We start from the raw sequence: 144,179 nt of genomic DNA on the forward strand, positions 1-144,179 counted from the left end.
GGGCTTGAACTTATGAACTGCAAGATCATGACCTGAGCTGAAGTCAGACGCTTAACTGACTGAGCCACCCAGGTGACCCAAAACATGTATATTGAGTTCTTAATTTTAGGCTTTGCATTTTTCAATTGTACAATTTCAAATCAATTTTTTTAAAAAAAGATTCTGGTTCTCATGAAATTCTCCATCTTGACTCATTAATCAAAGCTACTTCTAAGTCTGCCTCTGATAACACTAATAACTGGATCATCTGTGGATCTGGTTTTATTGCCTATTTTTCCTCATGGTTCTGCTCTTTGGTATTCTTTGTAATTTTTTACTTAATATTAGGTATTGTATATGATATACTGTACAGTCTCTGGATGTTACCTTCCTACAGAGGGGGATAACTCCATTCCCTGGTAGGAAGACAATGTAGGCAAATCACATTAATCCAATCTATAATTCAGTGAATGTGAAACTAGATTGCAATGTTATAAGGTTTAATTTACTTTACTTGGATTCTTTCCTATTCCTAAGGTGTAATTCTCAGAGTTCTTATATGAGATTCTGGAGTAGACACCAGTGCCTCTCTTGATGGGTTCTAGAATGTAATTTTTGCTTCATCAATACCATGATGCAATATACATTTTAAAAAATCTTTGTTTTGGCCTTCAGGTTTCTGCCTTTTTGTTTTTTTAAAAATCCTTCTGCTCTGGCCAATCCAAGAATTCAGCAAATACTCAAGGGGGGAAATCAGCAGAGTGTGAGACTCACTTCTCTGAACCTTCCTGCTTTATGAGGATTTTAGGTCTCCCAAGTGCTGGTTGGCTCAATTATCCTAAACTTTTTATCTCTTCACTCTTGTGGGGTTGCAATAGTTTGTTTGCTTCTCTGATTCTTAGCAGTAACTTTCTTCCTTCTACCCAGATTTGTGTCAAAAACTGGCAATTCTATAAAGGAAGACATAGCTGAAGAATGTTTACTCACTTCTCTGCTGTGTTGTAAATCTCCAGGACAACCCACAGGTTCAGTGATTCAGAGGGACTCACAGGACTCAGCATATGGTCCTACTCATGGCTATGCTTTATTATAGCAGAGACATACAAAGCAAAATCAGCAAAGGGGAAAAGTGCATGGGGTAAAGTCCAGAGGAAACCAGCCATAAGCGTCTAAGAATCCTTTCCCTGTGGAATCACACAGGATGTGGAATTGTGATAACATATGTGAATTGTTGTCTGCCGTGAACACTCGTTAGACTTGTTGCCTAGAGTTTGTATTGGAAGTTGGTCATAGGTACCTTCTGCCTAGCACGTATCATAATTACAGACCCCCAGAAGGAAAGTAGGTGTTCAGCATAAGCCATGTTGTTTGTGTAAATAGCTTACACTTAGTAAGCTACCTTCTCAGTTAAAGAATGGTAGGAACATTCCCATATTCCAAATTCGCAGATGCTAGCCAAAGACCAACCTCGCAAGCAGGGCTTTCTAAGGATAGTGTCTTGGGCCTGCTGTGTTAATTCTTTTCTGCATACCTTCTCTCTGAGCTTTTTGTTCTTAGAGTCTTGTTTGCCTAAAAGTTCTTTGATGGCTTCAAACACTGGTTTAAAATAATTTTATCCCATGTCACTTGTTATCATTGAATGTTGCTGTGCTGTACAAGTGTCTGGTTATTTTTTCTTCTCTGTTGGACATTTAATTTGAAAACTTAACAGAACTTGAGGCTTAAGATGATGGTTTCTTTGTTTGTTTTTTCCTCCCACCAGGGAGTATTTATTTGTTTATTACTGGGCACCTAGGGGATTACTTTAATTTTGGGAGCTGTTATGATTTGAGGTTTCAGTGAATTCCCTTTGTATGTGTGTAGGGGGGTTAGTGTAACTTCAATTCACTTTTACTTCTCTGATGGAGCTTTATGGGGTCTAGAACCCAAGCATGGGAGTTTTCTAAGCTCTCTCTCATAACTTGGTAGGCACTATCCAAATTTTGTCTTCCTAGCCTCCCAAAGGTAGTAAAACCACTGTTTATCCCCCTCTAGAATCAGCGAATATTTCCACGTAAGAAATGGCCCTAATGATGGGCTTGCCTTTCTAGATTTTTATATTTTAAAAAGATTTTTTCCAGATTATCTAGTTGTCCATACAAATTTTGATGTTAACTACATGGTTTGCCATTCCTGGAAGTAGAATTCCCCCTCTACCTTATTTCTTATGTAATAAGCTCCTTAGATGCAACATTTTGAGGAAAATCATGAAGGTGAATAGGGTGCTTAGCACTGCACACAGATATACAACATACAGGTAAGGCAAATCCGAATCCAGATTCACACTGCCCATTTTATGAGGAAAAATAGCGACCTCTCCATGAGAAAAGAGATTTAATTAAAATCAATCTGGTACTAACCAACTATTTGGTCACCCTAGGGCATGATATCTAAGGGTTGGTCCCTCCTGCTTTCAGACTAGGCTTTTAGCAGTAGCAGCCATCAGAGTAGCCTTGATGAAAGGAGAGCCATATTGTTGAAGTCCATGTATAGCCCCAATCTTTCCAGGATAGCCATGTTGTTCATAAGCTGATTGAACATGGATAGGGGTATTTAAAAAAAACCAAAAAACTGTCAACATCTTCAGAATCAACTTGACCATCTGCTTATGAAGCATCTCCTTCACAATAGGGCCTTTGCTTAGTATTTATGTGGGAAATGATTATTCTTACCATATGAACCCATTTTGAGAAGTCCAACCATACATTTACATTTACAATTAGTCCAACCATGCCCTAATTTTATCACTCATCTTCCAAGGTTACTACCATGGAATTTACCACCTGGTCAACATGAGTCATAAAATGGTGTAGACCTAGAAATCTCACCTTCTGTGCAAAGCAGACAACAAAAAATACTGCCCACATTTATTCTCACTGCAAGGAGTTCCTTTTCTTACTGTCCTCCACACCATCATTAACTGACGTTGAAGTTCCACTGTCTATTTCTACCTAGTACTAGCATACTGCGCAGTACCACTTGTATAACCAGACTCAATTTTTTCCTCCTTGGTGAACTGGGAAATATAGTGTTCTCTTGCATTATAAGTGTATAGTTCATGGGTTTGCTTGCTTGCTCTTTTTTTTTTCTCCTTTCAATCATCCTGCCTCATTAAATTCAACTTGATGGATGTAAATGGATATTGAAACAAGATTCTACACTAGAGTAGAATTGGAACAGAAGAGGAAGTGGTGACATGTTGTTCCTTAGGGTTATATTTTACGAGATTTGGAGAAGAAAATGTTAGTAAAAATTATAGTGTGGGGGCAAGATAGAAGTAGAAGCATCTCAGCTAAATGAAAAGAGTAAAAGTTTTAAGATAAATGAACTACAAGCCTTCATGAGGCAGTAGTGGACCTGGGATACAAAGTTAAATATACTTGTAGCTTCTATAAAAGGAAGCAAGTGAAATAAGAAGTGAGGATTTATAGTGTTGAAGTTAGGTCTTCCCTACTTTATTTTCTGAGAAGTATAGACATCACTCATGTATACCATAGATACATAGATACCATATATACATGAGATTCCTCATAAAATGGGCAATGTGAATCTGGATTTAGATTTGCCTTACCTGTCTGTATGTTGTATATCTGTGTGCACCCTATTCACCTTCATGATGAAAAGAAAAGAATCTGATAGAAGAAAAAAATAAATTTCAAATGCTAGACCAGAAATATCTTCATGCTATTCATTACTTTAAGTAAAAAACCCATGATGTAATGTATCATAATTTGCTTCCCAAAGAACTTTTATGCAGATACACTTTAAAAAGCCAAAGCAGTCAAGTTTTATAACTTTCACCTTTATCTCTGTGTGGATGTATGAAACAAAGGAGTTTCACATACTTCTCTTGAATCGAAGAAAAGTAACACAGATCTCCTATTTGCCACCCTTTTACTGGATTGGATTCACATAGTATATAGTAAAACAAATCTTCATTTACTATCATATAATAGGTTTATACTAAACTAACACACAGGGCAATGGCCTAGTGTGGAAGAGTGTGAAGAGATAATTCTTGTGATGATGATTATGTTGGAGCACACACCAACTATGAACCAAGTGTGATATAGGAGTCAAGAAGCTTCAGAAGAAATCTTTGATATCTTCAGTAGAGCCATAAGAAATCACTAAGGGACATTATGAATATGCTGTTTATAATATTGAATTACAATTTGAATAGGGAGAGATAAACAGATCTGAAACCATCAGTGTCAATGTGACCCAGATAAGACTTTTTAGCCCACCTATGTCAACAGGACTTAGTTGTTTATTCCAGGAAATCTTTGCCTAGGAAAGACAGGATTGTAAACTAGGCAAACAAAAAACAAACAGAAGCAGTCCCTAATTTTTTGTTTGTATAAGGAAATTCCTATAGGATGGAGACAATAATTTGCTTATCTGGACAAACAGCTGGCTTATCAAACAACAGTTTATCAAGACTTTTCAAGGCTCTTGCTTGCTGTGTCCACCAATCCTAAACCATTTCATTAACTTTGCCAAATCCAATCAGTTTTCTCTCTTGACAGACATGCCTCAAACCATTTGAGCACAGATCCCCAAGTTCTATCTATTACCTAATTTTCTGGCTCTGAAGCACAGCTATGCACATCAAGGCAGTGCACTCTCTTACTGCAGTCAGTTTTGATACGTAGTTTTACTTAATTAACAAGATCTCTTCAAGAAGTTTGTCCTTTCTCAACAACCTAAGTGTCCACTGATGGATGAATGGATGAAGAAAATGTATACAGCTAACTCTTGAACAATACAGGGGTTAGGAGTGCTGACCTTCCCCATGCAGTTGAAAATCCACATATCACTTTTGAATTCCCCCAAATTTACTAATAGACTACTGTTGACCACAAATCTTACCAATAACATAAACAGGCAATTAACACATATTTTGTATGTTATATGTATTATGTACTGTATTCTTAAAGCAAGCTAGAAAAAAGAAAATGTTATTAAGGAAATCATAGGAAAGAAAGAATATGTTTATTGAAAAAATTTGCATATAGTAGATCCATGCAGTTCAAATCTGTGTTATCAAGGGTCAACTGAATAACACACACACACACACACACACACACACACACACACACACACACACACTGGAATATTATTCAGCCATAAAAAAGGACATCTTGCTATTTGCAACAACATGGATGGGCCCTGAGGACATTCTGCTAAGTGAAATAAAGTCAGAAGGTGGGGATAAGAGAGGGTAGGCAAAGTGGGTAAAGGGAATCAAAAGGTACAAACTTCCAGTTATAAAATAAATAAGCCCTGGGGATGTAATGTGCAGCATGATGCCAAACGTTATTAATATTCTACTATATGTTTGAAAGTTGTGAACAGAGTAGATCTTAAAAGTTCTCATCACAAGAGAAAAAAAAATGCTGTACCTATGTATGGTGGCAGATATTAACTAGATTTGTGATGATTATTTTGCAATATATACAAATATTTAATCATTATGGTACACGTGAAACTAGTATAATGTTATATGTCAATTATACCTCAACTTAAAAATTAATCTATCAATTAATTATTTTTTAAAAAGAAGTTTGTCTAGGGGCTTCTGGGTGGCTCAGTTTGGCGTCCAACTTCGGCTCAGGTCATGATCTCACAGTTTGAGTTTGAGCCCCGCGTCAGACTCCGTGCTGACAGCTCAGAGCCTGGATCCTGCTTTGGATTCTGTCTCCTTCTCTTTCTGCCCCTCCCCCACTTGTGCTCATGCGCACGCGCGCGCGCGCTCTCTCTCTGTCTCTCAAAAATAAATAAATGTAAAAAAAAAAGTGTCTTTTTTTTTCTTAAGTTTACTTATTTTGAAAGAGAGAAAGCACGAGTTGGAGAGGGACAGGGAAAGAGAGAATCCCAAGCAGGCTCTGCATTGTCAGCAGGGAGCCGGATGCAGGGTTCGAACTCACAAACCATGAGATCATGACCTGAGCCAAGATCAAGAGTTGGACGCTTAACTTACTGAGCCATTCAGGTTCCCCCCCAAAAAGTTCATCTTTCTACAAACAACTACCAGAGACACAAAGAAAATCAATTCATTTCTCTCAGCTACTAGGCCAAATGTTAAGTTTGTATAAGAATTAACTGAGGAACTTGTCAGAAATATAGGTTGTCATGCTTCACACTTCAGTTGTTTTGATTCAGGGGGATTAATACAAGGCCCCAGAATCTGTATTTTAAAAACCACAAGTTTTTTCTAATGCATGCTATATTTAGATCATGCTTAGAAAAATAATGCTTTCCTCCCTGCATACCAGCAAACATATGTGTATATGTATTATTGTATATATACACACATATATAATATATACACGTTATACACTTGCTATATATGTATATAGAAACTTACCATACATACAAAACACCCATATTAAATGTTCCACACACTTCTTATGAAAATGGGATCACACACACACACACACACACACGATATATATAAATATATAAATATTTATATTTATATTTATAATATATATAAATTTATATAATATATAATTTTATACTTATAAATATATTTATATTTATATAATATATATTATATATTATATATAATAAATTATATATTTATAAATATATATAATTTATAATATATAAAAATATATTTATATAAATATAAATATTATAAATATATATAAATATATATATATATAAATCATGTATGACATGATTTTTTCAGGGAAGATTATATAATACAATCTTTCTGAATCACCACATACAGATCTGCATTGTTTTTAACAGCTACATTATATTCCACTATATGCAAGTACCATAATTTATCGAGTTCTCTATTATTGGTCATTTAGTTGTTTTGTTTTGTTTTGTTTTTGCTATTATAAGCAATGCTGCAATGAATACCTTTACACATTTGTGCTAAAATTTCTGTAGAATATAAGGACTGGAATAGACACAGAAGAGTAGAATTGCTAGGTGGGAGGATGTATGTATTTTAAAGTTGGATAGATCCTGCTGAATTGCTCAATGACTTAGTTGTATCAATTTACACTCCTGTAGTAAATTAGACGAAGATTGTTTTCCCCACACCTATACCAATACCAGTGTCAATCTCTCTGATTTTTATCTATCTGACACATAAAAAAAAATGACAAAATCTTAATTTGCATTTTACCATGTTTTTAACATCAGAATAATCAGCACTTGGTTTACCACCGAAACACAATTATCTAAAGTTCTACAAAACATATCACAATTTATTTTTGGAAAACTTTTATTTTTATGTTAAAAATTAACTCTCTCACCTGTAAGACAGATGGGATGAATGAATTTCAAATATATGTCCACTATGTAGTATTTACTTAGTACCTCCTTTTACCAAGTAATACAAAAGGAAAGTGAGAGTCATAGAGCTGTGTTCAAGCCCTAGCTTTCCCATCCAGCAGCTACGTGACCTTGGGCAAGTCACCTGCCCTTTAGAGAGCTTCAGTTTCCTCTTTTGTAAAATGGGGATTCTACTCATTTTGTAGAATTGGTTTGAAGATGAAATGAGATTATAATTTTAATTATATATATTAGCTATTACCACTGCCACAATAACAATGCACGGGAAATTAGCAAATGACTAGAATTGTTTGTAAAGGCCTTTCCTAACAATTACAAAATAATTATATCAGTATTACCAAACTCAGATTCTTTGAGATCAGTCAACGATTTATTGGGATTACTAAAGTCACTAGAAGAATATATATTTCATAGGGCTAATATACTGCTTACAACATCACTGTTGTGCTTCTCTCCAAATACTTTCCTAATAGTAGTTCAGGAAACATTTCCCAAATTACATAGTTCCTTAGCTAAAATGGAATTAGCCAAATATACAATCAAATCAACTACACACCAGGAATTTCTTTTCAAGTTTCTAAGACAGTCTTGTTTCTAAGCACACACAATAAAGCAATTCAAGTAATGCCATAGAGATTTCCTAGAGCCAATAAATGAAATTCTAAAATTTTACAGTAGTATAATATATTGGAGACTCCATCCTTCATTCTTTCCCAAAACTAATCCCAACCTAACTCACACAATTCCTTAAATGGCTCAATACCCACTATGCAAAAAGTCCTATGTTCAGAACTAGGGGCATAAAACCTCTGTACTCAAGAGATAAAGACTCATATTAAAGATAAAAGGGCAAGTTTTATCTATATTTGCCTGTGCTTCTGGTTTGATAAATAATGAGTCAATGGCACATGACCTACGGAGCTCATTTTCTCCTGGATGGACACCAATGAACTTACTTCCTATCCTTGGGCTGTGTAAAACATACAGCTGGAAATGAGATGTCATTGTCCTATGGCTTACTCCCAAAAGTTCTCAATGGCTCAACTCACCTAAGTCTTCCTCCTTTAACTTTCTTCCTCCACATCATGACTTTTGCAAAAATTTATGATGATTTTTAATGAGTAAAATGATCTGGAAAACATATTTTTTCAGTTTTTATTTCAATAAAACAAGAGGCAACACTGCTGTATAAAGTACTGCATAAGGACATTTACACAAATATACAAAACTTCAAAAAACTAAACTCCAGTTTATTTCCATAGCCTTAAAAATGTAGGGAGCACATAAAAATATGCAAAGTCATAGTTTATTCTTTAGGAATGTAAACTCCTGGAATACAATTAGAAACAAGTATATTTACTATGAAAAGATTAGTATCACTACAGGATTAGAAATAAAGATAAGCAGTACACAAAAAACCCTACATAAGAGAAAGCAAAGGTATGCAAAATAAGATCTTGAGTTTACTAAAAGAAACTTCATATTAAGATACAGGTACTCTAGATCTCTACTATAAAAGAACACAAAAACATCTTCCAAAATGTTCACTGCTAGTCTTTTTAGATATGCACAAGTTACAAAATACAGAGGATAACATATTTATGTTCTCTGATAAAGAATTCAACAATATTAAACATAAATGTGAATAACTCAAGTACTGAGTATAATTTTACTAAGCAACTAATCTAAAAATATAAATTTCATGCTAAGTAAAGGACTAGAGAGTTTATATTTTTTATCCAAAGACTGGGAAGACACTATTATACATTTATTTCTATCTACAATGCTTAAGTGCCCATCAAATTATTCTTCTCTTTAATGGCTTTTTAAGAAACATTTTTTGTTACATTATTTATGATACAGATTTCCTTGATGTGCTTCCCTTTAACAAAGTGTAAATTTATTGTGCCTATAGAGTCAGATGTTAAACAGTCTTATTTTAAATATCTACTTAAAATTATGTCTCAGGGTACAATTTTTTTTCTCTATAATTTAAATGTAAAGGTTTTAACATTGTAATTTGAGTCTTCCAAAATAGGCAAAATCCCTTAAAACTGGTATCATTTTTATCTATTTTGGTTTAAAAAACATATTTCCCTTTAATTTTTTGTTTTGTTTACTAAGCAGTTGCTTCATAATTGAAAAGGGCAACAAAATACTGCTTTTTCAAAACAAACTTTGTCATCATTTAAGGACTGAGAATTTCTACCCTTCAAATCTAGAGCTGCCTCAAAAAGTTCCATGGTGGAGTACAAGGGGTTCCAGGGTGCTCACATGTCCTAGGTCCTCTGGGGACACTCCTTTGAACTTGATTCCAAAGGCAAGTCCCTACTCAATTCCAAAGGCAAATGCTGGGACCTACCTTCACTAGAATACCCCAGGTAGTTGAGTACTTGAAGAGTGAGAGGTTGGGTAATTTTAAGACTCCCTAATGGCTTAAAATGTGGAATGGAACTATAATTTTTGTTCAGATCCTTTGAACTATGGGGTGCAATTTCCCATTTGGGGCAGAATCCTTTTTGTGATAAAGATATAGAGGAGATCTGTGACCAAATGGTTACATTAGCATCTTTGTGAAAAAATGACCTAAAAAAGTCACCCTAACTTTAAAATCAGGAAAGCTGAGTAAGAGGGATAATTGTAATTGTTACCATAGTTAGCATTTATCCAATATTTATACTTGCTATAAAAATTTTCAAATGTATAACTCTTATTTGAAATAGTATCAAAGGTGCTATAAAATAATTTTACTGTCAACATAACTTCCAGGAAATCAACTCGTGCAAATTACTTGAAACAAAAATTCAGAACCACTCCACTAAGTAAGCCTTCAGAGTTCTTTAAAGAATATACACATGAAGATTTGTTGTGCATTGTATAAAACGGTGGTACCTCTTTCATACTTAAAATGGTAGGCATCTACAGCTCTGATTCCATTTATAGTTAATATGAAAAATATAAAATGTTATAATTTTATTGTAAAAATAAATGAAAATCATTAAAAATTTAGAAGTAAGGATCTAATAAGTGTCATAGACACTATTAAAAATTTATAAGCTATTAAAAACAATGAAGATTATAATATTTAGTATCTAACATATTTGATCTAGTGTTGTGAGACCACTGAAAATTCCAAATATTAGGTAGGTAATTTGTACTTTTGATACTCTCTTTTTAAACTTTAATGCACATAAAAATCACTTAAGGATCTTGTTAAAAGGCAGATTATGATTCAGTAGATTAAAAGTGGCTCTGAAATTCTACATCTTTAACAAGATGCCTAGTGATGCCAATGCTACTTACTGGTCCTCAGACTGTAGGAGTAGCAATGATCTAGAATAATACCAAAATGAGGTTCCATTACAGCAGTTGATCATTAAAATCTGATCTCTCATTTCTGCCAGATGTTTCCTCAGATTTATTCTACAATGTTTCCTAAGCACTTGACTTGCTTAAAAGGCCAATCTTCTAAAATTAATTCTTAAGACTATTAATATTGTTAGTAGCTATATGCCTGAGGGAATTTTTTTGTTAAAGAATTAGAAAAAGACAGAAGGAAATTCACAGTGACATTTTACAAATATTTTAAATTGTACACAGGATTCCTGTTATAAATTAATACAATATCAAGTTTCACGGTCTAGTCTTACCTTTTTTTTTTCTTTTTTTTTTTTTAAACTACAGTTTATGGCAATAGATCTTATTCCATTTCTATTAGTGGAACTAAAAAACTCAAATTCACTTCTAATAAAAGCCATATTCTATTCAAGATTAATGAATGAAAACTAGTTCATGCTTTTTGAAGATTTAAATTTAAAATGGTAGCCAAAGCAGTTATGATCAAAACTGCATTCATAGCGTATGCTTTAGCACTCTTTAGGACATACAAATTTTTCACATTTGAGCTCTGCATAAGCAGGCACAAAAGGAAAACTAACATTTTCTGTGCAACTACCGCTAGGGACTGTGAATAAGGAAACCACTGTGCATTAATAGTGAAGGAGACAAAGAGGGGACAGACAGGCCTTCCCTCCCAGTCAATTAACCCTTATCCTTAGCCCTGCTTTCTTTCTCTCCCTCTGAATTATTAGTTACGTACACTTGATTTACAGGAAGCCTTGACCACAGCTAAAAGGACGAGCACTAGCAAATACCACATTTTACATCTATCTAGAGGTCACACAGTTCTCTACAGCTACATACAAGTTTGTTTTGCTTCTGCCATATTGCCTTTTTTATTTTTATTTTTTGGTTGGGGGCAACTACATTGATTATTCTTTCTACCATGACAAGAACATTTAAACTAGGCCCGTTCACAAACAAATTATTTAACTTCTTTCATATTTTACAATTCTAAATTTAAGAGCACAAACATAAATAAACCTAAATTAATTACATAAATGTCCTTTGTCCATATTTCATTATGCTTTCTTTCATGACATTTTATAGATGAAAAATTTACCTAATTTCCTTCATTTGCTGACAAACAATTCAATATTATATGGTTGACACCGGTGTCTTGAGAGCTGTGTTGCACGATTTACAATGATTTCCAGGAAGATTTCAATGATGTGTACTTTGAATTCTAGGAAACCAAACTACCTAGGATTTCCAAAGTCAAGCAGCAGGGTAAGTCAGCTTCATGGCTGATTACGTTTTAGGAATTGAAAGGGATTTTCACCTGCTAAATCCAGATCAAATACTTCAAAACAACACATCTACTGGCAATCTGATTTTTTATATAAAAATGTTCCAAAGATAACAACAGAAATCCCTCTACCCTTCCCCTGGAATTACATAATAGTCTAGGTACTGAGTTACGAGGCTTTTTCCAGTGCTTTATATAAATGATTCCACTAATCTTAAGGACAATCTGATTACAAACATTTTTATCAGGCACTTTTCATACACATCATTTTTGTTTTTTTAACATGCCTGATTTTCAGACTGCCCTGTTGTGCAGTCAGCTACAGAATTCCTGGAGTTGCACCCTCTGCCTCCTTTCAAAAACAGCTCCCATGCATGAGATTCCCTTTTACGCTGAAGGCCAAACATACAACTACCAAAATAGGAGTTATTAAAAAAATAAGAACTCACAACCTCACGAGATGTCCCCAATTTGACCAGACAACTTGCCAAAATGTATTGTGACACTGACCATCTTAGACCATAGAAACAAATAAAGAAAAAAAAAGACTCAAATCAAGGGGGGAAAATACACCCAAGAAATAACAGAACCACGTTTGACCTTATTACAACCTACACGTTATTCCCTTCATAAGGTCAAGGTAGCCTTTAGAATTTAAGACACAAGGGCTCCTGCCTGGGACAGGGATGAAAGATGCTGGGTGCTTTCATAAAGAAGCAGAGTCGTATTTCTAGATTCACTAGTTAGGTGGGAAAACTATTACAAATTAATCTGTAGACAAGGTAATGCTGATACTAGGAGGTCTCTGCTGACCTGACGGATGCTTCACTGGAAGTTCAGTCCTTTCAGAAACGTAAATAAGCTTTTCTTCTTGGAGACTACAAGCAGAAAACCTATTGGCATCTGTCCCAGGCCCACAGCCAACAGCAGATGATGGGTTATGTGGGACTGTGACACCACTGACTTGTTCAAAGGATTTACTGAATACGGTTGCAGCTGTCTTAGCCAAACCATGGCTACAAGGTTTAGGCAGAGATTGGCTGGTAGTTAATGTCAGTCTCTTCAAAGAGAGAAGCTCAAGATTCTCACTTTGGGCTCTCTGAGTTTGTTTTCGGGCAAAGTGGTCTTTGCAAGACTCCCCTGTGGTTTCTTTTTCTTTTCCTCCAGTTTTGCTTCCTCCTGACCGTCTCTGAGTCTTTCCTACACTTGTCTTGTTACTAGAATTGTTACTACTGTTTGATAAACCCGATTGGCTAGTACTAGACGCAGCCCGGGAATAAAATCCCTCGTCAACTTCAGATATCTCCATGAGTTCTTCTTGACCTGTTAATTCTGTATTTCCTAAACAAAGAAATAATAAAGATTAATTAATATTAAGTATCTTAAATAATTCTTATTTCATGATTAATACCAAATCAGATACTTTAAACTTTAGCATAATTACATAAAACAACCCATTATAGACCGAAATTAAAGGATAAATTGAAACATTGTATAAAATGTAAAAAATAGTTCATTGTAACTAAATAAGAGTAATTTAGAGTGTATTAAACAAAAAGCATGCCATAACACCCCCCGCCCCCCCATGTTTTAAGAAAGATTTCTCTTCCAGTTCATGCAAAAGATCAGAAACAATTAAGGAAAATATCACACAGTAAAACTAGGGGTAAAGTCTCCCCAAGTAGCAAAGCAATATAAAATCGAAACTCTTACCAAGGAACTTTAAAAAAATGGTATTAAGATATTTTAAAGATTTTTTTAAAGGTTGCATTCTACATTCTAGATTATTTTACAAAGATGAAAAAAAATAGACCCTAAGTATCACAAGTTCAAACTTGTTAAAATTCTATATACATTATCCTTCAAATCAAAGATGTTAAAAATATAAAGATAAAATATAATTTTAGATCTCAAAATATAAGCAGAAAATTACTGTGGAAGTAATCTTCTGCCTTAGTTTTTATAACAGTTTATTCAGAGAAAATATAGGTACGACCATTCCAAAGAGCATTAGATCATTGAGAAATTGTGGTGCATAATTCATGCATTTTGATTATTAGATGACATGCAAAATTTCTGTGACTGTGCAACTGTTGCTTAAGACATGCAGCAGTGGCCCTGTGCCATGAGATACCTTGGAGGGCAGCTAGAAAGTGCTCTGCTAAAACTGCACTCTGCCAGGTGAGTTTATTCCATCCTCCATCATTTTTCTTACAGATTTTTGCCTCCTGATCTCTGGCAAGCCTTTGCTCTCAGTTCTAGGATCTGTGGCTGTTTCCTGCACACCCTGTATATGCTGAGCATCAATCTCTCCTAGTGTTCTGCCTTTTTCCCCATTCCCGGTTCTCTCTCCGGCCACATTTGTGACACTAATCTCAGGAATGACAAGGATGCCCAATTCACTGGTATCATTACTGTTGTCAGGTTGCTCTAGAATTGAAGATGATAAGACAAAATGATGGCTGAAAACAAAACAAACTAAAAATGCAAAACAAGAAAAACAAAAGATCCAAAACAAAAATTGGACAACTGAATGTTATGAATTAAGCCAAATATCTGCACTGTGGAAATTTCCATAATTTTCATTACTTTGACAGCACTGGAAACAGCAGGGTCATGTTCTTTAATTTTAAATGACAATGAAAAAACTCATGGAGCATCAACTCATGTTCTGCATTTTTTCACACACACATTTGACACGGACCATGAAACAGAAATTTTTTTGTAAATCAAAATAGAATTTCTATTGTTTAAAGATAGTATTGTAACCACTGGAACTTAGGTCAAGCCCTGGGCAAATGTTCCAGGATGTACAGCCAAAACTCTGGCTCTTGTCAACATTAGGAACCAAGACACCTAGGAATTCCCCTTGTACATTTAAAATTCTATTTTTTTAATTAAATTACAATGAGGCTGACTTAATAAACTACAAAATTGGGAAAATGATTATTCACTCATAATATCAAGGTTACTAATGCTGCAAGTCAGTTTTTATCTCACACACCAATCATTGTGTGTATTAGTAAATATTAATGCAGCTATAATACAATTAAATATTCTATTCCTTCAGATTTGTACTCATACCATAAATTTAGGCCAGCCTGTAACAGTTCATTACTAAGCTGGAGAAAAATAAAAATGGATTGGAAAAACAACTTGGCTGTTGGTCCTTTATTCTGAAAATAGCCATTGTAATCAAAACAAAGGAATGGAACTCCTAACCAGCTAAAACTTGTAAATATTTTATTCTGTGTCTTAAATCACAAAGCATGGCTTTATTTAAAGTTGCCAAGGAAATATCTGTAATAAATGGAAAAAAATAACATAAATATATCTACCATGGGTCATAATGAAAATTAAAGTTCAAAACAACACAAGACTATGTAAAACAGTACATACTCTTAAAAAAACGTGGAACACAAATCTGTTTGAGAGATACTACCTACTACTTTCAAATGTTCCTCATGATAGGATAATCAAGCTCCCATTCATGGTGCTAAAGCATGTGAAACAATAATAGGTAGTAAAAGAATGGAGGCCAGAGCCACATACTCTTAAGGGTCTCAAACTTTGCTACACACTGGTATCACCTGGGAGTCTTTAAGAACTACTCCTACCAGGCTCTCAAGCTAGACATTTTGATTTAATTAGTATGAGGTATGACCTAGACATTGGGATTTCTAAAAGGTCCTAGTGACTAGTGTGCAGCAAAGTTTGAGAACCAATGCTCTATTCTAACAAATTCTTTCAAATTTTGAAAACTTAAAGCAAAAGTTATTATGAATGTCCTAGGTACTTCATATCCAGCAGCAATACGCACTTCAGGAGGTCCTTGAAGCTTCATGTTACCCTGGGCTGGGGGGCCAATGTGCTGGTATAATAATTTCCCATTTACTTAGAGCTTCACAAACCTCTGACTAGAGGTTCTCTAAATGAAATGTTTATTTCCTAAACAGGCCAAAGCATGTTAGTGAGGTAGTTTTACCTCAATGAGATTAAAAAATTCCAACAGAGCCTATTTCCCCTTGCTAATAGCTATCTTCAAAGTAAAGGCAAGTAAAAATCTGAGGTAAATGCCAGAAGCCACTGCAACTGAGAGTGAAATCATCATGGCGCTGTTGGGTGACAGGCAAGACCTGTCCATTTATGTTATAGAAGCTTTTTCACAAAAGATCTATTAAAGGGACTATCTAGTCCAAAAAAATTATGAACTGTAGAAATATCCAGACATAGCAAGGCCAATGAATACTAAAATTTAACAAATTTTAAAAGATATTAATTAGTGGCCTAACAGAATAAAAAACAACACAACTTACATTTGAACGGCAGTAAACAGGTTTTTTTTTAGAGTATTTGGGTATATTATTCAATTATATTCTCTCCCATTTACAGACAAGGAAACTGAAGTTCAGAGAGAGTTAACTATTCAGCGGGTGAGCTAAACAGCAAAATCTTTTGACTCCAAATGTCAATTCTAACATACTATAGTCTAACTCTAACATATTATAGTCTAACTCTTCAATTCATTCAAAATCAATTTGAGTTAAATTCTCAGGAAAATTACAGAATAAACATAACTACATAACTCCAACATTTGCTACATGATTTTGCTCTCTATTTTTTCTCCAGTTTCTTCCCCCACATGTGACCCAATCCCCCTGCACACGCTTTCTTACCAGTCTTGCTATTCCCTAGACATGGAATGCTCTTCCCCACATAGCTACTTCCATGGCTCATCTCCTTACTTCTTTCAGGTCTTTTCTCAAAAATCTCCTTCTCAGTGAAACCTTCCCTGATCATCCCATCAAGTTTCAATGTCCCCCATATTTCATACACTCTCTTCTCTACTTTGTTTATTCTCAGCACTTAATCACTCTCTAATACAATTATTTATTTATCATGTCCCACGAGGGCAGGGACTTTCATCTGGTCACTCCTGCATACCTTGTACCTGAGAAAGTAGCTTGCATATAGTTGGTGCCCAATTAACATTTGCTTGATAAATTAAATGAATGTCCTGTTACATGGTGATATTATTAAAAACAATAAAGGTGAAAAATCATGGAGAAGACATGACAAAGGTAAACTAGGAAAGTGTTACCTGACTACATAAAAAGAAAAAAATAATATACAGCTTATGCTAATAAGAATTTTTAGATGGCAGAGAAAAGCAAAGTCTCTTTTGGAAAAGTGAAGTAGCCGCTTCTAAATGCAGGTTTAGTAAAATGCTTAATAATGTCCAAAATATACATTTTTTAAATTTACAGTTCACAATAAATTATATTATGCTCTAGATAAAATAGCAAAGGAGAAGAAGTTAATCTTTCTTTAAGAAAATTAGAGAGGAGATATTTTAAGGGAATAAAGGTATTAGAAAATAGAACATAATGTTTGAAAGCCCAGAATCTAATGTTAAATCTATGCAAAAGGTGTCATGGTTGTTCTATGCCTATAAAAAAACAATACTTACATTTGACTTCAAATAATTCGAAAAGTTCAAAAAAGATCCAAAGAGAAACGTCTCAAAGAATAGTTTATTTGTATAACCTCTACAAACAGGTAAACTTCTCTCCACATACAGAAATAAGGAGAGTTAAAGAATACTTTAAAAGACATTTCCAAATTGGTTCTCAAAGGCACTCAAATCATTTTTCCCTATAAAATTTCTTCCAGCTTTGAGAAAAAAAAAAAGGTAAAACAAATTGCAAATATCATTAAAACTGATCACGAAAAGTTGTGATTTCCCTCATATGTAATCTTATAATCCCAAATATCTATCCCATTACATCACTCATGAAGCTCCTTATCCTAGCTATAGCTTCTTTTTTTTTTATGGCTTCCCTATTTACTAAAAGTGACAACTTAAATAAAGGAATATCATTTATCCATAGACTCTACACAGCTTTGTACTAAAACTACTTTGTAAGTCAAAAGGAATCTGGTTATGACCCAAGGCATTTACAGTATTTTATAAATATGTGTGAAAATAATAAAATAAGCCAAGGCTTTAAAAATTAACCTATCCTTTAAACATCTGCATCATGCCATTTTGACATTATGAAAAGTATTTTTGAGTAAGCTCTAAAATAAAGTGATATACATTCCTTTGCAATTTATAAGATATAAATATTTTAAATGTCATAATATATTTGAACAGCTTCATACCTTTTAATCCAGTCAGTTTATGTTTATAATTTATCCTATTCAGTAGAAGAAAAATGCTATCTATAGTCATTAAGCTATTCATTGCAGTGTTATCTATAATAGCAAAAAGTTAGAAACAAATTATTTAACATGTTAAGGAAATGGTTGAATAAATGATGGAATATCAAGTCAATGTGGTATTATGTAGCCATTAAAACAACTGGACTTACTAGGAGAACTTAGGAAAATGCCTGACAACATTAAATGAACAAAAGCAAAACATCAAAAATTTTAAATAGAGCACAACTATGAAAAATACATATACATATGCAAAAACCTATAAAATGATAATTCTTTAAGAATTGGGATTATAAGTGAATATCCCTCTACTCAGTTTACTATCATGTTGTTACAGTGTTTTTCAAAAAAAGAAGGAATGAATTGCTCAGTCTATATTATAAATTTCTTTATCATTCATTCACTCACTTATGCATTCAACTACTATGTATTGAGCACCTATTATATGCCAGACAATGTTTTAGATGCTGGGGATACAATGGCCAACCAAAGACCCTGCCCTCCCAGAGCCTACACTACAATATGGGAATTAAGGAAACAACAGAATTTTAGATGGAAAATACAGTGAAGAAAATAAGCATAATGGGAAAGAGTAAAGGAGGATGGTAGGGGAGAAAGTCTACTTAAGATGAATGGTCTGGGGAGACCTCTTTGAGAAAGGGATATTTGAGATGTGATCTGAATGATGAAAAGTCACTGTCTACATAATGATGTGGAAGAAGACAGTTCAAGCTGGCACTTTCTTCTCATCTTTCAAACCTCAGCTCAAATATCTCAAATTACTAGTATGAACCTCCTAAGACAGAAATGGCTTACTGTGTTGAAGAATTAGAAAGTAAGATGAGTCTGGTCTTCACTTCAGGTCAAAGTGATAGGAAAGATACCATATCACCTATGCCAAAGTGTAGACCTTGTATTTTGTTCTGATTGCAATGGGCAGCCATTGACAGGTACACAGATAAACTGTGTGTATTTTATTAGCATTTCTTATCAACAGAAGTCATACTTATGTAACACAAAATATTGAGTATGAAGCGTGCCCTGGGTTAGAAAAAACAGCACTGTAACAATCTATAGCCTGGGCCAGTAATTTGCAAGGCAGATTAGAAGAAATCAAAGCTGCCATAGAAACACGGAATAAGGACCCTGCAGTTAATGAGCTGCAATCTGAGTCAAGACATCAACAAACATTAAGACTTAGAAATATGGGTCCTGAAGCCAGAAGTAGATGTTCCAGATAAAAAAGAGCAGTCTGGGGCACCAAGAAAAACACAGTATGGACTAGAATGATTTATTTTTTTAATTTAAAAAAAATTTAATGTTTATTTATTTTTTTCAACGTTTATTTATTTTTGGGACAGAGAGAGACAGAGCATGAACGGGGGAGGGGCAGAGAGAGAGAGGGAGACACAGAATCGGAAACAGGCTCCAGGCTCTGAGCCATCAGCCCAGAGCCTGACGCGGGGCTCGAACTCCCGGACCGCGAGATCGTGACCTGGCTGAAGTCGGACGCTTAACCGACTGCGCCACCCAGGCGCCCCTGTTTATTTATTTTTGAGAGAGAGACAGACAGAAACAGAGCATGAGCAGGGAAGGGGCACAGACAGAAGGAGACACAAAATTGGAAGCAGGCTCCAGGCTCTGAGCTGTCAGCACGGAGCCTAATGCCGGGCTTGAACTGATGAGCCATGAGATCATGACCTGAGCTGAAGTTGGATGCTTAACTGACTGAGCCACCCAGGTGCCCCTAGAATGATTTATTTATAAACATACTGCTTAGGAGCTATTCCCTGTTTCCTTATGTAAATATCAGTCAAGTCTTTAGGTTTTGTTGCGTATATAGGAAATGATACAATCCTTCTTACTGAGGCGGAAACAGTCATTCTCAGTAACTTCTTTTGTTGTCCTTATGAAGTCTCAGGTTAAAAAAAAATCTCTTTGAGATGTGCAACATATGGATGCTGCCAGAACAGGTGAATCCTTCATGATTATAAAAAATCCTCATGACCATGGGGCGCCTGGGTGGCGCAGTCGGTTAAGCGTCCGACTTCAGCCAGGTCACGATCTCGCGGTCCGTGAGTTCGAGCCCCGCGTCAGGCTCTGGGCTGATGGCTCGGAGCCTGGAGCCTGTTTCCGATTCTGTGTCTCCCTCTCTCTCTGCCCCTCCCCTGTTCATGCTCTGTCTCTCTCTGTCCCAAAAATAAATAAAAAACGTTGAAAAAAAAATTAAAAAAAAAAAATCCTCATGACCAGACATACCAAAACCAGGTAAGTAACATGTATTACAAAACTATCTATAAAAGCTTTTTTCTTCTTCTGTGTGCTATGTGTAACAAATGCTCCTAAAAGTGTGATGGTTGGGGAGTGGGGGGGGGGGGGGGGCGGAAACGGGCAAGGGCAGTGCTCAATGATAAGTAACAATAATAAATAATAAAATCCTTAACCATAGTAAGAACTCTTCCTTAATGGAAGGCCTCCTTAACAAAAAATGCAGAACACAATAATTTACAAATAAGTGTTTTTGCCTCATAAGACCAATAATTTTGAAATATTTTGCTACCCTGTGTAGAAAAGCATTTTTATTTCATTTTCCCTAGAAATAGACTAAGATTTTTTTGTTTTCTTCTAAAGTTGGCTAAGCCAGGATATCTGAGGCTTTTCTCTTTCAACCTAATGTTTATTTATATGTGTCAATTGTACAACATGATATTTTAGCTCTGGCTAATCTGTCCTTTTTCTTGTGATCATCTAATATTTCCTAATATTTTATTTTGTCCTCCATGACCATAAAGATTCATACCAAAAGTGCCAGTTAAAATTCATGCAGAGCTAATTTTGGTTAGAAAGAAATGCTTATTTTTGGTCCAAATGTTTTATCATCTATATCAGGAAAGGAAAATTTATTCCTCAAATAGTATTTTAGAATCTGAAAATAATGGAGCATCTCAAAATGATTCTAAAAACATTTCAACCTTTTTATAAAACTGCCAGATCATTTTTTCTAATTTCCTTAACAAGTAAGGCAACTTTTAAAATAAATACATAAGCATTATACATTTTTATCTACAGATGTGAAATTCCAATAACCAATTCTTAAGAGTTTGCTATGTTTGGTTTAAAATTATGAGTTCTGTGTTTCTCAAAATGCTTTCATAACTGTTAGCAATTTTGTTTCTCCTCAATTGAATGTTTTTCTCATAAATTCATAAAATCAGATTCACAAAATAAATGTGACATCTCAAGACTTATGACATTCATGGGGCGCCTGGGTGGCTCGGTCGGTTAAGCGTCAGGCTCTGTGCTGACCGCTCAGAGCCTGGAGCCTGTTTCATATTCTGTGTCTCCCTCTCTCTCTGCCCCTCCCCTGTTCATGCTCTGTCTCTCTCTGTCTCAAAAATAAATAAACGTTTAAAAAAAAATTAAAAAAAAAAAAGACATGACATTCATAATGTCATAATATAGGAAGAGTCTACCTTAAATGTTTGGAAATATTTACAAATAATTATTTTCTAAAATATTTAACTGAAATACACTTCTTATAATTATTCAGACTTGTTCAACAGTTAGATATTTAGTGATAATCAAATTAATAATAATTTCTATATCAATAAATTATTTTCCAACATGAACTGCATCTTTGTATTATTTTTCTTTTCTCATCTAATATGTTAGTACTAAACCCCTAGAACAAATTAAAACAAATCACACTTTTCATCATTTTTAAAAAGTATAATCACAGATCTCTTTGAATTTTGCTATAATCATTTAAATTTATTTAAATATCCCTTAAATAGAAACTTAATGCTAAAAATGTGATCAAATTGGGGCGCCTGGGTGGCGCAGTCGGTTAAGCGTCCGACTTCAGCCAGGTCACGATCTCGCGGTCCGTGAGTTCGAGCCCCGCGTCGGGCTCTGTGCTGACAGCTCAGAGCCTGGAGCCTGTTTCCGATTCTGTGTCTCCCTCTCTCTCTGCCCCTCCCCTGTTCATGCTCTGTCTCTCTCTGTCCCAAAAATAAATAAACGTTGAAAAAAAAAAAATTTAAAAATGTGATCAAACTGCTATAACAACATGAAACTTCACTTTTTTAGACTTAATCTATGTAAACTGTATTTTATTTTATTTTTCACTTAAACATTTCATATAATTTATTAAGTACCCTAAAATCCTCAGTGTACTTATTTTGTATTATTAAGTTGAAGACTAAATATATATGTAGTTCTTTTTCTTAGTTCTTTTTCACTACTTAAAACTTTGTATTGTTGACTAAATCAAAGTCATGAAATACAATGTTATAAAAGGACCTAATTTATAAATACTGTTCTTATTATTGATACCTACCTGGGCAAATAGTTGTAACAACAAATAAATGAAAAATACAAATTCAATCTATTCTATTTTCATGTTAATTTGGGATTAAGTGAGACAACAGGTATTAAAACAACCTTCTAAAAAGCCCAGACTGTAACAGTAATATAAATGTCAGATTAGGATACTATACTTCAGGGCTGCAAAAATTACCAAAAAAAAAAAAATCATTAAGTTGGTTGTTACTATTATATAACACATGTATACTTTTGTGTCTGATACTTACTCACACTAAATGTTCATCTCAAATTGAGAAAATCCAAACTATAAGTTTCAAAAAACATCATTTTATGGAAAAACTCAAATACAGGACCATGCAAATAGCAAGCTAGCTAATAAAAACTTATCAAGAATACAATTATGGTGTAGCTAATGAAACAAATTAAATAGTCCTTAATGAGTTAACAATCGGCTTTTATGTAATGCTTTGAATCATACCAAATGTTTTTCACTTACTTGCCTCATTATCTCACAAATAAATGCACAAGTAGAAACAATGGTGGGCAGTAATAAAGAATTGGGATTTCACTAGATAAGCCTTTTTATTAGATAACCAGTTGGCAAAAATTATAAGCACTCATTATTTGCAACCATAACTTAATTAGGGGACTTTTCTAGAACAAAGAAGTGATATTTTAACAAGTGTTTTAAAAGAACAGAGAAAAGTTGGTTACCTTCTTCCAAGTATAGATATATATTTTTTTAAGTGGAAGAAGAATGAATCATAATGGTTGGTGGGGGTGGGGGGCGCGGGGAGACAGACAAAAAAACAGCAATTAAATTTGTTCTGGAAGAGGAGAGGGAATGGAAAAAGTACAAGGAAATAAATAAGTACAGATTGTATAATAGAACCTTAAAGTGGTGGAAAATCATTCAGGGATTTAAGAAAAAGGTCTATTAATAGCTGAAATGGTAGATGATGAAGAAAGCTTTTAGAAGTAACATTTAAGAATTACTATAGAATTGAAGCATAATTGTAAAGAGATATTTTCTGTTTTCTTTTTAGCTACTTATGTTTATTTTTTAAAGGAAATATATATGTAATAGAATTGCATTTTTATTATTAATTTAAAACTTTCAATAATCTTTTTCACTATTTTATCTTCTTTTTAATTGGAGTTTTCATTTTGATTCTTGCTTTGGTTATAATCTACTCTTTCTTCCCTTACCTTAATCCTTTTTAAGTGATTATTATTATCCTTTCCTAGTTGCATTTTACTTTCAAATTATAACTTCTAAATAGCCTTCAATCTGTAGGTCATCTGAAAATCTAGGTTTAAAAAATATACACTAAGTAAAACACAATATACTCAAAAGAATTAATAATATATAAATAAAACTATTAATTCTGAAATGATGACCCTTAAAAGTCAAAAGCAGCAGTTCTACATTATAATTTTACTTTCCAAACATATGTATTGGCATGGAATTACAAAGTCATTAAACTTTTCTCAGAAATGTATACACAAATTTTAAAAAGTTTAAAAACACATTAAGTTAAGCCGTATCAGTACAATAGTAAAATAATCAAGTGAGAAGTGGGGGGAAATTAGGCAAATGTGCTAATCGTCAAACATGTCTAAGTTAATAAGTCTGTAGAAACCAAACGTTCCTTAAAAGTCACCCTATTTAGTTGATAGGAGGATACACTGTCTGGTCAAAAGTAAAATTACAGGGCCTTACAAATGTACCTCTCTGCCATAGGATGTTGATAGTGGAGGAGGACATATATGGGGGGAGGGGGATGTGGCAGGAGTCACAGGGTACACGGATGTTGCACTTTCCACTCAATTTTGCTGTGAACCTAAAACTGCTCTAAAAAATAAAGTCTATTATTATTATTATTATATAAATAAAGGGCCAAGCAAATAAAACTGATCAAAATATAATCCTAGAAATTTGGATTGTTTTTCAATAGTAATAAGAATATAAATTCTGAAATGTGTGGAAATGTTAAAACTATTAATTTTTTACCTTCCAAAAGAATACTTTCCATTAAAACATAAGCTTTGGATAATTCTTAAAGAAAAGAATGGCAGATCTGCAATACATTCTAGAAGAGCTCAGAAAAAAAAAATTTAATGTAAGAAATTAAAACTGTTCCAAATTAACTTTAAAATCACTAAAATATCAGTTAGCATTTGCTGTAAAGATAAAGTTTTTTTTTCTGTTACAATAAGAGAAAAGAATATATGTGATTAATTGTTCTAATTTAATGCATTTGTTTGCATATATAATTTTTGGTGACCCAGATATGCAAACATACTAATATATGACTTAATTATCTATATTCTTTAATAACAAGAGATGGAAAGAAAATAAGCAAACAAAAAAAGAAATTCTGCTTGGCTGCTTCCATAGGAGAACCTCATTTACTCCTCTCCCTCTTCTCCCCAGATAGGCTGGAAAAAGGAGAAAAAATGTCCATCAATGGATGGATGAAGAAAATGTGCTATGTATACAACAAAATATTATCCAACCATAAAAAAGAAGGAAATTTTGTCATTTGCAACAATGTGGATAGACCTTGAGGGCATTATGCTAAGTAAAACAAACCAGAGTAAGACAAACACCATATGACCTCATTTGTATGTGGAACACAAACAAACACACCAAACTCATAGATACAGAGAACAGATTGATGGTTGCCAGAGGCAGAGGTCAGGGGTGGGGTGGGGTGGGCAAAATGGGTGAAAACAGTGACCAGGTATAAACCTCCAGTTATAAAATAAGTAAGTCCTGGGGATGTAAGGTATAGCATGGTGACTATAGTTAATAATACTGTATCATATATTTGAAAGTTGCTAGATCTTAAAAGTTCTTATCACAAGAAAAAAAATGTGTAATTATGTGTAGCAATGGATAGTAACTAGACTTGGTAGAGTCTAGAGTGGTGGTCATCTTGCAATATACACATATATTAAATCATTATGTTGTACACCAGAAATTAACATAGTATTACTAGTCAATTATATCTCAATTTTTGAAAAAGACATATATATAAGAAAACAAAAAAGAAAAAGGGAAGAGACCCACAGAAAGAAGAAAGGGCCAACTGCTTTCTTCTTTCCTGGCACTAACAATAACAAAGAAAGAGACAAGGAAAAAAAAAGAAATATGCCTTAAGTTCATGTGTCTTGTCCCTTCTCTATCCCCAGCCCTCATCATCACTGTTTTAGAGTTGCATATTCCATGTTCCTACTGTGTGATAGTTTGGGGTCTGATATGAAATCCCTCCTCCTGCGAGGGTTGGTGTGGTAAGGGAGTGGTAAGGATACAGGTGGAACAGGAAACAGTTTCATAAAATAAAGAAGCTCTAAATGTGCTCTCACAGAGTCATAAACTAAACCTACATCCTATAGCACTATGCTTCAGAAACATTATGGGATGAAAGCCTTTTGTGGTTCACCCTGAAATCTACAAACCCTTTAACATTGTTTCTGCAAAAATTAATGTAAAAGTAAATTTTGTTAAAATTGATATAATTAATATATAAAAAATCCATTTATAACTTAAGAATTGCCTATATATTTAACAACCAAAGCACAGTTACCTATCTTCCCCACAAGAAGCCAGTGGGCTAGAAAGCCCAGAACAATAAGGTATTCAAGTAGGAATCAGGATCACAAAGATGGAAAACAGTAGTTTTTAATTCAACAGGATGGGATTAACAATGAAAAACAGCGCTCTGGGAAGGGAAGCCAAGACTACCCTTAAAAGGGAGAATGCAACCTACCTGTAGAGATAAATAAGTATCTTAAAGTAGGAGTATTTTAGTCACTGGAAAAAGAGAATTCACAACTACAGAAGAGTGGTAAACAAGATAAGCCATATTCTATATTGCCTCCGTGAACCTGACTTGCTTTTTTAATAGTTCATTCTCTTCTAAATCCTCTGTGATGTTTTTTGTCAACATAAGTGGGAGTTATCCAAGTGTTAGAGTTTTGAGGGCTGAATGAGCATAAGCGGTAGCTGATAAAAGAGATTATTTTAACAAGGCTATCGCATTAAGACACAGGACCAACTCCTCAAACAGTAGCCAAATGGAATCTGGAAGATAGTAAGAATCAAATAGATACAGCATATTCAGGTAGTCTTATCTCTTATTTTGGTAATTTATTCCTATAAAATATTTCTAGAAAATTGCTTTTATTTTACTGCAGGGTACACATCTTGTTCTGTTAAATGCATGCATGGAAATATACACATACCTCTTTCTCACACACACATCATAGATACAATTGAACTTCAATATTTCATATTTTTAATGGCAGAACTTATATACTCTTTTCTAATTCCCCATACAGTCACCTAACGAGCAAGAAGGGAATGTGGAAAAAGAATTAAAACTCATTCTTTGCATTTCCTATAGTAGTTTGGAAGCGATTATGGCCACAGTGACCCACATGATCTGGTTTGTTGCCTGTAAGCCTATTTTCACCTATTAATGCCAAAACAGAAATCTGAAGTCTAGGGTGCCATCATACTAATTAAACAACTTTTTACCTGTAATCTAGTCCCATTCAGTAGCATAATTTTCACTGAAGAAACTGAAGTATGTTTAGACTCTGTATGTTTAAATTGTAACAAAATTTGCCTTGTTAATGGCAAACATTATCACCTCTTTTATGCCTTTCTAAAGAAATTTCGACAACTGTCACAATACTTTAAAAAAATGAAAATGATCATTGGGTAAGCTGGAATTTTCCATCACCATTCCCTTTTGACATATTATCTCCTAGATTTCCTAAGTAGGAACAATGTTCTTATTATGAACTTTCTATTTCACCATGAATAATATTCTTCTCACTTTTGCATTTCTCTGCAGAGACCATAAAAACAACTGGAACCAAATATAGGAGCTACCATTTTCATCACAGTTTACAGGAAAAAGAAAATAATAATATATATGTTTGCTTGGGGCACAGAAGTGGCTTTTTGCTTCTGGTCCTATGATTACCTTTTGAGAGAGGTGATAGTAATCTTACACTGATTCTTGCCACTACAGTAACTTGTAGGTAGGAGGGGAGTTACCAAAAGAATAAGAAATTAAATTAAAAATAATAAATCTTGAGAAAAGGGAGAGAAGTGAGAAAGCATTAAGAAGTCCACAGTAAATAAAATAAACTTCTAGTAGAATTTTTAAGTAGTAAAATGAAGAAATCAAGGAGAAATATTAAAACAAAAAATCTTGTAAGAAAATTAACTTCCAGTAAATAGAAATGCCCAGAGTTGTATCAATAAAATGGCATTCTTTGCCAGGAAGTACAAAAGAAAATGTCAAAGTCCCTATTACTTGTTCTGTTTCAATATGCAAGTTTACTTGCCAAAGAGTTGAGAAATAAGAAACATTTAGGAATATTTGCCAATAGTTTTGAACAGAAACCCATGTGTGAATAATTTTAACATGTATTTTCCTACTCTCCTACTGTATTGAAATAAATTTAAAAACAATGTTTAAATAAATTTTCATTCATATATGTAACATAAGGAGCTGTATTCCTTACTGCTTATCACTTGTGGATAATGATTTAGGAGTTGATCCAACAGCTTTCATCCATGCCACTATGATATTATTTACTAAAGTTAGAAGTTATAGCCCTATAAATACAGACAAAAATGTGATAGAATCAACAATCCTCTAATTTGAAGACTTTTTTATTTCTTACCATGTCTTTTCCACCTATGACCTCTTATTGACATGCTGGTTACTGCATTTCTTGATATTCTAGAGGAAGTTGGTGTGATTTCAACTTGAATACACCTTGTACCCTCCTTACTAGACTTCATGGCACCATGAGGCAATGAAGCCTTTATGGCATTAGCAACCTAAGGAAAAAATACAGTTTCAGATTGGTATTAACAGACGTATTATACCCTTACATCAAATAAAATGCCAAATTTTAACAGGTTTTATAAAATCATACTTTCTCCAATGTATTTCCTAAAATGATATGTAAATCTTCTAGGATAAGGAGTAAGAGCTCAGAAGGAAACTATCGGTTTTTTGTTTTTTAATGTTTATTTATTTTTGAAAGAGAAAGAGACAGAGTGCAAGCAAGGGAGGAACAGAGAGAGAGGAAGACACAGAATCCGAAGCAGGCTCCAGGCTCTTAGCTATGAGCACAGAGCCCAACGCAGCACTCAAACCCACAAACCGTGAGATCATGACCTGAGTTGAAGTCGGATGCTTAACTGACTGAGCCACCCAGGCACCCCGGAAACTGTGGTTAAAAATAATATGTAAGTGATGAAATTTAAAATTCCAAAATATTGAAATTATATTTCTAAATGCTTAATGCTAATTCATACGTGCAGCTCTAGCATGTTAAGGAGAACATTCTTGTAAGTTTAAAAGACTATTAAATATCTCAGAAGTTAGCTTAATGAAATTCTCAAATTCCATTATATACACCTTTTCAAGCATAAAATTTGTCTAGTATAACAGCATGAATCACTGAGTTTAATGGCATTAATGCACTATGAATGGCTACTTCTCAATTTATAGTTCTAAAATGAGAAATCTTAAATTACAAAATTTACATAAACAAGTGAGGCACCTACCAACAATGGCTCTGGATATAATTCTAGCTGAGCTCTGTATATAATATCATCCAATGCTTTTTGAGCTAGATCCCATTCTCCATTATAACTATAAAATTAAATGAAGAAAGTATTAATTATTTTTAATTGATTCTGTATATTTGAACAAAATACAATGAGAAAATGTTTGCTGAGTAAAATAATAGATCACATTAACACACTGCTTAGCATGCCACCCTCCTTGAAAACTTATTTTTATATCTCTGAATTCCTTTCAATTTTATCCGAAAATGATACTCATAGCAAAGAAAATTTTATAGATCTATATTTCTTCTCTAAAGAACATGTCTATTTATAGCCAGATATCAAAAAAAAAAAAAAAAGAGGCAATCTCAAAGCATTTTACACTTTCAAAACAAGTCAGAGCATAATAAATTATATATCATAGAATAATGTTCAGAACACTTTATGGTCAAATTACTCTGTAACTCCCACAGATTTTAGTGAGAATCTACAACTACTGTGGCTTGCAGTATCTTAAGTAATTACTTCTTTGCATTTTGACAGTCATTTAGAAGTGTATATGATATATGCTGCAAATATCAGATAGATACTGGGGGGGGTGGGGGAAGAGTGTATGTTATGCATATTCATTTTCAAAGATATGGCCAAACTCTAAAAATTAGATACATGATAACAATGGACACAGAAATAATGATTTGGTCATCTGCCAACAAAAATAAAGAAGTATGAATTATATCAAGGGTGCAAGTGAGGCCTAAAAAGTAGAAACAGCATTGTTATCCACCCTAAAAACAAGATAAAGTCAGATAATCTAGAAAACCCTAGCTTTCCATGAATCTAGCAAGGAGCTAAAGTCACAGGGCAGCCAAGTAGCCTAAAACCTAAGGGCAGACAGATGCCTCTGAAGATAGATAGGCCACAATGCAAGCAGGTTAGAAGACTTGAGCTAAACTTTTTAAACAAATTGCTAAAAGCCAAGTATGGGCCAGCACTAGAATATAGAATCTCTAGGAGCAGATACAAGGGGAGTTCATAACCACTCACAAGCTCTTTACCACAAACCTCCTCTAGGCACTCATAAGAAAAACTGGGGGCAAGGCAAGGGACCAGAGGAAGTTGCTCTGGTAGTTTGGGCCTAGAGGAGAAGAGTAGCCACCTGAGCAAGAAAGGCATGAAGACCCAGCCAACCTTTTTCTCAAGTGAAACCAAAGTTTTAAAGCCTCTGGGGAGAGAGTATCAAACCCTTTCACCCCAAGGGCAGAGGTGAAGATTGACTGTGGCAGTGAGAGAAAGAAAAAGAAAAAACTACATGTGGGAAAGGATCAGGAAATTGTCCTATGTTGAGACCACTAGGGTCTCTTACCACTGGAGGAGGGACAGGACCACTGAAGAGCTACCCTCCTTTCCTGAATCCCAGATAGAGGGACACAGGGCTTGCTTATAACTGAGGCTGGACCAGGCAACAGAGAACACCACTTCCTCCAAACCCCCCACCTAGACTAGTACACATTTAGAAACAAGCAACAGTACTCTATTGCTGAAGGAGGAACAAGACATGAAGAAAGATCCTCTGTGAGGTACAGACAGACACAAAGGAAAAGCTAAAAGCTGAGGATGGAGCAAGAACATTGAGAAAAACCCTCCAGCAATCCAGCTCACACCCTAACTGCCAGGGACCATGAGAGGAATCTGAGGTAGGTGGTGCCATGAAGGTAACCATAGCAACAACAAAATCCAACCTCAGCTCATTCCTGCCTATAATAACTCCACTAGAAGCCTAGAAGAAAAGAGGCATGCCCATTTCTAGACATAAACAATATTTACCTCAGTCACTATTGTTCTATCCATGAACAAAAGGATAATGAATCAAATATTACAAGGCACACAAAAAGCAAGAAGAAAACAACCCACTGTCAAGAGACAAAGAACAATGGAGCCAAATTCAAAGATGATTCAGATTCTGTAGTTATCAGGGAAATTAAAATAACTATGATAAATAGTTACACGGAAAACATGTGTGAACAGATGGTGATTTAAGCAGAGAGATGGAAACCATAAGAAAGAGTCAAATGAAAAGACTAGAAATAAAATAGTAACAGAAATGAAGAACCTCTTCAGTGGGCTCATTAATAGACTCAACATCATCAAGAAAAAAATCAATGAATGTGAAGATAGGTCAATAGGAATTACTAAATCTGAAACACAAAGCAATAAAGAGAGAAAATAAATAGATCAGAGCATCCACGAGCTGTGGGACAATATTAATGGTCTAATGCAGGGGTTGATAAACTTTTTCTTAAAGGGCTAGATAATAAATATTTTAGGCTTGTGGGCCATACAATCTCTATTGCAACTACTCAACTCTGTCACTGTAGCTCAAAAGCAGCCATAGGCAATATGTAAACAAACAGATGTAAATGTGTTTTAATAATAAGGAAACAGGCAGCAGGCCATATTTAGCCCAAAGATCACAAATTCTACCTTTAGTCAAGAAGCTTATAATCTACTAAGACAAATTAAAGTATTGAATGAATATAATGTAAAGTATAGTAAAATATATATAGTAGAAGATAGGGTTCAAAGACAAATACCAGTATCTAAGGCACTAAGTAAGACTGAACATCAATATTAGAAATTAATAGTAAATTAATAATAAACTTTATGATCAAAGAAGCTCTAAGTGTTTTTCAAGATTTAAAATTTCTGGAAATGGAAAAAGATCTTCATTGGGAAAAAAAAGCTATTTGGAAATTACAGCAAAAAAAAAAAAGAGTAATGAAAAAACTGTGAGTATATGTGGGCGTTGCTAATTTTCATTCTGTCCTTGAGTTAAAAAGAAAGATGAAGTGTTTTAGTTGGTTACAAATTCTTCAGAACATTAAGAGATATGTTTTAAATAATAAAACTATTATCAAGATCTTGATTCATATTCTTTCACAAAAATATGCTGATTGTTTATCCAATGAGATTCTAATATAATAACTATAAAATAACAAAAGCAATAACACAACAGACTATGATTTTCCAGAGAGATCAAAGATTTACTCTGTATATGAAATGAACTTACAAAGCAAAATAAATTCCTGTTAACATTTGTACCATGAACCCTGAAGAAACTGGTATCCTGCTACTTATTCCTTTGTATTTTCTTACATGTTGTCGGGGATAGCCACAAACACAGATTCTAGAAAAAACAAAATAAATATATTTGTCAAATTGGTAAAAATTTAGGTAGTTTATTTTTTTTTAACATTTATAAGGAAACAATGTACTAGATATGCTCTCATAACAAACCTAATAGCTATGAAACAAAGAATCTATCCAAACAGAACATTTGTCTAGAACATTTTCTTAGGCAAGTGGAACTGAGGGGAAAAAATATATAAAGCTAGAGGTATGTTATTATATAGTTATTTCACTAATTTCAATCAATCCAATAATTGATAATTTTTAGTTACCATAAAACCTACTACATGAAATTTGGTATTATTTATCATAAAAAGATCTATGGTATGATCTTCTATTCCTGACAAAGTTCTTGACACAAACTGCAAGCTCCAAGAAAATACTCTAAAATTAGACTCAAGTCCCATATAATACACTATAATAAATTTCAGGTTGATTGAAAATTTTAATGTTAAAAAACCGTAAGAGAAATAAAACAGAAGCAAGTAGTTACATATTCTTTATAAGTTTAAACATAACATCAAAGGTAGAATCCTAAAGACCAACAGATTTTACTAATTTTTGTAAAGAAACTACCATGAACAAAGCTGAAATTTAAAGTATTTATTATAATGAAGAATATTTAAGGAGTACGTGTATTTACTATAGTGAATAGGAAGTCACCTAAAGGTCCAACACAGAGAACAAATCATATAAATCATTCAGAGAATACTATGAAACAATTAAACGTGACGTTTTGAAAGCTTATTTAAATGGCAGGGGTAAAAACTGTACATAACACATGTTTGGAATAAACAAATAGGTGAATGATGTGTGTGTTACTGCCCAAAGATCATACACAAAGTTAGAGTTGTCTCTGGGCCTTGAGATTCTAGATTTATTTTCTTCTTTATGTGTATTTCCTAAATTTTCTATGATCAACACGCACTGCTTTTAAAACAAACAAAAGTAAGTTCCTATTTTTAATAAAATTAGAAAATAGCTGTTTTCTCATAACATGTTGTGGTTGATATAATAAAACTTCACTTATGATAGTAGTAGTCAATAGATTGTCATTATTTACCCCCTCCCACATGTAATTACTACTTAGGACTTAATATTTCCTCCACTCAGTGAATCTGAGCCTTCATTTAAACATGCTAAAGTATATCACAGACCATTTCAAAAATATACCCTTGAGAATATCATTAATTCAAAGAAACTTTATTTTTTTTCAATTCAAAGTAACTTTAAAGTAAAAATAAAAATTCATTTAATACTGAGAAGGATCTTAGAACTCTTTAGAACCAAGAGTAAAAAAGGAACAGGGATACTTTGGAATATTTATGTTCTCTCCCAAGTTCATATATTGAAGCCCCAATTCCCCAATATAATGGCATTTGGGGACCCTTGTGAATAACTAGGTTTAGATGAGGTCATGAGGATGGGAACACTCCTTGATGGGATTAGTGCCCTTATTAAAAAGAGGAAGGGGGCCAGAATCCACTCTCTGACATGGAAAGACACAGTGAAAAGGTGGTTTCCTATAAGCCAGAAAGAGGGCCTTCACCACAAATCAAATCTGCTGGTACCCTGTCCTTAGATTTCTTAGCCAGAAGTGTGAGAAATAAATATCTATTGTTTAAGCCACCTAGCCTATGGTACTTTATTAAAGCAGCCTGAGATGACTAAAATAAAAACTGAAAAAAATTAACTGTACCTGAAATAAAACCAATTCAAATTTTGTTTGATATTATAAAGACTTATATCCAAACTAGAATAGAAATTCCTCTTACTATCTAAAGAAGCAAGCTCAGAAAAAATTTTTTTTCCTTACACTTTATATACCTTTATGATAGGGATAGTAGTAAATAATAGAGAATCAATACACAAAAGGTAGGATTTTTTCAATTAATGCATTTCTTCATTCAGTAAATAATTTTTAAAGATTTACATTGTGTCAGACACTAGGAATGTAGATGAAAGACGTAGTTCCCTCAGGGATTTACCATCTCATCATGGAGACTGTGTAGTAAACAAATATCTGCAATAAATAAGTTATAAATGTGGCAAAAGGAGAGAGTGGTAAACTCTAGTGGAAGAAGCAGAGGGTCAGAGAAGGCTTCCCAGAATGAGCCTTGAAGAAAAAGTGGCATTTTCCTGGCGAAAATACAGCAATTGGCAGCAATACAGAAGGATTAAACAGCACGACACCAATGAGATTGAGAATAGAAAGACACTAGAAAAGTAACAGAGATGCAAACTAGGGGTCAGATCATGGAGTATCTAATAACCTGCCAGGCTTTATCATGCAGGCAATTGAAAGCAACTGAAGGTTTTTGTTTTGCTGTTTGAAGCAAGAGAGTGACATGATCAGATTAGTCTTGATAATAGTGTTCCTCTGGAGAGAAGACTGTCAAAATAGCCCATGAGTGAGATGAAGGTGGCTTGAGGTAAAGAAGTAATGTGGGGAGAAGGTGAAAGGGTGGGATTGGAGTCCCACTTAAGAAGTATAATCATGGGGTAAGACTGAAGAAACAAGAAGAGTGTGTAATTTTCCCACAGTTAGTTTGGATAGCTGGCTGGATGGTACTGTTATTAAACGAACTTGGACAAATAAGAGATACTGTTTTGGAAGATGCTAATTATCAGATATGTTGATTCATAGGTATATGGTATAGATGTCACTTTTGTCTGCCATGAACTCTCCCCCTGACACTAATGTTTTCCATTAATAGCACCTCTAACCCTCTTACTTTTAGGAACTAGTCTTCTTCTATATCATCAAGTATAACCATGTGATTGTGGTATAAATAAAATAACAAAATTACCCGTGACAAGAGGTCAACACCCTAACATCTATTTTTACTTCTTCCCTTTAATGACATAAGGTATGCTCTCCTCCACTCCCCCCCACCAATTTTAACTAGAACAATAGCCACCTGCTAGAGATCACATTTCCAAGTCTTCCTAGCATCTGGGTGTGACCACGTGACAAGTTCTGGCCAATGATCTGCTAACCAATGTAGTGCAACTTCTAGGTTGTACCCTTAAAAAGTAGTTGCATGCCTTTCACTCTTTTTCTCCATGCTTGCAGGATACAAGGCACATGTAATAATAGTGATCCATCACCATACAGAGAAGAGTAATATCCTAGGGAATGGCAGAATCTCAAGAAAGAAGGAGTCTGAACACCTTAGAAACATAACCAATCTACCCCCAGACCATCTACCAGCTTGGACTTTTATGTGAAAGAAAAATAAATATCTATTTAAGTTACCATTATTCATCTTTGTTATAACAGCCAAACCAATATTTAAACTGATATAGTACTCTTCCAATAAAACTACCAAATGTGACCCCAGAGGGGTTTGTGAAGCTTCAGGCTTACAACATCAAAGCCTTTTCGCTGCCTTGTTTTTCACAATAAAACTGGGAGAGAGGTTCTTTCTTCTGAGTTCATTAAAGGTAGACAATGTAAGCTTTCGGCTGCTTGTGGTCACTGTTCTTACAACCTAGAAGCCTTACACAAAGAAAATACAAAGCTAACAGATGAAGAAGATGAGATGAGAGAGAGATGGTAGAGAATATCCAGATTAACATTTGAGCCTCTGGATCTAGTGGATCTTGAGGTCAGTTCCATCCCTGCTCTTCCCAGGAACAAAGAGCCAAAAAATTTTCCCTTTAGCATAATCTAGTTTTATATAGATTATCAATTAGTTGCAGCAAAAAGAGTTCTAACTTTTACAAGGTAAGACATCTTTTTTTAAATGTTTAGTTATTGGTAGGGGGGAGGGTGGGCAGAGGGAGGGGAAGACAAAGGATCTGAAGCAGGCTCTGTGCTGACAGCAGAGAGTCTGATGTGTGTCTTGAACTCATGAACCATGAGATCATGAGCTGAGCCAAAGTCAGACACTTGACCGACTAAGCCACACAGCTGCCCCTATAAGACATCTTGATAGAGATGGCTACAGGATTGGATATATAGGTTTAGAATCACGAAGTATAGGATTCAGGATAGAAGATATAGACAGAAGAAGAAGTTATTGCTATTTATACACAATTTTTTTTTAAAAAACAACTTTGCCATAGATCTAGAATGGTCAAACAACTTTTTTTTTTTTTTAACATTTATTTATTTTTGAGACAGAGAGAGACAGAGCATGAACGTGGGAGGGGCAGAGAGAGAAGGAGACACAGAATTGGAAGTAGGCTCCAGGCTCTGAGCCATCAGCCCAAAGCCCGACGCGGGGCTCAAACTCATGGGCCATGAGACGCTTAACCGACTGAGCCACCCAGGCGCCCCATCAACTTTTAAATTTACTTGAGGTAAGAACTAGAGAGACAATTCTCTCAAACACCAACACATAAGTAAGATTCACAAGGGAAATAGGATTCCAGGTTCTCTGATTTTCTGTATCAGCTACCCATACAGAAGTAAACAATCATATGTTAAAGGATGAACTACAACCTTTATTTAGAAATGCAAAGGATTAGTCTTGGTCCATTCAGGCTGCTACAACACAGTACAACAAACTGGGTAGCCCCCTCTTGAGGTTGTAGACTTTTCGTTGTATCCTCAATGGCAGAAGGAAGAGGGAACTCTGGCATCTCTTGGCTATGACAGCACCTCCTAATACCATCCTAATACCATCATATTAGGTGTTAAGATTTCAACATATGAATTCTGGGGGGATACAAACATTCAGACCGCAGCGGTTAGTTTCTCATAACTACTAAAACTTTACCCATTTGTAGGAATTAACTGCAGGAATTTTGCATTTCTCAATGTAAGATTTTTTTAAAAATGAATTATTTTACTTAATCATAGTTATACTTAGTGGATCATAAATTGGAAGTGGAAGAGGTCATCTATTTTTCATTCATTCAACAAATTGTTATTACGTTCTACTGTATGCCAGGCACTTCTCTAAACTCTGACAGCAGTGAACAAAACAAAGTTCCTGAGCTCATGAAGTTCCAACAGTTGACAGACTATGTATCAAATGAACAAACAAGGTGGTTACAGTGTTATAAGTGCTAAAAGAACATAAACTCAGTAAGGAAGGTGCTATTTGAGAACAATGGTCATGGATTCCAAAACCAGACAGAGACCCCACTAAAAAGGAGAACTATAGACCAATTTCCCTGATGAACATGGATGCAAAAAATCTCAACAAGATATTAGCCAACCAGATCCAACAATACAGTAAAACAATTATTCACCACAACCAAGTGGGATTTATACCTGGGATGCAGGGCTGGTTCAATATCCACAAAACAATCAATGTTATTCATCACGTCAATAAAAGAAAGGACAAGAACCATATGATCCTCTCAACAGATGAAGAGAAAGCATTTGACAAAATACAGCAACGTTTCTTGATAAAAACCCTCAAGAAAGTAGGGATAGAAGGAGCATACCTCAAGATCATAAAAGCCATATATGAACAACCCAACGCTAATATCATCCTCAATGGGGGAAAACTGAGAGCTTTCCCCCTAAGGTCGGGAACAAGATAGGGATGTCCACTCTCACCACTGTTATTCAACATAGTATTGGAAGTCTTAACCTCTGCAGTCACACAACACAAAGGAACAAAAGGCATCCAAATCGGCCAGGAGGAAGTCAAATTTTCACTCTTCTCAGATGACATGATACTCTATACGGAAAACCCAAAAGATGCCACCAAAAAACTGCTAGAACTGATTCATGAATTCAGCAAAGTTGCAGGATATAAAATCAATGCACAGAAATCGGTTGCATTCCTATACACCAACAATGAAGCGACAGAAAGAGAAATCAAGGAATCGATCCCATTTACAGTTGCACCAAAAACCATAAAATACCTAGGAATAAATCTAACCAAAGAAGTGAAAAATCTATACACTGAAAACTATAGAAAGCTTATGAAAGAAATTGAAAGGGACACAAAAAAATGGAAAAAGATTCCATGCTCCTGGATAGGAAGAACGATATTGTTAAAATGTCGATACTACCCAAATCAATCTACATATTCAATGCAATCCCTATCAAAATAACACAGCATTCTTCACAGAGTTAGAACAAATAATCCTAAAATTTGTATGGAACCAGAAAAGACCCTGAATAGCCAAAGCGATCTTGAAAAAGAAAACCAAAGCAGGAGCCATCACAATCCCGGGCTTCAAGCTGTACCACAAAGCTGTAATCCTCAAGACAGTATGGTACTGGCACAAAAACAGATACTCAGATCAATGGAACAGAATAGAGAACCCAAAAATGGGCCCACAAACGTATGGCCAATTCATTTCTGGCCAAGCAGGAAAGAATATCCAATGGAATAAAGACAGTCTCTTCAGCAAGCGGTGCTGGGAAAACTGGACAGCGACATGCAGAAGAATGAACCTGGACCACTTTCTTACACCATACACAAAAATAAACTCAAAATGGATGAAAGTCCTAAATGTAAGACAGGAAGCCATCAAAATCCTCAAGAAGAAACCAGGCAAAAACCTCTGATCTTGGCCACAGCAACTTCTTACTCAACACGTATCCAGAGGCAATGGAAACAAAAGCAAAAATGAACTATTGGGACCTCATCAAAATAAAAAGCTTCTGCACAGCTAAGGAAACAATCAGCAAAACTAAAAGACAACCGATGGAATGGGAGAAGATATTTGCAAATGACATATCAGATAAAGGGTTAGTATCCAAAATCTATAAAGAACGTATTAAACTCAACACCCAAAAAACAAATAATCCAGTGAAGAAATGGGCAAAAGACATGAATAGACACTTCTCCAAAGAAGATATCCAGATGGCCAACTGACACATGAAAAAATGCTCAACATCACTCATTATCAGGGAAATACAAACCAAAACTGCAATGAGATACCACCTCACACAAGTCAGGATGGCTAACATTAACAACTCAGACAACAACAGATGTTGGCAGGTTGTGGAGAAAGAGGATCTCTTTTGCATTGCTGGTGGGAACACAAGCTGGTGCAGCCACTCTGGAAAACAGCATTGAGGTTCCTCAAAAAACTAAAAATAGAACTACCCTACAACCCAGCAATTGCACTACTAGGTATTTATCCAAGGAACACAGAGATGCTGTTTTGAAGGGACACATGCACCCCAATGTTTATAGCAGCACTATCGACAATAACCAAAGTATGGAAAGAGCCCAAATGTGCATCGATGGATGAATGGATAAAGAAGATGTGGTATATATATACGATGGAGTATCATTCGGCAATCAAAAAGAATGAAATCTTGACATTTGCAACTACGTGGATGGAACTGGAGGGTATTATGCTAAGCGAAATTACTCAGTCAGAGAAAGACAAATATCATATGACTTCACTCATATTAGGACTTTAAGAGACAAAACAGATGAACCTAAGACAAGGGAAGCAGAAATAATATAAAAACAGGGAGGGGGACAAAACATAAGAGACTCTTAAATATAGAGAACAAACAGAGGGTTGCTGGAGGGGTTGTGGGAGGGGGGATGGGCTAAATGGGTAAGGGGCATTAAGGAATCTACTCCTGAAATCATTGTTGCACTATATGCTAATTAATTTGTATGTAAATTTTAAAAATTTAAATTAAAAAAATAAAAAAAGAACAATGGTCATGGAGGGCTCTCCAAGAAAGTGACATTTGAGCCAAGACCCAAAATCATCTAATCCTATCCACCTGCATCATTAACTGATAAAGAGCATCTCTTTACCTTCTTTTCGTCATTCCTTTTAATAATCAAGAATTCTCTGACTTACTTTTCAGGTCTCAGATCTCTCTATTTAAGGATATTCTTTTCTCAGAGATCCCTCATTGAATTTAAATAAAATGCAGAACAAAATAAAAATGATCAATGCCACATGAATGCCTGACTCTTCTTTTCATCAAAGAAGTATCCTGAAGTTTCTCTGAATTTTACAAATTCAAAACATAGGCACCCAGCCCTACAAAAGAGCAGCTGGGTGATATTACTCCTATTTCTGTATTAAATTTACTCTTTGGTCACATATAGGTATCTCCCCAAGTCATAAACCACATTAAAACAAAAATACTTTGGGGAGGCATATTTTGTAAATACATCTCTGGGAGAAGTTCTAAGTATCATTTTTTAAGTGAGGAAAACTCTTGCCATGATTCTCATTCTCTGTTGGGCTGTCTCATTCCTAGCCAAAAGTAAACTTTTGAGAGTGTTGTCAATATATTTTGAGTTACCACAAAATAATTAGAAGGCACAATTACAATAAGGCTAACTGGAGAGAGTATTGATTCATGAATATACCAGAACCTAAAGGAGAAAAGAACATAGATTAGCTACTGCCAGATCATCAGACCAGTAAGTAAAATCTAGGTAGAAAAAGGGAAAAAATGTTTTTCTAACTTGTAGTTTGAGAAATATTTAAAATTTGGTCCAGTTCTACTAAATTTGGTCCAGTTCTACTTCCTATCCATCTGGGTAAAAGTATAGACTATAAAATAAAACAAACTAATTTCAAATCCTCTTCCTTTTCTGCTCTGCTTTTCAAGTGAGGAGAGGGGAGATGAAAAGGCCAGGCAAACAGAAAGAGGGGAAATAAGAACTGCCTATCCAGTAATGAGCACTTTTCTGTTCTCATGCTTCTGCTTTTTGAAATTAGGAGCTTAATAAAGTCTAAATCTTCTATCACTTTCCTCAAGAGAACAGCACATACGAAAATTGTTCTCAAGTTGGAGGAGATGTATTTTAATTGGGATGTAAAGGATGGAGAAGATTTAGATAAGTTAAAAAACAAGTTCACAAATAAGAAGCAATGAAACGTCAACTGTAGGTTCTTTCAACAAGGCATGATTTAGTATAAGACATGCTCTCTAAATGTCAGTAATAGCAAACAGGCAAGAAAAAAAAAGATGCTATGCATCCACAGTAAGCATGTGTGTTCAGCATTAGTGTACAATATATAATAGCTGTCATTTATTGGATGATGACAAAGTGGCATACACATGTTAAGTGATATATGTAAAAACATATATTAAGTGGTTTATGTTGTATGTAATATAAGATATACACATATAATTTTATCAGTCAGGAGAATTAATCCACAGAATGGCTTAATTGCACTAAGGGTATCCCTAACAAAAAACAAGAAGAAATCTGTTTAGGTGGTCAGGAAAGCTGATGTAGAAGTGTGGAGAGGGGCAGGGTTTTACTACAGATACACAAGAACAAATACACTGATCAAGAATCCATAGCAGTACATATCCAAGTCAGTCAGCCAGGTGATTCACCATGTGAACAAAATTAAGAGTACCTTAGACAATGAGAAATAATTTAACTTACTAGCTTAGTACAGTTTCATCTTTAATATTTATATTCCACACCAAAAGCAAGATAAGCCATCTGTTAAACAGCCTTATATTATAAGAGATGTCAACAGTAAAAAAAGAAACTTATTTCCCACAATTTAGAGGATTTGGGTATATACTAACAAAACTCATTTGCAGTATTGGTGGTTATAGTCCTTTTAGGAGGGCCATATATAATGTTTAGTATTAGTGAAAATAAAAATTTGACTAAAACTCATTCAGTCTAGTTCTTGCCTCTTTTCAGGTCTCTTCTTCAAGTAGTCCATACACACTGCACAGGAGGAAAATACAGGCTATCAAGTTGGCCTTAAGTCTGAACCAGGAAAGCAAAGCTTATAGCAACCAAACATTTTTGCTGAGTAGAATGGATTTGCAAATTTTCTTTTTTTTTTTAATTATTATTACTATTTTTTTTTTTTAGAGAGAAAGCACGAGTGAGAGAGAGGGGCTAAAGGAGACAGAGAGAGAGAGAGAAAGAGAGAGAGAGAGAGAGAGAGAGAGAGAGAAACTCGAGCAGGTGCCACACTGAGCTTGGAATCCAGCAAGGGCTTGATCCCACGACCCTAGGATCATTACCTGAGCCAAAATCAAGAGTTGGACACTCAACCAGTGGTGCCCCTAGAAGGGATATGTATGTATGGGTGGAGGGTGGGAAGCAACCAAGATTGTTTCAATTACTTCCATAATTCATTACAATCAGAAGGTTAAGGAAAGAATGGGATACATTTGTCACTGAATCTAGCTCAAATGTTCCATGAAATTTTTCTGGTTGTATCCTTCCTCCTAGATAACGCAATCATTTTGGCATAGTTATCATCAACAAACAAACTGAGTAGCAATCTAAAACAACTGCCACGTGGCCAAAAGGGCTGGATTAGCCGTAGTGTGATACTAGGACCAATATCATCAGGAGGCTCCTGTTCTTTCACTATCATAACCATTTATAACTTACTTGCCATCACAGTGCTGTAATCAATTTTCTTTCCATAGACATGGACTAGGCTTTGCTTGATCGGATACAAGTGTTTTCTAATTCTTTTCTATTAGTCTTAAAAATGTACAAAATATCTTAATCAGAATATTTGATAAACGATTCAGGAAGTCAGGAGTTACGAGAAATTAATAACTAGATTTTAAACCATTGAGAACACAGGAATAGGGAATCTAAAAAAACAAAAGCAAACTAAAAAAGACATGTATGACAAATTTGATAGAGTTCCTCTTCTATATCTTCTGTGGCTTAAGAGTTAGCATTACTTAAATAGCTTAAGTCTTTTGGATTATTTAGACCTCTTTCCTCCCTCATTCTCTTCCAGCTGGTGAACATTCGTGCAAAGATTTCCTTTTTTCAATTTTTCTTTGGTGGCATAGAATTAACCTAATGTGTCTCTACTAAAATCTTGGCCAAAATCCTACAGCTAGTTTTTAATCTGTATTTCTCCTTGTTTTTAAAACCAGATATTACTTGTGCTTTTGAAGGATTACGCAGTTCCCTGGTTAGTTAAAATTGGTATCTTAGCAATTTTCTACCAAAAATGTGAAAGTAATTATATTATAGGGCAGTCCATAGGAGTCACATAGGACAGAAACCAGTGATATATGTTCTTTCCTGACATTTCCATCAGTGGTTTCAAGAAAACATCAATAGTCATTCTTATTTAGGAGGTTGTATTATCTGTCTGTATTAGAATATTAGAGCTTCAAATGTATTAGAACATTATTCCTGGGTCCTACCATCTAAGACACTGCTTTAGAGTATACTTGGGCTTTATAGTGTGTTTTAAGTTCTACAGGTAAAAGTTGCTACATCAAGTTACCCCTTAAATAAATGTTTCTGAAGGGCTGGTCCTCACATTCATTTTAGTCCATTACAAAGTTTTCACTGGATCATAGTGAAATGAGAAACAAGAAAAGCTAAACATCCTATGTTTAATTTATAAATTGTTGTCCCTCACTTCCACTCTCCCCACTTCTTTTGATGTTCAAATCGTCTCCCTTTTGTTAAATAATGTTAACAAAACATTACTAGAATGGTAGAAATTCATAAGATACTGACTTGGCAAAATAAAAAGTTGGCAATGCTATACAGATATCCCACCCACTCTAACTTTTTGAAATTTTACAGATCTGTGAAATTCAAAACTCTATATACCTCTCTCTTTAAAGGATTTAAAATAAGAAACATTAGAAAGCTTCAGTAAATGGGAGGGACGGCACATTGGTGCCATCTTCTAAGGTCTGGGAAACATAACCAAATTCCAATTCAGGAATTATCTGAAAGATTCTCCACTTCTCTATCTTCTCTAATAAGTTCCATGCCTTGTTACTTCCTTTCTCCCTCTGGTCCTATCCTATTCTGGTCCTATCCCTATTTCCTATCCTATTCAGTATCAATTTATGCTTTTTTGGTTTTTTTTGTTTTGTTTTGTTTTGATTTCTAAGTATTGCTCTATATACCCTCCCTCTTACTAACTTTCCAAAGTTATGTCTTCTTTTTTTTATTTAAAAAAATTTTTTTTATACATTTATTTATTTTTGATAGACAGAGAGAAACAGAGCACAAGTAGGGGAGGGGCAGAGAGAGGAGACACAGAATCTGAAACAGGCTCCAGGCTCCGGGCTGTCAGCACAGAGCCTGATGCGGGGCTCAAACTCACAAACTGTGAGATCATGACCTGAGCCAAAGTCGGACACTTAACTGACTGAGCCACCCAGGTGCCCCTCAAAGTTATATCTTCTAAATAAGTTCCCCAAATCTAAATTATTCTACAAGTTTCTTAAGTCCATATTTTCCCTTATTACTTGAATTTCCAAAGGCATTTTCTCTGTTTTCTCTTTTGTTTTCTTTTTTAAAAAGGTAATATGTTCATCATAGAAAATTTAAAGAATGACAAAAAAAATCACACAGAAAAGATGAAAACAAACCATAATTCTACCAATTAGATATAAGTATTATTAATATTCTGGTCATATTCAGTCAATGCTGGAATGATACCCTATATACTGTCATTAAATACCTTTAAATAGGAATTTTTAAATGTTTGTATAGTCTACCTAAGGACTGTCATAATTTATTTAAGCAACCCTTGGCTCAACTATTTTTTTTTTTTAACAAGGAGAGTTTAAAAACTAGTATCTCTTACTTATTTCTTGATACCAAATCAGAGCACAATAAAATTAATAAAAACAAAGTAACAAACAAAACAGAAACCAGCCACATGTCAAAAATCAAAAGGTCATAACAGTTCCATCCTTTTAATTATATAGAATAATACCTGATTAAATATTCCATTGAAATTTTATTCAGCTTTACCCTCTTCGTTATGTTTTTTGGAACTTCATTTATAGGGAGCTTTCTATGTGTTGACTAGGCTAAGCTTCATATTAACTTCTCGAATGTTTTAAACAAATGATTAAACAAAACAAAAATAAGTTAGATATGTAACAAACTAGCAATCCTAGATTCATATATTTGAATATTAAAAACATTTGAATTTTTATTTACCTTGAACAAATCTGACACAATGATTGAAGAGAAACACTGGGCATATAGGTTAAGGCAGCATTGTAACACAACAAAAGGAATGTCAATACTTCAAACCTAAAGATAAACCAAAAGAATATTTATAAATCTTTAGAATTCCAAGAAGTCAATCATAATTTAGCAGGCATTGGGGAAAAATACTATATTACAGAACAGACTTATACAATATAATTATACCAGTAACAATACAAAACTAAAAAGAAAAAAGACTTCCCAAGTAACAGTCATCTGAAAATGATCTCAAAATTTCAGTGTTCCAGATGACATCCGAATCCAAGTACAAAATAACAAATTAGGAAAGCATGTTTTTCCCTTGTATGAAATGACCCAATATTTAAAACAACAACAACAACAACAGCAACAAAACCTGTTACATACAACTCATTAAAGATTACCTATAAATCTACTGAAATAATTTTTTAAAAACCAGTGTGGTGGATTAGAATAGCGGGTTATGTCTCCACAGTATACCTATTCTGTGCTGTCAGCATCTCCCTTTGGGGGTGAGGTCCACTGTACACAACTTTCGACAAACCATGCTGGGATAGCGCACTCTCAGTCAGAGCCATGGACCCAATGCTGGAAGGCTAAAGGAGAGACATTTGAATAAAGAAAAAAAAGCCATTCTGTTGAAAATGTGATATTAAGAATATATGCACCACTAAGAATGATGGCCATGAACATCATATGTCTTAAAAATATTCCAACTGCATACTAAATTTTCTGCTCAAATATTTCACAAATAATTAAAATACAAACCACAAATAGAAATAAAATAATTTACTTTCAAAAAGTCTACCTCACCACTGGTGAATTAAAATAAAAACTTAATTAAAAAATTCTACCCCAGAAATACACAACTGCCACACACAAAAATATTAGACTAGTTTTATTGATCAGAAGAGAAAATACTTCAAAATGATTATTTTTGATAGCTTTCTTGTAATCAGATTTTAAAGCTTTATGATACTGAGTTCTCATTTCACTTTGGGTATAGTAAATACTTTGTGTGGTGTTTTACACTTTTTAAGGTACTAATAAATCAATCTTTTTTTTTTTTTTGCCTCAATAACCAGACCCTAATTTATAACACCTTCAAATCTTAGAACTAAAAAATTTACTTTGATAAAATATTACTTACTTCATGATATACAGATGGTTTGGATAAAGACGGAATCGTAAAACTCAATACTTTGCTATGTCCCTGTTTGTCAACTATTTCCTATAAAAGTGAAAAAAAAACTTAAAATATTTATTTTTTACACATAAGTTTAAGAGCTAACTTTAAACTGTTAGTCTGAAAAAAAAAGATCTGAGAGGAAAGGAATTTTAAAGTTGACTAAAATCATAAACTAAGACAATCAATGATCAATTATTTATAAACAACAGGAGTTAACCTTCCTTTTTAAGATACAAGTAAGATATAAGTAAAGAAAGATACAGGGTACAAGAAAGATATAAGGAACACAGTTTTAAGGAAGGCTGAAATAGAGATATGTAGTGTCTTAATAATCACTGATTTTTCTCATGTAAAAAGTCACATTTTCTAAATCCATTAACATAGTTATGAAATAGGTCAAGAAAAGGCCCTTAAATTTCTTTTTAAGAAAGTACAAATCTTGGGGTGCCTGGGTGGCGCAGTCGGTTAAGCGTCCAACTTCAGCCAGGTCACGATCTCACGGTCCGTGAGTTCGAGACCTGCGTCAGGCTCTGGGCTGATGGCTCAGAGCCTGGAGCCTGTTTCCGATTCTGTGTCTCCCTCTCTCTCTGCCCTTCCCCTGCTCATGCTCTGTCTCTCTCTGTCCCAAAAATAAATAAACGTTGAAAAAAAAATTTTTTAAGAAAGTACAAATCTTAAATATGTAGAATATCATATTGATTAATAAACAAAGAGTAATGCAAACTATGTTAAATCAATGGTTTGAACTCTGGCGATTGTCCAGATTTTATGAAATTGTTAGTGGCACATATTAGACTAGATCTTTTTTCCCAAGCTTTTTGTGTAGGTCACTAACAGACAATTTATAGACAATAGATTTTAAGTTTAAAAAAATTCGGGGCGCCTGGGTGGCTCAGTCAGTTAAGCGTCCGCCTTCAGCTCAGGTCACGATCTCGCGGTCCATGAGTTCGAGCCCCGCGTTGGGCTCTGGGCTGATGGCCCAGAGCCTGGAGCCTGCTTCCAATTCTGTGTCTCCCTCTCTCTCTGCCCCTCCCCCGTTCATGCTCTGTCTCTCTCTCTGTCTCAAAAATAAACGTTAAAAAAAAATTAAAAAAAAAATTCAACACTGATATTTTGAGATACCTCTATAAAAGAACTGAAATGGTCTGATTTTCAGTCTTCAATCAACTCCAAAAAATATATTTACATAGTTATATGTATGCCTGTATAGCCTTCAACCTCAATAAAGTTATTTTTAGGAGAATGAGATAGGAGTCATTTGATGTATGGAAAACAAATACTAGCTTCACTAAAATGAAAAGTAGTTGCTATCATGTCTTCACGTTTGCTATAAAAGTTATAGATCTGCTTTTGGCAAACACTTGTTAACTACATTAAATACAAACCAAATTGTAAACCCCTAGAAGAAGAGCTTCGATACATCCACTGCTATGCACATTTCTGCTGGCTGAGACTGCAAGGTAGCACCAAATCAATTCTGGAAGAAATTGCAGTGTAAATCGAAGCAACTGCTCTTCTCCACTGCGATAGAATTCAAAGAGCTGGTGACAGACGGGTTCTAGCAACTGGAAAAAAGACCAAGTGTTAATTCAAGGGTTCCACTGCATTTGAATAGACACTGACATATGAAATATAAATGGTTTTTCCTTGTTGGTAATTACTGAAATATATAAATGTTTTCATTTTTTTGGAAGCAAAACTATTCACTGTTAAGCTATTTAGCAAACCTTTGAAAGTTTACTTCTAGTGGAAGGTCAAACAGTTCAAAATAAACGTATTTGAAAGCACTTAATAAACTTTTAAATATCCTATAACTCTAAAGTAGTATTGGTATTTAAACCATATCTTTTTAACTTATTAAAATAGCTAGGCTAGGGCTCCTGGGTGGCTCAGTCGGTTGAGCGTACGACTTTGGCTCAGGTCATGATCTCACAGTTCGTGGGTTCGAGCCCCACATCAGGCTCTGTGCTGACCGCTTGCTCAGAGCCTGGAGCTGCTTCAGATTCTGTGTCTCCCTCTCTCTCTCTTTGCCCCTCCCCTGCTCACGCTCTGTCTCACTCTGTTTCTCAAAAATAAATAGATGTAAAAAAAAAATTTTTTTTAAATAGCTAGGCTATAAGAAGTTTCTTCCTTAATATCCTTAATATCCTACTTCCTGATAAAACATGCCAATATATACATGATTGGCTACTGGGATGGAGAAACTGAAATAGGAATCCTAGGTAGTTATCATCACATCACCCTCCTGAGCTTATAATTAGGCAGCATACGACAGCTATGTGTGTGGAGTAGCTGAATAATTACTGCACCCCTAAATCTAGATCCCTATTGTAACCATGGTTAATTGCCCCAGGATAATCTAAACATTGCTGCCATTTTGTTTGAAACATGATTTAAAGTTATTTATAACCTATTCCTCTCCCACCACATGCCAGCATTACCCAGTCAATAGAGCTGACTGTATCTATATCATAGACATTTTTTTAATCAGAAAGTTAACATAAGTGACTCATATGTAAGTATTACCTGAAAGCGTATACAATGATCACACACAAGTCTTAAATATGTCACAGGATACTGATTTTTCAAAGCATCAAGCTATTATATTTTCAATGGACTATAGTTCATCCATTTTGCTAACTTAGGCAATAGATTTAAGTCAATTTACTAAACTGATTTTCTACTTCCAGTAATTATAATAAACAGAAACTAATTTACAGTAGATGTTATGATTTCAAATATGCTAAATATGTAATGTATACTGGGTATAATTAAAGTCAGTATTATTTATAACAAGGTATAGCAAAATTTACACTTTAATGAACATTAAGTCAAACTAGTCTTTCCTACTGAAACATTATCTAACTTCTGACAGTTAAGGAGTATTTTTTTTCACTCTCAAAATGGTTGTTAGAGGGCAACAGGTGTCCACTGTGGTATGACAAGGGTAACAGGAAACTGGAAGGTTAGAGGCAAAGTAACCCTACTCATACATAGCTAGAGAAGTTTTCAAGGTAGAAATTTGGAATAATTGGGTTGGGGTAGCAGGCAAAAAGAAAAACTGGTAGGGAGATGTTTAGCTTTCAGGGGGGAGTTTTTAAAATTTCTTTGTGGGCCAGTGTCAATAATCTTGTATTATTGTAGAACATCTGTCATCTCTAAATACCTAGGAGTGTTTTGGTTAAATCAATTGATACAATCTAACAAGTATCTGCAAAATTATAAAATCTTATGTTAAAAATTTATTCAATAATCTGCATGAACACATAAATAAATTTTAATCAGAACACCCTCCAAAGACCTTATAACCAATTTAAAATCCAAAATTAAAAGGGCTTTTGCTTTACGAAAGCATAACCAAATGAAGACAGATTCAATGGGGTGGAGAAATTATGATACTGCAGGGGCGCCTGGGTGGCGCAGTCGGCTAAGCGTCCGACTTCAGCCAGGTCACGATCTCGCGGTCTGTGAGTTCGAGCCCCGCGTCGGGCTCTGGGCTGATGGCTCAGAGCCTGGAGCCTGTTTCCGATTCTTTGTCTCCCTCTCTCTCTGCCCCTCCCCCGTTCATGCTCTGTCTCTCTCTGTCCCCAAAATAAATAAACGTTGAAAAAAAAAAATTTTTAAAAAAAATAAAAAAGAAATTATGATACTGCAATGAGATTAAATGAAATTATGTGTATCAAACCAAGAGAGAGAGAAATACCAATTATCTGTGCAATGTTTTATAACTTGCAAAGCACTTTCAAAGCACTTGAACCTATTCAATTCCCACAACATTGTAAGGTAGAATATCATTATCCATACTTTCTACATGGAAATTGAGACAAAGAGGCCATCTAATATGACCAAAATTATGCAGCTCACAAAGCTCAGAACTGCAGCCAACACTTTTTGACTCCTTTACAAACATACTTGAAAAATATCAGAAAAGAATAGAAAGATACATAATGTATGAAATATAGGTAGTATTTGGCTTATCTAACTTGAATATATTTGAGACAAGTAATGGAGCATTAGAACATGCTATGTTACTAGTGTTTGGTTTGAATTTTTGTATGTATTTTCTCATGGATATATTGTTCTATTTGGTGGGTGGATTTTACAGTACTATTAAGAACTGTACCTCAAGTATATTTTCAGGTGTTAAATGGGCTTTTTATGGATCTAATGAGAATCTAATCATAACCTTGTTACCATTCTAAAATATATTCTGAATTCTAAAACAAGTTACAAATGAAATTTTTACAAAAATCTATTTTTAGATAAGAAGTCTGTATCCTAAGAGAGATTTCCTTCCTTCTTTCTTTCTTTCTTTCTTTCTTTCTTTCTTTCTTTCTTTCTTTCTTTCTTTCTTTCTTTCTTCTAGGTTCCACACCCAGTGTGGAGCCATAACACGGGGCTTGAACTCATGACCCTGAGATCAAGACCTGAGCTGAGATCAAGAGTCATATGCTTAACTGACTGAACCACCCAGGAGTCCCTCCTAAGAGACATTTCTAATGGTAATAGAAATGTGACATAAAAATGCCTCTGGGTGGCTCAGTAGGTTAAGCATCTGACTCTTGATTTCAGCTCAGGTAATGATCTCACAGTTCGTGGGACTGAGCCCCACACTGGGTTCTGAGCTGACAGCACAGTCTGCTTGGGACTCTCTCTCTCTCTCTCCCTCCCTCTCTCTCTCTCCCTCTCTCTCCCTCTCTCTCTCTGCCCCTCCTCCGCTCATGCCTGTGCTCCCCCTCCCTCTCTCTCAAAATAAGTAAACATTTATTTTAAATACTAAAAAAAAAATGCCTTTGAATGACTAAAGCAGAGATAGAAGTTAGGAAAGAGTTAAGTTTGGGTATATTTACAAGTAAATCTTGCACATTTTTTACATTGAACTATTAATGAGGCACATAGGTAGGAAAAAATATAGAAGTTGGAAGGACACCACTATTCAGGTGCCAATAGCCACTGAACTGATCTCTCCATACTCTGGGCTCCCTATGCCTAGAACACCAGACTTTCTGTGACTCAAAAAATAGCTGGCTTCATAACAGACTTGAGCTCTGTTAGCCTCTAATCATATGCCTTTCTTTTTTTTTTTTTTTTTTAACGTTTATTTATTTTTGAGACAGAGAGAGACAGAGCATGAACAGGGGAGAGGCAGAGAGAGAGGGAGACACAGAATCCGAAGCAGGCTCCAGGCTCTGAGCCCTCAGCCCAGAGCCCGACGCGGGGCTCAAACTCACGGACCGTGAGACCGTGACCTGAGTTGAAGTCGGATGCTTAACCGACTGAGCCATCCAGGCGCCCCTATTCCTTTCTTAAAGTTACAGCAATTAAAAGGATCAGTCAAGGGGCTCCTGGGTGGCTCAGTCGGTTAAGTGTCTGACTCTTGATCTCAGCTCAGGTCTTGATCTCAGTGTTGCTGAGTTCAAGCCTACTTTAAAGAAATAGATAGATTAGATAGATACATACACCAGTCAAGCAAACTGCATTGTACCCATAAACTGCTTCTACAATTTCTTGAATATAACACATATTCCTATCTCAGGGTCTTTGCATTTACTATTCCCTCTCCTGGAAAATTCTTGCCCCTAGTTTTTATGTTCTCCCCCTAATTCATTCAGACCTGATTCAACCAAGAGCTCCTGAGTCTCAACACATACTTTACCTACTCCACTTTATCTTCATAATTTTATCACTAATTGACACTGTATTATACATTTAGGTATTTGCATAACGTCTATCTCACCTAAAAGTTCTGATGCAGAAGGTCAAGAACTTAGTCTATTTTGGGGCACCTGGGTGGCTTAGTTGGTTAAGCGTAGGACTCTTGATCTCAGCTCAGGTCATGATCTCACATTGCAGGGGAATGGGCCCTGCCCTGCGTTGGACTCTGAGCTGACAGTGCAAGGTCTGTTTGGGATTCTCTCTCTCCCTCTCTCTCTGCCCCTCCCCCACTTGTTGCATGTGTTTTCTCTCTCTCTCTCTCTCTCTCTCTCTCTCTCTCTCTCTTTCTCTCAAAATAAATAAACTTAAAAAAAAGAATTTAGTCCATTTTGTTCACTGCTACATTTCTAAGTGATTTCTGGAACATTTATAGGTTCAAAAAATACTTAATGAATTAAACTAAATAATGAAAAAGTACTATTACTAAAATCCAAATACCAAATTTGCTAAACTTCAAATAACACCCAAATCAATGTTCCAAATTTCAAAAATGTCAAAAGATAATGAATGATATCAACATTTTGGGAATATTTCCAAATTAGGATACAAAATATTCTAAAGAGAAAAAGGAGGGTTATGATGTTCAAATAGATTACACTGTTGTATTTTAGAAGCCCTTCTAAATATATTTTTTTAAGATTGAGTTGGGTTTTAAGAATACAGAATACACACTATCTTCACCACATAAATCTGGCTAAAAACATAAAACAAACTTAAATGCAAAATCTCCTAAATTAGTGATTCTAAAAGCATGGCCCATGGACTGAAGACCAGCCACAAATGTTATCTATCAGTAATTGAGAGGAAACAATGTAAATACAGAAATTAAGAGGAAACATTAAGAGACTTTTATAGCAACTTGATATTGCTTCACCATCCAAGTTGGTGATCAGCAAACTTACTTAACAGGATATAGTATAGATCAGTTAGGGGTTATCAAATTTATGTGGTACCTCACATATGATGTGAGTTTCATGTTAATCATGTGCACTAGGTACACTTATTAGTCTGCAACAGACTGAAATTTTTTTAAAAACTGGTCCTTCACCACAAATACTTTGAGAAATACTGCTCTGAACCATAAGAGTTGTATTTACTTTGAATAAAAGAAATGCTATGAACCAAACTAGTCTATCAGAAATTTACCTTACAAACTATATCCAACATAGCCTGGTTAAATCAACCTTCATCACAGGGTAATTTCAAAATATAAAGCAGTAAATTAGAAACAAGATTTCATTTATTAAAAAAATTAAGCTATACCTATACTTACTCTGTTTGGTGAAATAACTCTTACACATGGAAAACCTTAAAATAGCATCCACCGAAATACTTTGAAAACTAAAACCCTTCAAGAAAACAAGCTACCTATACATGTTATACAAATTAAAGAGCTTTGGCAAAAAGGAAAGAACAAGAAAAATGTGATTATTCTATTCAGTTTTTCCAGGTCAAGTTTGGGGTTTGTCAATTTCACCCCAGTCTTGTCTTTTGCACGTAACAGTCGTGATGCACTTTATAGCATAATCAGTAGAAGCTGGGATTTCCAGACCTCCTTCCTGAAGAGGTTAACTACTCAAATAACAACAGGCTCTAGTTTTGGAAGGTTAATCCAAAAGGCACATAGATCCACACAGGACTGGACTCCAGGGTATAAGTTATTTTACCATCAAGTAATAAGACTAGTGGTGTCAGAGCTGCCATGTCATCTACCAAACCTGTGTACAAAAAGAATTACATTCCTCGTATCCCTCCCCTCTATTCCACCTCTTTCCATTCTTAACAGCTTCCTCCTAGGCTATTATCCTAGTACCCTAGTCTTGCTTTCAATTTTTCCATTCTCCTATCTATCCTCCACATAGCCACCTTCCTGAAACAATAATCTGATCAAGTCATACCTTCAGTACAAAAGTCTAAATTGTTTATGATGGAGTTCAAGGCTCACCATGGATATGACCTAAACCAATCTTTCCAGCTTCAGTTCAGTACCACCAGTCTTATTCTCTTGTTTACTATTGCATTAGCCTATTTGCTATTTTCCAAATGCCATGCCTTTTATTGTCCACACTACTTCCAATCCGTTTCTATTCTATTATGAATAGTGGGATTTACAAGCACCAGAATCTGAAGTATAAATCATTTTACCACCTTCAAACTAAATTTTCTTTCTAAAAAAAGAGAAGGAAATGGGGGCGGGGGGTGGGGGCAAGAGAAAAGAAGGAAGCACAGAGAAACATCAGCCAGACAAAACTGCTTGCCATTCCTTGAGTGTTTTGCATTTTCTCAGCCCTCCATATACTATTCCAACAGCTTAGAATGTCCTTTCATATTACATATCTGGAAAACTTATGCATATGCATCTAAGCATTCCCTTGAAAGCATGTATTTACTTATTTTCTCTCCTTTTCCTCTTTCAAGATAAAGACCATGTGTTACTACTCTTTGATTTTCTATTGCCTAACATTAAAGCTGGTTTATAGTTGTTTAACATAGTGCTGGAAGTTCTAGCATCAGCAATCAGACAACAAAAGGAAATCAAAGGCATCAAAATTGGCAAAGATGAAGTCAAGCTTTCGCTTTTTGCAGATGACATGATATTATACATGGAAAATCCGATAGACTCCACCAAAAGTCTGCTAGAACTGATATATGAATTCAGCAAAGTCGCAGGATACAAAATCAATGTACAGAAATCACTTGCATTCTTATACACTAACAATGAAGCAACAGAAAGACAAATAAAGAAACTGATCCCATTCACAATTGCACCAAGAAGCATAAAATACCTAGGAATAAATCTAACCAAAGATGTAAAGGATCTGTATGCTGAAAACTATAGAAAGCTTATGAAGGTAATTGAAGAGGATTTAAAGAAATGGAAAGACATTCCCTGCTCATGGATTGGAAAAATAAATATTGTCAAAATGTCAATACTACCCAAAGCTATCTACACATTCAATGCAATCCCAATCAAAATTGCACCAGCATTCTTCTCGAAACTAGAACAAGCAATCCTAAAATTCATATGGAACCACAAAAGGCCCCGAATAGCCAAAGGAATTTTGAAGAAGAAGACCAAAGCAGGAGGCATCACAATCCCAGACTTTAGCCTCTACTACAAAGCTGTCATCATCAAGACAGCATGGTATTGGCACAAAAACAGACACACAGACCAATGGAATAGAATAGAAACCCCAGAACTAGACCCACAAACGTATGGCCAACTCATCTTTGACAAAGCAGGAAAGAACATCCAATGGAAAAAAGACAGCCTCTTTAACAAATGGTGCTGGGAGAACTGGACAGCAACATGCAGAAGGTTGAAACTAGACCACTTTCTCACACCATTTACAAAAATAAACTCAAAATGGATAAAGGACCTAAATGTGAGACAGGAAACCATCAGAACCTTAGAGGAGAAAGCAGGAAAAGACCTCTCTGACCTCAGCCGTAGCAATCTCTTACTCGACACATCCCCAAAGGCAAGGGAATTAAAAGCAAAAGTGAATTACTGGGACCTTATGAAGATAAAAAGCTTCTGCACAGCAAAGGAAACAACCAACAAAACTAAAAGGCAACCAACGGAATGGGAAAAGATATTTGCAAATGACATATCGGACAAAGGGCTAGTATCTAAAATCTATAAAGAGCTCACCAAACTCCACACCCGAAAAACAAATAACCCAGTGAAGAAATGGGCAGAAAACATGAATAGACACTTCTCTAAAGAAGACATCCAGATGGCCAACAGGCACATGAAAAGATGTTCAGCGTCACTCCTTATCAGGGAAATACAAATCAAAACCACACTCAGGTATCACCTCACGCCAGTCAGAGTGGCCAAAATGAACAAATCAGGAGACTATAGATGCTGGAGAGGATGTGGAGAAACGGGAACCCTCCTGCACTGTTGGTGGGAATGCAAATTGGTGCAGCCGCTCTGGAAAGCAGTGTGGAGGTTCCTCAGAAAATTAAAAATAGACCTACCCTATGACCCAGCAATAGCACTGCTAGGAATTTATCCAAGGGATACAGGAGTACTGATGCATAGGGGCACTTGTACCCCAATGTTCATAGCAGCACTCTCAACAATAGCCAAATTATGGAAAGAGCCTAAATGCCCATCAACTGATGAATGGATAAAGAAATTGTGGTATATATACACAATGGAATACTATGTGGCAATGAGAAAAAATGAAATATGGCCTTTTGTAGCAACGTGGATGGAACTGGAGAGTGTAATGCTAAGTGAAATAAGCCATACAGAGAAAGACAGATACCATATGGTTTCACTCTTATGTGGATCCTGAGAAACTTAACAAGAACCCATGGGGGAGGGGAAGGAAAAAAAAAAAAAAAGAGGTTAGAGTGGGAGAGAGCCAAAGCATAAGAGACTGTTAAAAACTGAGAACAAACTGAGGGTTGATGGGGGGTGGGAGGGAGGGGAGGGTGGGTGATGGGTATTGAGGAGGGCACCTTTTGGGATGAGCACTGGGTGTTGTATGGAAACCAATTTGTCAATAAATTTCATATATATAAAAAAAAAAGCTGGTTTATAGTGAGCATACAAATATTTGCTGTATGAACAAAGACATATAATGACGCTGACTTTCTAGGCTACCTCTAGCAAGATAAATAGATAGATAGATAGATAGATAGATAGAAAGAAGAGGAGGAACATGTTCAGAGATGGCTTTTAGAATATAGTAATAATCTACTTCTTGGCCTAGGGGATGGTACAGTGAAGTTCATTTTATTATAGTTCTTTTTTTTTATTATTCAACCATTTTTTTGAAAATACCGTATTCTACTCTCATCCCCTCTACACCACTTCCCAAATGTAATCAGATAAACAATCCACAATATATATTAAAGTTCTTTAAACATATACTTTTTCTAATTCTTTTATATATATGTGATATTTCACAATAAAAAATTAAAAATCAATCAATTGAATACTACAAGCACAATAAACTATAAGAGTACTTACCTCACTTTGTGGCTCCTGGATAACTTTATACAGAGATGAAACTAAAGAACTCTTGTCTTTCAAATTTGTGGCATAATTTGATAAAGATGTTTCTGGTAGTGTCTAAACAAATTTAAAAAAATTTATTTTTATGAAATATCCATAATAGGCAAATCCATAAATAGAAAGTACATTACTTGTTACCAGAGGTTGGGGGGTGGGGGAGATTTGGAGTGACTGACAGGTATGGAATTTCCTTTTGCGGTGGTGGAATTAGATGCTGGTGTTAGTTGCATAACATTGTGACTATACTAAAAACCACTATATTTTCAGCCTAAAACAATGAATTTTATGTTATGTGAAATATATCTCAACAAAAAACATATTTAATTTTCTTGTCATCAACAAGGATAAAAATTAACATTAACACTTCATCTTTGATTGAACAGTTTGGGGTTAGAAATGAGAATACAAAACATATGTAAAGCTAGAGATATATTTTTTGTAGTATCATACAAATTCAAAATCTCATTAGTGGTATTGATCCTACCTCTTAATAAACACGTTGTATATGGATCTAATGTTTCAAACCTTAAAGCCAAAGATTATCTACCAAAGTAACTCCTGAGTTATATATGGTGACTGTTAACTTAGATAAGGCTGTTCAATTAACAGAGTTGGGGGCAAATTTTAGACTTCTCAGAACTGGTGAAAAAGATAGCCATACTACCAGCAAACTAATTTTCCTAATGCCATTTAAAATATGGATAACTAGGGGCGCCTGGGTGGCTCAGTCAGTTAAGCGTCCGACTTCCGCTCAGGTCATGATCTCGCAGTCCGTGGGTTTGAGCCCCGCGTCGGGCTCTGTGCTGACAGCTCAGATCCCGGAGCCTGCTTGGGATTCTGTGTCTCCCTCTCTCTCTGCCCCTCCCCTGCTCACGCTCTGTCTCTCTGTCTCAAAAATAAATAAAAACATTAAAAAATAAAATAAAAATAAAATAAAATATGGACAACTAATTACAGCTTGCCAGTACCACCCATTCAGAAAAGACACCATGACCAGAGAGGAATGGGAAGAGATCAAACTCCAGTATCAGACGGTTTGGGGTAAAAGTACTAGGGAAATCTGAAAAAAACAAAACAAAACAAAAAACACTTCATTATAACAAATGACAAAAACCTACCATTCTAGAGTATACCTCTTCCTTAATATCTGTCTCCAAGTCATTATTTTTTCTCATGCAAATTACCTCAATTAATCAGTCAACAAATGTTAATCTTGCAGTAGATACAGTGTCTCAGGATATTGCTAATAGTCATTCCACGGTATATACTATTTCTTATTTGTCCCATCTCCTAGTATTTAATAATTTAAAAGTTATGATTAGTGCATATACATGTACATGTGCATAAACAGACACTGAAAATTAAACAGCATAAATGTTTGTACTAAGGATATATGATTCATTTTTACTTTACCATGAGTTCCTTAAGGGCAAAAACTATCTTATTATCTCCATCCACAGCACTCAGCACAAGGCCTCATACTCAAACCTCCGCTGAAGGGATTTAGTATAGATGAACAAAATGAGAATAAACACTGCCACTATTTACACTTCAGTAGATTCTTTAAAAATAGGTCACATTACATCTGAAGATATATAAATGAATAGATTCTTTTTTTAATTCAATAAGATAGTTTTGTTTACCAGAACAGTAAGTAAATATGAACTGTCTGGAAACCTTCCACCATTCTCCAGAGTAAAAAAAGAAAGTTTCACTGCAATTGCTTACATAAAGAGGAGATTAGGGCATTCTTCAATATTTCAAAAGCAAGTAACAAAAGATCTCCAGGCAACATTCCATTTCCGTTATTTGATCAAGAGTAACCTTACACTAGGGGAATTTATATAAAAGGGAGTAACGGTCAAATAAACAACAGATTTCTTTTTTTTTTAAGTTTTTTTTAATATGTTTATTCATTTTTGAGAGAGACAGGGTGTGAGCGGGGGAGGGCAGAGAAAGAGGGAGACACAGAATCCAAAGCAGGCTCCAGGCTCTGAACTGTCAGCGCAGAGCCAAGTGTGGGGCTGAACCCATTAACCATGAGATCCTGACCTGAGCAGAAGTCAGATGCTTAAACGAATGAGCCACCCAGGCATCCCTATAAATAACAGATTTCTAACCCCCTGAATGGAAATGAATCTGAACTATATATATAAAATACACTATTATATAGATGTGTATGTCTAACTATAAAATCTAAAATGGAGTGAATTGAAATATAAATTTTAAAAATGATTAGTAAATAGAAAGATTATTATAATGTTACATATACTATTTAGGCTAAAACTGGAACATTCATTAAAAATGTTCATTATAATTTTCAATTTATGTACCAATTAACCTTCATGAAATAAAACATTGTCTGTGAAACAGCCAAAGACAAAAGGATAGCTCTTCTCTGAAGAGACAAACTCCAGAAAATATCCTGGACCCAGGACACTGTGCTGCTAAATGAGAGGAAGTGTCTTCGAAAACTTGGTGCACAAGTCTGTCGTTATTTCATTTTGTGAACGTGGGAAAAGATACTTTTGTCTATAGAAGGGGAGAAAATATAATTTCTGTGTTTATAAACAGTGTTTTGAAAAACTTAAGATCTAACCATGCCTAGTGGACTTAAGTACTACTATAGCAAACCTTTGAATTTTCTTGCACTGTACTAGTTCAAAGGTACCGGCCTTCTTAAATACCAGCTAAGTTTTCTCACTTTTCAGAAGGCAGAATTTTTGTCAGAAGACAAAAAAAAAAAAAAAAAAAAAAGTAATGGGAAATTAGTCTTGGCAAAAGTTGAAGAAGACAGATGCTTCATACTAAAGTATCATTTGGCAGATGGCTTTTTAAAAACGTAAGGAGGTGATATGGGTTGGGTAGAAGAGAATTAATGAAGATAGACAGATGGATGGAGACCAATAAATAAAACAACTCTGTTCAACAACATTACACATAAGACTAGATTTTGAGATTCAGTGACTACCAGAAAATTGAAAAATTAGCAGTCTAGAATTCTGCTAGATAAATCTACACATAGCATTAAGGAAAACACAATACAATCTGAAAGTTAATACTTTACAAATCAATCTTTGAAAAGATAAAAACTGAATGATTCAGAAAATATTAAAATAATGAAGTCTCAAATTGAATCACTTTGTTGGTATATAAAGAGAATACTAATGAGGGCCTATAGCTAGAGTATATACTGAAAAGTTTTTCCAAAGGCAAAAAAAAATTTTTTTTTCACACAACAAATTGTGTTGTCTTTGTGCATTTGAGAGCATAGTGAATGAAGTTAGGTTGGGAGTTCAAACTGTGACCATGGAACAATGTAAAACTAAAATCATCTTCACAGACCACCCACTCACTTTTTCTGATGAGGATATTGAAACCCAAAAAAGTTATGTGATTTTTCCAACATCATAAAACCACATAGCAGAATAATTATGATTAGATCAAACGGTTTCTGACTTCTCAGCCCAATGTGCCTTGTACTACTTTATCAATCTGATGATCTTAGCTTTAATAGTACCATGGTTATTAAATTCAACAACCAAGCAAAGGCTTTCTCCTCCAACCCCTTCTCTCCCTCAATACCCCCCTCCTTTTCCCTCTCATTCTCTCCCTCTCTCTTTGCCTCTCCCTCTCCCTCTCCCTCTCTCTCTCTCTCTCTCTCTCTCTCTCTCTCTATATATATATATATATATATGTGCACATCCAAACTTCCTTTCTTATTTTAACCAAAATATGTAATTAACATTACAAATCATTTCAAAAGACAAAATGCTTTTAAGAGATACGTTCTCAAGTACTTTTCTACCTTTTATTACCTTTAATATGCTGCTGATTTTGCCTGATAACCTTAATCTCTTCATTAAACATAAACAGAGCTGAATTCAACATACATGAACACAATTCAGAATAACATTCAAAATAATTTTCAGGAATGCTTACCAAATTAACCAAGAAACAGAAAATGTCTTCTTAACTAGCTATAATACAGACTTGACAATAATTTAAAACATTTACTGAGTTAAATTGACTGGAAATTGGGTAAATTTAATCTTGGGGGTTAGAAGAAAATTAAATTAAATTACTTTTTAATTCATAGGGCCCAGGATTTTACTCCCATCCTCCCAATGGAAAAGTTTCTTTATCCTTGAATTAAACTTATAAAAATTTTGATAAAATAGCACTACTCACTAATACACTATATAGATAAAATATTATTTAGATAATACTTTATTCACATCCTACTTTCTTTTAGTGGAAAATGGTACTTAGAAAATAAGATCTGGGTGCATAATATACTCATTACTACTGGGGTGTAACTGTCATTGTTTCTCAGCCCTCCCAGTGAACAAACCTGGGAAATATATGTATGCATTTACATACGGATATACATGTATAATGATATCACATACATATTTAGATCCATGAGTCATACTGATTCTTACAATTCCAATCTAACACCTTAAGGTTCTTTCTTGCCATTCCCCATTCCATGTTTCTAATTCCTTTCTCAGACACTGAGAAACCTAACTCCCATTATCCTCCATATATTTATTTACTCAGAGTAACCAACCTACCAATGTAACCCCTCTGGTTGAGTCTTCTACATGTCACCTCTGCAACCCACCACCCTAGCTACCCACTTCTTCAAGCACTAGGGCATAGTGTTGCCCATACTGCTGCACTGCCCCTTTACCTTACTCTTCACTGCTACACTCACTAGGGTGCTATGTATCCAAGCCAGGAGGGGAAGGGAATAAACAAACAGGCAGGAAGGTAAGAAATCAGTCATGATTTTCAATTACTTGCCTTAACAGTTGACCCCTCCCGTATACCATCCTTTAACAGGCCCTCTTTCCACAACTTCCATATTAAAAAATGGCTAATTGGCTATATCTGCTTTTGCAAATTTGACTTCATTATCAAACATAAGAATCCTTAATAGTACTCAACTTTTAAATTTGACAATTTCCATCAACTGTCAAAAAAAAAATCATGGTATAATGAACCAAATTAAATAAAAAGCAAAAAAAGCTTAAAACCTTGAATAGTTACTCACAAAAACAACATATGCAGGGAAAAAAAGCACATACAAAATGTAATCAAATTATTAAAATATGTAGAACACACTATATACAGTGCACTTTTATAAGATTCTACCTCACGTTATGATGATTTAGGGGATCTGTAGAAGGATACTCAACTCATGACTATAATAAATTACAAAGTAAAAATCTGCCCAGACATTTGTCAGGATGAGATAATAATGACTGATAAGACCAGCTGCAAAATTAACAGGAAACACCACTTCTCTCAAGGACACACTGCAGCTAAAGTGTCATAACAACCTCCCTTTTTTTTTTTTTTTTTTTTTTTTAAAAAGTTTTTTAACGTTTATTTATTTTTGGGACAGAGAGAGACAGAGCATGAACGGGGGAGGGGCAGAGAGAGAGGGAGACACAGAATCTGAAACAGGCTCCAGGCTCTGAGCCATCAGCCCAGAGCCTGACGCGGGGCTCGAACTCACAGACCGCAAGATCGTGACCTGGCTGAAGTCGGACGTTTAACCGACTGCGCCACCCAGGCGCCCCAACAACCTCCCTTTTTTGAGTGACTAGCTATATCCTTATTCACTGAGAAGCCTTGTTATCTAAAATCATAGATATCAAAAACTTTGCTGTTTAAACATATATCAGTAAGAATGAAACATCCACTCTTTCCTGAAGGATCTAAGTCACCTTGAAACAGAGAAGCAGGCTTGATTTCTAGTCAAGGTGCAGAGCTTCATATAAGGGGTTTCTGAACACAACATTCCACATGGATGTTAACTGTGTAGTTTCCAAGACAACATGATCCTGGGTCCACTCTGAAGTCCATACCAGATTTTAACTCCATTACACACAGCTCTGCTTTGTGTTAAGCCCATCAAAACACTACTCCATTTAAATTTCATCTAGGGGCCCCTGGGTGGCTCAGTCAGTTAAGTGTCCGACTTCAGCTCAGGTCACGATCTCACGGTTTGTGAGTTCAAGCCGCGTGTCAGACTCCGTGCTGACAGCTAAGAGCCTGGAGCCTGCTTCAGATTCTGTGTCTCCCCTCTCTCTGCTCCTCCCCTGTTCCTGCTCTCTCCCTCTCTCTGTCTCTCTCAAAAATAAATAAACATTAAAAAAAAATTTTTTTTTAATTTTTCATCTGAATTTCACCCTTCCTCCAAATACTATAATAATTTTGTCTTTTCTTCTGTTTGGTAAGTTGGCCATATAGTGCCTGTTGCAGTCTCCTTCACTGAAACAAGCCAATTAAGTCTGACTTTGTCAGACAATACATCTGTCCCAGAAAGTGGTGGGCTCATTAGGCTAGACAAAAAATTGATAGTTGCATTAAAAACTCTTCATTCCTCTGGTTCATGATCATGAAGTTCACATAATTATGTGTAACAAGACCCAGAGGACAAGGAGAAGGTAATTAACTGGTTAAAGAACACAATTTTTGCAATTACAGAGAAAACTTCATAAGACAAGAAAACAAAAGTTAACCAGCTAGAGAAGAATCCATTGGTAGAAAGGTGGGCAAATATCTTTCCATCTTCTCATTGTTGATCATGCCCACTCCCTTTGCCCTCTAAACTGGGAGAAACATTTAAACACTGAATTTTTGATGGTGGTTAGAAAGGGTAACATTAATAATCAGAAACTTTAACCATTCTTTGTGGTGTTGCTGTGAAAAGGAGAAAACAAAATCTTTTAACCACTTGGGAGAAAAAAAGGAATTGATTTCCTAGAAAAAACTACTACGTATAAATAATTCCCTATTAAGATTTGTTGGAACATATTTCTGCTTCCATAGATATTTAGCCTTTCAGTCATTAAAAAGAATAAAAATTACAAAAAGTAAAATAAAATATTTTTTTAAAAAGCCACTGTGATTTAAACCCCAGACAGAACTTCTTTGGAGTATAATTATTATATTGAGACAGTAAATATTACCTTAAACTCTGACAACCATTCCTCCACAACCCCTTTCTCTGAAGTGAACATCTTTCCACATCTGTTCTAGACCTCCAACCTGAAAGTTAACATAGAAAATGTTAAAATTTGTAATATATTTTATTTTTAGATTACTATGAATAGAACTAATCCTATAAAATTGTGTTACTTCTTCTTTGTGAAATTAAGGCAGATTCAAACATAAATTAGTAGGCTCACTTCAAAACAATGTGCACAAACAAGTATTCAAATGCAAGAATTATAACAAAAGTATAAATATCACAACATAATTAAACTGGCTCTGCAATGTTCATTCAGCCTTTAGGAATGCCAGCTGCAAAACATACTGAATACTTTCCCCCAGTTTCAACGAAATAATTCCAAAATATCATGCATCTTAAGAAAATTTCAGAAAATAATTTAAAACTGCAAAAATATAAAAAGACATGCTACAAAACTGACTTTGTACAAAGCAGTTTAGTAATTTAATTTGCTTATATTTTGATTCTTTACGATCTATTTAGGCAAGCCAATTGGCTCCCTGAAAGCTTAATACTCATAAAACAAGAGTAAAAGTGATAATATTCAAGATAATGATCACATTCAACAATAGTTATTCAGATTGGGATTTAGTTAAGTAAAAATAAGGGGAAAAAAGAAGCTAAAGAACATGCAAAACAAATTTAGCTCAAGCAAAATTGCTGTGAAAATACAATGTTGTTTTCTTCACCCATCTATATGAACGTAGACCTAGAAACTGTTTCTTGAAGAAAATCTTAGCTCTATCTGAATTTCCTAAACCCCTAATTCAGGCACAAATCCTGCATGAGACTTAATTTTTATCAGCATAATCATGTAGTAGAAATAGAGGTATAATTGCCCGAAACTTAATCTTGATTCTATTACTTATTTGTAGTAGAACCTTAGGCAAGTTATTTACCTTAATTTTTTCATCTGTGAAATACAGATAACCATAGCACCTACGGTCAAGGGTTATGATTAAATGAAAAATGCAAATAAAAGCACTTATTACAGTACCTGGCAATAAGGCTTTAAATACTATGCAAAATTTGTACCATATTACTGATTTTATAGAACTGTCCATTCAGATAAATTGGGCTTTGGAATTGTGTCCCAAATGTTACCAAAAACACTGCTATCTCACATGTTATCACCTTTAAAATCCAAAAAAGGAGAAAATTCACATCTTCAGTTTTTACGACTAGGAAAAACTCTCCTTAGGGTAACTGGTTTGCTTTTACATATGATACTGTGAATCTCATAACTGATTCTCTTTGCTTTGACTCTAATAAAATGGGAGTTACAGTTTCTGCCCTAACTCTGTATACAAAAAAGCAGGCCTGAATTAATCTTATCTGTCGTTTTATATTATACTCTTATCCTTATTTTATTTCTGCATTTTTATTTTTATCTTGTTATATTATACTTATTTGTGAAGCAAAATGAAGGAAAGTAAATTTAAATACACATGTTTTCTTTTGTATTGATTCATTGTTTACTTAGTAAATTAAGATAGAAAATTATCACAAATAAAACGATGTTACATCAAATTACAGAGAATTGGGGAGGTGAAAATTTTACAAAAATTCAAAACAACTCCCTAGTTAAAATTAATTTTTAAAAGGTTGAAAGGAATCAAGAGGGATTTGACTATCAAGAATACTCAAGCAATCTTGAAGAACAACAGAGCTACAGGACTTGAACTTCTAAACATCAAGGTTTACTAGAAAATTTAACAAACATTATAGTAGTTAAGCCAGTGTGTATTATCAAAAGGGCCAAAAAGAATAAATGGAATGAAACAGGGTGGCCAGGAAAAAAATATATATATATTAAATAATATAATATATATAATATTATATAATTATATAATTATATATATGTTATATTATATAATTATATAATTATAATATTTTTCTGGCCACCCTGTTTCATTCCATATATATATATATATATATATATATATATACACACACACACATACATATGGAGAACCATGACCTAGTAGTTCATACCACATGCAAAAATCAGTTCCAGTTGGATCTTAGATTTAAGTGAAAAAGGTAAAACAAAAAGCATTTGGAGAAAAACATAAGAGAATACATTCATAACCTTAGAGTAGGCAAAGGTTTCTTAAACAAGAAGCACAAAAGCACTGTTCATAAAGCAATTAAAAAAATAAATTGGGCTTCATTAAATTAAGAACTTCTGTTTGTCAACAAATGAATGAATAAAGAAAATGCAGTGCACAATGAAATACTATTCAGCCTTAAAAAGGCAATCCTGCCATTTGTGACAAAATGGGTGAACCTGGAGGACATTATGCTAGGTGAAATAAATCAGGCACAGAAAGATAAAATACTCCAATATTTCACTTATATGTAAAGGCTTAAAAAGTCAAACTCATAGTTAACAGAGAGTAAAATGATGGTATCCAGGGGCTACGGAGGTGGGGGCAATGGGGAGATGTTGGTCAAAAGATGTACATTTTCAGTCACAAGATAAGTCCTGGGGATCTAATGTACATACAGCATGGTAACTACAGTTGAAAATGTATATTTGAAATTTGCTGAGAGAGTAGCTCTTAAGTGCTCTCACCACACACACACACAAAGATAACTAAGTGAGGTAATGGATATATTAATTAGCTTGATTGTGGCATATCAAAATATTGATACCTTAAATACATACACCTTTTATTTGTCAATCACACTTCAAAAAAGCTGGTGGGGTTTGGGGATGGGGGGGAAGGGAAGAACTTCTGTTCATCAAGTTACCACTAAGAGAATGAAAAGACAAAGCCAAAGGGTGGGAGATGATATTTGCATTTCATATATCTAACAGAAGTCTCATATACAGAACTCAAATTAGTAAGAAAAAGGCAGATAATCCAATAGGAAAAACAAGCATAACAGTTACCCAAATGAAAAACCTAACATATGAAAGGTGTTCAACACACACACACACACACACACACACACACACACACACACACTTGCAAGTGTGGCTAGAATGAAAAACAAAAATCCCAAGTGTTGAAAAAAGATATGGAGCAAACAGAATATTCATAAGAGCTGGTATGGATATAAATTGGTACAATATCTTGGAAAACTCTTTGACAATATCTTCTGAACTTGAACAAATGCATCTTCCACAGACCAACAATTCCACTCATAAAAATATACCCTAGAGAAATGTGGATATACGTTTTCTGAAAGATGTGCTTAGTTAGGAATTCTCAGAGCAGCAGTTTTTGTAAACAGTTAAAAACTAGAAACAAACCAAATGTTCATCAAGAGTAGAATGGATAAATATACCACATGGAGTTCTATACAACGACAATAAGAAAACTGTAATTATATCAGTGTCACAATGTTGGGGAAAAGAAGGCAGACGAAAGAGTACATGCTCTGTAACTACATTTGCATACACTTCAAAAACAGGCAAAACTAATCGATTGTGTTAAAAGTTAGGATAATGCACTCTGGAAAACAGTATGGAGGTTCCTCAAAAAACTAAAAATAGAACTACCCTATGATTCAGCAATCACACTACTAGGTATTTATCCAAGGGATACAGGTATGCTGTTTCGAAGGGGCACATGCACTCCAATGTTTATAGCAGCACTATCAACAATAGCAAAAGTATGGAAAGAGCCCAAAGTCCATTGATGGATGAATGGATAAAGAAGATACGGTACATATATACAATGGAGTATTACTCGGTAATCAAAAAGAATGAAATCTTGCCATTTGCAACTACGTGGATGGAACTACAGGGTATTACGCTAAGCAAAATTAGTCAGAGAAAGACAAAAATCATATGACTTCACTCATATGAGGACTTTAAGACACAGAACAGATGAACCCAAGGGAAGGGAAGCAAAAATAATATAAAAACAGGGAGGGGGACAAAACATAAGAGACTCTTACATATGGAGAACAAACAGAGGATTGCTGGAGGGGTTGTGGGAGGGGGGATGGGCTAAATGGGTAAGGGGCATTAAGGAATCTACCCCCGAAATCATTGTTGCACTATATGCTAACTAACTTGGATGTAAATTAAAAAAAAAAAAAAGTTAGGATAATGGTTCCCCTGAGGGAGTTATTTCTTGGGTTCTAGTAATATTCTGCTTCTTGATGTAGGGGCCAGTTACTAAATTTTCATTTAGTGAAAATTCACCAAGCTTAACACTGATTTGCACATTTTTCTGTGTGTATATTATACAATAGTAACACCAAATAGCCAGACCTCTTATCTTCCACTTGACAAGAGATCAAATGGGAGACCTCAATTGCATACCTGAGTTCATCTGTATCCTCACGTGTTTCACAGGCATGCAAGCTCAAGTAAAACTTGAGCCTTCTTCTGTAGAACTCAAAAGAGAGGTCTCAAAATACCTCCTTATCCTTGAAACTTTCACAGCCTCACCACCACTATCTGCCTCTGGTCTACCAAAACCAAAGTCATTATTCCCTTCATCCCTGATTCCTGTTTAAATTGGGAACCACAAGAAGCTACCACTCCCAGGTTACACTCTGCCTTCACACACTAATGTTTATAACTCTTGTACACTCTGTTTTACCGCCATCTCCCATCCCATCTTAATTCTGGAAGGAGATTCTTTCACTGTGCCTTCTGAAATTAACAATCTGTTAGCAGCCAAATCCTCTACATCTTCAACAATTCTCTGTCTCTTTCTTCTTATTCTAACACGAAGCCTGGTTCTTCTCTAAAGACACTGCTTTCCCTGTGATCTTCTCAGAGTGGCTGCTTTTCCTCACGTAGCCCTGGAAGAAACCACTGGGCCTAGAGGTAAAATAAGTGTCCTTCTTCCTCCTTATTATCATTCCAGATCATTCTCCCTCTCTCTTTTTAAAATATCCACCCAACATTACCCTGAAACTCATGTAGCTGCCATCTATCAATCAATCCCACCACTATCCCTCCCCTTCATTTGTAAATGACCTTAGCTCTGACTCACTGTCCCTCTTTCAAACTACTCAGACTTAAATTCTTGGTGATTATTTTCTCACACCCTGAACTCTTAATCCCTAAAAATCTCCAACAACACTGTCTTCTTCCCTGCCTCAGCTACTCAATCCTATGATCATAACCTAGATGAGCTATTCTCAAACATTTGGTCAGAGCCATTTTACACTTCAAAATATTGGGCCAACCTAAAGGAATATCCAATGGCCAAAGCTGGAACAATTTCAGCAATGAAACAAATAACTTAGTACTGAATCATTACCCAAAGTATAAAATAAGCATACATGAATCCATATGGAAAGACAAGACATACATACATAAATATATAAAATTTAGAGAGCAAGAGACAAGGCTTCCTTTCATAAGAATTCCAAATGATATATCCAGGAGGAGTTTAGTCCCTGCCTCCCTACTGAGAATGTGTTGTATATAGTGATTTGTTTCCAAAGAATAGGATATAGAAAGGGGAAAATAGTAACTTTATAAGAGAAATCTGTCAAACACTGACTTGATCAAGATTAACCTCAACCATGATGTCATGTGAATGTCACGCACCCCTGATATGATATGATGAGAAGGGCACTTAACCACTGTGGTATTCTTTCCAAAAACCCATAAACCAAATATAATAATGAGAAAAACATTAGAGAAAACTCAATTTAACGGATGTTCTACAAAATTTCCAATCTGTACTCCTCAAAGGTAACAAGGTCATAAAAAAACAAAAAAGACCAGGAAACTCTTAGAGACCAGAGAGACTATGGTGACATGACAACTAAATACAATATGGTATCCTGGAACAGATCCTAGAACAGAAAAAGGACAATGATGAAAAAACTGATGAGATCCCAATAAAGTCTGGAATTTAGTTAATAGAAATGTAATAGTAATGACAAATGTACAATCCTAAAATGACATTAAGAGAAACTGAATAAAAACAGAACTACCCTATGACCCAGCAATTGCACTACTAGGCATTTATCCACATGATACAGGTGTGCTGTTTCGAAGGGACACATGCACCCCCATGTTTATAGCAGCACTATCAACAATACCCAAAGTATGGAAAGAGCCCAAAGTCCATCGATGAATGAATGGATAAAGAAGATGTGGTATATATATACTATGGTGTATTACTCAGCAATCAAAAAGAATGAAATCTTGCCATTTGCAACTACATGGATGGAACTACAGGGTATTATGCTAAGTGAAATGACTCAGTCAGAGAAAGACAAAAATCATATGACTTCACTCATATGAGGACTGTAAGAGACAAAACAGAGGAACATCAGGGAAGGGAAACAAAACTAATAAAAACAGGGAGGGGGACAAAACAGAAGAGACTCATAAATATGGAGAACAAACTGAGGGTTACTGGAGGGGTTGTGGGAGGGGGGATGGGCTAAATGGGTAAGGGGCACTAAGGAATCTACTCCTGAAATCATTGTTGCACTATATGCTAATTTTTAAAAATAAAAAATTAAATTAAAAAAAAGAGAGAAACTGAAGCTGGGTGTGTGATATTTGGGAATACTCTATACTATCTTTGTAACTTTTCTATAAATCTAAAATTGTTCATAAAATTATTTTTAAAAATTATTGAGGCTCTGAAAAAGTTGTTTATTTATGTAGGTTAATATCTATTGATATTTACTATATTTAAAAACAAAACAGAAATTTTTAAAAAACAAGAACACATAAGCATCCCATTAGTCATCACTTACCATGTAGCCTCTGGAAAGAACCACTGTTTATTTATCAATGGGAATGAAAAAGACAAATAGAAGCCCTACTATTATTATGAAAATAGTTTTAAGCTTGTAGACTACATGAAAGGGTCTTAGGGACTCCCAAGAGATCCCCAAATGATCCTTTGAGAGCTACTGCTCTAGTCCTTCTCATTACCCACTTTGATCTCTCATATTTTTTCAGCACACCCTTTTATGCACTCAAACCCCAAAACCTTTTGACCGTACCAGACATAATGTCATATCCCAATATTCTTTCTCTCCTTGCCCATTTAAATTATTAGTCAATTCTAGTCACCATTTTGAATATACTTTCTCAGCTATTTTGCCTTTAATTGTTTATTCCTCTGGAAAAATACAGCCCTGGTAAAATCCAACTCTCTACATGGTCCATGTCAGCACCACTCAGCTGAACAAAGTGGAGAAAATGACTAAAACAACACTTAAAAGTTATGACCAAGAACCTTAAGCATGCCCTTAAGGCTACCTGGCAATCAATCATGCAGAGTTCCCCTATAGTCTACTCACTTTCCCACTCTCCTGCTTGTTTCATGTATTGCATCTGATACTCAAAACCCCAAAACCTTCTCCCCATTCTAACTCTTGGCTGATAATCTTAATTCCTACTTCACTGAACAATCACAAGAAAATTACCACATATTCACAAATGTCTACATACCTAAAGCATCTGTATCTATACACTCCATCTTCCCTTCTGGTAACTATAAATGAATTGTCCATGAACCTATTTGAGGCCAATCCTTTGAATAATGCACTACAATTATCCTCTCTTACCTACCTAACAAAATCACTTTAACAAGTCTCCGTCTCTTCCTAATTAAATTTGTTCCTCGCTACTAATTCATTTACCCCAAAAAGCTCTTAACCTCATTTCCTCTTTAGCTATCTTCACATTTCCTGTTCCAGTTTTACATTAAAACTTCTCAAAAGAGTTGTATGCTTGTTTCTAATTTCTATCTGCCCTTACTATTTTTTTTTTTTTTTAGTTTTTAAAAATCAACTTTGAGGTACAATTTATATACAATAAAATGTACACATTTTAAATGTTCAGTTCTATATATCCAACCTTTCCAGTCAATCCTCCAATCCCCTATCTCAGGCAACTACTGATTTGATTTCTATCACTATAGATTATTTCAGTCTGCACAAGAGCTTCATATAAATGGAGTCATATATTATGTACGTGTGTTTCTGGCTTCATCTTCTCAGCATAATGTTTTTGAAATTTATTAACGCTGTTGAGTATATCAATAGCTTGTTCTTTCTTATTGCTAACTTTTATTAACATACCACAATGTATTTACCTGTTTACCTGTTGATTGACATACAGATTACCTCTAGTTTGGACCTATTATGAATCAAGCTGCTATACACATTCACCTGGCAGACTACTATCTGAAGATGACCACAACACAATCTCCTTACAAGATAACTTGGACACATCTGTCTCATCAAGAAGTGCAATCAATGTAACCTCCCTTTCAATGTAGGTAAGCTTGTTACCATGGCTAGGTCACAGAGGTGATATAGCTTCCACTTGATTCTCTGTCGGACCATCATTCTCAAAACCTATCCACTGTATTATGAAAATGCCCAAGGACTAACATGGAGAGGCCACATGTAGGTGTTCTCCATTGACAATCTTACTGACTCCCCACTAATAGTCAGCATCAACCAGCAGACCTATGAGCACACGAGTCTTCAGATAATTCCAGCCCCCAGTCACCCCTAGCCTTTGAGCCCTCTCAGCTAAGGCCATAAACAGACAAAACAGAAAAGTCATCTTACCTGTCTTTTCTCAAATCCTTAACTATAGAATCCATAAGCATGATAAAATGGCTTTATCCATGCTACTAAATTTGGGATGGTTATGCAGCAATAGCAACTGGAACAATTTGTATACAAATCTTATGGGCACATTTTTATTTATCTTGCTAAAACACCTATGAGTAGAATTGCTAGGTCATGTAATAACAATATGTTTTAAATTTTTCTTTTTTTTATTATTTTTTTAATATGAAATTTATTGTCAAATTGGTTTCCATACAACACCCAGTGCTCATCCCAACAGGTGCCCTCCTCAATACCCCTCACCCACCCTCCCCTCCCTTGCACCCCCCCATCAACCCTCAGTTTGTTCTCAGTTTTTAAGAGTCTATTATGTTTTGGCTCCCTCCCTCTCTAACCTTTTTTTTTTTTTCTTTTTTTTCCTTCCCCTCCCCCATGGTCTTCTGTTAAGTGTTTCAGGATCCACATAGGAGTGTAAACATATGGTATCTGTCTTTCTCTGCCTGACTTATTTCACTTAGCATAACACTCTCCAGTTCCATCCACATTGCTACAAAAGGCCATATTTCATTCTTTCTCATTGCCATGTAGTATCCCACAGTGCGTATAAACCACAATTCCTTTATCCATTCATCAGTTGATGGACATTTAGGCTCTTTCCATAATTTGGCTGTTGTTGGAAGTGCTGCTATAAACATTGGGGTACAAGTGCCCCTATGCATCAGCACTCCTGTATCCCTTGGGTAAATTCCTAGCAGTGCTATTGCTGGGTCATAGGGTAGATCTATTTTTAATTTTTTGAGGAACCTCCACACTGTTTTCCAGAGCAACTGCACCAGTTCACATTCCCACCAATAGTGCACATCCTCACCAGCATCTATAGTCTCCTGATTTGTTCACTTTAGCCCCTCTGACTGGCATGAGGGGATATCTCAGTGAGGTTTTGATTTTTATTTTCCTGATGAGGAGCGACATTGAGCATCTTTTCATGTAACTGTTGGTCATCTGGATGTCTTTTTTAAATAAGTGTCTATTCATGTTTTCTGCCCATTTCTTCACTGGATTATTTGTTATTCGGGTGTAGAGTTTGGTGACTTCTTTATAGATTTTGGATACTAGCCCTTTGTCCAATATGTCATTTGCAAATATCTTTTCCCATTCCGTTGGTTGCCTTTTAGTTTTGCTGATTGTTTCCTTTGCAGTGCGGAAGCTTTTTATCTTCATGAGGTCCCAATAGTTCATTTTTGCTTTTAATTCCCTTGCCTTTGGAGATGTGTCAAGTAAGAAATCGCTGCGGCTGAGGTCAGAGAGGTTTTTTTTCCTGCTTTCTCCTCTAGGAATTTGATGGTTTTCTGTCTCACATTCAGGTCCTTTATCCATTTTGAGTTTATTATTGTGAATGGCGTAAGAAAGTGGTATAGTTTTATCTTTCTGCATGTTGCTGTCCAATTCTCCCAGCACCATTTGTTAAAGAGATTGTCTTTTTTCCATTGGATATTCTTTCCTGCTTTGTCAAAGATTAGTTGGCCATACTTCTGTGGGTCTAATTCTGGGGTTTCTATTCTATTCCATTGGTCTATGTGTCTGTTTTGTGCCAATACCATGCTGTCTTGATGATTACAGCTTTGTAGTAGAGGCTAAAGTCTGGGATTCTGATGCCTTCCACTTTGGTCTTCTTCTTCAAAATTCCTTTGGCTATTCGGGGTCTTTTGTGGTTCCATACAAATTTTAGGATTGCTTATTCTAGCTTTGAGAAAAATGTTGGTGCAATTTTGATTGGGATTGCATTGAATGTGTAGATAGCTTTGGGTAGTATTGACATTTTAACAATATTCATTCTTCCAATCCATGAGCATGGAATGTTTTTCCATTTCTTTATGTCTTCTTCAATTTTCTTCACAAGCTTTCTATAGTTTTCAGCATACAGATCTTTTACATCTTTGGTTAGGTTTATTCCAAGGTATTTTATGCTTCTTCATGCAATTGTGAATGGGATCAGTTTCTTTGTCTTTCTGTTGCTTCATTGTTAGTGTATAAGAATGCAAGTGACTTCTGTACATTGATTTTTGTATCCTGCGACTTTGCTGAATTCCTGTACCAGTTCTAGCAGACTTTTGGTGGAGTCTATTGGGTTTTCCATGTATAATATCATGTCATCTGCAAAAAGTGAAAGCTTGAGATCATCATTGTCAATTTTGATGCCTTTGATTTCCTTTTGTGGTCTGATTGCTGATGCTAGAACTTCCAACACTATGTTAAACAACAGCGGTGAGAGTGGACATCCCTGTCGTGTTCCTGATCTCAGGGAAAAAGCTCTCAGTTTTTCCCCATTGAGGATGATGTTAGCTGTGGGCTTTTCATAAATGGCTTTTATGATCTTTAAGTATGTTCCTTCTATCCCGACTTTCTCGAGGGTTTTTATTAAGAAAGGATGTTGAATTTTGTCAAATGCTTTTTCTGCATCGATAGGATCATATGGTTCTTATCTTTTCTTTTATTAATATGATGTATCACATTGATTGATTTGCAAACGTTGAACCAGCCCTGCAGCCCAGGAGTGAATCCCACTTGATCATGGTGAGTAATTCCTTTTATATGCTGTTGAATTCGATTTGCTAGTATCTTGTTGAGAATTTTTGCGTCCATATTCATCGGGGATATTGGCCTGTAGTTCTCTTTTTCTGCTGGGTCTCTGTCTGGTTTAGGAATCAAAGTAATGCTGGCTTCAAAGAATGAGTCTGGAAGCTTTCCTTCCCTTTCTATTTTTTGGAACAGCTTGAGAAGGATAGGTAGTATCTCTCAAGATTATGAGCTTTTTGATAACTGATTCAATTTCTTCGCTAGTTATGGGCCTGTTCAAGTTTTCTATTTCTTCCTCTTTGAGTTTTGGAAGTGTGTGGGTGTTTAGGAATTTGTCCATTTCTTTCAGGTTGTCCAGTTTGTTGGCATATATTTTTTCATAGTATTCCCTGATAATTGCTTGTATTTCTGAGGATTGGTTGTAATAATTCCATTTTCATTCATGACTTTATCTATTTGGGTCATCTCCCTTTTCTTTTTGAGAAGCCTGGCTAGAGGTTTATCAATTTTGTTTATTTTTTTCAAAAAACCAACTCTTGGTTTCATTAATCTGCTCTACAGTTTTTTTAGATTCTATATTGTTTATTTCTGCTCTGATCTTTATTATTTCTCTTCTGCTGGGTTTGGGGTGTCTTTGCTGTTCTGCTTCTATTTCCTTTAGGTGTGCTGTTAGATTTTGTATTTGGGATTTTTCTTGTTTCTTGAGATAGGCCTGGATTGCAATGTTTTTTCCTCTCAGGACTGCCTTCACTGCATCCCAAAGTGTTTGGATTGTTGTATTTTCATTTTCATTTGTTTCCATGTATTTTTTAATTTCCTCTCTAATTGCCTGGTTGACCCATTCATTCTTTAGTAATGAATGGGTTCTTTAACCCATTAAGTAATGGGTTCTAAACCCATTTAGAATGGGTTTAGTAATGGTACTAAACCCATTTAGTAATGAATGGGTTCTTTAGTAATGAATTTAGTTCTTTAACCTCCATGCTTTTGGAGGTTTTCCAGACATTTTCCTGTCGTTGATTTCAAACTTCATAGCATTGTGGTCTGAAAGTATGCATGGTATGATCTCAATTCTTTTATACTTATGAAGGGTTGTTTTATGACCCACTATGTGATCTATCTTGGAGAATGTTCCATGTGCACTCGAGAAGAAAGTATATTCTGTGGCTTTGGGATGCAGAGTTCTAAATATATCTGTCAAGTCCATCTGGTCCAATGTATCATTCAGGGCCCTTGTTTCTTTATTGATCTTGTGTCTAGATGATCTATCCATTGTTGTAAGTGGAGTATTAAAGTCCCCTGCAATTACCACATTCTTATCAATTAGGTTGCTTATGTTTGGGAGTAATTGTTTTATATATTTGGGGGCTCCCCTATTCGGTGCATATTTTTAATTGTTAGCTCTTCCTGATGGATAGACCCTGTAATTATTATATAATGTCCTTCTTCATCTCTTGTTACAGCCTCTAATTTAAAGTCTAGTTTGTCTGATATAAGTATGGCTACTACAGCTTTCTTTTGACTTCCAGTAGAATGATAGATAGTTCCCCATCCCCTCACTTTCAATCTGAAGATGACCTCAGGTCTAAAATGAGTCTCTTGTAGACAGTAAATAGATGGGTCTTGTTTTTTGATCCATTCTGATACCCTATGTCTTTTGGTTGGAGCATTTTGTCCATTTACATTCAGTGTTATTATAGAAAAGTATGGGTTTAGAGTCATTGTGATGTCTGTAGGTTTCATGTTTGTAGTGATGTCTCTGGTACTTTGTGGTCCTTGCGACATTTCACTCACAGAATCCCCCTTAGGATCTCTTGTAGGGTTGGTTTAGTGGTGATGAATTCCTTCAGTTTTTGTTTGTTTGGGAAGACCTTTACCTCTCCTTCTATTCTGAATGACACACTTGCTAGATAAAGGAATCTCAGCTGCATATTTTTTCTGTTCATCACATTGAAGATTTCCTGCCATTCCTTTCTGGACTGCCAAGTTTCAGTAGATAGGTCTGCTACTAGTCTTATCAGTCTCCCTTTATAAGTTAGAGCATGTTTATCCCTAGCTGCTTTCAGAATTTTCTCTTTATCCTTGTATTTTGCCAGTTGCACTATGATATGTCATGCAGAAGATCGATTTAAGTTACGTCTGAAGGGAGTCCTCTGTGCCTCTTGGATTTCAATGCCTTTTTCCTTCCCCAGATCAGGGAAGTTCTCAGCTATGATTTGTTCAAGTACACCTTCAGCCCCTTTCTCCCTCTCTTCCTCTTCTGGAATTCCTATTATACGGATATTGTTCCGTTTGATTGCATCACTTCGTTCTCTAATTCTCCCCTCATACTCCTGGGGTTTTTTTTTATCTCTCTTTTTCTCAGCTTCCTCTTTTTCCATAATTTTATCTTTTAATTCACCTATTCTCTCCTCTGCCTCTTCAATCCGAGATGTGGTCTCCTCCATTTTATTTTGCACCTCATTTATAGCATTTTTAGCTCCTCATGACTATTTCTTAGTCCCTTGATCTCTGTAGCAATAGATTCTCTGCTGTCCTCTATACTTTTTTCAAGCCCAGCGATTAATTTTATGACTATTATTCTAAATTCTTGTTCCATTATATTGCTTAAATCGTTTTTGATCAATTCATTAGCTGTCACTACTTCCTGGAGTTTCTCTTGAGGAGAGTTCTTCCGTTTTGTCATTTTGGGTAGTCCCTGGGGTGGTGCCAAACTGCAGGGCACTTCCCCTGTGCTGTCTGGAGTAACTTGGGTTGGTGGGCAGGGCCACAGTCAGACCTGATCCCTGTCCCCAGCCCACCACTGGGGCCACAGTCAGATTGGTGTGTACCTTATCTTCCCCTCTCCCAGGGGCAGGAATCACTGTGGAGTGGTGTGGCCCCTGTCCGGGCTACCTGCACACTGCCAGGCTTGTGGTGCTGCTTCGATGGGATCTGGCATATTAGCCAGAGTGGATCTGCAAGGTGCACAGGGGCAGGAGGGGCAGGCTTAACTCACTTTGCCATCGGTGGTCCCCTGCGGGAGGGGCCCTGCAGCACCGAGAGGGAGGCAGACCCATCGCAGGGATGGATCCACATAAGCACAGTGTTGGGTGTTTGCATGGTGCAAGCAAGTTCGGTGATGGGAACTGGTTCCCTTTGGGATTACGGCTGGGGGATGGGAGAGGGAGATGGTGCTTACCAGCGCCTTTGTCCTGAGCTGAGTTCTGTCTTCCGAGACTCAACAACTCTCCCTCCCAGTGTCCTCTCGCCCTCCTGCTCTCCGAGCAGAGCTGTTGACTTTTAACATTCCAGATGTTAAGTCCCACTGGCTGTCAAAACTCATGGAGTCTGCCCCTCTGCTTTTGCAAGCCAGACTTCAGGGGCTCTGCCTTGCCTGGTGGGCTGCCCCTCCACTGCCCCAGCTCCCCCCACCAGTCCGTGTAGCATGCACCACCTCTCCACCCTTCCTACCCTCTTCTGTGGGCCCCTTGCCTACACTTGGCTCCAGAGAGTCCATTCTGCTAGTCTTCTGGTGGTTTTCTGGGTTATTTAGGCAGGTGTGGGTGGAATCTAAGTGATCAGCAGGACAAGGTGAGCCCAGCGCCCTCCTATGCCGCCATCTTCTTCTCCTAATCTCCTGTTTTAACTTTATGTACACATACACAACAACAGCAGCAGCCATTTTACACTTCCAGCAACAATCTGTAAGATTTTCAATCTTATCTCTAATCCTCATCAACATTTGGTTTTAAAATTTTAACCATTCTAGTTTAACCATTCTAGTATGTAGTAGTATTTCATGGTTTCAATTTATAGTTCTATGATAACTAACATTAAATACCTTTTCATGTACCTATTGACCATTCATGTATCTTCTTTTGTGAAGTGTTTCTTTAGGTTGTTTGCCCATTGTTAATCAGGTTATAAGTCTTCTTATTGAGTTGTAAGTGTTCTTAATGTGTTCTGAATTAATATTTATTTTGCAAACATTTTCTCCTAATTTGTGACTTGCCTTTTTGTTTTCTTAATGGTATTTTTCAAATAGCAGAAGGTTTTATTGTGATGAAGTCCAATATATTTTTTTTTTCTTTCATGGTTAGTATTTTCTGTGACCTATCTAAAACATTATTGCCTACTGAAAGAATTCAATTTATTTAATAGATGTAGAGCTGTTTAAAATTTTCTATTTCTTTTTGGGTCAGTTCTGGTGAGTTGGACATAAACACTTCATATATGTTGCTAGAGCTCTGTGCAAGAGGAAAACGTGTCTCCCATAAGACCACCATGAGGGAGGACTTTGAAAGCCTGTGCCTGGTTTCCTCTTGATTCTAGCTGATACATCTTTTTCCTTTACCTAATCCAGCTTTATATACTTTCATTGTAACAGAGCATAGTAAGTATAACTCCTTCTGAGTCCTGTGAGTTCCAGTGAATCTTCTAACATGTGTATGCCATGGAACATCTGAAATTGACTACTATCAAGATTTCTCTTTATTTTTGGTTTTCAGCAGTTTAGCTACAATAAGCTTATGTGTGTTTTTCTTTGAATTTATCCTGTTCGGGGCTAGCTGAGTTTCCTAGATCAATAAATCAATGTTTTTGATCAAATTTGAGAAAATCTCACCCATTGTATCTTCAAATAGGCTTCCTACCATTGTCACTCTCCTCTTCTGGGACTCTAATTACACATATGTAAGACTGATATTTTCCCACTGATCCTAGACGCTCTGTTCATTTTCCTTCAATCTTTTTTCTCTGTGTTTCTTGGATTGGATAATTCTACTGATATCCTCTTTATTCTTCTATCTCCAATCTGCTGTAAAAATTTCATACAGGAAAATTTTCTTTTATCTTTTTCCTTCCTTCCTTCCTTCCTTCCTTCCTTTTTTTAAGAAAGGCAGACTGCCACATGCAGCACCTCATTTGGATGTGTCTGGAATCTTGGAATTTTGACTACCCTGTTCTCCTATAAATGGACCTTGAGAGCTTGTTTGGGGGTTCTAGCAGTGGAGCACAGCTACTTGTATACCCTTGACAGAAGAACTATACTCCTTCATTGGGGAAGGTCACCCTCTTTGACAGAGCACACAGCTTTGTGAGGAACACACATGAAGTAGTGAGGGAGGAAAGGAACACCTGCCTAGCCAGCCAGATCAGCCAAATCAACGCTAGTGATCAATGGGGTGAAAGATGTCACAGCCAGATAGCCCTCACATCCATACAAGAAATATTTATTTATTTATTTATTTATTTATTTCTCCTCAGACCTAGGATTTCCATTTGGTTTTCTTATTACACTTTCCATTTTTCTCTGATATTCCCTATCTATTAATTCATTAAGGTTTCATTTTCCTTTAACTCTTTAAACATATTTTATTTTAATTTTTGAGTATATTTATCATAGCTGCTTTGAAACCTTTCTCAGCTAAGTCCAATTTATGAACCATCTTAGGGCTGATCTCTATTGACCACTCATTTTTCTTGAGTTCCATTTTCCTTCTCCTTTACGTGACTATGAACTTTGATTATATATTGGACATTATGGATGACAAAATGTATTCTCGTTCCTTTTATAATCCTCTAAAGAGTGTTGACTTTTGTTTTAGTAATCAATTCAATTACTGGCTGATCACTTTGAATTAGTGTAAACTGACACAGACTTGGGGGATCAGGAAAATTTTCCCTAATAACTGAACTTCAGCTGAGATTTAACTAAGTGTGAGTTAACTAGGACATGATGAGAAGGTGTGGTGTGTAGTGTGCCAAGCAAACTGAATCTTTTAGGAAAAGACCCTGGAAATGAACCATTGGGTTTGTTCAAGGAAAAGAAAGAAGTCTGTATGGCTAAAGTGCAGAGAGGGAGGGGGAAACCTAAATGTCCCAGATAGAGGTTGCTCCTTTATCCTGGAATGAGAGACATGTAGGCAAAGCCACAACTAATCAACAATCACCTACAGGTAATGTAGGCAAGAAATAAATTGCTGCTCTGGAGATATAATGGTCAGTTTGTTTTTGCATAGGTGAATAATATACCAAGTAGGTGTACTCTGCCTTAGGAGCAGGAACTAAAACTGGTTTTGCCCACATTCTATTCTCGGTACCTAATCCAGTACCTATCAGATAGGAGATATTTAAGAAAGATCTCTTAAGTTAATAAATGGCCCCTATTTATATACACTGTAAGCCCTTTTTAAAAACAAATCTAGCATATTTTATACATATATTATAGCTAATGTCAGTATAATAAAGCTGACACATATTGGTCAAGCAAGTTCAACAAATTTTCAAAACTGCTTAGATTTCTTGACTCTGACCTGAACCAAGAATTTGAAAGCTAATTCTAAAGTATTATATATATAGTAGTATATAACTATAGATTTTTATTTTATTCTCTACAAAGAAGTGACAAGTGTTAAGGGGGAAGGGAATCAATAAAAAATGTCAATAACCACTAGTGAAAAGTAATTAATGGGATGCCTGGCTTAGTCGGTTAAGCATCTGACTCTAGATCTCGGCTCAGGTCATGATCTCATGGTTTCTAAGATCAAGCCCCATGTCAGGCTCTATGCTGACAGTGCAGAGCCTGCTTGGGATTCTCTCTCCCTCTCTCTCTGCCCCACTTCCCCCACTCTCAAAAATAAGTAAACTTTACAAAACAGAAAAGTAAAAGCTGGGTATTAATTAAATCCTAATTGTACCTGCCTTACTTGCTATTCATATCTATTTACCCTCCTTTCAATATAGAAGATATCCATAAAATGTCCTTCAAATTCCACTTTACCATATCATACCTACCTCTTCAATATCCACAAAAGGATATTATCCAGGTGATGCTTGAATTAACACAAAACTGTCATTGATCTTACCAAAATGAGAAGTAAATATGTTAAGAACTGGGGACTCAAGAACAGAAACTTAGAGATCTTCAAATTAGGGTAATAATCTCTACCTCTTTCTTCCAATTCCTCTCTTGCTGTCTGTCATATTCTAAACCAAATTATTCAGGAGAAAGAAAATACTTTCTATAGCTAAAGTCTGCACACAACCACAAAGACTATTTTTCTATGAATTTATAATAGCTCATTCCTTAGAAGGTCACAAAATTGGGATAACTTTTTAAACTTCTAATTTTGAAATACTCATAAATTTATAGGAAGATGCAAAAACTAGTACAGGAGTAATGTCAACAAAAATGGGAGTAGAGCATTCCAGAGCCCTATTTCTCCACAGAAGCAACTAATAAGCTAACAAAAGCTGTCAAATCAACTCTTGCAAAACTCTGTCAAATTCAATGTAATTCCTCTCAAAATTCCAAATGCCTTTTTACAGAAATTGACAAGCTGTTCCTACAATTCCTATGGAATTTCAAGAACTCAATAGTCAAAACAATCCTGAAAAAGAAAAATGGAATTGGAGGACTCACACATCCCAATTTCAAAACATATTACAAAGCTACAGTAACCAAACCACCATGGTACTGGTGTAAGGGTAGATACATAGATCAATAAAGTAGAATCAAGAGTTCAACTGATTTTCAACAAAGATGTCAAGATCATGCAATGGGTAAGGAACAGTCTCTTCAACAAAGGTGCTGGAACAACTGGATATCTACATGAAAAAGAATGAAATTGGACCCATACTTCACACCAAATAAAAAAATTAACTCAAAATGATTTGAAGATCTAAATATAAAAGCTAAAACTGTAAAACTCTTGAAAGAAAACATAAGGGTTAATTTTCATTACCTTGTGTTTGGCAATAGTTTCTTATATATGACACTAAAAGTAAGAGCAAACAAAGAAAAAATAGACTTCATCAAAATTTAAAATTTTTGTGCATCAAAGGACATCATCAAGAAAGTGAAAAGAAAACACAAAGAATGGGAGAAAATATTTGCAAATCATGTATCAGATAAAGATCTACTATAAGAAGATATAAAAAAAACTCTTACAACTCTGGGTGCCTGTGTGGCTCAGTCAGTTAAGTGTCCAACTTTGGTTCAGGTCATGCATGATTTCATGGCTCATGAGTTCAAGCCCCACGTAGAGCTCTGTGCTGACAGCTCAGAGCCTGGAGCCTGCTTTAGATTCTGACTCCCTCTCTCTCTGCCTCTCACCCCCCTCTCTCTCACTGCTCAAAAATAAACATTAAAAAATTTTTTTTTAACTCTTACATCTCAATAACAATAAAAAAGACAGACAACCAAATTTAAAAATGGAAAAAGACTTGAATAGACATTTCTCTAAATAGAATACACAAACGGCCAACAAGCATATGAAAAGATGTTTAGTCTTTGGGGAAATGCAAATTTCCTCCATGAGAGGAAATCCACTTCATATCCAGTAGGATGGCTATAATAATTTTTTGAGGTATAATCGACATATAGCATTATGTTAGTTTCAGGTATACAATATAATGACTCAATATCTGTATATATTGTGAAATGATCACAAAATAAGTCTAGTTAACATCCAACACCATTAATAGGTACAAAAAAATTTTTTTCTTGTCATGAGAACTTTTAACATCTACTCTCTTAGCAACTTTCAAATATGCAACAACAACTTTTCTTTCAAAAAGGAAATAACACATGTTGACAAGCATGTAGAGAAACAGTAACCCTTGTACACTGCCAGGGAAAGTAAAAGGGTTTAAGCCACTATGGACAACAGTTTAGCAGTTCTCAAAATTTTATTATTTTTTTAATGTTTATTTATTCTTAAGACAGAGACAGAGCGTGAACAGGGGAGGGGCAGAGAGAGAGGGAGACACAGAATATGAAACAGGCTCCAGGCTCTGAGCTGTCAGCACAGAGCCTGACGTGGGGCTTGAACCCATGAACTGTGAGATCATGACCTGAGCTGAAGTCGGACACATAACCAACTGAGTCACCCAGGTGCCCCAAGCAGTTCTCAGAATTTTAAACATAGAGTTACCATATGACCTAGCAATTCCACTCTTAGGAATATACCCCAAAGAATTAAAAGTAGATGTTCAAAAACTTGCACATGAATGTCCAGAGCAGCACCATTCACAATAACCAAAAGGTGTAATGATCCATCAACTGGCGAAATGATAAACCAAATGTGCCATATTATTTAGTCATAAAAAGAAATAAAAGATTGATTCATGAGCAACATGAATAAACTTTAAAAATATTATGGGGGCGCCTGGGTGGCTCAGTCGGTTAAGCGTCCGACTTCAGCTCAGGTCACGATCTCGCGGTCCGTGAGTTCGAGCCCCGTGTCGGGCTCTGGGCTGATGGCTCAGAGCCTGGAGCCTGCTTCAGATTCTGTGTCTCCCTCTCTCTCTGCCCCTCCCCCGTTCATGCTCTGTCTCTCTCTGTCTCAAAAATAAATAAACGTTAAAAAAATAAATAAAAATTTAAAAAATAAATAAAAATATTATGTAAATAGAAAAATTCAAACCAAAAAAATCACATACTATATGATTCCATTCAGATGAAGTATTCAGAATAGGTAAATCCATAAAGATAGAAAGCAGTTTAGTGGTTGTCAGGGCCTGGAAGGAAGGTGGGGGCAGAAAGGCTTAATGGGTATGGGGTTTCCTTTTGGGATGATGAAAATGTTTTGGTATTGGATAGAGGCAAGGGTTGCACAACAATGTAAATGTACAAATACCTCTGAATTGTACAGTGTAAAATGGTTAATTTTATGTGAATTTTACCCCATTAAAAAATAGTACAGGGGCGCCTGCATTGTTCAGTCAGTTAAGCATCCGACTCTTGATTTTGGCTCAGGTCATGATCTCACAGGGTCTTGAGATTGAGCCCCAGGTCAGGCTCTGCACTGACTGTGGAGCCTGCTTGGGATTCTCTCTTTCCCTCTCTCTGCTCCTCCCCTGCTCTCTCTCTCTCAAGATAAATAGATAAATTTAAAAAAATAATAATACAAGAAATCAATGTACTCTTTATTCTAGTTTCTCTTAATCATTACACCATAGGTAAATTTGATATGATATCAAAGCTAGGAAATTGATACTGGTACAAAGAGAATGTTTCGTTCTATGCCATTTTATCATGTGTGTAGATTAGTATAACCTCCAGCACAATCAAGATATAGCACTATTCCATCACCACAAAGATCTATCTAGTGATACTCCCTTATAGTCACACTTATCCTCTTCATTTTCATCATCCCTAATTCCTGGTAACCGCTAATCTGCTCTCCATCTCTACAATTTTCTCTTTCTAAGACTGTTATATAGATACAATCATATACTATATGACCTTTTGAGATGGTCTTTTTTTCACTCAGCATAATGTCCCTATGATCCATCCAAGTTGTTACATGTATCAATACTTTGTTCCTTTTTATTGCAAACTAGTATTCTATGGTATGAATATACCATTTAATCATTTACCTGCTGAAGGACATTGGGTCGTTTCCGGTTTTTTATTATTACTGCTGCCATGAATATTCTTATACAGGTTTTCGTGCAAATACAAGTTTTCATTTCTCAGGGTATCTAGGTAGCTCAGTCGGTTAAGTCTTGACTCTTGATTTCAGCTCAGGCCATGATCTCACGGTTCATGAGTTCAAGTCCTGCATCGGGCTCCAAGCTGACAATACAGAGCCCATCTGGGATTCTCTCTCTCCCTATGTCTCTGCCCCTCCCCTGCATATGCTCTTTCTTGCTCTCTCTCAAAATAAATAAAACATTTAAAAAAATTTTTTTTAATTGTCTGACATAAATAAATATCCAGGAAATTGTTGTGATTGTTGGTTCATGTGATAGTTACAGGTTTAGTTTTTTAAGATACTGCCAAACTATTTTCCAGATATACTGTCTTCCAGGCTATACCATTTTATATTCTCACCAATAATGTGTAAAAATTCAGTTTCTCCACATCTTTGTCAGCATGTGGTAGTCACTACTTTTTATTTTACCTGTTCTAATGGGTGTGTGGTTGATCTCACTACAGTCCTAATTTGCATTTCCCTAATGACTAGTTGATGTGCAATGTCTGCATAATGTTTTAACTGCAAGAGTACACTCAAGAACTTCATTTCCAAATCTGTAGAAAGATATTAGTCACATATAGGGCAGATCTGAAATGAAAATTAGTACAGATATTTCTAATTTTTTTAAACATTTATTCTTTTTTGGTTTGTTTGTTTGTTTGTTTGTTTTTGAGAGACAGAGAAAGAGAGAGAGAGAGAGACAGAGTGTGAGTGGGGGAGGAGCAGAGAGAGAGGGAGTCACAGAATCTGAAGCAAGCTCCAGGCTCCGAGCTGTCAGCACAGAGCATGAGGCAGGGCTTGAGCTGACAAACTGCGAGATCATGACCTGAGCCGAAGTCAGATGCTTAACCGACTGAGTCACCCAGGCGCCCTGGATATTTCTAATTTTTAAAGGCAAATTTATTTTATTTTACTTTAAAGTTTATTTACTTTGAGAGAAAGACAGAGAGGGAGAGAGACAGTGCGCACAAGCCAAGGAGCAGCAAAGAGGGAGAGAGAGAATCTCAAGCAGGCTCCATGCTGAGCCCAATGCAAGACTTGATCCCAAGACTTGATCTCACATCCTGAGCTGAAATCAAGAGTAGGATGCTCAAACAACTGAGCCACCCAGGTGCCTGGTAAGTTTATTTTATTAAACATAGAATAATATAGCATATTATCTGCCACAAATGTAATTTGAAAGCACCTTCCAGGGGCACCTGGGCAGCTCAGTTAGTTAAGCGATCAACTTCAGTTCAGGTCATGGTCTTGCAGTTTGTGAGTTTGAGCCATGCATTGGGCTCTGTGTTGACAGCTCGAGCCTGGAGCTTGCTTCAGACTCTGTGTCTCCCTCTCTTTTTTCCCCTTCCCTTGCTCGCATTCTGTCTTTCTCTCTCTCTCAAAAATAAATAAATGTTAAAAATGAAAAGAACAGCAACATACTTAAGCCTTTTGTCTTTATAATAAAAAAGGTTCAGTACAATGTAGAAATATTTTATTTTTGTTTTGTTTTTTGTTTTTTTAATATGAAATTTATTGTCAAATTGGTTTCCATACAATACCTAGTGCTCATCCCTAGTGCCCTCCTCAATGCCCATCACCCACTTTCCCTAATGTTGAAATATTTTAAATTAAATCTATAATTTCATAGAAATATTAAACTGCCATAAAATGCTAATAATTGACAAATTCAAATGGTATTCATATAGTTTTAGATCACCAAATCAAGGTAGTTCAAAGCAAATCTAAATATGGTAAAACTTGAGGCGCCTGGGTGGCGCAGTCGGTTAAGCGTCCGACTTCAGCCAGGTCACGATCTCGCGGTCCGGGAGTTCGAGCCCCGCGTCAGGCTCTCGGCTGATGGCTCAGAACCTGGAGCCTGTTTCCGATTCTGTGTCTCCCTCTCTCTCTGCTCCTCCCCCGTTCATGCTCTGTCTCTCTCTGTCCCAAAAATAAATAAACGTTGGAAAAAAAAAAATTAAAAAAAAAAATAAATAAATAAATAAATATGGTAAAACTTAACAAAAATCCTTTCAAATGGCAAGTTTTTGAAACTTTATAAAAAGGAGAAGCATCTTAAGAAAAACATAAAATGTATAAATATTAAAAATGTGGGGTGTGCCTGGGTGGCTCAGTCAGTTAAGCGTCCGACTTCGGCTCAGGCCATGATCTCACAGTTTGTGGGTTCAAGCCCCGCATCGGGCTCTGTGCTGACAGCTCAGAGCCTAGAGCCTGCTTCATATTCTGTGTCTCCCTCTCTCTCTGTCCCTCCCCTGCTGGTGCTCTGTCTCTATCTCAAAAATAAATAAACATTTAAAAAGTTTTTTTAAAAATGTGACCTGAAATATTAATGCATTATATGAGAAAGAGAACAATAGAATTTTACAAAGTGTAGGATAGGCATTTAAAGAAATAGAAAGTGAAAAGCCAAGTGTTTTCCAGTTGATAGAAAGATATTAGTCACATATAGGGCAGATCTTTTCTTTGTCCTAACCACACATTGTAATGTTATTTTTTTTTAAATGTTCTCTCCATTAGCCCTGGGCTCTAAGATGAATAACAGTTATGACTAAAGGTACCACTAGAGACTAGGTAGGGCAAGAAGCAAAGTGACCACAAAATAGAAACTATGATTTAAAAAACTGTTTCTACCAACACTCAGCAAAGAGATTCTCTACACCCCTACATTTCATATCTAACATGTAGCCTATTAACATTTATGGCAGTCTTGATTATGTAACTTTGTAGCTTTTTAAACCTAATTAGACACCTCAAGTAATATTCAAAATATAGTCTCACATTTAAAATATCTTTATTCTGGGGCACCTAGATGGCTCGGTCAGTTGAGCATCCGACTTTGGCTCAGGCCATGATCTCACGGCTCATGAGTTCAAGCCCTGCATCAGGCTGTGTACTGACAGCTCAGAGCCTGGAGCCTGCTTCAGACTCTCCCTCTCTCTCTTTCTCTCTCTCTCTGCCCTTCCCCCACGTGCTCTGTCTCTCTCTTTCAAAAATAAAAACATTAAAATTTTTAAAAAACACATAAAGTATCTTTATTCTTCTCAAAGGCAGAAGGAACAAAACCAACACAGATGCTTTCTGCTGTGTAACTAACTTCCTATCTTTTTCAAAAATATCTTGAAATAGAATATTTAAAGTTATATTAGAAAGCTTGCTAGGATTCTATGTTGTATTTCACAAGCAGACTTCATCTGTGTGAAATTATTTTTTTTATATTTTTTAGTATATAATAAGACCTTTCTATAATGTGGGCCTTCTATTCTTATTTTAACAACAATTCCTAAATTCTCAAGAAGTTTTCCAGAAAGCATACCATAAAAGTGTTGTCATCAGAGACACACAATTTATTGTAATTGTTTTATTATTCTCCAATTCGGGAAGAAAATAAAAGAAAAAAATGTACAAAAAGATAGCACATAACAGGTGTTGGCAAGATTGTGGGGAAAAAGGAACGCTTGTGCATTGTTGGGAGGATCATCAATTGGTGCAGCCACATAGAAAACAGTATAGAAATTCCTCAAAAAACTAAAAATAGGGGCGCCTGGGTGGCGCAGTCGGTTAAGCGTCCGACTTCAGCCAGGTCACGATCTCGCGGTCCGGGAGTTCGAGCCCCGCGTCAGGCTCTGGGCTGATGGCTCAGAGCCTGGAGCCTGTTTCCGATTCTGTGTCTCCCTCTCTCTCTGCCCCTCCCCTGTTCATGCTCTGTCTCTCTCTGTCCCAAAAATAAATAAACGTTGAAAAAAAATTAAAAAAAAAAAACTAAAAATAGAAATACCACGAAACCCAATAAATAATTCTACATCTGGGCATTTATCCAAAGAAAATGAAAACACTAATTTGTAAAGTTATATGTATCACTATGTTTATTGCAGCATTATTTACAATAGCCAAAATATGGAAGCAACCTAAGTGTTCATCAATAGATGAATGGATAAGGACATGTGGTGTACATATATACAATGGAATATAACTCAGAAAAAGAATGAAATCTTGCCATTTATAACAATATAGATGGACCTAGAGGGTATTATGCTAAGTGAAATAAATCAGACAGAGAAAGATAAATATCATGATTTCTTTTATATAGAGAATCAAAAGGTAAAACAAATAAACAAATTAAAAAGAAACAGGCAGATAAATAAGAGAACAAATTAGTGGTTGCCAGAGGGGAGGGGGGTGAAGGAGGATAGGCAAAATAGATGAAGGGGACTAACAGATACAAACTTCCAGTTATAAAATAAATAAGTCTGGGGACAAAAAATACAGCACAGGGAATATAGTCAATAATATTGCAATATCTTTATATGATGACAGAGGATAATTACACTCATCATGGTGAGCATTTTGTAATGTATATAATTGTTGAATCACTGTTACATATCTAATATCTTATTATATGTCAACTAATATCTTATTATATGTCAACCATGCTTCAAGTGAAAAATAGAAAGAAAAATGTATTTACAATGTTTACTATAAAACTCTAAAAATTTATTGATTTTTACTATTACTTTACATCATCCCCTTCATCATGAAGTTTTAACCAAAAATTACTACCAACTTATTCATAACCATTTGTTTTTTAATGTCATTATGAAAATCAAGCTTCTATAAATCTACAGAACTAAATTTCTATAAGTGGATTGTGACACATCATGAAGTTTTAAACTTCTGTTTTATGAAATGGAGCCATAGCAATAAATTAAGTGCCACAAGAAGATTATCAAGATTCTTACCGCACTCACACCAATGGACAGATCACCTAGTCAAAAAATCAACAAGGAAACAATGGCTTTGAATGACACACTGGACCAGATGGACTTAACAGGTATATTCAGAACATTTCATCCTAAAGCAGCAGAATATACATTCTTCTCCAGTGCACATGGAACGTTCTCCAGAATAGACCATATACTGGGACACAAATCAGCCCTAAGTAAGTACAAAAAGATCAAGATCATACCATGTATATTTTCAGACCACAATGCTATGAAACTCAAAATCAACCACAAGAAAAAAACTGGAAAGGTAACAAATACTTGGAGACTGAAGAATGTCCTACTAAAGAATGAATGGGCTAACTAAGCAGTTAAAGAGGAAATTAAAAAGTATATGGAAGTCAACAAAAATGTTAACACCACAAACCAAAATCTCTCAGACACAGTAAACGTGGTCATAAGAGTAAAGTATATAGCAATCCAGGCCTTCCTAAAGAAGGAAGAAAGATCTCAGAAACACAACCTAACCTTATGCCTTAAGGAGCTGGAAAAAGAACAGCAAATAAGACCAAAACCACCAGAAGACAGGAAATAATAAAGATTAGAGCAGAAATTAATGCTACCGAAACCAAAAAAAACCACAGTAGAACAGATCAATGAAAACAGAAGCTGGTTCTTTGAAAGAATTAACAAAATTGATAAACCTGTAGCCAGTTTGATCAAGAAGAAAAAGGAAAGGACCCAAATAAATAAAATCAAGAATGAAAGAGGAAAGATCACAACCAACATAACAGAAATAAAAAAATAATAAGGAATATTATGAGCAATTATATGCCAATAAAATAGGTAATCTAGAAGAAATGGACAAATTCCTAGAAACATATACACTACCAAAACTGAAACAGGATAAAAGAGAAAATTTGAACAGCCCCATAACCAGTAAGGAAATTGAATTAGTAATCAAAAATCTGCCAAAAAACAAAAGTCCAGGGCCAGATGGCTTTCCAGGGAATTTCTACCAAACATTTAAGGAAAAGTTAACACCTATTCTCTTGAAACTGTTCCAAAAAAATAGAAATGGAAGGAAAACTTCCAAACTCTTTCTATGAAGCCAGCATTACCTTGATTCCAAAACCAGACAGAGACCCCACTAAAAAGGAGAACTATAGACCAATTTCCCTGATGAACATGGATGCAAAAAATCTCAACAAGATATTAGCCAACCGGATCCAACAATACAGTAAAACAATTATTCACCACAACCAAGTGAGATTTATACCTGGGATGCAGGGCTGGTTCAATATCCACAAAACAATTCACGTGATTCATCACATCAATCAGAGAAAGGACAAGAACCATATGATCCTCTCAATAGATGCAGAGAAACCATTTGACAAAATACAGCAAACTTTCTTGACAAAAATCCTCAAGAAAGTAGGGATAGAAGGAGCATACCTCAAGATCATAAAAACCATATATGAACGACCCAGTGCTAACATTATCCTCAATGGTGAAAAACTGAGAGCTTTCCCCCTAAGGTCAGGAACAAGACAGGGATATCCACTCTTGCCACTGTTATTCAACATAGTATTGGAAGTCTTAGCCTCTGCAATCAGACAACACAAAGAAATAAAAGGCATCCAAACCGGCCAGGAGGAGGTCAAACTTTCACTCTTCGCAGATGACATGATACTCTATATGGAAAACCCAAAAGATGCCACCAAAAAACTGCTAGAACTGATTCATGAATTCAGCAAAGTTGCAGGATATAAAATCAATGCACAGAAATCAGTTGCATTCCTATACACCAACAATGAAGCGACAGAAAGAGAAATCAAGGAATCGATCCATTTACAGTTGCACCAAAAACCATAAAATACCTAGGAATAAATCTAACCAAAGAGGTGAAAAATCTATACACTGAGAACTGTAGAAAGCTTATGAAATAAATTGAAGGGGACACCAAAAAATGGAAAAAGATTCCATGCTCCTGGATAGGAACAACAAGTATTGTTAAAATGTCGGTACTACTCAAAGCAATCTACATATTCAATGCAATCCCTTTCAAAGTAACACCAGTATTCTTCACAGAGCTAGAACAAATAATCCTAAAATTTGTATGGAACCAGAAAAGACCCTGAATAGCCAAAGCGATCTTGAAAAAGAAAACCAAAGCAGGAGGCATCACAATCCCAGACTTCAAGTTATATTACAAAGCTGTAATCATCAAGACAGTATGGTACTGGCACAAAAACAGACACTCAGATCAATGGAACAGAATAGACAACCCAAAAATGGACCCACAAACGTATGGCCAACTCATCTTTGACAAAGCAGGAAGGAATATCCAATGGAATAAAGACAGTCTCTTCAGCAAGCGGTGCTGGGAAAACTGGACAGCGACATGCAGAAGAATGAACCTGGACCACTTTCTTACACCATACACAAAAATAAACTCAAAATGGATGAAAGACCTAAATGTAAGACATGAAGCCATCAAAATCCTCAAGAAGAAACCAGGCAAAAACATCTTCGATCTTGGCCACATTAACTTCTTACTCAACTCGTCTCCAGAGGCAAAGGAAACAAATGCAAAAATGAACTACTGGGACCTCATCAAAATAAAAAGCTTCTGCACAGCTAAGGAAACAATCAGCAAAACTAAAAGACAACCGATGGAATGGGAGAAGATATTTGCAAATGACATATCAGATAAAGGGTTAGTATCCAAAATCTATAAAGAACGTATTAAACTCAACACCCAAAAAACAAATAATCCAGTGAAGAAATGGGCAAAAGACATGAATAGACACTTCTCCAAAGAAGATATCCAGATGGCCAACCAACACATGAAAAATGCTCAACATCACTCATTATCAGGGAAATACAAATCAAAACCACCATGAGATACCACCTCACACCTGTCAGAATGGCTAACATTAACAACTCAGGCAACAACAGATGTTGGCGAGGATGCAGAGAAAGAGGATCTCTTTTGCATTGTTGGTGGGAATGCAAGCTGGTGCAGCCACTCTGGAAAACAGTATGGAGGTTTCTCAAAAAACTAAAAATAGAACTACCCTATGACCTAGCTATTACACTACTAGGCATTTATCCACAGGATACAGGTGTGCTGTTTCGAAGGGGCACAAGCACCCCCATGTTTATAGCAGCACTATCAACAATAGCCAAGTATGGGAAGAGCCCATTGATGTCTATCGAAGGATGAATGGATAAAGAAGATGTGGTATATATATACAATGGAGTATTACTCGGCAATCAAAAAGAATGAAATCTTGACATTTGCAAATACGTGGATGGAACTACAGGGTATTATGCTAAGTGAAATTAGTCAGAGAAAGACAAAATCATATGACTTCAGTCATATGAGGACTTTAAGAGACAAAACAGATGAACATAAGGGAAGGGAAACAAAACTGATATAAAAACAGGGAGGGGGACAAAACAGAAGAGACTCATAAATATGGAAAACAAACTGAAGGTGGCTGGAGGGGTTGTGGGAGAGGGGATGGGCTAAATGGGTAAGGGGCACTAAGGAATCTACTCCTGAAATCATTGTTGCACTATGTGCTAACTAATTTGGATGTAAATTTTAAAAAATTAAAAATTAAAAAAAAAAACTCAGTGAGATAGTAAAAAGAAAAAAAGATTCTTAGCTGAAATACAGGAAAACAGAGTAGAAGGAAATGCTCAGATTATGTTACAGAATAAAATTAATTTAATTTTAAGGATTTCACTGCTTAGAAACTGACCAATCAACTGGAAAATCCTATGAAAGAATAGGGTATCCGTGCTATTGTTTGAAAAGAAGTGTTGCTCATGGCCTCACTACTTACCTGTGTCCTCAAGTGAATAAAGCTTCCTCTCAAGGCACAGGGAGAAGAAATAGAAATTTATAGAACCTGATGTGGGAAGTCAATCCAAAGACCTGTAACCTAGGCCTATTCTCCCTGTAAATCATAAAACAAGTATCTGGTTATCAAAAATAGAGCAGAAATTTTTACTATGGGAAATGGTATTTGACTAAAGCATCTTTTGTCTACCCCAAGAACAAATATAATCATATTAGGATATCAGTGTGCTATGGCAACCAGGCCAGTGTGTTTCTATTGGAAAAGATAGGACAATTAGAAAAAATATAGCAATCCCTCTTCTCATTTCCTATTTCTATCTTCCTATTCTTCTCAAATCCTTCAGGACTTCAGAAGAATATTTTATCTAGGGAAAGGATATTTGATTTAAACTGAAATAACAAAGTTTAAAAAAAAAACTATTTGTCAACAACCATTTTGATATCTGGACTGGCCCTATGAATTGCTTTGACCAAGAAAATGCAGTGAACTAAATTCTGTAAAACTTAAGGCTAGGCCTTAAGAAACCTGCAGCTTCCACTTCCACGCATTTGGAATCAGGCTACCACACTGTAAGAAGCCCAAACTACCAAGAAAGTCTGCATGGAAAAGAACAGAGGCCACTGCTAAGCTATGAGCTGAGAGTTAGCACTAAGTACCAGCCATGTGACTGGGCCATTTTGGACGTTCCAGCCAAGTCAAGTCTCCAGATGAATGCAGCTTCAGCTGACAACATGGAGCAGAAGACCTGCCAAGCTAAATTTAGTCAACCTCAGATTTGTGAGACATAAAATATATGTGCTGTTTGAATGCACTAAGTTTGAGGTTGGTTTGGTAGGTAGCAATGGATAACCACAATACTGTCTTAATCAAACATTTAGGGTATACCTTTTGAGTGCAATGCATTGTGCTAACTCACATCAGAGAATATTAGGTTGAGCAAAACATGGTCCCTGCCATCAAGGAATTAGATTTTTCCATGAAAACTCATAGTAAAACCCATTGCAACTAGGACATAATCTATGAATGTTCAATAAATGTAATTATATTCTGCATATGTATACTTTTTTTGTCTGATCCTATTGTTAATAATGGCAGATATTGTGCACTGGTTGGATACAATTCAAAGTCTGGAGAAAAAAACTCACTAATAATCACCCTATCATAAGTGCTACGCTTAATCAATGAAACCAAAATACCACAGTAACCATCACATTTGCCACTATACTACATAAAAATTACTTTTATTCATTAGATATAAACAACCTCATTTTGCATATATCCTGATGCCAACACCTCAAAATTCTCCTGAGAGGTCAATGATTCCATTTAAACTTTCAGTTAAGAAAAAATGAGGTTTCATCTGATTTTTCTGCTTTATAGTATAAGATATTTGCAAATTTTTAGACAATTAATATAATATAAATTTTTAAAAGTCAAATGATGCAATAAGGGATTCAGGTTTGATAGAATAATTAATAACTCTTATTACTGGGAACTTCAATATAAAACAGGCACCTGAGAGAAAACATACAATTTCCAAAATCCTTTAAGACTGTGATAGATTTCTCTACACATCTGTCTACAAATTTTTAAGTAAAACCCCTGTGAAAATTAGGGAATAAATTAAAAGATTCTTAAAGTGCCTCCTCATCCTACATCCATATATAAAAATAAGTTATTCAAAACAAAGTTTCATAAAATGTTATTATACTGTTAGACATTTTCAGATAATACACTATCTTAATGTTAGATAAGGATATACGTAGAAGACCACAGAACCCACATGTCCAATACCCATATCTCAAACCATAGGATGAATATAGGTTGCTTTCAAAGTGTTGATGTTTTCCAAAGGGATAATTTTTATTAATCTGATGGCAAAATACAGAGCATAATTCTTTGTAAAATGCCTTTAACCTGAATAACCCTGAATATTGGAGCTTATAAACTCTACCATTCTACAAAAGGTGGGGGGAAAGATAAAGACTACAGATGGTTTACTATATAATAAAACCACCAAGAAACACATTTTCACTCCACCAGGAAGCCACAGTTCATAAAACCCATCACAAACCACAGTATAAAATAGAGCACTTAAAAATACGTTGAACCACTGAGGCATATGTTACGTTAATGTAAAAAAGAAGTGGCTCATCTCAGTGATGGGGTTCCCGGAGATTTCACCATCCTAGCTGCTCTTACCTAAAAGAAATCTAATTTGTCAATAAACTGCACATTATTTTAGTCAAGGCTACTTGAATGCTAGCTTAAAAAAAATAATATTTGGGGTGCCTGGGTGGCTCAGTCGGTTGAGTGTCTGACTTCGGCTCAGGTCATGATCTCGTGGTCTGTGAGTTCGAGCCCCGCGTCGGGCTCTGAGCTGACAGCTCAGAGCCTGGAACCTGTTTCAGATTCTGTGTCTCCCTCTCTCTGACCCTCCCCCGTTCATGCTCTCTCTCTGTCTCAAAAATAAATAAACGTTAAAAAAAAAAATTAAAAAAAAAATAATATTTGCAAAGAATCTTGCAGAAATCCAAAGCGAGAACTGTAGCACAAAAGGGGCTTAAAGAAATTGAACCTAAAAAACCAGAAACTAGAACTTAAATCCTTATCTTCTAAAGGCAGTCTATTTTAATTCCTCTGATTCTCTCAGTGCCATTCTTTATTTGCTGAATGGCTTCCTAACTTACTCATCCTACCTATGGCCCATTATGGATATTCTAGTCCTAACTATCATGGTCTTTTTGCTCTAGGCACACACTCTCCTCTACACCAAATCTATATTTCTTAATTTCCACAATCTAAATTCTTTAAATAAATCTGACTGTGACAGATCCTTACTTTGATCCTGACTACAACTTACTAGCCAGGCTGGAGATTGGCCGTGCATGGGAAGATATCTCCCCTGGGTCCAACAGTTAAGATCACTGATATAGACTCATGTAGAGACTGGTTTTTTAGAAGGGGCTGTGCATGGGTAGAATGGTAAACATATCTAGTATCTACTATAAATATAACACCCCAGAAGAAATCTAACAAACTGATTATGAGGCACATTTTAATCTGGGAGACCTAAAAATTTTTAACTTTCCTTAACAATCAAGCCTCACAGAAATAGCTCATTTTATGCTTAAACTCAGCTAAATCCCAACACCTTTTTCATTCTGACCCAATCAATTTGTAAAAATCTAAGTTAGGGTCAGGGCACCTGGGTGATTCAGTCAGTTAAGCGTCTGACTTCAGCTCAGGTCATGATCTCACAGTTCCTGAGTTCAAGCCCCATGTCAGGCTATGTGCTGACAGCTAAGAGCCTGGAGCCTGCTTCAGATTCTGCATCTCCCTCTCTCTCTGCCCCTCCCCTGCTCCTGCTCTGTCTCTCAAAAATGAATAAGTGTTAAAAAAAAATTGTTTTTTTTAATCTAAGTTAAGGTTGCTGGAGGGGAAGGGAAGTGGGGGGATGGGCTAAATGAGTGATGGGCATTAAAGAGGGCACTTGTTGTGATAGGCACTGGGTGTTATAATGTAAGTGATGAATCACTAAATTCTACTCCTGAAACCAATACTACACTATATGTTAGCCAACTTGAATGAACATAAAATCTTGGAAAGAAAAAAAAAAATCTAAGTTACAATTGGCCTTTTTAAATTGGCTCACACATAACAGGTTCATGAGCCATTGAATAAATAAGAATAAATCTTTGAATCTTTATAGTTTGGGCCCTGAATTCTACTCAGAATTTTTAATGTAATATTTACCTTATTATTAGCCCTCCATGGTAGTTGACATCATGGTATGCAGTAAGTCACCCTGAATGCAAGGAATTTTATACTACAAAAAAAGTAAGGAATCGGAGCTAGAGATCTCTTGAAAAGCTACCCACGTATTAATTTTGAGTGCAATAACAATAAATGACTTTTCCCAAAGTGGACATACACTAAGTATAGGAGGCCCCAAACTAAGTAAATATTCACAGTGAAAAGTCATTTTTAATGTTTAGTATAGAGAAGGAATACAGGTCTAGGCTGAGAAAGGTTCCAAAAGGGCCAATGAAATAGAACTCAATGAAACAGGAAACAGGAGAAATATCGAAGAGGAAAGCAATAAAAGTATACAAGAATTACAACAAAGAATCTGATGAATGTTCAGGAAAACAAAACCGGAAATAATTCCAATGGAATGAAATCATTGAACACCAGGGCTTTCATTGGGATCTAATGGAGAGAAAAATAAAAGCAGTGGTGTAGGCAGTGTAATTTAAAGTTATGAAGGTAACAAAAGTATTTGCTTGTTGTAAATGAAGACAATACCATTAAGTTGAAATTTTCAAGTCTGACCTCCCCATCAGCAAAGTAGAGATAAATTATTTATAACACAATGATTTACCTCCATTGTCTCACTTTGCCCTTATGTTCATATTCCAACATGCAAACTACTATGTGTTATCTACATTACTTAAAGAAAATGCTCTTTTATCTTATAAGAATAATTAATGTGGCTCTTGGGAGTGGATGCATACATACTTCATGTCATTAGCTTTACCAGAGAAAACAACCTTGAACTTAAAGATTTTAAGAGATAAGTATAAACATTTCAAAAGATAAAAATTACCTCAATACCATTCACTGAGCATTCAACAACAATATTCAAGATATTGCATAAGTAGTAAGTAGTATGGTGCTTAGTAATGCTTTTACGGATTCAGTAAACCAGAACCTCAAGATGGCAAATTTTTATTCATCCCCTGTCTAGCTCATACAATTTATCCAGACTATAGGCCAGGCAGGGACAGAGTGGGAACAAAGAAAGAGAACAAGACCAGGCAAAAACAGACATAGGATGGGAAGTTATGTGGATAACTCACACAATGTTTTTACTTATACAAAAAGTAAACATTACTATGCATTCAAATTGCAACGTGAATAATTCAACAAGCCCTTGAGTGCCTACTGAGTATAATGCAAACTATGCCTATTACTTTGTATTAATAGCAAAAGAACAGTAAGATATGCTCTGTGTCTATGGGAGCCTATAATCCAGATGGCAAAGGAAGTGAGGAAAATAAGTGAGGGAAAAATTGAAACAAGGTAGCACCTTTATTTTCCAAAGGAATAATTGCAAGTGCTAGAATCATCATAAGATCATCAGAATTACACAAAATCAGCAATGTAGAATTTAAAAGAAGGGTTCTGTTTATTATGCAACTACAACAAATTACAAATTTTCCAGTAAAAAAGAAAACAAAAAAATATAAACACTTTGGTAAAACATTGATCTCCCACCTTCATCAATATTTTTCTATATTAGAGATTTTTTTAATTGCTATTCTTAGATCTTTCCCACATAATTAAAAGAAATGTTCATCCTTCTCACTGTTGCTATCCCACTCTTCATAAGAAAGCACTGTTGTACCATTGTGTATTATTTCAAACTCTTTTCCATGCATATACTATATAATCAGCAATTCTGAAAATTCTTTACTCTTAAAAATTATTGAGAATCCCAAATAGCTTTTGTTATGGTGGTAGTTATATTTACTGATGGTTATCATGTTTGAAATTTTTATGACAAAACTTTAAACGTTTGTTACAATAAATCCAGTACATGTCAACATAACACATTTTTTTTTTTTTTTTAGCATTTATTCATCTTTGAGAGACAGAGAGAGATAGAGCATGAGCAGGGAAGGGGCAGAGAGAGGGAAACACAGAATCCAAAGTGGGCTGCAGTTTCTGAGCTGTCAGCACAGAGCCCGATGCTGGGCTCGAACTCACAAACTGCAAGATCATGACCTGAGCCAAAGTTGGACACTCAACTGACTGAGCCACCCAGGTGCCCCACACGTTTTTATTTAAAATAACAATACTCCATGAATAAGTCACAGGAATAAAAACCAGGGCATAAGGAATATAGTCAATGACACTGTAATAGCAATGTAAGGGACAGATGGTAGCTTCAGTTGCAGTGAACACAGCATAGTGTATAAACTTGTCAAATCACTAAGTTACACACCTGAAACTAATGTTACATTATGTGTCAGCTATACTCAAATAAAAAATAATCATAAATAAATAAATGTAACAATTTTCCCACAAACAAAAAAGTTACTGAGAAGAATGGTTTTGCTTCATATTTTCATAAATTTCTTTAACGTCTTGGCTTAATAGGACACAGCTGAATCTTCAAACTGCACCTGCATTCAAACTGATATGATATGATAGTCAAATTGTGTTTTGATTTTTTCACCAAAAAAAAAAAAAAAAATAGAATCACTCTCTCCACGACTTGATTTTTTTTACCTAATATATTCTGGACCTGGACTTCGTTGTTTTTGTTGTTGGTGGTGATGGTGTTTTAATCCATGTGTGGTAGACTATTACCATTATATTTATGGCCTTCAACAGTCTGTATACTTTTGTGCAGTCCTCTCCCACACTGGTACTGGGTTTGGCAATGTGACCTGTTTTGGTGAATGGACTTTAGGAAGCATGATGCCAGCAGAGGCTCAATAAGTGCTTGCACCTGAGGAATGTCCTCTTGAAATACTTTCTCTTAGAAAGTAGCCACCATGCTATAAAATCTCAGGGATAGGCATATGGATGAGAAGCCACATGGAGAAAGATCTTGGAAGATGAGAGGCCATCCTGGCAATTTCAACCTCATGTAAGCCCCCAGAAGAATGCAGCTGCACAAGTGATTTCAACTAGATTGATTTTAGCTACACAAAGGCAGAACTGCCCATAAAATCATGAGAATAATAAATCTTTGTTATTTTTAAGCTACTAAGTTTTAGGGTAATTTGTCACACAGCAACAGATAACTAATATACCTCAGAACACATATAGAGAAATCAGTCTTTTGGAGAAAAAAACCTTCTGAATATTACAATTTTAACTAAATCTATTAAGTTAGGGATATTTCCCATTTTTGAAATTTTTTTTCCAGCCCTTTAAAATGGCGGTTTCCAGTTTTCACTAACTGAACAATGCTATGATAAACTTTCCTGAATCTCTCCAAGTTTTTCTACAGGATAGACTCAGGATGCTGGATCAAAGGTTACTTGTGGTTAAAACTGCCTTCCAAAAAGATTATATCATGCTATACTTCCATTAAGAATAGATGGAAGTGTCATTTCCCTATACCCTAACCAATTATAGACATTATTAATCTTCTTAATTATTGCCATTTTTATGGGCCAAAAAAGCCACATTGCAAACATCTATTTGCATTTCTGTTAAAATCTTTTCAAATGTTTATTATTTCTTCTTCTGTGAATTGTCTACTCATATACTCTGCCTATTTTTTTCCTTCAAATTTTGTAGAGTTTATCACATACTATCCTTTCTAAATGTTGCAAATATTTCCCCAGTTTTGTCATTTGCTTTTTAGCTTTGTTTTTGGTATTTTCATTGTATAGAAAGTTTTACATTTTTATGTACTCAAGTCTGATAATCATTTCTTTTATTAATACTGAATTTTGCTTCATAAAATTTTTCTCCAGAGTTTTCCTCTAGAGTAACCAGAGTTTTATTTTCTATGTGATAAATGATTAATATTTCTGGATTTTTTTAAATACATACACACAGTGTGAATGTAACTTATTCTCCCCAAATGAATAACCAGTTATACCAGCACCATTTATTGAACCATTTCCCAGAGGTAAGAATTGATACATTTAATATATATTAAATTATCATATACTTGGGTCTGTTTCTGGACTCTATTTCAATGATCTTTTTGATTATTCCTGCATCTGTACTACACTATTTTAATTACTATAAATTAAATGACATTTTTTTTTAGAAATTTAATTAAGTGTATATTATAGTAAAATCCAAAGTAACAATGACTTAAACAAGATAAAGTTTATTTCCTTCTTATCAAAAATGAATGGGAAGAGGGTGGCAGTCCAGGGCTAGTATGGTGGCAGCTGCCTGTTTTGCTCTACTATCCTAGCAAAATTGCTATCCTCAAGGCTACTTCACATTCCAAGATGGCTACCATAGCCATCCTGCCCACTTTCCAGGAAAGAAGTTAAGCAGGCAAAAGAACGTCCTCCTTTCTTTTAAGGGAGACTTCCTTCCCTGCGCCCCTTTTAACTTACACGTATAGCTCACTGGCCAGAATTTAGGATTGATGGACACACAGCATTATGGGATACTAAGCAAGATCATCTTTAGCAGGGTGACACAGAGTTCACTAGTTAATTTAGTTTACCCTATTCTCAGAACTCTGATATCTGCTTCCAAATGATGAAAGGGCAAGTGTTCTACTTTTGTATATGTTCAAATTTTTCCCTTTCAGCAAAGTATCTCAAAACACTGTAAGAGTTGACTAACACATCATGATTTAATATATAATCCAATTAAAAAACAAGAAATAAGTGGCAAAAAATGCATATATATTTAGCTTATGGCTAAAGCGTGTGATGACAAAGTGCTGACAATAACTGAGACAACTCAATATGACTGGTTGATGATCAGGGGTTATGACAACTATCAAAGCAATAGGCATGAGCCAAAAGATACATTACTCTGCTCCTATTGATCATAACACAAGCAAAGTAATGTTGCTAACATTACGTACAAGCAATTAGTTCAAATTAATATTAAATTAAAAAGTATTTTATTCAGTCTTCCTCTTGCAGTTTCTACTCTGAAAAAGCAACCAGGTCTATTGGCAGAGGCTCTTGAACACTTAAGAACACAAAATACCCATAAACACTTTTTCCTTGCCAAACCAAATAAATCCAATTGAACTAAAGAATCAGCCAGCTGCTTGCCATTGACTGTACTGTGGGGGGAGGTGAAAATAGACAAATAGTTATTACTTTCTACATTGAGCCATCCAAATTTCTCTCTACCTTGTTTGTCTTGCCTGAGGGAAGAGTCAAAGTTTTAAGGTTCTGGCATTCAGCATTGCAAATTGATCCTTGGGGACAGGCAAATTAGGGGTATTTGGGATTTCACTAAATCCAAGCAGACAAGTCACCAATATTAGTTTGTTAGGGTTGCTGTAACAAAGTACCATAGACTGTGGCCTAAACAACAGAAATCTATTTTCTCACATTTCTGGAGACTAAAAGTCCAAAAATCAAGGAGTCAGCAGGGTTGGCTTCTACTGAGAGGAAAGGATCTGTTCCAGGCCTTTCTTCTTGGCTTGTATCTTCTCCCTATGTCTTCATATCATCTTCTGTCAGTAGAAGTCATGTCCCAACTTCCTCTTATAAGGACATCAGTCATATTGGATTAGGGCCCACCTTAATTATCTCATTTTAACTTAATTAACTCTGCAAAGACCCTATCTCAAATTATGGTTATATTCTGAGGTCCTGAGTATTAGGATTTCAATATATAAAAAGGGGGACAGAAGACACGATTCAGCCCATTAACACTTTCAAAGCTGCAATAAAGTAGGGTTGTAGAAAGTAATCTCTCTTTTCTTGTACTAGAGGTTTTTAAATATCACCCATTTATTAATAAACTATTGAATGTCTATATGTCCTAGATGCTAAGTTTACAAAGCGGAATACGACATAGTCCCTGACCTGAGGGATTCTCAGTTCACTGTAGGAGACAAGTAAACGTGGAAGAGAGTGTCCTTTAATCCCTTTTGAAACAAAGCAAGGCAAATCAGGATATAGGCAAATAAAATAAAATAATAACAAATGCTATGAGGAAAATGGGGAGGAATATAAAAGAAAGCCCAATGTAAATATTGTCTTGGAATCATTTTGTTACCATTTGGTCTTTTTTCCTCTCTCTTTCCCCAAAATTACAGCGTACAGAAATACACTTTCCGAGGCACAGCTCTACTTTAATTTCTTTAAAGCTTTTTGCATTCTAAGTGGCAGTTTTATCTGCTCTAGTGTTGAGGACAAAGGAAGAGAGAAATGTTAAGGGAGCCAAATTCCAGTTGACTTGTGGGTTGGGTTGATGTTTTAGAGTGAGTCACTGCCCTTTCGTATATTGGAATGAAACTCTCAACCGTTAATAAAGTCTGAGGGGGGCCTGGGTGGCTCAGTCAGTTAAGCATCCCACTGTGGATTTCAGCTTAGGTCATGATCTCACAGTTCAGGAGTTCGAGACCCACTTGGAGCTCTGAGCTGACAGTATGGAGCCTGCTTGGGATTCTCTCTCTCCTTCTCTCTATGCCCCTCTGTGCTCTCTCTCTCTCAAAATAAATAAATAATCATTTAAAATAAATAAAGTCCACCAATAGAGGCTCCAATGTTCAATTAAAAAATGATGGGGGCAAAGGGAAGGTGCAATGAGAAAATGCAAGTAAACATAGTTAATGATGGCAATGTGTGCTAGCAGAGCCATAATAACAAAAGCGACAGATCTTGACTGTACTACAAAATTCTACTCGGTTCTTCTCAATCAGAAACTTGGTGGATCTTATTAAAATAGTTGTTTATCTTGGTTTAAAACTTATAGAAAGCAAAGCAGCAATAAATAGTTCAGTATGATCATGCTAATGCATATTAACTGGGGTAAGAGTCAATTTGTTTTAGCAGAGACTGAATTAAAAATTTTTTTAAATAAAGTTTTCAAGGGGCACCTGGGTGGCTCTGTTGGTTAAGCTTCAGACTTTGGCTCAGGACATGATCTCGCAGTTTGCAAATTCAAGCTCCACATTGGGTTCCCTGCTGTCAGCACAGAGCCCACTATGGATCCTCTTGTGCCCCTCTCTCTCTGACCCTCCCCTGCTTGTGCGCATGCTCTCTCTCTCTCTCTGTCTCTCACTCTCTCTCAAAAATAAACATTACATTTTTTCTTTAAATAAAGTTTTCAATAATATCAACTTTTATATGAGTATAACAAAGTATAACTTAGATGTTGCTTTGCAGCTGAATATGAAACTAAAAGTAGTACAACAAAAATTTCTATCTTGATTCCTCCCCAAGTACTTCAAAGTCCTGTAAGAATGTTTAAAATCCCTAAAGTAGTTTAAGCATTTCTTTTTCAATTATGCATTGTTTCTGAAAAAAGGGTTTATAACAGAAAACAGAACATCTGTTTGGACCCTTTTGCCAATAACCAATTCCTGACTGATGGAATTCGAGTGCCATAAATCACATAATATTACTGTAAACTCTGGAGCTTTATAATCTGTTGACATGAAAAGTATCTGCCCTGATTACATCAGCAACAAGCTCAACACCATTTCCACCAAGAGGCTGGCCTTCCTGAGTATAACATACACCTGTATAACATATTTGAAGTTCTCATAGTGAAAAGAATTAAGTTTTACTCTTACTTTTCTTGACATCACCTTTCTTAGCCTGTCTTTCCTTTCCCCTCAACCTATCATTATCATGGATTTAAAAAAAAAAAAAAAAAAAAGCATATCAGCTCCCCCTTGTTAAAAAAAGCATATCAGCTCCCCCAGAAAAGGGCTTGTTAAAAATTAAATGTTGGATCACCTGGGTGGCTCAGTCGATTAAGCGTCTGACTTCAGCTCAGGTCACGATCTTGTGGCTTGTGAGTTCGAGCCCTGCGTTGGGCTCTGTGCTGACAGCTCAGAGCCTGGAGCCTGCTTCAAATTCTGTGGTTCCCTCTCTCTCTCCGCCCCTCCCCTGCTCACACTCTGTCTCTCTCTCAAAAATAAATAAACATTAAAAAAATTTTTTTAATTAAATGTTATATATATATATGGTAGAGAAGTGTGTTGAAAGGAATCCTTTTATAAAATATTTTAAGGGGCGCCTGGGTGGCTCAGTCGGTTGAGCGTCGAACTTCAACTCAGGTCATGATCTCACTCTCCGTGAGTTCGAGCCCCGAGTCGGGCTCTGTGCTGACAGCTCAGAGCCTGGAGCCTGCTTCAGATTCTGTGTCTCCCCCTCTCTCTGCCCCTCCCCTGCTCATGCTCTGTCTCTCTCTGTCTCAAAAATTAATAAACACATTAAAAAATTTGTTTAATATTTTAAATACAAAACATAGCTAATACAAATTATAGCAAACATAGCTAAAATTTCTCTTCCACTCCTTTCTATTAGGAGACTATCATACCTTATAGTCCTTTTACACCCTTCCCCTCTAGTGTTTTGACACAGCTCAACAAATAGAAAAAGCAACATGGCACAATAAAAAGAGTCCAAAAACTCATGCCCAATTTCCAGCAAATTACTTAAACTCTCTAAGTCTCAATTTCCTCCAACATGAAAAGTAGTGATGACATCTATATCACAGGAATGTTTTCACTAGCACACCATAGATGTTCAATAACAATAGCTCTAATTGTCACTAACAAAATATTTATCAATTGGACAATTGAGAATGAATCTCAGAAGCTTACAGTTTCTGAAAAGGGGGGAGAGGGGTGATGGAAGGGAGGCTTCATTAGATTCTTATGCTCTCTAGCTACTTCCATACTTACTTATTCTTCACCAATTAACTTTCTGATTTAGTAGCCTCATCTACTGCTACTGCCTCCAATTATCACCACCAATTTATTCCTTAACCCCCTTTACAGTATGTATTTGGTTCTCATCGTATACTTTCCATCACCTTAGAAATGACAATCTACTGATTTTTTTCTCAATATTCTTTCCCTTTAACCTTGCCACACGCATATTCCTTTCTGAAACTCTAAGAAGACTTCACTGACCTCAATATTCTGGTTCTATCACCCATATAACCATTCTGATTTTCTGTACTTCTTGAATAGTCCATTCCATATGCACATTTCTACTTCCTTTCTTAGTTTGACACTTCTTCCCTCCCCTCCTGATTCCTAAAACACTTCCACCTTCCTCTCTATTCCCTTATCAGAACCCACTTGAAGGTTCATAATTTCCCAGAATAGTCTCCCCTGCTTTTCCACTACAAAAGTGCGCACTGCCTGGGAGGCTATGTTGCCACTCCATCCACCACAGTAATATCTATGGATTAACAAGTCAGCAGGAACCTTGAACTTTAAGTTGAAAAAGGAATGTATATACCTGGCAAGTATAAAGAGGTCAGACTGGCAACTTTCTATGCCCCCATGGGCAGAAGCAGGGGAGTACAGTATGTGTATGTTGCTTAGAACTAATACCCTAATTAAATTAGTGAAATGTTCTTTACATTCAAAAGGGAAAAAACAAACAAATAAAACCAGGCAAGCTCCAAAAGATTAAAATAGAGTTCGTAATTGCTTGCCCAATTTAGGCAGTTTTAAGGCTTACATTATTCTTTTAAATTTCCAAGCCTAAACATCATTCTATAAAAGAATAAATGCAAATCTTCCAAAAGCTGATGCCTCAAATAACTTTCATAGTACAGTTTAAGAACTCATATACAATGTTTTCATTAAGTCAAGTACAAATAACTGAATGAATCCTTAAGCATTTACATGAGAAAGCAACTAATGTTCATCAGCTAATCAAAGACTCTTTGTTCAGGAAAACACACACCAAACAAATATCACTTAACATTTACTACTAAAAGGCTACTCTGATGCAAGCCTCAACAATGACAAATGTTTAAACTACAGTGGAAAAGTACTATTTTCCAAAATTCCTTGATCTTTTATCTGTGTTGCACTTAACATTCTTTACAAGGTACAAACAGGATTCAGGAATGCAAATTGATCTTGAAACTGCACTAAATTAAAATGTAAATTATATAAAGTACATTATACATTTATTGTATTTCAATTCTGGGATCTTCTATCATAACCACACTTGGATGTATTTATTAAAATAGCAGGAGATATGATATTACATAGAGCGACCCGTAATAATTATGATAGGGTTACCAAAAACTGAGACTAATTGGGCAGAAAGGAAAACAATAAGACACTCAAATAAAGTGATTAAATTAACTTCTCAATAATAGAGAATAAGGGAAGAGTCTGATTAAGAAAAAATTAGGGTACTGATTAAAACACATGATCTATGGCATCAGATAGGAATTCAACTTAAACTCTCTACCACTAACTAGTTGTTGATCTTGAACAAGTATTTTAAACCTCGTTGAATCTCAGTTAATCTGTAGAGTAAGGACAATGCTACTTATGTCTCAAAATTGTGCATGTACATAAACTGTACTTAATCCAAAAGGCCTAGACATTTTTATAGCTAAACTATTTCTGACCTTAAGGAAGAGACGAATTGCCAGAGGATATAAAAGAAAAATGGAAGGTTTCTCTTTCTTTTTTTATTTTGCGAAGCTAGTAATATATAAGGTAATATAAGAAGAATACTAAAGATCAATCTTACATAGCAATCAAATCTAGCACTACTTTAAAGAGGTATGCTATTACCAAGTTGCCTTTACCAGCAATTGTTTGGTGAAATCTACTAGGAAGTCCTCTAATATAATTCATCAGCCAGTAGGTAAAAGAAGAAAAACTATATGATCATCTCAGTGTACATTACAAGGGTATGTGATCAAATTTAATATCTTTTCCAATTAAATCTCAATTCCAAAAAGGAATTAAGGAAGATTATTTCCTTAACATGCTAAAAACAAAAGTTGCCAGAAAGAATACACAACTGTGAAACCCTAAAGGCATTCTCACTCAAATGAGAAGTGAGCCAAAGATGCTCACTATTCACTAATATAATTTAACATCACTCCAGACATTTAATGTCAAAAATAAAATAAGGATTAGATATTGGCAAGAAGGCAAAATTACCATCATTTACAAATGCTATAACTGCTGTATCACAAAATCCAATAAAAACTATAAGAAATTAAGAATTTTAGGGGCACCTGGGTGTTCATTCAGTTGGTTAAGCATCCACTCTTGATTTCTGCTCAGGTCATGATATCAAGGTCATGAGATCAAGACCTGCATTGGGCGCCACACTGACAGCATGGAGCCTACTTGTGATTCTCTCTCTACCTCTCTTACTGACAACACAGAGCCTACTTGGGATTCTCTCTCTCTCTCTCTCTCTCTCTGCCCCTCTCCTGTTTACATGCACAAGCACACACGCTTTCTCTTTTTCTCAAAATAAATAAACTTAAAAAAATGAAATTAAGAATTTTATAAATGGGGGTGCCTGGGTGGGTCAGTTGGTTCAGCATCTGACTCTTGATCTCAGCTCAGGTCTTGCTCTCAGGGTCATGAGTTCAAGCCCTATTTGGGGGTTTAAAAAAAAAAGAATTTCATAAAATGACCAGTTAGAAAACAGTATACCTAAATTACCAACTTTTCTATATTCCACTGAGAATATGCAATCCTCATTAAAATACAATGAGGGGCGCCTGGGTGGCTCAGTCGGTTAAGCGTCCGACTTCAGCTCAAGTCATGATCTCGCAGTCTGTGAGTTCAAGCCTCACGTCGGGCTCTGTGCTGACAGCTCAGAGCCTGGAGCCTGCTTCAAATTCTGAGTCACCCTCTTTCTCTCACCCTCCCCTGTTCATGCTCTCTCTCTCTCTGTCTCAAAAATAAATAAATGTTAAAAAAAATTTTTTTAAATAAAAAAAAATACAATGAAAAAAATTCCATTCGCAATAGCAACATGTTTTAAAATACCAAAAATATACTTTAAAAATAGGCAGAACCACATCAGGAAAACTATAAAACACTGAGTCATTAAAAAATGACTTGGGGGCACCTGGCTGGTTCAGTTAGTAGAACATGTGACTCTTGGTCCTGGAGTCACGAGTTCAAGCCTTACGTTGGGGTAGAGTTTACTAATAAAAATAATACTATTTTTTTTTTTAATGACTTGAAGAAATGATGAAAATATTGTAAAGGTATCACAACTATCTCAAAAAAATTAATTTGAAACTCCATTGGGGCTCTTTTGAGATCTTAATAAATTGAATTAAAGGTAATCTGAAGGGGTGCCTGGGTGGCTCAGTTGGTTAAGCATCTGACTTGGGCTCAGGTCATGATCTCGCAGTCTGTGAGTTCAAGCTCCATGTCGGGATCTGTGCTGACAGCTCAGAGCCTGGAGCCTGCTTCAGATTCTGTGTCTCCCTCTCTCTCTGCCCCTCCCTCAGTCATGCTCTGTCTCTATCTCAAAAATAAATAAAACCTTAAAAAAAATTTTTAAGGTAATCTGAAAAGATTTAGAAGGTTTAGAAAGAAAGAAAGAAAGAAAGAAAGAAAGAAAGAAAGAAAGAAAGAAAGGAAGGAAGGAAGGAAGGAAGGAAGAAAGAAAGAAAGAAAGAAAGAAAGAAAGAAAGAAAGAAAATAAAAGAAAGGAAAAAGAAAAGAAAAAAAGAGGAGGGGGTGGGGATATAAATATTACCTTTCTCAGGATAGGAAGTATGGGCCTTTGACAACTCCCTAATCACAACTCTTCCTGGTCTCATTTGGGAGACATAGAAATGATTTCATTCTCCAAAGTATTTAAAAGGCATATATCCAAAGGGCAAGCAAACAGAATTTCTTCTGAGCAAAAAGATGTTTTAAACAGAAGATTTTCAAATGTTAAATATTCTCTTTCCTCAGTGCAGATATGCAGCCTAACTCCAACAGGGCCAAAAAGACTCTGGCAGTACTTGGCTCTCAGTAACAAGCAATAGTCAAACTGTTAGTTCCATCTGCTCCCCTCCAAAAAATGACAAAGCATTACATGGTGGTGCCAGGGGTCCCAGGCTCCATTTAGGGAGATTTCCTGAGCAGCATCCATTTTCACAATATTAATATGCTCTCTAACTTTGTTTGAATACTTTAGAAAATCAGTCTTGATACTACACGATGACAACTTGGATGCTGATAACAAAGAAATGTGCTGTCTTTAACATCAGATTCTTTGTTACTTCCAAATTGTCTTCCTTTCTTATTTGTCAAAGCTCTGAATTTCACCCACTTCCATCTCCCTGGGGACTCAATTCCAGTAAATATCTCATCTTTCCTACTTCTTACTTCTCACCTTATTTATGCATGTAAAGAAACAAACATAACATTCCTTCAATCTATATCCCTCTTCAGTGGTTTTCAACCTTGCCTGAACATTGGAATTACCCAGGGAACTTTAAAATACCTGTCCAACTAATCTATAGTAACAGAAAGTAGATCAGTGGTTTCCTGAGGATGAGAGGGAGAAATTACAAAGGGACACAAGAAAACTTTTGTAGGTGATGGATATGTTCATTATTCGGACTGCGGTGATGATTTTACAAGTATAAATCTATGGCAAACATTAAATTGCACACTTTAAATATGTGTGGTTTATTAAATGCCAATTAATTTCAACAAAGCTGCTGAAATAAATACTAATGCCTGGGGTACTACCTCAACCTCAAATTGGTATGGGCTTTCCCCTGGAAACCAAGATTCTTAAAAGCTCCCCAGATGGTTGGAAATGTGCAGCTAAGGATGGGAACCACTGCTCTTTAGCTATCATCCTCTCCCTTCTTCAGTTTTCTTGAAATGCCTCACTCAAGCATGTCTACTTTATCATCACCCATTCTTTCTCAATCTTCCAAAGACTGGTTTCTGAACCCTACTCAGTTAAAACTGTACCTGTTCAAGCCACCTATGGAATCCTGATCCTTAGGTCCCTGGAATCCTCTCCTTCCTTGACACCTCTTCACAACATTCAAACTTGTTGACCCATTCCCCTCTATCTGAAATTCTCTCCATCCTTAGCATCTCTCCTGATGTTCCTCCTACCTTTCTAACTAGCACTCTTCTATCTCTTTCACGCTATTCTTCTACCCATTTCTGCTTTTTAACAGACTGTTCTCTAGCCACTGCTTTTACAACACTAAAACCTTTCCCTGAGTCATTTCAATATCACCAGATCAATACGGCTTCAATTCAACCGCCGATCTGCCCTGCAATCCTGATTTCTTTTATAAGTTCCACATCCATGGATCCAAACATCTAATGACATCTTCACCTGAATGCTCCACAGCTTCCTCAGATTCAGAAAACCCAAAATAGAAATTATCATCTTCCCTCCATCTTCCCTCACTTCCAATCACTAGAACCAAGTCAAATCCTCAGGGTCCTGATTCTTCCTTCTTTCTTCCCAAAGGTAACAGTACCTGTCAGATTCTACTACACTCTAGTAGAGTGAGGATCTAAAACAAAAATTCATTAAATGGCTTCTTACTCATCACCACCAATCCAATCCCCATAGCCAAGGATACAATGCCCTGATCTGGAGTTCTACCACCCTCACTATTTTCATCTTCCACCATTTCCTTATCTAACCCCAGCATTCAAGTCATGTTAATGTCAATGTTATTGACTTCGGACTTGTCATTGACAATGACTTCTCTAAATTGCCATAGTTTCTCATGCCTCCTTGCCTTCTCACTTGTATTCTTCTCTTGGAAAGTTAGTGACCTCCTGCACTTGGCTAAATTATATCAGATCTCCAAACTGTACTGTGTGCTCCTGATTCTACCTACATCCAAGCTGAGTTAGCCATCTCCTACTCTGCTATGTTCCTACACTAGGCATATCTCTATTCACATTTATCACATTGTATTATAATTGTTACTTATCTGTCTTGTACATCAGACAGTATTTTCCTTGATGACAAGAGTTATGCCATTCATTTGTGCCATAGAACCTATTCAGCCTGGGGCAGTGCAAAATAAATTTATGTTTGGCATAATTTCAGTTATTTACAAAATGTAAATATGATACCCCCAAAAGGGTACTGATATTAACATTTTTCAAAGTTTTTACATTTTCATTATAAAATAAATATCATGCCACTGGATCCTGAATAAAACAGTTGACTATAAGACATGTTTAAACTCTGACTGTCAAAACGACACCACTCTGAGAAATGCAATCAAGAGCAGATTTCATAAAATAGAAACACAACAAAGAAAGGAAGCATAGCAGGAATAACATACTGACCCAACCAACACCTTATCTGGGTGTCTATATCCAGGTGCTGTTAATGTCCATAACTAAAAGGTTTTATAATCCCTCTATGGTAATAACTGTAGTAAATCAAAAGGGGATAAAATAAGCCAAATCCAGAATATTTTTAATCCAAATATGTGATGGTTTTCCCCTGAGCCACTTTATTTAAATGAATTATTTGAATAACTGACTTTAAAGCTACTATTGGCCCAGCAGATCCTTTTTTTTTTTTTTCTTCTTTCTTGCCTTTCCCTGTACTTCAAAAAAATGGTGTTTGGAACCAACATTCATCTCGTAAACCTTAAAAATGTATTAACCCAAAGAAAAGATGCTTAGAAACTGGAGGGGAGGGGTAGTCTGTGGATTTTAGGAAAATGTACTTATGGAAAACAACCCTCCCGGGTCTATCACATTGACTCAAGGTTACACCGATCCTCATGACTTTATGCAGATAAGATTTTAAATGCCGAAAATTTCAAACTGTCAAGTGTTACATGAACCAAAGGGGTGGCATATCGGCTCCAAAAACTACTGTGTGACCCAAAGGACACACAATTTGCAAAAGGACAGCTTGGTCCTACTGCCTGTCCAGTGGTCTCTGAAATTAGTAGCTGCCTGTGGAACAAACTCCCCCTACCTGAAGAGCGGAGCCGCTGCGGGGTGTGTGACAGCGCATTTATCAGAGACCCGATCCAGTGCAGCACGAAACCACTAGGGCAAAATTAAAATCTTTCAGGAATGCCTGAACTTGGAGGGCACAAGAGCACAACTGTGCACGCTCAAGGGCGGATACGCAGTTTTGCTGAAGCGTGCAAACTTGGGGTCTTCCAATGCAACCATTTTCAGACAAAACCCCGACGATTCTCGAGCACGTTAAAAGCAGCCTCAGGAGCGGAATAACTCCTAGAAAGAAGGGAGCAAGTGCTGAAGAGGGGATCTCCAGTGTAATAACCAAGGAAGGAATCGTGGCTGCTTTCTGAATCTCACTGCCCTGCGGGGGACACCAAAGACCAGGGCGAACGCTGCTTTTAAAGATGGGGGGTGGGGGGGGGGAGAGTTGACGGTGACCATTTTAGCCACTAGACTGGACGTACAGCTGTAGCCTCCCGGGAGTGGGAGAGGCCAGGCCCGAGCATCAGCTGCGGCTGGGTGGGGGTGGGGGGCTCCCCGCAGAGGGGCGGCGGGTCCCGCCCAGGCGGCTGCCCCCTGGGCACGCCCGGAGTCTGGGCTGCTCCTTGCTGGGAAAGAGAAAGACCCGAGTCCACGCGCACAAAGCTGCCGCCGCCCAGGCAGCACACGGGCTGCGCCCAACTTCGGGGCGAGCAGCCGCCGGCCGCAGCCCACTCACCCGACCCCGCTGCTCCGGCCCCTCGGACGCCCCTAGAACCCAGCGCCTTCTCGCGCCCACCCGCGGCTCCTCGCGAGGGAGCCGTTACCCCCAACGAAGGCGCCGCCCCGGGGACAAAGTCCCGGTCCCCTCCCCGCCGCCGCCTCGCCCCGGCTCCTCCCTGACAAAAAAGTTATCGGTCGCCGGCTGCCCTGGGGGCCCGGCGTGGGTCGCTGGGTCGTACTCACCAGAGCGGCTTCCCAAGCTCCACCTCCAGAACCTCGGCTTGTTTGACTCCCAGCGACAGCGACGGCGGCTGCTCTGCTTTCTCCGGAGTAGAAGCACCACCTGCCCCCCCTTCTTCCTAACAGAACGGGTCCCAGCGAGCCATCTTCCCCCTCTGCTCACTGACTGACAACCCAGCCCGGAGAGCCGCCACTGCCGCCAGCCACTCTGACAGGCACGGCTACCGACCCGTCCCCAGGCAGCCAACCACCACCGCCCCACTCCGGCTCGGCCTATCGCCGTGCCCTGGGGCGGAACCAGGACAACTTCTTCACCAATAAGAATCTTCCTCTGCTAGGCCTGGGGCGGAGCGACAAGGTGGGAGGGAGGGAGACTTTTAGGTAGGCGTGGTCTAATCAATGGGCGTGATCGGGGCGCCAAGGGGAAGATGATTGACTGTACGATTTGAGGCACGGCTAGATTACAGTGATGGGCGAAAGTCTCTCAGATCGGAGCCAATAGGATTTATAGCCCTCTCAGAAGAAAATAAGCCTTTCAAAGTGATGTTAACCATGATCGCAGAAGATAAACTAACTGATACTTTAATTTCTTGATCAGGAGCATTTACTTCCCAGTAATTCGAGTCACAAGAATTTATTAAAATCTCATCAAATACCAGGAGGGAAAAATATGTAAGTTTTTGCAAAATGGTCATAAAAATTCTTCCCATCTTAATTGCTTTTGGCCTTGGCCTGGAAAAAGTCAAACACAAATCCCCAACTTCTTTCCATGGGCTGTTTTTATTTTCTCCATATTCCCTCCCTACTCTTTCCCAAACACATACTATTTTGTGTGGCCACTGGAACCTGAGCACATCTGAACCAGCTCCTACATACAGTCCCTCTGTTTTGGACTTTGTCAATTCCTCCTATCACATCCCTCTCAAGTCCAGTCAGAACTAATTAGAAGAGAAATGGACTTCAGTCTGGAAGACAAGAAGTCATTCTAGGTTTACACCAGAAAGGGGAAGGACTTCTAAAGCACTAAATGATCCTTTCAGACATGCCAAGCACATAAATAAGAAAATACATGATTTCAAACAGGCATCAAGCAAACAATTTTAGATAACCATTAGAGCAGATCTCTAGAAGAGTCAGCATCCCCCTTCCAAGAACATAGCTGACTTTATAAGCAAATAACAAAATACAGTAATAAGGGCAATAGAGCTAGGTTCAATGAGCAAGGGAAACAGAGGAAGAAATCATCGTGTTTAGGAATGTCAGGGAACTTCACAAGGAAGGTAATGTTTGCGCTGGATCTTAAAAGGTAAATAGGAATTTGCCAGAGAAGAAAGTCAAAGAGGATTTCAGTAAAAGGGAAACAGCATTGTCAAAGGCATGGAGTTGTAAAAGGGCACCCACTGAGAAAGTCGGTGGGACTGAAAGCGAGTAGCGCCAAAAATTTAGAGCAAAAGATTGAGATGAGATTATAAACGGCCTCATGAGCTACATTAAGGTATTTAGAAGAGCACTGTTCAACAGAGCTTTCTGCAATGATGGAAATGCTCTGTATTTTTGTTGTCCAGTGCAATAGCCACTAGCCACTTATATGGCATAGATGAAGAACTCTTTTTTTTTTTTTTTTAATAAAGGCAGACTGCCACCTGCAGCACCTCATTTGGATGTGTCTGGAGTCTTGGAAGCTTTATTAGTCTACCTTCTCCTACAAATGGACCTGGGGAGTTTGTTTATAGGATCTAGCAGGGGAGCTCAGCTACCTGAAGAATGGTCCTCTATCAGGACAAGTTGTCTTCTTGGAGCTATGTTCAGCTTCAGGAGAGAACACGTAGAATGGTGAGGGAGAAAATGGATACCCACCTGGCCAGACAGATCAGCCAAATCAACCTTCGCAATCGATGGGGTGACAGATACCACAGCCAGCTCGTTCTCACATCAGAACTCACTTTTTTATTGAGTCTTAATTACTCCCATCTTGGACATCTCAGGTTTAAACTTTATTCTGCAGGCAATAAGGGACCAACAGAAGTTTTTAATCATGTAGACAACTCAATCAGTTTTCTTTTAAAGAATGAGAATCTAAAGACAGTACAGAGAGTGTTTGTTCTCTTTGAGGGGAATCTTGACAGATCCGACAAGGGTACTGACAAAATAATTTAGGTCAGCTGGGCCAGAGCCTGGCAGGGGAAGTGTTTGCCCAAAGGAATAGGGACAAGAAGCCCCAGAAAGTATGTTATACTCTTACATCTTAGCACAAGAGGTCAAAACCTGAGAAATTGAATTTTGTCATCAAATCCTGGCAGGATAGGGAGTAAAAGAGTGAGGGAACAGAAGGGGGGGGGTGTAGAAAGCCAAAGGGTCACTTAGCTCATAAAATAGGAAGAAAGCAAGAATGAGCAGAGTACAAGATACAATTAGTCTTACTGGACACTAGCCATGTGATCCACTGATGCATTGGCCTGACTTAAAAAAGCCAAAGACTCTGGCATCAGGAAGGCACAGTAGGACCAGGGCAAAACTCCAGGAGAAATGAAGACCTGAACCATACCTGCGGAAGTGAGGATGGAAGGGAGGGGAGAATATTTATTGACTTCCTACACTGTGCAAGGCACTCAGCTTGTCAAAGATACAAAGTAATGCTAGATGCTTACAGTGTAGGTAGCTGGATAACAAACAGGTGAAAAGTGAGATTAATGTATTTAACACAATAGAAGAGATGACACAAAGCAGTACATGACTGCTTCATTGTTTAGATGATTTTCTAAGCAAGAATTGCTGTGTGAGTTCAGAAGAGGGAGCAAGCCCTTTAAACAAGGGCAGTCAGGGAAGGCTTCATGGAGGAGGTAAAAACTGAGCCAGCATCTTGAAAAACGGGCAGGAATATGAATCAGAAAAAACTGGGTGAGAAGAAAACTCTTGGAATCCCTGAAAAAGAAATAGAAGAGGGGGAAACACAAGCACTGTACAGAGGGTATGGGAGGCTAGTTGAGCTAGCCACTGCCTGATAAGTTAAACTGGGGATAGAAAATTTGTCTTGAAGGCAAATGCAAATGTTCACACTCTGTCTTTTTGCCTAGTGGCTTCCTATCTGCTCCTTAGAATTACTTAGGATGCCTCTCAAAAGCATCAATGTCCAAACTGCACCCACACCAAATAAATCAAAAAATTGGGGAGTGTGGCCTAGAAATAGGTTTTCTTTTAAAAGCTTTCCAAGTGATTCTAACATACAGCCAGAGTTGAGAATAGGGGAACGACATTATATTTTACTAATGCTAAATCAAGACTGTACATGGGATAGACTGAGTAGAGAGAAAGACTGAAGGCTGCCTATGCATATTTATATATTTGTTTCCTCTCTGCAAGAAGACAGGAAACAGTTCTTTGCCTGACTTCACTTCCCGTTTTACAGTGGTAAGATGATATAGAAGGCAATTTAAGTCATCCTTCTAAATCAGAATAAAACCAAAAACAAATTTATGTTTGCAATTCACTCTCCATCATAATTTGTGCATATAAAAATAATTTCCAACAATAACAGTCTGCAGTTAACCATTACACATAACCATTTATATTTTAGCAGCCAAGGGCCAGGAAAATGCCTGAGAACATTCTGTTTCAAAAGGGAAATGTTGTTAACCTACTTTACGAAAGTCAGCATATTCCAGACCTTCCCTACCCATCTTTGCTATTCTCTGATATCTGTAGGCACAATTCTATATTAACTATTAAAATGCATTTACTTTCTTTAATAAGCAAATAAGCTTATTAAAATGCCAGTTGAACATTATATGAACATTTTCTCCATAATATTAAAACTTAAGAACTTTAAGAAATATTTAGCTCAAATATATTTCTATTAGAGTCCGCTGAAAAATAGCGAGGTAACATGACTATTTTTTTCCAGCTTTATTGATATATAATTGACATATAAGATTGTATATGTTCATGATGTACTACATGATGATTTAATATACATATATATTGTGAAATGATTACCACAATAAGATTAGTTAACACATCCTTCACCTCACAGGGTTACCTTTTTTTTTTTTCTTTTCTTGTGGTGAAAACACCTGAAATCTATTCTCTCAGCAACTTTCAAGAATATAGCTCAGTATTGTTAACTGTACTCACCATGCTGTATGTTATATCCCCAAAACTTATTCATCTTACAACTGGGAATTTGTACCTTTTTACCAACATCTCCCCATTTCCCTCCAACCTCTAGCCCTTGGCAACCACACAAATCTACTTATTGTTTCTATGTAACATGACTATTTTATTTTTTTTAATTTTTTTTAGTGTTTATTTTTGACAGAGAGAGAGAGAGAGAGAGACCAAGCATGAGTGGGGGAGGGGCAGAGAGAGAGAGAGAGAGAGAGAGAGAGAGAGAGAGACACGCAGACTCAGAAGCAGGCTCCAGGCTCCAAACTGTCAGCACAGAGCCAGCCACGGGGCTTGAACCCACAGACTGTGAGATCATGACCTGAGCAGAAGTCAGACGCTCAACCGACTGAGCCACCCAGGTGCCCCTAACATGACTATATTAAATGAAAGAGTTAGGAGAATTTTGTCTTCGGAAAAAAAAAAAAAAAAAATGAAAAATGTTACCTTAGTGGCATATTAAAATTTTTGTCTTTAAACCCAAAACAAAAAGAATGGGCCTAAGAGGTCATTCTGTGCTGCTGTGCCAGATTCAGATTACCCTTTAAGAGTTTTACTCCAGCCAGTGTCCCCAGGTGAGGCAGCAGGCTGAGGCATGATCTATATCAGACAACCCCCTTCATAGAAACATATAACCTGAGGCAGCCAGGCCTAAAATGTGACCTGATGTGAACACTCTAGCCAAACAAGGATGGCAATGACTAACTACACCCATTCTCTTTCAAGAATTTGAACTGGAATGTGAAGACAAAATCAATCATGTATTGGGAAAGACAGCCCAAGAAGCCCTGAGAAGGGCAAGTTATGAGTAAACTGAAGCCATTAGGCAGAGAAGAGACATATAAAGTAGAGAATGAAGTAATTGGTAACAAAGGAACCATAGAAGTAGAGACAGAGCAGAATGAGTCACTGTATAAAGATAGAGATCAATGAAATCCTGCTGTCGAGGGAAAAATGAGATAACCCATTCCTACAGCTGCACTGAATCACACCAATTCTCACCTGTGTTCAACATCTGTGAGGTCCCAGCTGTTTCCAGAGTCCTATAAGATTCCCATCTGCATCATTTAAGGTATTCTAAGTAAATTGTTGTACCTTTCACTCCTGTATAGACCAGTAAGTAGACTCCCAGAATTGTGGACCAAGCAAAAGAAGCTGGATCAATTGTATTTTGCAAAGAGAACTTTATCCTTCAAGGTTGATTATGAATTTTTCTAGAAATAACATCTCAGAGGGGAAAAAAAAAACATTCTTCACATCTTAAAAAAAGATTCATAGAGGTGCCTGGGTGGCTCAGTCAGTTGAGCGTCTGACTCTTGATTTCAGCTCAGGTCATGATCCCAGGGTCATGTGACTGAGCCCCACATCAGGCTCTGCAGTGAGCATGGAGCCAGCTTGGGATTCTCTCTCTCTCTCTCTCTTCTCTCTCTCTCTCTCTCTCTCTCTCTCTCTCTCTCTCTCTCTTCCTCTCATTCTCTCTCCCTCTGCCCCTCTCCCCTACTCGTGCTCTATCTCTCTCCTTCTGTCTCTCTAAAATAAAATAAAAAAATTTTAAAGATTCATAAATTAAAATTTCAATATCTTTATAACAGATGTTTTAAGGGGGGAAAGTCTTTCTCTTATCTCTTACTAGTGGAGCCAATCTGGCTCATATTTATGAGAAAGCCATAGAGGTAGTAAGGATGGAAAACCTAATGAGTAGTTACTACACTCAAGTGATTGGAAATGTAAAATGTCCACATGTATCTCCTAAGACATTTTATTCACCAATGTCTTCTAGAAGAATTATTGTTGGGAGATTCTTGTTATATAGCTTTTATCAATTATATTGTTGTAAAAATTTTTATGACATGGGAAAAAGATGAAAAACATGGTACAAACTGCATATATTACATGACCACAACATGAATCACATGTTCGTGCCAGGAGGATATATCAACAACATGTAAGCTTGAAGAAATCATGGGTGGATTTCATTTTCTTCTTCATATATGTTTTTGATTTACCAAATATTCTACAATAAAGCAGATAGAGCTGTATAACCAAAAAAAGAAGTGCACATTATTTTTTAAGATGAATAAGCAACACACTGTACACAGCTTATTGTTAATTCTGCCCAAGTGAACCTCAGTGAAACATTCTTCCTGTTACTTGTATCCAATGCATTATTCAAAATTCTTTAAAGTGCTGTCATAAATTCCACAGAGAAGATCTTATTACCATTGACAAGCAAAAGACCTCACTAGTATTTAGTATAAGAGCACAAACTTGTATGTAGATTTTTCTCTTCCAAAGGGAGACCCAGAGAACAGAAAACACAGAAAAAAAATCTATAGATGACTGTGATAAACAGTGACACTCTCCCTTTGCTCCCACCCCCACCCCAGGGGAAGAGGAACTGTGTTTTGTCATTTCTGGCTCTCCTACAATAGTGAAATTGCTGGGCCCAAGGAGGAACTTCAGAAACACAGGTAAAAGGAGAACATGAAGAATTGGCAGTTTTTCTCCACAGTCTAGGTTTGGTTTATGAATCATTTTCAGGTTCCATAGGCCAAATGGAAACATGATTTCTTCCCTTTCTGACCGTTCACTGCATTCATTGGATGCAAAGTACTTCAGTAGTATTCAGTGTAACATTTCACTGCGTATCACCTTGAATCCTCCCAAAATTGTTTCCCATGTGTTAACCTCTCACCCAGAGAACAGAAACGGCTCTTGGGCCACATACTTTCTTGGTTTTCTTGCCAAGTGGTACCCCTGAAGCAATTCAACAAGCTCAAGTACTGGTTGAAGGGTAAATAAGCCTGGGACCTTGAAGCCCAGCTGCAAGGAGAGGAACAAAAAGGAATGGCAGGAAGAAGCACATCCCCCCAAAATTCTGCCAGCCCGTTCACTCTGGTCTGTAACTCCTGGGTTCAGAGAGTCCAATGTATGAGTAATACTTCCATTTTTCAATTTTGTTCTCATCTACTTAGTCATCATCACCACGCCCTGATATTTATGCCAAAAAGAAAAAAATGCCAGTGAGCGAATTCAACATCATCACTGCTGTTCAGTAAAGACAAGCCCAGCACCTGTTTCCTCCACCACCATGTTGAAGTGACCCAGCCCACCATCAAGCTGGTCTTTCTCGATACCTGTTGTGCCAGCAGAACCCAGGAAAGGAACACCGTGTCTGGACTTCTCTGCTTACCTGAGGCAAGTCCTAAGCACAGGCTTGGGGTATGTGTCCAGGCCCATTTACCCTGTGTCATTTAGAGGGTGTCACCTCCCAAAAAACCTCTACTTCTATGGGCTGAACCATATGATTACTTCTATGGGCTGAAGCATGGTACTAATCCCTAAAGTCACTCTTAAGGATTTTTTTCAAATTTGAATTTCCCCAGGAAGAAAAGTCGTTATCGTCATCAGAAAATTAGCAGAGACTACTTGATCATGTCCCTAAGAAAATGCAGGGTTTTAGGAAAGATAATGGGGAGGGCAGAGGGCAGGATGTAGATATCTGAGCCTGGGACAGTATCTAGGAGTCTCTCATTCTGCAGACCATGGGCTCCTGACACTATCAGGAGCTGAAAACAGAGGGTTTAATAAAGGAAATAAGATATGCTAAAAAGGCCAAGAAGCAGCAGGCTGTATTAACTTAGATCAGTCCTCCAGCTCTGCAATTATATTTTATTTTATTTTATTTTATTTTATTTTATTTTATTTTATTTTATTTTATTTTCTCATTTATTTATATTTAAGAGAGAGAGAAAGAGCATGAGCAGCAGAAAGGAACAGAGGGACAGAGAGAGAATCTTAAGTATGTTCAGCATGGGGCTTGATCCCACAACCCTGGGATTATGACCAGAGCCAAAATCAAGAGTGGACACTCAACTCCCTGAGCCACCCAGGAACCTCTATTTTTTTTTTAACTGAAGCATAGCAGTACGTATAGAAAAATAGATAAAGCAAAAATATGATTACATCAGCAGATTGTTACAGGTGAACACTGCAACCACTGCACAAGACAAAGAATATTGGCAACAATCCAGGAGCTCCATTGGGCCTGTTTCCAATTACCACTCCCTTCCTCTTTTCCAAAGGCAACCTCAGTTTTGACTCCTATTGCTTTAATGTACCTATGCCTACTACATTTTATATACGTGGAGTAATACAGAACATATATTTTGAGCCTGACTTTTTTCTCTGCATATTATGTTTGTTGAGTCCATCCATATTTCTTATTGTAATTGTATTCTTTTCATTGCTGTATGATATTCTAAAATATGAACATGCTACAAGGTATCTGACAGTTCTACAACTGATGACATTTGGGTTGTTTTCAGAGGAGGGCAATTAATTACGAATAATGCTTCTGGGAGCAGTCTTGTACATGACTCTCAGAATACATGTATGTGCACTTTTGTGGTATACATTCAAGAGTGGAATTATTGAGTGTAAGGCCAGCACACACTGTTCTTTGCATGCTGCCAAACAAGTTTCAAGTAATGGTATCATTTGCACGCCTGTCAGTGAAATATAAGAGTTCTGGTTGCTCCACATCCTTGTCAATATCTGCATTACCAGTCATTTAAATTCTAGCCATCCTGGTGGGCATGTAAAGGCATCTCACTGTGGTTTTAATTTGCATTTCCCCGTGACTAATGCAGACCTTTCCATGCTCTGCAATTTTAAAGCATTTCTGCATATCTGTTTCATTGCAGATCACTGCTCAGCCACATTTTGATTCATAATCAACAACCTTTTTTAAATTGAAATATATTTGACATATAACGTCATGCAAATTATGACGTACACCATGTTGATTTGATGTATTTACATATTGTAATATGATGACCATTGTAGCTATAATAGCACCTCCATCATGTCACATACTTACCATTTCTTGTTTGTGATTAGAATAATTACAATCTAGACTCTTAGCAAGTTTGATGATTATAATACAACATTGTTGTCTATATTCACTATACAGTGCATCAGATCTCCAGGACCTACTTGTCTACCAGTTGCAAGATCAATAATCAGTTATTAACTCCCTACTGTAAACCAAAGACTGCATGTGTTAGTTACCTACATGTACATGGCCTGAAGGTAGCAGTGAGAAATTCTGGACTAGGTAATTTCTGGTCAGTCCTGCTGTTCAGCTCCAGTGTATTATCACTAACATTATTGAGATAACACTTTCTGGGAGAAGGATGTGCCAAGAGAGGCTAGGGCAGAGGGGTGGGAAAGAGGTTAAGTACAAAGAGTGAAAAACAGCTGAGCTTTCAAATTTTATAGCTTAAAATAGGTGATGGCAGTTTCTCCAACTAATTTAACCATCAGCCATAAAATATGATGATGATTAATGCTGGTACAGATAATATTAGTTCTTATAAGCAAGGAAATAGTGAACTTTGACAGGTGTTTGGTCACTGTGAAATAAAAATCTCTCAGAAAGTTCTTTCTTAGAATGACCCATAGACACAACAGGTTCTCTGAAAAATGTATGTGAACCTCCAGTAACATGATGTTTCTTAGATGGCCAAAGAAGAGTTTACTTGACCTCCAACTCTACCTGGCAGAGGTTTGTTTTTCCATTGCTGGCAACAGGAGTCAATGAGAAGCTATTTTTGCTTTATAAAGAGGCTTTAGGGGCGCCTCGGTGGCTCAGTCAGTTGAGCGACCGACTTCGGCTCAGGTCATGATCTCACAGCTCATGAGTTCAAGTACTGCATCGGACTTGTGCTGACAGCTCGGAGCCTGGAGCCTGCTTCAGATACTGTGTCTCCCTCTCTCTGCCCCTAACCCACTCGCATTCTGTCTCTGTCTCTCTCAAAAATAAGTAAACATTAAAGAGTCTGCAAATTACCATTCGCTGCATCTCAACCAAGAGGTGGTGGCTAGATGATCTTCCCTCTGCTGCCTCTGTCACAGGTTGCCTGGAGTCTCAGATACCCCTTCATGGGCTCTATCTAAATGTAGAGAATCTGTAAATGGAGAGGAAGTAGCCAGGAATGAGAAAGTGGGGAGAGTATTTGGGAAGGGTAACACATTAACACACTAAGTAACAACTTTGGACAGTTAGACACAGGTTTTTTTTGTTGTTGTTTTTTTTTTTTTTTTAGCAGATCTCCTGTTGAAATCTCCTGAGAGAGAAACCCTAAAGGACAGATGGGCTTTGACTGAGCAAAGGGCCAAGGACAGTCTGAAAGGCTGGGCCACGTTCAAGGAAGTCATACTCAACGTGTGTGGGGGAGGGGAGAAGACCAGCTCCTGGGTAAGCCAGGAACTAGCTCTCCATGACAGGGAAGAAAGGAACCTTGGAAGGAATGGATATCAGAAGACTTAAGGCAAAGATCAACCATTTCCCAATTTTCTCTAAGGCAGACCCTAAAATACAGAAACTTAAAGTGCCTTGCATTCCTTGGGAGGACAAAGCCGCCACCTAACCTAATAATAGATGCAGCATTTTGACCACATTAATTAACCGTCCAGATTGTCACACAACACACCTGTGGTGCATTTGAAAGGATCCAGTTGACCTCTCCTGGTGAGCCAGTTTTTGCTTATCCCTCCAGCTTGTCCAAAGAGATGTAGCTGCGCATTAACAAAAGCACATTTTCATTTCTGTGCATTGTGCACCTTATTCAGATGAATAGCCTGGTGTTTGCGGCATATGTCTGCCTGGAGAAGAAAGCTTCATCTCTATTTTTCCTTCCCTAAAAGACACAAGAGATCTGAGAACTGAAATTTGAGGCAGAAGTAAAATAATGAGTAGACACGGAGGGTCTGAAATATGAGAGTGGGAGAGTGGAAAAGACCCCTTGCAAAGCTAGAAGTCAGGACTGGGCTGAAACCTTACATTAATCTCATAAGATGTGTGACTTTGACTAAGCTTTGTGGATCTCAGTTTTCTCATCTATAAAATGAGGGGGTTGGACTCTGATCCAAAAGTAAAATTTCCTCTTTATTGACATATTGCGGTCTGGCTCAAAGTTTTTACCCAGAGGTTACAAGTGTGGTAAAAGAGGCCTGTTATTCTCCATTTCCTCCCCAGAGTCTTTCTTTCCATGGTGTCTGAGTGGTCTCACTATTCACACCACATCTCCTGGACTCTCTTGTTCTCTGGTTCTATTTCTTCCTGGGTTTGGACAGTGGAAGATACCTGCAGGAGAACTGAGGGCTGAAAGAGAGAAAGAACAGACTGAGAGAGAGAGAGAGAGAGAGAGAGAGAGAGAGAGAGAGAGATTTCCTGCCTCCTTTTTGTTTTGGTTCCTACATTTACCAGTCCAGCTTCTATGGGGTGGTCCCTCCTAGAACTGGTAACACCTTTGTTTTCCTTGCCCCCTCAGGCCAACTAATGGTTATAGCTTCCCACTGTTGCTAATTCCTGGGTATTTCAACATCCTTGCTAGCTCCCTTAACCATTCCCTCATCTCTGTAAATAGTCCCTTTACTAAAACCTCTTCCAATAAACAATTTTGAATGGGGAATTCAGTTTCCTACCAGGATCCTTGCTCATGCAAAACCTTTCTCTTTGAAAAGGAAGCTATGGATTATAGAATTCCACAAGTCCCCCTCTCCCAGACTTGATGCTAACTATTACTCTTTTTCTGATTTCCAGAGATCTGATGGATGTATTTACTTGGAAGAGGGACAGGTGTCCAGAGTTAATAGGTTTCCTTTTGGGTTTTTTTTTTTTTTTTTAATTACCGACACTATTGTTTCCCAACTGGGCTTCATTAGTGCAGCAACTCACAACAATATGCAGCTATACACTTCACACAGCAGAAATCCAGGTTTTGAAATGATTAAGTTATTTCGCTAACATGAATGCCAAATTAAACGATCCAAGTTCCAAAGACCATTTCTTCCCTCTCCACACCTCCTCTGACAAGAATTATCGGACTTGGCTTTGAAACATGTCAAGATAAAGCAGGCAGTTTCCAAGTTTTCCCTTTCATTTTGCATCCAGGATAAACACGATTCATGACTGTAATTTTTATACATTTTGGTTTCAGTCGGGAGTTGGCAGTTTTTCAGAAGAACCATGCCAAGTTTCACTTATTTACTGAAATATACATTTTTCCCTTCCTGGTTGTAACCTTCCTCCCTATGTCTTCTTCTTCCCTCCTCCCCTTGTCGCTGTGGATCAAGGCCACTATATCATCCAGGAAGGAAAGAATCTGAGAAGTGAAATGTCTGTTACAGATATTTCAAATTTAACCAGACATGTCTGTGGGTTCTGGAAACCAGATGTGTTGAAGGTGTAGAAGATTGGCAGGGGGTGGGAAGTTTGCAGTTGTGAGGCTTTTCAGCGCTAGAGAGCTTTGATATGGAGGGAGGAATGAAAAAAAACTTTTGAAACCAAAAATTGTTTGGACCTGCCTTTCCTGAAGTATGTGCCACGGAACCCTAACACTATATGTCCTGTGAGGGTAAAGGTGGGAGGGGGTTACGGTCAAATAAGTTTGGGACATCATGCAAATAATGCAGCACCTTTTGGGGCACCTGGGTGGCTCAGTCAGATAAGTGTCAGACTTTGGCTCAGGTCATGATCTCGCGGTTTGTGGGTTCGAGACCCGCGTCTGACGCTGTGTTGACAGCTCAGAGCCTGGAGCCTGCTTCTGATTCTGTGTCTCCCTCTCTCTCTCTGCCCCTCCCCCACTCATGCTCTGTCTCTCTCTGTCTCTCAAAAAATAAAAAAATTTAAAAAAAAAGATTAAAACAATGTGGCACCTTCTTAGAAAGCCCCAAAATATATTAAAGGCACAGAGAATGCCTGTAGTCAAGAATTGTGTTTCATGATTGAATCCCCTATTTCCCCTCAAAATTTTTAGTCATGGAGACTTCTAAAGTAATACCTATTTATAATTCTCTTGTGGAAATATCAAGGCACAAACTTTGAGAAACACAGTATATCACAGTGGAAGTAGAAACTCAGTGAATAAAAAGGAAAGAATATGATTTCTATCATCTCCATCTCCTACCTCCTGAGCAATGCGGCTCTTGCCCTGGGATCCAAAATCAGACTTCTGCTTTTTTCCATCCTGATGAACATTCTAGCTGAAAATGGTCTGTAGTACCAGAGTAGCAAATGTTAGGTGTTCTGCAAAAGTTTGTTGAATGAATTAATGATTGAATGAAATGAGAAAATCCCTGTAGAGCACTTAGCACAACGTGTAACATGGAGTAAGTAGCAATAAATACTATTATTACTACTCATCATGATCTTTGGTTTAGAGGAAACAGAAAAACTCAAAACTTGTTGGCCACTTTCAAAATAACTTCAAGACTTAGGCTCTGTGCTCAGCTAACATATATTGTCTGAAAGAGAACCAGCTGATTATGCTACAATAAAATAACCTTCCACACAGCAAAGACTTACATGGAAATGTATCAAAATCACAGACAAAAATGTTGTTTGCTTATAGTCACACACAACAAATGGCATGTTTTTACAAGGAAAAAATAAGCTGGGTAAAAAAAAAAATCTGTTCTGTGATCCTTTTTAAAAGGAAGAGCTAATATGTTATTGAGAGTTTCGCTTTACATTTTATAATATGCTTATCATAGTTGTGGTTACAGTAAAAAAATAAAACATGAAGAGGTGAAGTGATTTATGTCACTTCTGCTCCTTTCTGAAACAGAATGGAAACTATAACAAACTGCAATTATTAAGGTATGTGGATCAACTTCCTTAGGAGGAATTTATCTTGTCTAAAAATTTCAAGTGTTTCCTAATTTAGTAATGTACTGGAATATGTTTCTTACTGAACACTACTAACTAATCACATCAAATCTTTTGAAAGAAAATTGGTTTTCCTGTCCATGGTATATCACGAAAGCATTAAGAATAGGGCTGTGCTTTTTTTTTTTTTTTTTGAGCATTTTCTGTGATTTAAAACACAGAAATAGATTTTATTTATGTATTTATGATCTCATTAATGAAAGTTAATGTGGTCAGTTATTTGGAAAAGGAAATGCTGGAATCAAATAAAAATGTTACTTCAAATACATTTACTTTCATTTTGTTGAGTTTTAGGAATGTATCTGACATTAAGTACCGGTATCTGGCCAAAGTAACAAGCTCTGATCTGGTGTAGCTTAAACAAGGAAAATCTGTACAACTTCACATACCAGGAGGTACAGAGGAAGATAAAGCCCCTGGTTTGGCTGATTCAGGTGCTCAGTGTGATCAAAAGCTTGGGCTCTCTCCCTCTCTCTGTTTGTTCTGCCATCTACATACTGCCTTTTTGCTGAGGCTGGCTCTGTCCTCATGGTAGTAAGATGGCTGCCAGCAACTGATAATTGTTCATTATTCATCTGCAACAGAAGAAAGTAAATCCCCAACCAAGGAGTATGAATCATTGTTTTTAGTCAGATTGGACCAACTCACTACACTTGCCCAGCCCCAGAACAGAGGAATGACATTGATTGTCCTCAACCAGTGATTCTTAAACTAGTCCCCAGATCAACAGTTGACACTTCTGAGAATGTGGAACTCTGTAGAAATGCAAATTCTTATACTTCACTCCAGCTTTACTGAATCAGAAATGCTGGAGATGGGGTCCAGTGATGAGTTTTAACAAGCCTTCCATGTACTATACATCTTCCATGCAGTCCATGCCCACTGCCTTAAACTCTATAGAATTCTCCCCTAGAGATGAGAAAGGGGTGGACACCTGAACCAATTTGGGGTTGTGTTAGGAAGGAGGAAGAGGAAGATAGGTCTTTTCAGATACTAATAGTATCCGTATCTGGGGTGTTTTAAGAAAAGATTTCAGGGGCGCCTGGGTGGCGCAGTCGGTTAAGCGTCCGACTTCAGCCAGGTCACGATCTCGCGGTCCGTGAGTTCGAGCCCCGCGTCAGGCTCTGGGCTGATGGCTCGGAGCCTGGAGCCTGTTTCCGATTCTGTGTCTCCCTCTCTCTCTGCCCCTCCCCCGTTCATGCTCTGTCTCTCTCTGTCCCAAAAATAAATAAACGTTGAAAAAAAAATTAAAAAAAAAAAAAAAGAAAAGATTTCAAGTAGTTTCTCATATTTCAAACATTCCGTTCCCTCAGGTTTGAGAATGTGGTCATCATTAAGATAACTCAGACACTTTCTTAAAATCCTCTTGTGAATGTGCTACATCTTGGAAAGACAACAAGGATAAACAGGACTCCAAAGAGTGGAGTCCCAATACTAGTTTTGCCTCTGATGAACTTTATGTCCTTGAGAAATTCACTGAGACTCAGAACCCCAGCTTTTATTTCTTTAAAGGTATAGGAATGGGGGTCTTTAAATTTCTGAAAGTGAAAACAATTGTAGCTAGATTGTTGAATTTATTGAACACTTATGTGTCATGCACTGCCAATGATTTTATTTAACACACTTATCATTTAATCCTAAGAATACCCACTATGAACTATATAACTTGTCCAAACTCCGGACTGCTGAATAAAGAATCTGGGCTTCAAGTCTATCTGACCCCACAGTTGTTTTGCTAAGCCACTACTCATAACGGTTTCACTTTCATATGGTTTAGTTCATTGTGCTTTTTAAGAAAGATGCAGTTCAGTATAATGAAAAGAATGTGGACTTCGAATTCAGGCTGTAATTTGAATCTTGGCTTCACCATTCTCCTGATCTACAACTTTGGGAAAGCTTCTCTGAAACTTTAATTTATAATCTGCAAGGTAACATTTTTCATGACATTTGTAAGGACTGAAGGAGTAATACATACCATAGTGCTGAGCACCATGCCTGGACTACAATAAGTATTCAACAAATGTTCATTTTCTCCCCTGCCACTGTTTGATAGAAACTGTTATTTGCTGAATGAGAGGGAAATATTTTGGAACATACCTTTACTCTTCTTTTTATTTCCCCCAATATTTTCATTCACAAGTGACCTTACTAATAATATTAAGTAGCACCAAGAATGGAAAAATTCTGTCTGTGATGTCTTGACTAAAACTTTTCTAAATATAAGAACCCAGATAGGCGAACTTGTCTAGTACAAGAACAACCCTAGACCTTCCATCAGCAACTCCATATCCATGGTTTCCTAACAATCTCTTCCCTGAGCCTTTTCAAGTGGGTTATGCAGGTCCATATTTGAATTTAAAAGAGCATGTCAAATTTCAGAAGTATTTCTCTTAACCTGTGCTAATCTCAAAATAGACCCATCTCTACAGGGTGAAGAGCCCACTCTTTCCTTTCAGAGCTCACCCCTTGCAATGGAAACACAGACAGAGTTTGGGAAGAGTTATTTGACAACAAAGGCCCTGGATTCTAAGGAAAGAATGCTCCCTTTAAAGCATCTACATTATGGAGAGAAGAATTTTACTCTCTGAGCTCAGAAAGTGTGTATTGTAAATATTTCATGATTCACTTCCATGAGGTTTAAAGGATTCTTTAGGACAAATTGATTTGTGGCTCTATCATCACATCATTTTGAACTGTGAGAATTAATAAAATTAAGAAACACAGCCCTTTCAAATACTTGAAAAGTAAGAAGCACCTGTCTTCTAATGCTATAGTTCATTGTGGGCTGTTTAATTGTGTCATCTTGAAAACAACAGAGACTTTTGGAATAAATTTACAGTAAATGGCTTCTGAATTTATTTAATGCTTGTACTTTCCTGCAACATTATTCAAGCAGAGTGGACATTTATGGGCTTGTGGGTTCCAAGACCATGGCCAATACCTTTATAGTTATATTTTCAAGCAAATGTTTGACATCAGACAATTTGCCCAGAGGATAACTCTCTAAAATGCCTTTATTGTAACCAGGAGGCAGGAATAGATCATGAAGATAAATGTATGTTATTATCCCTCAGGTTGATAAGGAAAACACAAAATAATAAAAGTTTGTTTTATGGCCCCTCCTTATCTAACACAATGCCAGGGAAGCCTATGGCCATTTATCTTGGGTCTTCAAGAGCAGAGAAGAATATAAAATCGAGAAAACATCCAAAAATGTCATTATCAGCAGTCATTCTTAATGATTCAACTCTAGAATTGTATCAAGTTTCCCTATATAATTTTTATATATAATATACACATATTTTATATATGTATATTTATATAATATATACATATTTTATATGTGTATATTTATATAATATATAATTGTTCAAATGTTACAATGTGGATATATGTTTTTAATTACTAGATACCAGAGGTGGGTTAATAACAAAGCATTGTCAGACCTCTGTAGGGTGAAACCCAGGCACTAGTATTTTTTATAAAGCTCCTCAGATAATTACAATGTGCAAGCAGAGTTGAGAACCACTGAAAAGGTTCTACCAACCACACATGAACGTGAACACATATATTTTCTTAACTTCATTGGGAACACCTAATACTAGTAATATAATGTCATAGTAAGGACAAGTTCACGGGTCTTGCTGCCTCTTCCCTGACTGCTTCCTCTCCCCATTCTCCTTCTTTAACTTTCCCTTGAGCAGAATATCCAAAACAGTGGTTTGCCAGTGTGTTCTGTGTGTGTGTGTGTGCGTGTGTGTGTGTGTGTGTGTGTGTTTAGTAGCAAAACTGTGTTCTTTTTCCAAATATTTCCATTAGACTCAATGAACAAAGTAGAACTTACAGAACAAAAATGGAGTGCCTCTAGACCCTCTAGTGTCCTACCCTCTTCTCCATCATCATTGGAACCCAAGGGCTTCCCACAGCACCATTTTAAAATCTGCCTTGAAGAGGCTAGAGAATTGGGTTGTCTCACTTAGTGGCTGCCAGAAGAAGGCTTATTTCAAATGTGGCAAGAAGGGCCCCAGAACAATCTACTGAATCATACAATAAGCAACTCCACTCAGGCGGTCCCTGATTCACCTCTGCTTGCCTATGGCCATGCTATGAAATACCAATAACTGAATATTTAAAAGATTTTTTTCCCTCCAATTCTTGATATGAAAGCCCTACGCAAGGCCTTTTCTAGTGGGTGATGAAATGAAGCAAACCTCCCACCTCCAAATCAGGTCTCAGAGAACTTCTCAAGGAATCTGAAAAGGGACTACAAGTTATGAAAGGGGTGTGTAGAGAAAAGGAGGGAAGTTAGGTCTACTTTGCTTTGGCGATTTGAGGCAGTAGCTGTGGGAAGGTGGCATATGAGTCTCGGTCTTTTTAAAAAACAAAACAAAATGAAGAAGGGCTGGTTGACAGCATGTCCTCTCTCTGCCCACCTCTGAGTCTCTACCACTACTCTATGCACACACGGAGCCAGCCATCCAGACCTTAGAACCTGGACTGATCTTTTTGATTCGTCATACAAAAGAAGGTTTGGTTGAAGGTGCTACCTGAAAGTTAAAGGGTGTATAACTATTCTATTGCTGCCAACAACCCACTGGTTAATCTCAAAACAAATGTTTAGAAAGTTAATCAACTTGGACAAGGTTACAGAGTAGTAGAGATGGGATTCCACTTCATTCCTGTCTGACTCCAAAGCCTACAGGCTTTCCATTACATTTGCTTATCCTTGGGAAAAGGGCTTTGTACTGGAGGATGAAGTAAAGGATGGGCAATTTAGACAATGGGTGAATTTGGAATCAGATCAAGACTAACTAGGTGTTTTTAGTAGGGGAGTCTCTAGGAAGACATAGGTAAACATGGACCCCAGCCAAAAGGGAGCTGGGGAAGAAGGACAAAGAGAAGGAGGGCATTAGAGACAAACATTACCTAAGCCAAAAACTTGACCACCATGAGACAGATTCTAATACCTGGGCATCACTAGATGTTGTGGAAAAACTACATATGTACAGCTTTTACATTTTTTTATTGTGTGACATTTTAATCTGATAGAAAATCTACATTAACATTCTGCCCTTGGTTAATTCCTCATCTTGTTTTTAGAGCAGTTAGCAAAAGAAATGAAGATAATTTCATTTGTCATAGGTGGTCAAACACCATGAAACTTTGCATATTGGTTAAGGTGTCAAAATAATGATTCACTTCACACAGATCACAAAGAGGATTTGACTTCTGCCCATGTCTGCCCTGGTCTATATCAGAAATAGGTAAAGGGGGTCAAAAGGTTCAAATTTCCAGTTATAAAATAAATAAGCCCTGAGGATGTAATGTACAGCATGATTACTATGGTTAATAATACTGTACTATATATGTGAAAGTTACTAAGAGAGTAGATCTTAAAAGTTTTCAGCACAAGGAAAAAGTTGTAGCTGTGTGATGCTAAATGTTAACTAGACTTACCGTGGGGATTGTTTCACAATATATACTAATGTCAACTCATTATGTTGTATGCATGAAACTAATACAATGTCAATTACATCTCAATTTAAAAAGAAATAGAGACCTACAAATCACTCACTGATTCAGTAGTTCATCTACAATTTGACACTGAGTTCCTCCTAGCCCCCATGCATGTGGATGTGATGATAGACCAAAATGAGCTGGTGTTTTAACTAATTCAACCTATGTACCTCAAGTAAAAATTAGTTCCAATGACGCTAATACAAACAACCAGCTATTTAAAACAATGTATAAGACAATCAGGGAAATAGAGACACTGACTGCAGATTTCATGATGTTAAGGAATTTATTGCCTATTTCTTTTGATGTAATAATGGTATTGTGATTTTTTTTAAGAATATTTATCTTTTAAACCTACATACAAAAATATCTACAGATGAAATGGTATGATGTCTGGGATTTGGTATAAAATAATTCAGTGGTAGAGGGAGAGAGTGGAGAAAAAGTAAATGTGTAAAGATGAAACAAGGTTGGCTATGAGTTAATATTTGGAGAAGTTGGGTGAATGGTACAGGGAGGTTCATTATACCATCCCCTAATCTTTTGTTTCTGTTTAAAATTTTCCATTAAAAAGTTTTTATTTTTCAGGATTCTGGTTGGGTCAGTTTGTTGAGTGGCTGACTCTTGATTTCAGCTCAGGTCATGATCCCATTGTTGTGGGATCAAGCTATACATCAGACTCCACACTAAGCATGAAGCCTGCTTAGGATTCTCTCTCTCTCTGTCTGTCTCTCTCCCTCTCTCTCCCTCTCTCTCTCTCCCTCCATCTCTCTCCCCAACTTACGTGCACTCTCTCTCAAATAAAAAAAAAAATAAAATAAAATAAAAAATTTTATTTTTCTATATATAGAAAATATATATTATTTTCTGTATACATCACACTAATCAGTGTGACATAATGGAAATTTCAAGGGTTTTAGAGTCAGCCAGACCCAAGTGCAAAAAGTGGTTCATTTCACTCACCAGTTAGGGAATTTGGGGCAAGATTCTTCTTTTTTTTCTTAATTGTTTAATTTTATTTATTTATTTATTTTTTTTTAAATTTTTTTTTTTCAACGTTTATTTATTTTTTTGGGACAGAGAGAGACAGAGCATGAACGGGGGAGGGGCAGAGAGAGAGGGAGACACAGAATCGGAAACAGGCTCCAGGCTCTGAGCCATCAGCCCAGAGCCTGACGCGGGGCTCGAACTCACGGACCGCGAGATCATGACCTGGCTGAAGTCGGACGCTTAACCGACTGCGCCACCCAGGCGCCCCTATTTATTTATTTTGAGAGAGACAGAGACAGCGTGAGTGTGGGAGGGGCAGAGAGAGAGAGGGAGAGCGAGAATCCCAAGCAGACTCCGAGCTGCCAGCACAGAGCCTGATGTGGGGCTTCAACTCACAAAACCATGAGATCATGATCTGAGCCTAAACCAGCAGTTGGATGCTTAACCGACTGAGTCACCCAGGTGCCCCTGGGACAAGATTCTTAAACTCACAGAGTTTCTTCATCTTTTAAATAAATAACTTGTACCTCCTAGTGCTACTGAGAATCAAAAGAAATACTACCTCTGAAGCACCTAGCACTATGCCTGACACGTACTAGACATTCTATAACTATTGCTATAGAAGATATTGAAGACAGAGGGATTGAAAAGAAAATTGGAATAACGTGTTTTGAGATTTCTTTTGAAATGAAGAATGAAGTGAACCAACAAAGAAAAAGGTGATACCGTTTCACAGAGAGCTCAAGGCTAGAACTTATCATCCCAGGCAACAAGACAATTACTCAAAACACAAAAGGAAACAACTTTCTATTTATCTCATTTCTAAGGTAACCATTGTATCACTAGTGAAACAGTTCAGGAGTAATTGGACATGGTTTGCAAGGTCTTAGATTCCATTCTGTTTTTGTATGTCAGTATGTATTTGAATGTGAAGGAGCAAAGAAATATGTCCTTAGCTGGGAAAGAGGAGAATAGGATCCAGAATATTTTTTTACATCATTCTCTAATTTAAATTTATACTGTTTTTAGACCTCCTATGTGAAAAATTGATTTTATTAAACAACTATGTTTAGAATATGCTCTTTTGGGGCACCTGGGTGGCTGAGTCGGTTAAGCATCTGACTTCGGCTCAGGTCATGATCTCGCAGTTCGTGAGTTCGAGCCCCATGTCAGGCTCTGTGATGATAGCTCAGAGCCTGGAGCCTGCTTCAGATTCTGTGTCTTCCTCTCTCTCTGCTCTTCCCCCACTCATGCTCTGGTTCTCTCCCCTTCAAAAATAAACAAACTTAAAAAAATAATAATAATTTTCTCTTTCTAGGGTGCCTGGGCGGCTCCATCAGTTAAGCATCCAACTCTTAACTTCAGTTCGTGATCTCATAGTCATGAGATTGACCCCACATCGGGCTCCAAGTTGAGCTGACCATGGAGCCTGCTTGAGATTCTCTCTCTCTCTCTCTCTCTCTCTCTCTCTCTCTCTCTCTTTCTCTCTCTCTTTCTCTGCCCCTGCCTCACTTGTGTATGCACTCTCTCACTCCCTCTCTGTATCTCAAATTAAAACAAAGAGAGAGAGAGAGAGAGAGAGAGAGAGAGAGAGAATTTGTTCTTTCTTCTATAACTTAACCCAGTTAATGGCTTCACCATCCCACCACTAAAACCAGAGCTGTGGTAGACATACTGAATTCCATTTCTCCCTCACTGCTCCTCTTCCCCATGAACCTGCAGGTGATTCACAAGTCCATCAGTTTGTTCTCTCAGATATCTTTTGAAAGTGCCCCTTAATCTATACTTGCAGGGTCACTGGCCAGGTCTCCAGCATCCCACAATTACATTTTTGCAGCAATTGTAAAACTAGTTTCCCCATTTCTACCTTCTTCTATTTTTGAGTCACATTCCAAAAAGCTGGAAAAATGGTATTTTAACACTTGAATCTGATCATGTCATTACTTTGAGTAGAATATTTCAGTAGCTCCCAACTGTCTCTAGGAGAAGTCCAAATTCCTTAGCTTGGCATGCAAAGACTTTTGTTCATTTTTCTAGCCACATTTCTTTGTCTATGCATTCAAATGCACCTTGCCCTTTGCTCTCTAGCCATACTTAACAACTCATCATCTTCTCCAAGTGCCATGTTCTGCTGCTATGTTTTTACATATGCTATTCCTTCCACCTTGCAAGTCTATTTGACAAACCTTCATCATAATTCAATAGTCAGCTTGAAAATCCGTTTTTTGTCAAGTTTACTCTTTCACTACTGGTTGCTCACAGCCACCATTTGAGTTAGATCCTCTATTCTCTGAGAAACTTGCATATGCATGCACATGCCCCTATTTAAAAATCTTGTAACACTTTGGGAGGAGTGGAGATGGGGAGAGAACTACTTGCCCATAAGCTCCTGGAGAACAGAAATTATATCTTATTTATCTTTATCTCCCTAAGCTGTACCTAGTACCAGGCACAAAGTAGATAATCAAGAATGTGTGGAATAAATGAATGGAACAAATTAAGCAAGATAAAAGTAATAATTGTGTAATACAATGAATAACTGCATTTTAAACTTTCAAAAATACTTATTACCTTTCCTAGAAGATACCTTACTCTCTCATGTCTTAATATCTTAGGTTGTTCCTTCTCCTACAATGTCTCTCTCTTCAATTTTATTCTTTTTTTTAATGTTTATTTATTTTTGAGAGAGAGAGAGAGAGAGAGAAACAGAGTGCAAGTGGGAAAGGGGCAGAGAGAGAGGGAGATACAGAATCCGAAGCAGGCTCCAGGATCGAGCTGTCAGCACAGAGCCCAACGTGGAGCTCCAACTCATGAACCATGAGATCATGACCTGAGCTGAAGTTCGATGCTTAACTAACTGAGCCACCCAGGCGCCCATTTTTATTCTTGTCTCATCCTTGAAGAAGCTACTCAGCACGTAACATCATTATCTCTGTTCAGCTTGCCTGAGCCTCTAGGCAGAGCTACTTACCTACTCCCTTGGATGCCTGCAAGTCTCTTACGTGAAAAATAGATTCTTATTAGACTCTTGCACTTTATGATATATGCCATAGACCCTTAATATTCCCTGAGACCTCACAGATCCAAATGTTTGAACATGAAAATGTTTATGTGGGCTTCTTGATTTCTTCTAAATTTCAAGCTTGAATTAGCTTCATCTGTTTTGAGTTACCTCCCAGCAGGAGTTAACCAGCTTTTCAATGGTTACTCAAAATCTTTTTCTTACCTGGTAGCCATTTTTTTTTAACGTTTATTTATTTTTGAGACAGAGAGACAGATCATGAACAGGGGAGGGGCAGAGAGAGAGGGAGACACAGAATCTGAAACAGGCTCCAGGCTCTGAGCTGTCAGCACAGAGCCCAACGCGGGGCTCGAACTCAGGGACTGTGAGATCATGACCTGAGCCAAAGTCGGACGTTTAACCGACCAAGCCACCCAGGCGCCCCCCTGGTAGCCATTTTTAAATAAAGTTTACTGGGATATAATTTGCATAGAGTAAAATTCACCTTTTTCAGATGAATAATTTTATGAATTCTGATAAATACATTCAGCCATATAACCACCACTACAATTAAGATATAAAACATTTCAGGGTGCCTGGGTGTCTCAGATGGTTAAGCATCAAACTCTTGGTTTCAGCTCAGGTCATGATCTCATGGTTTGTGAGTTTGAGCCCCATGTGGGGCTCTATGCTGGTGGTGTGGAGCCTGCTTCAGATTCTCTCTCTCTCTCTCTCTCTCTCTCTCTCTGCCTTTCCCCTGCTTGCACTCTCTCTCTCTCTCTCAAAATAAATAAATATTTGAAAAAGACATAAAACATCTTTACCACTTAAAAAATTTCCCAGATGCCCCTTTATGGTCAATCCCTAGCCTGTGGCTGTCCTATGGTTTTAACTTTTCCAGGGTACCATATAAATTAAAACAGATAGTGTGTGGCCTTATAAGGCTAGCTTTTCTTTGGTTAGCATAATGCAATTAAGGTTTGTCCTTTTTGTTGTGGAGTAGTATTGCATTATATGGAATTCATGGTATGGGATGTATCACAGTATATGTGTACACAGTACAGATATACCATAGTTTATACTTATCCCTTTACAAGTTGATGACCATTTGGGTTGTTTACAGTTTGGGATGGTTACGAATAAAGCTGCTATAAATATTCATGTACAGGTCTTTGTGTGGACCTATGTGTTTATTGCTTTTGGGTAAAGACCTGGAAGGTAAGTTAGGTTGTGTAGTAAGTACATGTTTGATTTTATAAGAAACCATCACACAGTTTTTTCAAAGTGTCTGCACCATCTTATATTCCACACACAATGTATGAGAGATCCAGAGGCACAGCATCGTTGGCAGCACAAGAAGTCTGTAGTAGTATCTCACTGTGATTTTAATTTACATTTCCCTTATGACTAAAGATATTTTCAGTGTTTATTTGCCATCTGTATCTCATTTTGTGAAATGTTTGTTCAAATAAGTTGTCGATTTTTTTAATCAGGTTGTCTGTTTTCTTATTATTGAGTTGTCAGAGTTCTTTGCATATTAAAGAAATCAGTCTTTTATTAGATAGTGTTTGTAAATTTTTCCCCGCAGCAGCTTCTTTTTTACTTTCTTAGCAGTCTCTTTTGAAGAATAAGTTTTTTAAAATTTTTATCAAGTCCAGTATATCAACTTTTTCTTTCCTAGTTTGTACTTTTTGGATGCTAATTGAGAACTGTTTGCCTAGCTCAAATTCACAAAGATTTTCACATGTTTTCTTCTAGAGATTTTATAATTCAAGATGTACATTCAGATCTATGATCTATTTTGAGTTAAGTTTTTAAAAGGCTGTAAGATATGGGTCAAGGTTCCTATTTTTATACATATATGTCTAGCATTTATTGTTGCAGCTGTATGTATTTAAAGTCTGCACTTTCTCTATTGAATTGCTTCAGCACATTTGTCAAAAACCAATTGACCATATATGAGATTCTATATCTGGATTCTATTTTAGGAGTTAGACAACCTTTCCTGTAAAGGGACAGATAAGAAATATTTTAGATTTTGCAGGCCATACAGTCTCTGTTGTAACTACTCAACAGCCATAGACGACATGTGAACAAATGAATCTGACTATATTTCAATAAAACTTTACTTACAAAATAGGCAGCAAGCTAGATTAGGCCTTCAAGCTGTAGTCTGACAATTCTTGCTGCAGTCTGTTTCATTGACCTGTGTCTATCCGTTTATCAATACCACGCTATCTTGATTACTATGGCTTGTAAGGATTTTTTGTTTTATTTTTCTTTTTTTCTTCCAAGTTTTTATTTAAATTCCGGTTAGTTAACATACAGTGTGATATTAGTTTCAGGCGTAGGATTTAGTGATTCATCACTTACATACACCCAGTACTCATCACAACAAGTGCCCTCCTTAATACCCATCACCCATTTAACCCATTTCCTCACTCACCTCCTCTCTAGCAACCCTCAGTGTGTTCTCTGTAGTGAAGAGTCTGTTTTAGGGTTTGCCTCTCTCTTCCACCCACCCCCCATGTTCATCTTTTACATTTTTTAAATTCCACATATGGGGGCGCCTGGGTGGCGCAGTCGGTTAAGCGTCCGACTTCAGCCAGGCCACGATCTCGCGGTCCGTGAGTTCGAGCCCCGCGTCGGGCTCTGGGCTGATGGCTCAGAGCCTGGAGCCTGTTTCTGATTCTGTGTCTCCCTCTCTCTCTGCCCCTCCCCCGTTCATGCTCTGTCTTTCTCTGTCCCAAAAATAAAATAAAAACGTTGAAAAAAAAAATTTTTAAAAATAAATAAATAAATAAATTCCACATATGACTGAAAACCATATGGTATTTGTCTTTCTCTGATTGACTTAGCATAAGTCAATCTCTGATTGATTTCACTTAGCATAATGCACTCTAGCTCTGACAACATCATTGCAAATGGCAAGATTTCATTCCTTTTTATAGCTGAATAATATTCCAGTGTGTGTGTGTGGGTGTGCGTGCGTGTGTGTGTGTATACACTTCTTCTTTATCCATTCACCAGTCAATGGACATTTGGGGTCTTTCCATAATTTGGCTCTTGAAGATAACTGCTGTAAACATTGGGATGCATGTATCCATTCAAATCATTATTTTTGTATCCTTTAGGTAAATACCTAGTAGTGCAATTGCTGGGTCATAGAATTGTTCTACTTTTAACTTTATGAGGAACCTCCATAGTGTTTTCAGAATGGCTGCACCAATTTGTATTTCCACCAACAGTGTAAGAGGGTTTCCTTTTCTCCACATCCTTGCCAATAGCTGCTGTTTCCTGTGTTGTTAATTTTAGCCATTCTGACAGGTGTGAGATGATATCTCATTATAGTTTTGATTTGTATTTCCCTGATGATGAGTGATGTTGAGCATCATTTCACGTGTCTGTTGGCCATCTGTATGTCTTCTTTGGAAGAATGTCTATTTACTGCCTATTTTTTAACTGGATTATTATAAGAACTTTTATTAGGATAGTAATGAATCAATAATCAATTTGGGAAGAATTGGCATCTTAACAATAGTGATTCTTCCAAACAATGAACACAGATACTTCTGTCTTTAGAGATTTTATTCTATTATCAATGTTTTATAATTTTCATTATACAAATATTATACATATTTTGTTAGATTTATACATAAGTATTTAATGATTTTAGTTCTACTGTTAAGTAATTTTTTATTTCAATTTCAATTGTTCTTAGCTAACATATAGAAATACGATTGATTTTTATGTATTAAGCATGTATCCTGCAAGCCTGCTAAATTCACTTATTAGTTCCAATAGCTAATTTATAAATTCCTTGGGATTTCTTTTCTAGACAATCATTACCTGTATGTAGAGACAGTATTATTTCTTCCTTTTCAATCTCTTTGCCTTTTTTTCCTTTCCTTATTGTACTGGCTACAACCACCAGTGAGGTGTTAAATAGCAGTGGTGAAGAGTATACATTCTCCTTTGTTCTTGATCTTAAAGGAAAGCATTCAGTCTTTCACCACTAAGTATGATGTTAGCTATAAGTTTTTCATAGATGTCCTTTATTATACTGAGGAAGTTCCTTTCTATTTCTACTCTACTTTGAGTATTTATCATGAATAAATACTAAATTTTACCCAATGTTTTTCTGCATCTATTGAGACGATCATTTAAGTTTTCTTTCTTTAGTCCATTGATATGGTGAATTGCAGTGATTTAGCTTGACTGAGCCACCCTGCCTTCTTTTGCTCAAGTTACATTATCTTTTTGATATATTGCTGGATTTGATTTGCTAATACTTTGTTGGGAACTTGGGGGGGGGTCTATGTTTATGCAGGATATTGGTTGTTAGTTTTATTTTCTTGCAAATAGTTTTGTCTGGTTTCAGTATCAGGATAATGCTGACCTCACCAAATTAGTTTCCTATGTCAACCTTCCCACTACAAATTAGACAGCTTTTTGATTTTCACCCACTTACTTGATGAACACTTTGAAACAAAGTAGCCTCTTTTTTTTTTAATTTTCTAAACATTTATTTAGTTTTGAAAGACAGAGAGAGACAGAGCACGAGCAGGGGAGGGGCAGAGAGAGAGGGAGACACAAAATCTGAAGCAGACCCCAGGCTCTGAGCCATCAGCACAGAGTCCGATGTGGCGCTCAAACCCACAAACCATGAGATCATGACCTGAGCCGAAGTCGGATGCTTAACCTACTGAGCCACCCAGATGCCCCAACACAAAGTGGCCTCTTCAAGGTGACTCCCAACATGAAAAGGAGTGTGCATTGGCAAAACCTCTTCAGGATATGGGGGAAAAAAAGGGGGGTGCCTGGGTGGCTCAGTCAGTTAGGCATCAGACTTCAGCCCAGGTCATGATCCTGTGGTTCGTGGGTTTGAGCCCCATGTCAGTCTCTGTGCTGACGGATCAGAGCCTGGAGCCTGCCTCAGATCCTCGTGTCCCTCTCTCTCTGCCTCTCCTCCACTCTGTCTCTCTGTCTCCCCAAAATAAATAAATATTAAAAAAAAAACAAAACACCTCTTTAGGATATGGATGCCCAGCAGTAAGTTAGACGTATTCATTGGTTTAGTAACTGAATCCAGAACCTTAACCCCTTAATATTAAAGAAAAATTCTAAGCCTCAGAATTGTGTATTAGTGTATCTTACTGATTTCTTACTGGCTTACTAGCTAAAACACATATTAAATCGGATTGAGTCTGGGTCTATGTAATTGCTAATCTAATTTTTGTTTTCAAAGATAAAAACAGAATTCACTTTCACTAGAATAAAATCTCCTTATAGGCAGGGTATATAATTTATTCACCTTTGTATTTGCAATGCTTGTAAAAGGCTTGGAAAATCTTGGGCATTAGCATAATTTATTTAATCAATGAATGAGCACTCTAAAAATTAAAACAAGACTTCTGATTTTTAGTTCATCTTTTCCTTGTAAAAAATTCTTATTTCACCATTGAATACTCTCTGAAACAACATATATGGCATAAACACTAAAATTTAAATCTTTCACTGCTACCAGAAGCATTCAATTTGTCTCTGGGTTTTATAGGAGAAAAGCCAATGTTGTTAAATGTAAGTAATGATTATTATTGGGTTTTCTTCACATGGAGGCTTTAATAAACCTCAAGATCGTTGAAAGTTTAATAGGCTCAACTTGTCAACTACACTATATATTAGGAGTTATATTGTTGGTTATACATATTCCCTTTGCATAAATATTTTTTTACTTAATCTTCAAAATCTCCTTTAACTTTCAAAATAACCATGATTTAAACTCATGGCAGCTCTATGTCTGTGTCAGTAAGAGAAAAAAGTCTACATGATGCTTTTTAAATATGTATGTACACCATGCATCAGGACACACACACAAAAAAGACCTTTCTCAATTCCATGCCTTCATGTTAGCAGATCAGTTAGTTGCCCTACACTATAATGACATCTACTGGCACAACCAGGACTGAGCACCCAGAGTTAATCTTCAACATGACAGAGCAGATTTGAGTCTTCCTCTATGATTACTGATAGCATGAATTACACCAGCTTGAATTTCTTAAGAACAGAGATCATGAGTTGTTGAGCTCTATATCTCTAGTAT

At 36.6% G+C, this 144,179-nt stretch overlaps 1 protein-coding gene across 1 annotated transcript; it reads right to left on the reverse strand.

Annotated features, from left to right (window-relative positions):
• Window positions 1–8,474: 8,474 nt before the first annotated feature.
• HYCC1 (hyccin PI4KA lipid kinase complex subunit 1) lies at window positions 8,475–114,862 on the reverse strand. The gene is made up of 11 exons (XM_047094851.1): window positions 114,675–114,862; window positions 64,113–64,191; window positions 57,082–57,183; window positions 47,762–47,941; window positions 46,338–46,418; window positions 45,668–45,783; window positions 45,158–45,253; window positions 32,206–32,322; window positions 29,136–29,223; window positions 28,241–28,400; window positions 8,475–13,324 (listed from the first exon to the last, which is right to left on the reverse strand). The coding sequence occupies exons 2-11, from the start codon at window positions 64,161–64,163 to the stop codon at window positions 12,750–12,752; spliced, it is 1,566 nt and encodes a 521-aa protein (XP_046950807.1). The 5' UTR covers window positions 64,164–64,191; window positions 114,675–114,862; the 3' UTR covers window positions 8,475–12,749.
• Window positions 114,863–144,179: the final 29,317 nt, after the last annotated feature.

Source organism: Lynx rufus, unplaced genomic scaffold (assembly GCF_022079265.1).
Source record: "Lynx rufus isolate CCGP_SWC_20201006 ecotype Redwood Valley unplaced genomic scaffold, mLynRuf1.p SCAF_4, whole genome shotgun sequence".
Taxonomy (NCBI): domain Eukaryota; kingdom Metazoa; phylum Chordata; class Mammalia; order Carnivora; family Felidae; genus Lynx; species Lynx rufus.

Coding starts and splice junctions, on each gene's coding strand:
- HYCC1 (XM_047094851.1), bottom strand. CDS start 64,163: ATGTTCACTTCAGAGAAAGGGGTTGTGGAGGAATGGTTGTCAGAGTTT. Junction 45,784..46,337: donor AACCATCTGTATATCATGAA/GTAAGTAATATT, acceptor TCTCTCCTTTAG/CCTTCCAGCATTGGGTCCAT. Junction 29,224..32,205: donor ACAGGAATTTATTTTGCTTT/GTAAGTTCATTT, acceptor TTAATTTTATAG/TTATAATGGAGAATGGGATC.